The 141919-nt window shown below is 50.6% G+C and overlaps 4 protein-coding genes across 5 annotated transcripts; 2 read left to right on the top strand and 2 right to left on the bottom strand.

Annotated features, from left to right (window-relative positions):
- The first annotated feature begins 35027 nt into the window (after positions 1-35027).
- CCR9 (C-C motif chemokine receptor 9) lies at positions 35028-38377 on the top strand. Its single transcript, XM_059387807.1, has 2 exons — positions 35028-35213; positions 36416-38377. Exons 1-2 carry the CDS (start codon positions 35193-35195, stop codon positions 37490-37492), a joined length of 1098 nt encoding a protein of 365 aa, XP_059243790.1. The 5' UTR covers positions 35028-35192; the 3' UTR covers positions 37493-38377.
- Positions 38378-49037: 10660 nt separating this feature from the next.
- FYCO1 (FYVE and coiled-coil domain autophagy adaptor 1) lies at positions 49038-120073 on the bottom strand. 2 transcript variants are annotated; one of them, XR_009402348.1, is made up of 19 exons: positions 119786-120073; positions 109777-109913; positions 106376-106482; positions 104779-104904; positions 100651-100757; positions 99177-99320; positions 95520-95610; positions 91790-94159; positions 90610-90702; positions 89837-89955; positions 87236-87403; positions 84572-84721; positions 83701-83912; positions 81131-81269; positions 63972-64067; positions 60569-60779; positions 54609-54718; positions 51444-52738; positions 49038-49416 (listed from the first exon to the last, which is right to left on the bottom strand). XR_009402348.1 is itself a non-coding variant. In XM_059389556.1 (18 exons), exons 2-18 carry the CDS (start codon positions 109829-109831, stop codon positions 52663-52665), a joined length of 4374 nt encoding a protein of 1457 aa, XP_059245539.1. In that variant the 5' UTR covers positions 109832-109913; positions 119786-120073; the 3' UTR covers positions 49038-52662. The 2 variants fall into 2 exon arrangements, 1 of the variants encoding a protein (XP_059245539.1); XM_059389556.1 differs by having other exon boundaries at positions 49038-52738.
- CXCR6 (C-X-C motif chemokine receptor 6) lies at positions 70708-81120 on the top strand. Its single transcript, XM_059389557.1, has 2 exons — positions 70708-70875; positions 74136-81120. Exon 2 carries the CDS (start codon positions 74157-74159, stop codon positions 75177-75179), a length of 1023 nt encoding a protein of 340 aa, XP_059245540.1. The 5' UTR covers positions 70708-70875; positions 74136-74156; the 3' UTR covers positions 75180-81120.
- Positions 120074-127332: 7259 nt separating the features above from the next.
- Positions 127333-128531, bottom strand: XCR1 (X-C motif chemokine receptor 1). The gene has a single exon (XM_059387808.1). The coding sequence runs from the start codon at positions 128522-128524 to the stop codon at positions 127529-127531; it is 996 nt and encodes a 331-aa protein (XP_059243791.1). The 5' UTR covers positions 128525-128531; the 3' UTR covers positions 127333-127528.
- Positions 128532-141919: the final 13388 nt, after the last annotated feature.

Below are 141919 nucleotides of genomic sequence, written 5' to 3' on the forward strand. Positions count from 1 at the left end.
AAACAAACCCAGGGACGCCTGGGTGGCTCAGAGGGTTAAGCCTCTGCCTTCGGCTCAGGTCATGATCTCAGGGTCCTGGGATCGAGCCCCACATCGGGCTCTCTGCTCAGCAGGGAGCCTGCTTCCCCCTCTCTCTCTACCTGCCTCTCTGCCTACTTGTGATCTCTGTCTGTTAAATAAATTAAAAAACAAAACAAAAACAAACAAACAAACAAACAAACAAACCCAAACAATGACAAACAACTGAAAACCCACCCTTTCCTTTATCAAACTTTACCTAGGGTCGGCTGCCCTAACTTGTTCCTTCAGGTTATTGCCGCGCTACAGGGGGGCCTCCCTGCGGACTGTGCGCGCCTCACCTGTCAATCACCCCTTGGTCTGGCTTTCCCCCTCTCCTCCCTCCTGACACAGACTTCCCACCAAACCCTCAAATGATCCTCTCCTTCCTGAGACGGATGCCTCATCTGGCGGCTTTGAGACCTTCGCCGTGAAACCATGTCCTCCTTGTTGACATGGCCGTTGGCTTGCTTGGCTCGCATGGTTGGTTCCTCTTCTGCTCACCTCTGACTAGCGGTGTCCCTTGGATCTCTGTCCTTTGGATCTCTGTCCTCATCAGCTTTGTCTGCCCACTGTACCCTCCCTGTGTATGTCATTCCACTCCTTCCCCGGGTTTCATCTGTCCTATCTGAGGATGACCATGAACCCTTCCCCGTCAGCCCCTGCTTGTCACTTGTGTCCTCAACTCATCGTTCCAGGAGCTGACAGCCTTCAAAGCGACGGGTGAATGACAGGATATACCTGCTTACATTTTTACCTCGTGCCATGGAGATAACTTTCTAATATCCCTACTATCTTTCCTATCCTTTGTTAAAGTCACCATCACACGCTGTATTTTGTAAACTCTACCTGTATGCTATATATATACACCATAGAAGTAAAAAGATATATATTTTTAAGTCACCTCAATGAAAAAGAAATCCAAATCTGGAGAGAACGAGGATACCGACACTACTTCTTCGAAAGAGCCTTTGTTTAGATCCAAAGGAAAAGCCAAGGGAACTTCGTTAAATCACTATTTTATCTCACCATCAGAAGGGTGAGTCAGTCTTTATTCAAAAGGCAAAGAGAGTTCTTGTAATGATATCATTAAAAAAAAAATTCTAAGAATTGTTGATTTGAGCCTTGAGGTCGAATATGGTTTTCTATGGGATGTTTACTACAGACACCGATGTTTGTTCACTCCGAGTTGTAAACTGTGGTTTTCAGATGAGGTTGATTGACTTCGTCATCCATGAGATGAACCCACCAACTACGAACTATGAGCTGCCAGAGCGCTCTCTGAGAAATAGGGACACAGGTGGGAATCTTGCTCCTCGTAGAGATTATTTGCAGGGACAAATAAACTGTGCTCTAACAGAAAGCCAAACTGAAAGACAACACGCAGAATCTTGCCTCTTGGGACTGATTCAACATGCAGGGCAGAAATGAGAACTGATCTCTTCCTGTGCTATTTTTCTAAATTTTTATTTAGATGCTGGTTAGTTAACATACAGTGTAATATTAGTTTCAGATGTCTTCCTGTATTTTAGAAGAATATGTTGTGCAGGAAGAATTTTTAATTTTTTGATTAACCTGCAAGTCGGGTCTATTTTTTTTTTTTTTTTTACTCCAGTCACACCCATCAAAGGACATGTGACTCAGGCCCCCGGTTTAGGCGAATACTTTCATCTCGCACTGACAAAAGACACCGAGAGGCTGAGTTCTCCTTCCCAAATGGCAACACTGGTAATGAATGGATGAATGTGGTTCTTTCAAAGAACATTACGTGGGATACTGATTAAGTAGTGTGCAGGACTGAAATAAAATTCACTTCCTTTTTGAGAAATAAGAATGTGTGAAAGAATGAAATCTTGCCATTTGCAATGACAAGGGTGGGGGTAGAGAGAATAATGCTAAGGGAAGAAGAGCAAACAGCATATGATTTCACTCCTATGTGGAATTTAAGAAGCGAAGCAGATGAACATGGCTGGGGGTTGGCAAATCATAACGCAGATTCTTTCCCATGGGGAACAAACTCAGGGTTGCTAGTGGGGGATGGGCTATAGGGGTGACAGGCATTCAAGAGGACGCTGGTTGTGCTGAGCCCCGGGGTGTTGTAAGAAAGTGATGAGTCACAAAATTCCGCACCTGAGACTAATATTAGCCTGTATGTTACCTAAGTGGAATTGAAATAAACACTTGGAAAAAAGAAAAGAATTTGGGAAACCTGACACGGAATGACATACGAATTGTATGTTAATCACAGAATATGGTGCCAAGAGTCTCCAAGGATCAGGGCACAATGAACAGACACTCTTATTTTAGAACGAGAAAATAAAGATTCAGTGTAGATTTAAAAATTTGCACCTACGAGTAAGAATTTGTTTGAGAAATTACACCAAGAATGAAAGATAAGTGTGTGTCTGTGTGTGTCTGTGTGTGTATGCATGTGTGTGTGTGTGCATATATATGTGTGTGTATGTGTGTGTCTCTATAGGTGTGTACGTGTTGTGTATGAATGTGTGTGTGACTGTGTGGGTGTGAGTGTATGGGTGTGTATGCTTCTGCACTGTGTGTACGTGTCATATATGAATGTGTAGGGGGTGTGTCTAAATGTGTATGAGTGTGTGTGTTGTGTATGGATCTGTGTGTGTGTTGCATATAGGTGTTTGTATGCATGCATATGTGAACATGTGTGTATACTGTGCATGAATGTATTGGAGTGTGTGTGTGTGTGTTAGTGGGGAAGAACAGACGGGAAAAGGAAAGGACTTTGGAACCCTAAAATAAATCAGATGGTGGATGAGACTTTATCAGAATCTTATCTTAATACCTGCCTTTTTGTAGGTGAGGAACATAGTTGCGTTAGTGATCGTAAATAATCTACTTTTCTGGTTGGAGAGCTGTGGAGTTCTCTTTGGTAGGCAAAGGTTTTCTGTGCCTCGGATTAATCTTTTATTATTTTAGATTTTGGCAACATCCCCAGGCCAGGCTCCAGTTCTGTAAAAAAACCACTCTGCAACATTCAAAGCAAGTGGAACACATGAGCAATTTTGGAAAAGGACCGCAAAGGCCAGACACAACTCCCGGGGTGCAAGGGGGGGAGTCTTTGGGGTGCAGGGAAGCCTGAGCTTTCATCTGTTCTCATAAATGCCATTTCTCTGTTCGTCTCTCCTTCGGGTGGATTTCTTCCGGATCTTTTACTGGGGATAATTTTTAGAGAGAAAAGTAACTCTCTTTAGCACGGGGTCCAAGCACACTGGCCTCGCAGGAGGGTACCAAGGCTGGAGAGGCCGACACCCCTTCTGGGAAACCAGAGAGAGAGTCCAAGGGGAGCATTTATTCCAGACCACTTAATCTCAGTACAGATACCACTTGTGGGTAATACAGTTATTTTGAAAGAATGCAAAGAAGCAAAAAGGAAAAAAAAAAAAACCCTTTATAGAGCAAACCTTCAGAGGGCAAAAGTTCAAGGGAGGATTTATTTTTAATGTTAAAAGGGAAGACAGATCATGAGTGAATTCGAGAGCACTGGTAAAAATGCGAAAGCTCAGAAAGCCCAGAAGAGCCATTTGGTTTGCTAAGTGTTTGTTTCTTCCGGGGCAATAAGCTAGTCAAACAGATTTGCTTGATTCCTAAAAGGTTTTTCTAACTGGCTGCCAGTCTCAGATAAAAACCATATACTACAGCTTCAGGAGTGTGTGTGTGTGTGTGTGTGTGTGTGTGTGTGTGTGTGTGTGTGAGATGCCCGTTTCTTTGTAGATACAAGGAACAGAATCACAGATGAGTAAGACCCTGGATGGGACCATAATGGGACATGATCAGCATTGTATGACAAGCTAAAGCAAATCACCGATTTGAGGTCTTCTGCTTTCTTAGGTTTCCCTGATTATCCCTCTCCGTGTAATTACTGGAGGGATTTACTCACCCCCTACCTAAGGAAGACAGAAGTGGAAAGCTGTGAGGGGCATTCATATCATTTATTATGAACCTGTCTTGGGGACAGCAGAGGTTTAGCCCAAGGAACCAAGCCACTGACAAAGCATTTTATTCCCCACTGGTTATTATGATCATCGTTGTTTTGTGAAGCTCATTTTTCACGGGAATATAAAATTACATATGACCAGCTATGGACTTTTGGATGCCAAGTTCATTCGTCTGTTCATCAAATGTATATTGAAACCCTGTATGTATGTCAGGCACACCTTAAGGCTCTGGGGTCACAATAGTAGGGAAAACAGATATAGTTTCCACTCTGGGAGGTAAAGTGGGTCTTACCGTTGTGTGAATTGGTTCTAAGGCTTTACTCTTCCATTGGGGAAGCCTGCAGCTTAATTGAAGGCTCTGTTGTCTCCGTTCAGAATGGCTAGGTATGTGAGCAACAGCCTGGGAGATGGTCTCAGCCTCTGCCGAAGGGGACCAAAGCATGGCCGTGCACAAGGTGAGGGTCTGAGATGCTTGATTTCTTTTCAGGTGAGTCTGCTCCCCAGAGAAGGGACCAGGAGTGTGACCCAGGACGAAAAGGCAGATTTGGGAGACCATGCTGGCCGTTGAGAAGAGAGGGTTCCACAATACACCCTCCTTAACAGTTATTTTAACAAAAACAATAACAACAGCGCTTGGTTCCCCCCCTCCTCATTGTTTCTTTTTCAAACCGTGGTGGGGAAACCATGACTTGGTGAGGGTGGGCTCTGATTCTCTTGTTTCTACCATCTGCTAGATCAGAAAGAAAGACCCTAGACCGGGTGCAAGTAAGAAAAAATTTTAGTGGTTATTGTGGCTTGGAAGCATCTGTAAGTACGGGTCAGTCAACTAGCTCTTGAATTTGAGTGTCTCTAAGTGAATTTAACAGGTATAAGCTTGCAACCCTCCTTCAAGCACACATTTGGAACTCTCCCATATCTTAAAAAGGAGGAGAAAACATATATGTGAATAAAAATGATAACAGTAATTTATTAGGTTATCTTACCACTATTCTCTTAGAAAGTAGCGCTTCCTCTTTCCAGAATATGTGAAGGTTATATTTGGAATATGTGAAGATTATATTTGGAACTACCCTTGTTTTGAAACTTAGTCAGGGCTGGGTTGGGTTCTGATGAGAATAGTCTTATCGCAGGAGCCAAGAATAGTTCAATAAAAACACACTCAGTGAATATATGAAAATTCATGAGTCTGTAATGATTCTCAGAAGAAAGCCAGCAGAAACTCATTTGAGGGAAATAGCACCGACTCCTTATTTGGACACTATGTGATTAAAGGGGAAATACATTTAATGTCTTTCCAGTAGGAACTTTATGTCAGGGTAACCTAATAGCTCTCATTGACAAGACACTACTATTTTACAGAGGGATGCCAACTAGATGTAGAAGGATAGACTTAGAAAATCATAGTCCTGCCATTCCCATGAGAGTGTAGATCCAAGAAAAGACTATCAGCTTGTGTGAAGGACATGAGGAAGATAGTTGATGGGACCTGGGCATTTCTATGGATCCAAAGTAATATCACAATGATGAGGTTCGGGTCATTGTGAGAAAAAGATAATTGTACAATGGATGGCTCAGACTCCCATCACCCTAACCAGTGGTTGATCTAGGATCAGAAATGGTGGGACAACCAGAGAGTCCCTGTTCTCATGGTATCATGCATTTTGAGGTCACAGAATCCCCTGGGATGCAGTAAAGCCAAAAATATGTACCTGGGTCTAATCAACCTGTAAATGTAACATCTGTGAAATACAGAGGAGAGAGGAAGAAGCTGAATGACACCACAGGTTAAGCAAGTGGGGGTGGGGGTGGGGCTCTCTAGGCCGGCCCACTGACAGCAGTAAGAAGATTCCATGAAGAAAGAGGCTAATGTCTAGATCAAAGGACACTGAGGGCATAGAGCAACCATGTGGAATGTGTGGTTGGGACTGGGTCTTGGTATGAACAAAAAAGGCTGTGAAAGACATTTAGGGGGACATTTGGGGAATTTGAATATATATCTGCTATTAGAATATGATTATTAATTTTAGGTGTGATCATGCTATTTTTTTGTTACTTAGGCCAGCATTACTAATTGATTAGAAATACATTTTGAAATATTTAGGAGGTCATGTCATGACGTCTCTAATTCATTCTTTACACACATACTGTTTTATCCTACAAATACACAGACTTGGAACCAACCACTGAGACTGGCAAGTAATGTGTAATGATAAGTTGCTATCAAATAATGAGCAAAAAATGTTACAACATTTTCTAAAGATTGAAGTCTTTGAAGTGTAACATGAAAAAGACTAACATGAAAATTTATTCAAAATAATAAGGAACGCATAATCATGAGAAGACAAGTAAAAAAAAAATTCAAGACCTCATAACTAACTCAGCTTTTAGTACTGCCACAGGAACCTAATTCCCACAGGGTACAATTAAGACTTTTTTTATAACTTGTATTCACTTAGTGCTCCTCAAATTCTTCATCTGCTAGTAAAAATTGATCAGTGGTAAGGGAATAGTTAGATAAATTACAGCATATGCCTTTGTCGGAAATATTGTGAAGTCATTAACAATTTAAATTAATTTAATTTTTATTAATTAAAGTAATTAATTAATTATTTAACGCTTGGAATTCTATTTAATAACATGAACATATTCTTACCATACAATGAGAAGTGGAAGAGATACAACTCTCTTACCAAACAGTCACGATTTTATGTAAGTGTACATGATTTAGCCCCACATTATTGCTGAAAGAGGATAAAGAGGGAGCATCTCATGTTGCCCTTACACCATTGTGGCTGTTGCAGGAAAATAAGAGGAAAAAAACCCCACAGAGGAGACGGTAAAAAAAAGCCTATCGCGCTTACCAGGCATGGATTACCCTGTTGTCTATTTCAAGCAAGAGCGAGGTGTCTCACCACATGGGGCAGATGTGGTAAATTTGCTGTCATGAGAAAAAGAACACCCTCCCTTTACTCATCTCCAAAACTGAAAGTTGAAGAGTTGAAGCCCTTTTGCCCTTCAGAACAACTAAACTCAAGAGAGCCTCCTTGCTGCCAGGCACAGGACCAGATGGCTGACTGGAGAAGACGATTCTGCCCCGACAAACCTGGGAGAAGCAGGCCCATCACATGTGGCAGAGCTGTTGAAACATACGGTCCACCATTGCATTGTTCTGGAACATTCTCTCACTGTCCAGGGGGATGACCGATCCTGTGGTGCTGCCAGGAGATGGGGATCAACCGTGAGAAATGGACTCCATCCTCATGGGTGGTCTTCCCTCTGTTCGGAGAAGAAACAGTGTCAAGTTCATTGACAATGTTGAGGAGACCCACCTTGTTCATGGGATGGGGAAATAAAAGTCTAACTATGTCAAACAGCCCCTACCAATCCCGATTATGGAGGTAGGATTCTCCGCAAGAATTCGCAAGGTTGAGGTAAAGCTTCATGCACTGGCGAGGAGAGATCCCTGGGCTTCCCTGTGTGTCGCTCGGGTGAAGCCAGAGCCAGAAGGGCAGACCTCACTGAATCTCGCTTACACACCCACACCTATAAAGAAAAGCCTCTGGATGAATGCACACCAAAATTTTAATAATAAATATGTATGAGGAACTAGGAAAGGAATGGAAGAAAAGAGAACTTGACCTTTTCTTACTCTCTAGATTTCTGAATTAAAATATTTTTTTCTTTCTGTAACTGCTGCTATTTACTGAATTCTTGTGTACTTTTTAAAAAATAAGCAAAGATGAACTCACATGCCCCTGGTAAAAATATAAAAATGGTACAGTCCCTTGAAAACGGTTTGGCAGTTCCCCAAAAATGAACCATAGAGTTACCATGTGACCCAGCCATGCTGCTCTGAGGTGTTAACCCGAGAGAAAAAGAAATCTATGTCGTCAGAAAGACACGCATGTGTATAGAAGCCCATTCGTCATGGAAAATGGAAGCCACCAAAATGTCCCCCAGCTGCTGAATGGATTAGCAGATGCGTATGACGTGTGACTGAACGTTGTCCAACGACTGACATACACAGCAGTTTCGATGGATCTCACGATCATGACCCTCAGTTAAAGAAGCCAGATGAAAAAGAGTCCATGCCATGGATTTCAACGGATAGAAGATTCTAGAAATGCAAACCAGACTCTGGTGACAGAAAGCAGATGGGTGGTTGAATGGGGAGGACGAAGGGGGTGAGGGGTGGAAGTCATTCCAAAGGAGCCCCAGGAAAGTGCTGGATACGCTCGCACCCTGCACTGGGCTGATGCGCTCACTGGTGTAGCTACGCCAGCATTTACCCAACTACACACTTTAAACAGGTATGGTCAATTATGTGCCAATGCTATCAATGAATCTTTAAAAAAAAAAAAAAGTCATGCATGTTTAACATAGAAAATTTGGAAATAACCTAAGAATGAAGAAGAAAAAGAAATAGCACCTTTACTCCCTTGAGAAGACTACAGCTGACAGGTGGGGCTTTTCCATACCTACTGGACTGTGAGCCCCAGGAGGACAAGTCCACGTGAATGAGCAGCTGTATTCCCAGCACTATGCTGGAGGAGCGAGTGTTCCAAAACTGTTTTGAATAAATAAGTGAATGAGAAAATAATCTACTCTATTGCATATGATTTCCTTAGAACTTTTTTTTATTTAAAGAGTTTATTTATTTATTTCACAGAAAGAGAGAGAGAGAGACAGTGAGAGAGGGAATACAAGCAGGGGGAGTGGGAGAGGGAGAAGGAGAAGCAGGCTTCCTGCTGAGCAGGGAGCCCGATGCGGGGCTCGATCTCAGGACCCTGGGATCATGACCTGAGCTGAAGGCAGATGCTTAAATGACTCCTTAGAGCTTTTTCATGTCACTGTACATGCTTTGAATATATATTTGTGACTCTACACCCTTCCCCTGTCTGAATATATATTGTTTGATTTTGGACTTGGGTCGTTGACCAGGTTTCAATGTCACCAGTTGCATGCTGTGATATTCTACTCTGTGGGCACCTGCTTGGGTGTGTCATGGAAGGTTCATCTCTATGGCAGCCAATTCCCAAACCATGAATGGACCCGAGGAAGCTGTCTAAAGGCTTAATTTTACACGGCCCAGATAAAAATTAAGACAGTTACAGTTCCCGTCTTTTAAATTCATTTGTTGAGAATCATCTCTTTCCCTCAGTTTCCTCTTCTGTAAAATGGAAGTATAATAGTCTCTACCTCTTGTGCATTAAAGGCGAGGGTGCAAAGCCAGTAAGTGCCAGAACTTACGGGTCATTCTTGTTTCAGAATTGTCCGTGGTCCCCTCTTGGCTCTTTCAGTTCAAATTCTTTATCTTTATCTTAGATGGGATCTGCCCATCTAAGAGCATCTGTCAGCCTGGCTTGAATAATCTTTGGGGTAAGTTTTTTTGTTTCCCTTTAGACCACCTTAGAATACTCATTTTAGCCAAAGATAAACACTGGCCCCAGTGGGATTCCAAATTCTAGAAAGTTCTGGTGATCAGCAGCGAAGCAATTTTCTTTCTCCAGTGGAATCCCCCAGCTTTCTGCTGAATTTCATGGGTAGGTGATTCTTAGTTGAAACCAGTAGCTTCGCAGAGTCATGGTAGCAAACCGTAAATCATTCTGGGTTTCTCAAGCTCTGTAAAACTTAGAAAACCAGGTGACCCTTGACAGAGCTGTTTTTATTTGTTTGTTTGTTTGTTTGTTTATTTGATAGAGAGAGGGAGATCCCAAGTAGGCAGAGAGGCAGGTAGAGAGAGAGGAGGAAGCAGGCTCCCTGCTGAGCAGAGAGCCCAATGTGGGGCTCCATCCCAGGACCCTGAGATCATGACCCGAGCCAAAGGCAGAGGCTTAACCCACTGAGCCACTCAGGTGCCCCCTGACAGAGCTATTGGATTGAAGAGCTTTGGAGTGGATTTTTGTCTACGGCCATACCACCCTGAACGCGCCCGATCTCGTCTGATCTCGGAAGCTAAGCAGGGTCGGGCCTGGTTAGTACTTGGATGGAGTGGATTTTTGTGTCAGCCTCTGGTTCCAGATCCCCAGCGTTGAGCAGAAATCTTTAGTGAGCTAAACGCACACATGCAGATAAGATTCTTATTCCTTTAGATAAACTCGAGAAGAGGAATATGTAAATACATGTTGACTTAGAATATCTGCAAACATATTTTCATTTAAACAATCACCTCCCCTTTTATAGCTCAGGACACTGAAGCTTAAGGAAACCGAGTGACGTGTTCAAACTGCCCTTATTAAGTGTCGACAGGGAGGAAATCCAGCCCTCTCTGAATCCAAAGTAAGTATGTGGTTTACATCATATAAAGTAGCAATAGTCAACATTTTCCTCACACACCACAGTTTGCAAAACCCTTTAGGGACCTTGTCTGTTTGGGTCCTGACAGCTATGCCCTGCCAGGCAGCTGCTGTGATGCTGGGCTTCTCTCTACGTGTCCCGAAATTAGAAACAAGACCATTCTCTGACTTCGTGCTACCTAAAGTGTGGTCCTCGCCCAGCATCACAGACGTCACCCGGAAGCTGGTTAGAAATGCAGACGCTCAGGCTCCATCCAGAATCTGTATTTTAACAAGCTCCCCAGGGGACTTGTGGGTACATTACAGTTTGAAAAGCCCTCTCCGGTGAGCCAGCGAAGGTCTGCATCCTGAATCTGTCTGGCCAGAGCAGAGACACACAGAGTCATTGAGACAGAGGGTCCCCCCAGGCCGGCAGGTCTGGTGGGACACCGGTTGAAACGCTCCAGAAAACGTGTGTGTTGAATCGGGTCGGTCAGGTAGGGAGGACTAGAAAGGGGTGTCACAGAGGTGACTGCTGGCAGGCCAAACCAGCAGTGCTCCTGGATGGAGGCTTCTAGCTGATGGTCAGGGGCAAGGCCAGTCCTGCCGTTCGAAGCACGCACCAGGCATCCAAGCCTGTTGATACTGCACTTCTGCCATGCAGACCTTGGGACCATAGGATAGGGGGGACTCGAATTCATTTTCATGGCTCAAGCTTCATGAAGACCTTCCTGGAAGAAGGGTAAAGAAGATGCGATGTGTGCCTGATACCAGCCGAAAAAGCGCCTCTTTGCTTACAAATCGCATTGCCTTTTGTGTCTCTCTTGGAGGAATTCGTCCACGTCTCAAGTGACGCAGGAGGGGTTGGATGTCACCCCGTGCCCACGAGTTCTCGCCTCCCCTGCCTGGGATGGAACACAGCTGCGAGATGAAGCCTCCTCCCTGTGCTTCACTTCTCATTTTTAAAAAAGATTTTATTTATTTATTTGACAGACAAAGAGCACAAGTAGGCAGAGAGGCAGGCAGAGAGAGAGAGAGGAGGAAGCAGGCTTCCTGCTGAGCAGAGAGCCCGATGCAGGGCTCGATCCCAGGACCCTGAGATCATGACCTGAGCAGAAGGCAGAGGCTTTAACCCGCTGAGCCACACAGCGCCCCTTCAGCTCTCATTTTTAAGGGAACGTGGCCAACTCTGAGCTTGGGATTGTTTATTTCATTCATGAGACCCTCCTCTGTGGAAGGGGGTGGGAAGCCTTGTGGGTCGTGTCTGGGGATGTCTTGGCCACAGTCCTGGTAGGAAATGAAGGTCCCAAGAAGGCTTTGATGGGTCTCTCTTTGGTGCCCTAACATCCCCATCTCATTGAAATCAAAGGAATTCAGATATGACAGAGAGGAGAGGTCATCCCAAAGTCCGATAGAACGCAAGCTGACATTTAGATCACCTTCTTACCTCTTGTCTAAAACCATTTCCTCCAGACTTCTCATTTGGCTTCCCCAGTAGGGCCGCCAGCGGAGAGCACTTACGCCAACCGACATACTCAAGACGATTGGTTTTACATCTTCCTCCAAATTTTCACGTCTTTCCATGAGCCTCACTGAATGGGACATACATTAGAAAGTTATAATGAAGATCTTCCAGAGGCTACTTCTGCCAGACCAGCCTCCACCTAGGACTCCCGCTATCGCCCTGGTGCCCGTTCCGCTGCTCAGGCTGGTGCGAGGAATGGGCATGTAACAGAGATGCTCAGGAGGCCACATGGGGAGCCATGTGGTTTGGGGTCAGGAAACCAGGTGCCTGCTGTCAGGCTACACCCACAAACTTAGGCACCACTACCAAGTCAGGTGCTTCTTGATTCTGGCTGCTCAGAAATTATGAGCCGACAGTCAGGTGGCACGGAAATCTGTCAACAAAGTTATCAGCTAATCAGAAAAATGTGCTTGGATGTGGTTTTAGACATCCTGAAAGTTAGCCCAATGTGGCATAGGGTGGGAAATTGCTATGCCCAGGATGAGTGATGGGGGAATGTGTGTGTGCATGTGTGTGCATTTGTGGTTGAACACAGAGAACCTACCTTTGTTCTTAACGATCAGATGAATGATGAGAGATTTCGACAAATGGGATGATTTTGTAATAACTTTCTACAGGGAACTAATCATATATTTGCACAAATTCAAAGCGTACATTTTTTAAAATAAAAGATTTTATGTATTTATTTGACAGACAGAGATCACAAGTAGGCAGAGAGGCAGGCAGAGAGAGGAAGGGAAGCAGGCTCCCTGCTGAGCAGAGAGCCCGATGCGGGGCTCGATCCCAGGACCCTGGGATCATGACCTGAGCCGAAGGCAGAGGCTTAACCCACTGAGCCACCCAGGTGCCCCCAAAGCGTACATTTAAGACAACTTTTTGTGCTCTTCAACAAATAGAAACACTTATCAGAATCTAAAATGTTTAGTATTAATTATTTAACTATGTGATTTAGTCCTAAATATACTCTCCTAGTAAAATATTCAGTGGCTATAGACAAAGCGAATTTCTCCCTTGACCGTCTCCCACCACCCCCTAATTTCTTTTCGGAGGTAAGCAGTGTAGTCATTTGGGAATGAAGATTCTTTCTCTGCAATGATAAACACATGCATGCTCTTAGACAAATTGTCATTTCCGTGTTTTGTTTTGTTTCCAACAGAAACACCATTATATTGAACATGTTGTCTAGAATTTTTTCTGTTCATTCAGAAACACACCCTGGAGATCTCTCCCTGTGAATACATAGAGATACACCTTGTTCTTTTTTTTTTTTTTTTTTTAAGATTTTGTTTATTTGACACACACACACACACACACAGAGCGAGCGCTAGAGCACGGGGAGCCGCAGGCAGAGGGAGAAGCAGGCTCTCCGATGAGCAGGGGGAGCCTGATGTGGGACTCGATCCTAGGACCCTAGGATCATGACCTGAGCCAAAGGCAGATGCTTAACGGACTGAGCCACCCAGGTGCCCTGACCTCATTCTTTTTAACTGTTGCATCGTATTCCATAGAATGACTATACCAGCCTTTGCAAAATCATTATCTTATTAATGGACACGAAGAATGTTTTCTGTTTGCACCAACACAAGTGCCTCTGTTGCAATACCCTCTCGAGAGCGCGCATGAGTATTCTCTAAAGCAGACAGTGGTGTGGGATGGCTGAGACACAGGGATTCGAGCTTCGTACGTTAACACACCCTCCCCTGATCCACTGCCATGGCTGAACCAGGTCCCACACCCTCGGGAGCACAAGAGCCGAGCTCCCCTCCCCAGTGCTCAATATTAAACTTACGGAGATTTGCCTTTTGAAGACTGAAAATACTACTGTTTCACGTGCCTTTCCCTGATGATGAGTTAGAGAGAGCGTCCTTGCAAGATGTTTTGCTTCTCTCTTTGGGAAAGGACTCTGCACGCTTTGGCAAGTTTTAAAAATTGGGGTTGTTTGTCTTTTTCTTTGGGGTTTGTAGGAGCAATGCTCTTCTTTGGAGAGATATTGCAAAAAGCAAGTAGTGACAGACAGTTTTTCTCTCTTTCAGAAAGTCATAAAAGCATCTGCTTGCAGAGAAACAGAGGGAAAAAAAAAAAGCCTGTGGTGTGTGTCTTTGTCTGTGTGTGTTTTTTTTTCCATAGCGTGACTTCAACACCCACACACATTTTAGTTAAAACGGAGTGAAGCCCCCAAAGATTGCAACGGCAAAGATGAAAGACCAAGAAAAATAAGGCTGTTCTACTAGACGCTTAATAACAACAAGGGCAATTTTCAGCCAACAGGTGAAATGTGGCTTTTTCGTGTTCCGCCCAAGGCTCGCTTTGCTATCCCAGGGCTGGCTCCTGGGGCTCCTTCCCGTAGAAAACTTTTTGCTACCGGTAGCTTAGGATCTGGGTTCATGCCCAGCAGTTGCCCACCTAAGGAAGTGATGTAAGTCTGTGGCCCCCAGCTGGGGTTATCTGAGAGGCTCATCACCCCTGGCAGTGACAGACACAGAGGAGCACCAGATGACAACGGGGAGTGGCAGCCCGGGCTTCTTGACTTACCCTTAACCACAAGGGAACTTATCTCCACAAGGCATCTTCCTGGGTGAAAGCTGAAGTCTGGGGGCTTGAGAAAGCAGGGCACTTAGGGGGTGCAGAGGGGCTGAGGAGGAAGGGGGCAGGAGAGCCGTCGTCTCTGCAGTCGGTTCTGATGGGTGTGTGTGGTTGAGGCCCAGGAGCGGATTTAAAGATCATCTCCAAAGATGGGGGTGGTGTGGAGTAGGGTGCTGGGGATGAGGGGCAGAATCCCTTCAGCGCTCTGTTTTATGTATCGTTCCAAAAGACTCTCCTGGGGGGAGGCTCCAGCCATTTTTCAAAACAGGGTTGGGAGAGGTCATGCTTCCAGCCTTTGTGAAAGTGGTTAGCGAGATAAAAGGAAGCCCAGCCGAGGTGCGCAGCCAACAGACCCAAGATGGAGCGCTGACAGCTTGGCAAGAGGCAGGACCCTGCTGGACAGCTCCCGGGAGCACAGATGAGGGGACCCATCCCTAGTTTCTGGTTCGGCAGGTGTGATGTTCCTCCGCAGCATTAACAAATGTTTGGGTGCTGCTGCTCCCACTCTGGGGAACATACTTTGAAAACCACCGGGTTAGAGAGAAGTTGCCTGAGAAACCTTTGATCAGGGAGAAAACAGACGCTGAGAGGCATTTTACACGGTTGTGTCTGTGATCTCTCCTTCGGCTGATGCAGGGAGGGAAGTCAGAGGAGAAGGGTCGGACACAAATGCAACATGACAAAGTCTGCAGATGGCAGATGACGGGCCACATCTGCCTGATGAGCTTTTAAAGGGAAGGGAGGCTTGAGTCCCCAGAGGTTACCTGCTGTGGGGCTGTGATGTCTTAGAAGGATCACCCTAGTCGAAACCGAGGGCCAGGGCCAGGATTAGACTAAGCTGGGATGGAGAATAAAACCTAAGTGAGAAAGAGACCACATCCCACCCAGGTTTTTATTATTTTAACCATTAAAATCCTGTAAAGTTAAAGTAATAAATACTATGTATGTGGCCACATGAAGGTCAAGTCATTCTTTGAAGCCTGAAGACAAGAGACTCCTATTCCTGGTTCCTTTTTTCCTGGCTTCCATTCCTATTCCCCCAAACCAACATTTCTGTGCTTCCCAAACTTTACGGAGTGCACAGAGCCCGGAGTGGGGATCTTTAAAATGCCAATTTGACTCAGTGGCTCTGGGGCAGGGCCCGAGATCCTACATTTCTAACCAATCCTCAGGTTATGCTGATGTTGGCCTGTGGGCCAGGCTTTGTACTGGAAGGTTTTATTTATTTTTATTTTTATTTTTTAAAGATTTTATTTATTTATTTGACAGAGAGATCACAAGTAGGCAGAGAGGCTGGCAGAGAGAGAGGGGGAGGAAGCAGATTCCCTGTGGAGCAGAGAGCCCGATACGGGGCTCAATCCCAGGACCCTGGGACCATGACCTGAGCCGAAGGCAGAGGCTTTAACCCACTGAGCCACCCAGGCACCCCTGTACTGGAAGGTTTTAAATCATTCTTTTAATTCTGTGTTCTGGTATAATCAATTTTAGACACTATTCATATGCTTCTTACTCTAATAGATGAGGATTTAAAGCCCTATTTATTTTTCCAACTTTATGTTATAATCTTATTCAGTATTTTTACCAATATTAATAGACCATGTTTATTTATAGTGATGATCTAAAGTTGTGAGGCACCTGGGTGGCTCAGTGGGTTAAGCCTCTGCCTTCAGCTTGGGTCAAGATCTTAGCCCCACATCAGGCTCTCTGCTCAGTGGGGAGCCTGCTTCCCACTCTCTCTGCCTGCCTCTCTGCCTACTTGTGATCACTGTCCGTCAAATAAATAAATAAAATCTTTAAAAAAAAATAAACTTGCTCAGTGAAGAGCCAAGTAGTGAACGGTTACTGCAGTCCATTTCTTACAAAGCCCTCTGTTTTACCCAGAGTTTTGAATTGTCTTTCTTTTCTTCTTACAATGTCTTGCTCATAATAATCTTCTGTTTCTCCCCCAAAAGCTCACCAGAGCAGATATTCTATGAAGTCCCCTTTTCTCTGGAAGACTTCCCTACCTCTACTCACTTTAATTTTTCCCTAAATCTAAAAACAATCCCTTTCTGCTCCGGAGCAGCCCTCAAGCCATTCCCTCTTAGGAAATCATCCCTTCGCCTAAAATCTTCTATGTGCAACTCATTGCTCAATTGTAACACAACTTTCCATAGCTATTTAGCTTCTTTACCCCCATCAGTAGAGATGTCTCTCTCTGCTTTTCTTGAACTCCCTTAGTCCTCCATTGTTCATCTGCATGTGCACCAGTTCAGGCACACACACTAGTATACTACTATACATACATGTGTATATACATACGTGTGTATACCTCATGGTGCTTTCTTATTCCGTCTTATGTTAATTACTTGGTATTTGCTTTGTCTCATGTGATAGACAGTGACCACTATAAGAATTTACCAATGGTTTACTGCGCATCAAGGATTTACCAATGGTTTACCACCTTTTGCTTCCTCCTCTCTTTCATGTCCCTCTTTTAGAGACATTGTTCTCTATGGAACCAAAACTAATTCATGAAAATAACAGCCACCGGAAAAACTTTCTGGCTTTCAGCCTCCATGTGGCAGTGGGGGGAGGTGAAGGAGTGAGCGTGTTGCTGCTGTGTTTGTGCTGTGCTGCTCATCTGTGTGCTGGCTGTTAAGTCCTTCGTTTGATATATGTCTATCTAATAGGTTCGTGTATGGGATATAGATATTTGGTGATAGCGTTTGTATCTTTTATAATAACTTTTTCCTAGAGGGAGCGTCTCCCTTTGTCTTGGAATGGCTCTTTTTTTCATACTTCGACATAAATGTCACTACCTGGAGTCCCCAGTTAATAGTCTCCCTTTATTCATACCCTTTGAAGTGGACTTGGCAGCTCTCCACATGGAGAGGTAGAGTTGATTTCCCCATTGCCTGAATCTGGGCTAAACTTATGACTTGCTTTGACCATTAGGATGTGGACAGAAGTGGCCATGGCCAGCTCTGAACCCAGATCTCAAGAGGTCTTGTACATGTCTACACTCTCTCTTAGGACCTCATCCTCACCATGTGTCTAGACCCAGGCTGGCCGACCAGAGGATGGGGGACCACGTGGGTGAGCACGAAGGCCATCGTGCACAGCCAACTCCGGTCAACTTGTTTGACTTGTTTGCAGACACAGATATATGAGCAGCCCCCGCTGAGGTTGGTTGTGGTTGGTTGAGACCAGAACTGCTCAGCTGAGCCCAGTTGAAACTGCAACTTCTAGAATCAGGAGATAAATAAGAATCATCATGGAGTTGTTCATTAGGCAGCAATAGCCAACTGATACATCTTGTTTATTTCCTTCAGAGCACCTCTTGGGGAGTTCTGCTAGCTGCTCAAAGACTCCACTTCCCCATCTTTAGAAAGGACACACTCTATCTTGTAGAATTATTGTGATACTTAATGGGATGATGTTTGTAAAGTTCCTGCACAAACTAGGCACCCAGGACATTTATTTATTTTCTCTTTCCCTGGAGCAGAGTAGGGATCACAGTCAGGAGGAAGCCTGAGCTGTTCTCCCTCAGGAAGAGGAGAGAAGGTCCTGAGAAAGCCCTGAGAGACTTTGGAACCATAAGAAGAAAGGTTGCTGGAAAAGGGGAGCCAGACAAACAAACAAACAGAAAGCAGAAATAGACCCATAAGTACAGAGAACAAATTGATAGTTGCCATGGGGGAAGGGGGGGGTTGGGCACAAAGGGTGAAGGGAAGTGGGGGAGGACAGGGAAACTCAGGGTGGGAGAGCAAAGCAAGCAAGCCTGCTAATTCCCCTGAAGTAGAGTCATGTTCTTGCATTGTCATTGATTGGATTTCTCTGTAACGTTGAGAAATGAAGTCTTTTAACAGAAGAATAAGCACTGTTGCTTCGGTACCTGCAGAATGCCAGGCAACCATAGGGCATAGATATTAACGTCCTCTTTTACAAAAGAGTAAACTGAGGCTCTGGGACACAGACCGTGCAGTACATGTAACATTGGACATTCCCAGATACAACCGTAACTCTGTGAGGACACCCTCCAACAGCAAACCCTGCTCATGAGCTCCGACCAGGTGCCAGGTTCTTGCCCGTGTTAGCTCTTTTGGCCCTGACAGCAACCCTCTGAGGGACTGCGATTGCTACATTTTACAGATAAGGGAAGAACTTGCCTGAGACACACAGTAAGCAGCTGTCACCCCAGCACTCTTCTGCCGAGTGTGGACCTTTCACTCTCTTTCTTGGCCACCCCCAGAGGTAGGGGTGGGGGTTCTAGAAATTATGTAGGTCGTAGGAGCCTTGAAAAGGAAAGAGAAATGAGTGAAATCTTTGAGGGCAACAGGAAGGAAGAAGGGGTCATCTTAGTAGTGGTAGGTAGTGTTGGGACTTAGGAGTAGAAGGAGACCTGTCTCCCAGCCTCTCCTCATAGCTCCCTGGATGTAGGACAGCAGATGCGGCCTTCTTCTATCACTTGGAATATAGGGAGAAAAGTCTTTATCAATACGTGTCAGAGAAGGGGACAAGAAGAGGGGTCCCAAACTCTTGCAGTTTGAGATACATTGAATAAAATGTTTAACACCATGGAAAAACAAATTCCAGGTTTAGAAAATATCAAGCAAATTTCTCCCCTGCAGGACTCCTTAGAACCTTCTCTTCCTTTAGGGCCCCTCAGAATCTTCTCTCCCGCAGGACCCCACCCCTCCCAACCTTCAATATGCTGCTTTGTCTGTTTTGTCAACAGTCTCGCCTTTTGCTGAATACCTATGCGCACACCTTGGGTCATGGGACTCGACCATGTTGTTTTGGGGCACATTTTTCTAACCATGGTTAATATCGAAAACTGGATGATTATTTCTTAGATGGGACCCTGTGAGCAATCTGAGGCCCAGGATGGCATCTTAATTCGTGATTCCCTGCATCCGGCTGGTAGAAGCTGAGTCGGCCCCTGTGTGCTGGGCCCGGTGTGCGGCTGAGAAGGAAACAGGAGCCCGGAGGTCTCGGGGGTCAACTGCCCCTCCCCCAACCCCCCAAGAAGCTCTACTTTGGGCCCCATTATAGGGACGTGAGCCTCTGATGTGGTTGTTTTGATGTGGCCATTTTGAAACTGAGGACATTTTGACACAGCTATTTTAATGCCGTGGAAATTTTCTGACTTTTTAAAAACAACAGCCATTTTGAACTTTCAGCTTGTGAAAAAAAAAATTATCAAGTATCAGTGCGGCATGGGGTCAGGCCCAGGGCGAGGGTCCGCATCGTGGGGAGGACAAGGGATAGGATGAAGTTGTGGGGTGGGGGTCCATTTTTGTTTACATTTCTTACAGGAAAAGAAGACTGAAAAGTTTAATAGTCTCATTTTTAGGGTCACCAAAAAGGCCCCCTGTATATAAAGCCTGCCGGTCATCAAGACGGTGTGATATTGGTGAAAAGAATATGCAAAGAGATCAATGGAACAGAATAGAGAGCCTGGTTGGTGATTGACCCCCATCAATACAGTCATCTTTGGCAAAGGAGATCCAAAGGAGCAGAGACAATCTTTCCTAGAACAACCTCTGGGCATCCATGTGCAAAACAAGATGAATGAACAAGTCTAGACCCAGACCTTGCACCTTTAACAAAAATGAACTCAAAATGGATCACAGATCAAAATGTAAAATGCAGAACTCTGGAACTCCTAGAAGGCAACACAAGAGTAAACCCAGGTGACCTTGAGCATGGTGATGACTTTTTAGACACAACACCAAAGACCCAAACTGTGAAAGAAAGCATCCGAGAGCTGGAAACTGACTCAAGTTACCAACTCCTACTCTGCAAAACACGATGCCGAGAGAAAGAAAATAAGCCACAACCTGGGAGGAAGTGTTTGCCAAAGATCCAGCTAGTAAAGGACTATGACCCCAAAATATACACAGGACACTTAACCTGAAAAAGAGAGACAGATGGCAAATAAGCCTATGAGAAGATGCTCTGTGTCATATGTCATCAGGAAAATGCAAATTTAAGCAACAAGGTATCACTATGCACCTACGAGAGCGGACAAGATCTGGGACATGGGTGGCACCGGGTGCTGGTTAGTCTGTTGGGGGGATGAGACCACCTATTCAGCGCTGCTGGGAATGCGAAGTGGTACAGCTGTTCCAGAAGACAGTTTGGTGACTTTTTGAAAAAACTCAACTAAACATATTCTTACCTCCCGACGGAGCAATGGAGCTCCTTGGTATTGACCCAAAGGAGCTGAACACTTTCGCCCACATAAAAACCTGCACATGGATGTTTATAACAGCCTTTCTCATAATTGCCCAAACTTGGAAGCAACCAAGATGTCGTTTAATAGGTGAGTGGATAAATGAGCGATGGTCCATCCAGACAGTGGAATAGTTTTCAGTGCTAAAAAAGAAAAAGAAAAAAAAAAGAGCCATCCAGCCCTGAAAAGGCAGGAAGGAAACTTTAATGTATTTTACTAAGTGAGAGAAGCCAATCTGAAAAGTCTACACCTGGTAGGGTTCCAACCATAGGACTAGACAGCAGGGGAGTGGGGGTGGGGGTGGGGGGGATGGAGGGTGGGGGTTGGGGGGAGGGGGAGACAAACAATGGAAACAATAAAAGGGATTGCCGGGGGTTGGGGGTGGGGGAGGAAGGGATGAACTGGGGGGCGGGGTGGGGGGGTGCAGAGAGGATTTTTTTTTTAAGATTTTTATTATTTATTTATTTGACAGAGAGAGATCACAAGTAGGCAGAGAGGCAGGCAGAGAGAGAGAGAGGAGGAAGCAGGCTCCCTGCCAAGCAGAGAGCCCGATGTGGGACTCGATCCCAGGACTCTGAGATCATGACCCGAGCCGAAGGCAGAAGCTTTAACCCACTGAGCCACCCAGGCGCCCCAGCAGAGAGGATTTTTAGGACAGTGAACGATTCTGTAGGATGAGACAATGGTGCCTACACGTCATTACAGTCTGCATTTGTCCAAATGCATCATGAGTGCTACACCAGGAGTGAGCCCTAAGGTGAACCGTGGACTTTGGGGGATAAGAATGTGTCCGTGTAGGTTCACTGATTGTAGCAAATGTATCGCGGGGTGCAGGCTTCTCATCGTGGTGGGGGTTGCTTCTGCGCGGACACCGGAATGTGTGGGAACTCTGTGTAAATCCTGTTAGTGCGTTGGACTGTATGACGGTCATGGTTCACTTCCAAGATTCCCCAGCAGTTAGCAGGGGCCCTCCCTCCGTCTGGGGTGTGGGGAGGGAGGGAGGGAGGAGGTGAGCACTTCGAATTCACCCCATGTCTCCCAGAGGCGGAAGTGGGAGGGGGAGAGCGTTGACAGAGCCCAGCTCTGGCTCCTGCCTGTGGTGGCCCAGGGAAGGGGGAAGCTCGAAGGCTTCTGGCCAGTGGGAACTCATGCTGCAAGCCTGCCCAGAAACCTGGTTTTATTGTTTCTCCTGAAGTTTCCCATGTGGCAGCCCATGATTTATTAGAAGTAGAACCTCGGTCATGTCATGTTGCTTACATGAATCCCTCTGGGGACTTTCCATCACGCCTGGCATCAGATCAAAACGACAGCCTCTGGCCTCAAGTCCCCACACGGTCGGGCACTTCCCGTTTCTCTGGCTGCCCCTCACACCTCTCCGTCCCCCAGCGGGCTGGTCCTCTCACCCTTCGACCCCTCAGGTTCTTCCTGCCACCTGTTCCCCCTGCTGGGAATGGTCATCACAATCTTCACTTTCGTGGGAAGGTCTTGGGATTCGGATCTTAAATGACACCTCCTGGGCACCTGGATGGCTCAGTCGGTTAAGCGTCTGCCTTCGGCTTAGGTCATGATCTCAGGGTCCTGGGATCAAGCCCCACATTGGGCTCTCTGCAGGAAGCCCGTTTCTCCCTCTCCCTCTGCCCCTCCCTCCTGCTTGTGCTCTCTCTCTCCCTCTTTCTCTCTCTCAAATAAATAAATAAAATCTTTTTTTTTAACCTGTCTTAGAGGAGTTTTATTTATTTATTTTTATTTTATTTTATTATGTTATGTTAGTCACCAGACGGTCTACCATTCATTTTTGATGCAGTGTTCCAAGATTCACTGTTTGCATATAATATCCAGAGCTCCATGCAATCCGTGCCCTCCTCAATACCCATCACCAGGCTGACCCATCCCTCCACCCCCTTCCCCTCTGAAACCTTCACTCTAATTCCTGGAGTCGAGTCCATGTCTCTCGAGGTTTGTCTCCCTGATTCCACACCCTCTTCATTTTTCCCTTCCGTCTCTTAATGTCCTCCATACTATTCCTGATGTTCTACATGTGAGTGAAACCATATGATGATTCTCTTTCTCTGGCTTATTTCATTTTTCATAATCCCCTCCAGTTCCATCCATGTCGGTGTAAATTATAGGTATTCATCCTTTCTGATGGCTGAATTATATTCCATTGTATATATGAACCACATCTTCTTTATCCATTCGTCTGTTGAAGGGCATCTTGGCTCTTTCCACAGTTTGGCAATTTTGGACATTGCTGCTATGAACATTGGGGTGCTTCAGCCCCTTCTTTTCACGACATGTGTATATTTGGGGTAAATACCCAGTAGTGCAATTCCTGGGTCATAGGGTAGCTCTATTTTTAACTTTTCGAGGAGCCTCTGCATTGTTTTCCAGAGTGGCTGCACCAGCTGGCGTTCCTACCAACAGTGTGAGAGGGTTTCCCCTTTCTCCGCACCCTCACCAACACACGTTGTTTCCTGCCTTGTTCATTTTTGCCATTCTAACTGGCTTAAGGTGGTATCTCAGTGTGGTTTTGATTTGAATCTCCCTGATGGCTCATGATGGTGAAAAGGAAACAGTCAACAAAACAAAGAAAAGAGGCAACTCACGGAATGGGAGAAGATGTTTGCAAATAACACTTCAGATAAAGGACTGGTATCCAAGATCTATAAAGAACTTGTCAAACTCAACACCCAAAAAGAAATAATCCAGTCAAAAAGTGGGCAGAAGGGGCACCTGGGTGGCTCAGTGGGTTAAGCCTCCGTCTTCATCTCAGGTCGTGATCTCAGGGTCCTGGGATCGAGCCCCACATTGGGCTCTCTGCTCAGCGGGGACCCTGCTCCCCCCCCCCCCGCTCTCTGCCTACTTGTGATCTCTCTTTCTGTCAAATAAATAAATAAATAAATAAAATCTTAAAAAAAAAAAAAGTGGGCAGAAGACATGAACAGACACTTCTCCAAAGAACACATATGAACGGCCAACACACACATGTAAAAATGTGCAACGTCACTCGCCATCAGGGAAATTCAAATAAAATCTTAAAAAAAAAAAAAAAGTCACCTCCTTAGTGAGCTCTTCCTAACCACCCAGTGTCAAGAGGTCTCTCCGTCGCTACGGTCTGTCTTCTTTCCTGCTCCATCCCTACCTCTGCGATCAGAGCCGGCAGGTCGTCGGAACCGGACCAGTCCGTGTTGGATGAAGGATTGCCGTGAGATCTTCGAGGAGACAGAGAGGGGCAGGGTTGGGAGGGGAGAATCTATCTTTCATAGATGGAGCAAATAAAATCGCCAAGCCCGCAGCTGCTCTCACGATCCATGTGCTATGCACACTGAATCTCAGGGGGGTGTGGATGACCTTTATTTCTCTTCTACGTAGCTGGTGTCCTGCAAGAGCTTGGCAGCTGCACCGAGAACTCATGACCTGCCCTTGAGCATCTATACTTCTGCTGCGGACATGGACGCCCCATGCATCCCCTATCTGCTGAAACCGACACGTCCTCTCACTCGCCCTCTCTAAGAAAGCTGCCCCCGGGCCTCCAGAGCCTCCGAATGATCTTGCTGCCCCCGCTCCTGCAACAGCCCATCATGTGCCGGCTCCCGTGGGTCCCGTGTCCCTCCCATTCCTCTCCTTGCTTCTGCTGCTGGGTCCCCTACTCCTGCCTGCCATCTCTCTCTCTTCCTCTCTCTGTCTCCAAACATCAGCAACATAAAGAATCTACAGGTGTCCTGGAAAACCAGTGGGACACAAGCCTGTGCTGGATTTAAGCCTGCTGTGGTAGGAGGGACCTCCACTTTCTTCAAGCCCCTCTGAGGTCAGGGAGGGGAGAGTGGCTCTGCCCTGGGTCGGCTGCCCCGGCTTGTAGCAGAATCAGCCATTCTAAGGTACAGATACTAGCTAAACATAGACCTGTGTGGGTCACTCTGTGGCCCCTAGCCACCTGTAGTTATTTACATGTGAATTGAAACCAGTTGCAAGACAACAAATACCATATAATAAATCAGTTTCTCAGTCCCACGAACTACGGTTTAGGTCCTCATCCGCCCCCTGTGGCTGGCGGCTGCCCACTGAACCGTACAGATAGAGAACATTTCCACCCCTGTAGAAAAGCTCTGTTGTTGGATGGCACTATCCTGGAGCCCCAGCGCTGACGGGAGGTGTGTCTTTCCCATTAATGTAGTTAAAAGACGATTTGTGACCTCCTAGAATGGGGTGCTGGGAGGCAACCGTGGCCAAGACCCCACGGTCCCTGTCCTCATGGAATGAGTGGACAAAGAGGGGTCATCACCAACTTTGTCCCTTGGAAGTTTGCCCTGAGGCTCCTTATACATGCAATGATCAGACCCTCACCACCATACCCCTTCGAGATGCTTAGGGTTTCCCAAGTTAGTGGGGCTTTCCTTGGTCGATGATAAGGAGAGATCTAGCAAGCTTGCCTCCAAAGACCTCACCGGGCTTTTGGAATACAACTGTCCCACTCTGTATGGAAGGCTCGGGAAGGAGTCAGGATTAAGACTCCAGTTTAAGCACGGAGAATCTGGGAAGCAGAGGATGCAAGCAAAACGCATTTCCTCTCTGCTAGAGACTGTGTCGGACACGTGGAAGTGGGGGGGGGCGATCGACAGGAGGGAACCCAGAAGTGGCTCTCCCACTGGCCCCTGCAATGAGGTATGTGGGTCCTTCCTCTGCTGCAGGCAGCAGAGCTTGTGGGCAGCAGGATCCGTGCCCCAGGGGCTCCCTCAGTCGGCCCTGGCGCCGGGGGACAGGCACACATACTGCCCTGCCCTCTGGAACTCTCCTTCGTCACATGTGAGAACACAAAGAGAGACATGCCCTCTGTCAGAGGACGCCTATAACCTCATAAACATCCAACTCTGACTTCCACCTGCACACGGAGACACATGGCAAGGGACAGAAGTCGGGGGTCCTCCCCGTGAGGAATGAACCCACACTGCACCACAGCGAAAGGAATCACGTTGCTCTTGGCTCCTTGGAGAAAATCATTTTTCCCTTCTTCATGTCTCCCTGCCTCCCCAGACTCGAGCTTCCTCTCCGCATCCCCAGGGAGGGGGTTCGGGTGTTCTAGAACTTGGTGCCGCCTGAGCGTCCCTACTTCACTGGGACCACGAGGGACCACACAGCGGAAGACATCACCCCACGACAGTGCATTTATCCTTCTCTTCTTCCCTGACTCCCCTCCCTAACTCCTGCCAGCCTCATCCCACTCCCGGGGATGCCCTTACCTGGTGAGGTGATGGCTTGAGTCCCGAAGAGGTGGGAGCCGAGCGTCTTCCTGGCTGGGGGCTCCCGCACCCATAGCACGTGTCTCAGCATCCTGAAAGCGTTCCTAGGCCCCAGGCCAGCCCCGGGGTGGGGTGGGGGGGCAGAAGCAGGTCCACGGCTCCCCGCTGGCCCGAGGACGGCCAAAAACCAGTTCAGAGAGCATCTCTCCTCTCTATTGCTCCTTCTTTTTTTTCTGTTCAGAATTGCCAATGTGGAGGGAGAAATGAAAGGCCAGAGCCCCTGGCTAGGGTACTGTTTTAGACACCAATACTCAACGACTCTGGGCCGAGAGCAGGGAATTCACGGCCCCCTCAAGGCTGCTGAATCAACCAGTGCTTTCATTCTTACTGCTCATTCTGTAACTTTTGTACATGCTGCTTGTTGGCCTTTCCCATGGAGATAGTCGGCCGAGCTGCTGATGCCTCACGGTGCTCTGTGTGAACGGACGGTGACCGATGGGTCGAGCATCAGGGGACAGCCACCCTGCCGTTCCGGTGAGCCCACGGGATGAACAACGTACTGGCAAGAGGAAACCTGTCTCCACGAGAGTGCTGCTGTGATTTCCCCCCAGAACAAAGATAAAAGAGAGGTCTTTGTAATGACAGCAAGGAACTGACTTGGGTCTTTCCTCTGTTAGCTGAGGTTACCGGCTGTAGCTTCTTCTCCACGATTATCCCCCCACGCGCCCCTCCATTGCCAGGCACAGCCCCTGACCCTGGGACCTGGGAAGGGGACCACCACGTCGTGATCGAAGGCCTACCAGAGCTGGGGGCCGGAGAACTTCATCTGTAGGCCTCATTAAGAACATACCATTTCGTATGTTTAGGCTTTTACAAAAACATCATCAAAACAGCCATTGTTAATCAGATGAAACATTGTTGTCGGTGTCCGTGTATCTGATGGAGGGTGGTCACATCGAAATGAAAGCTTACAGTATCTGACCCCAACTTTAAGGGGTCTGTGACACGCCCCCCCCCCCCCGCCATGCTCCCTGGCTTCCTAGACAGGCATCACACGCATGACTTTCTAAAGCAGCGTCATTCAGAAGGATTTTCAGAGACCTGTGCTGCCTGCTGCAGAAGCCACTAGCCCGCGGGGCCATTGAGCTTTCCCAGTGGGGCTGCTGCAACCAAGGAACTAGTTACATTTCAATTAGTTTGATTTTGAGAAGGTCCCTGTGGCCAGTAGCCACTGTGTCTGTGTCCAGTGGGAGGGCTCTGTGGGTTTGGGTCAAGCTGTCAAGGCCAGAAAGGGTGATGCGGTGATGTGCCGTGCAGGGGTGCTGGTCCCCGGCAGGTGTGGCCAGACCCCGTCCCCTGCCCCAGCCCAGCAAGCTGGCGAGGCTGAGCACCCTCCCTCAACAGCACCTCTTTCTCCCCTTCCCCTGCAAGTAGTTGTGCTGTCTAGGAAAAGACTGTGTTCTTAGCCTCTGCCGTCCATAGACAAGTCTTCAGAAAAGATGGTTTCCCTTAGCCCAGCAGTTCTTGGTTTTTCACTTCTGGTTGCAAATCATCAGGTCTGCTGATTGCTGGAGCTACAGCTGGTGACTCCCCGTCCCCACCCTCCTGGGTCACCCCACCCGTGACAACACAGGCCGGGGGTAGCTGACTTCCTTTATAGTGTTTTTGCAAAGTTGCCTGCACAGAACCCACAGAAGCCTTGTCCCTCATCCCAGGCAGAGAGCAGACTAGCCTTCTTCCTCTACACGGAGCTGGTGGGGCCAGCTTCTCCTGGAGCCTCGCCCGCTGCCCTCCGCAGTGAGTATCACCTTTCTCCTCTGCACGTTCCCAGGTCTCCCGTGCCCTCCCCTGTGCATTGCCTCGATGGCTTTTGCTTATCTGTCCAGTGTTCATGAGTGCCAGACACTTTGCTAGAAGCTTCCAGGGAGGCAAAGGTGAATCAGGTAGTGGCTTGCCCAGGCTTCAAGGATGAGTAATAAGATACCTTCCCACCCACACATGGGAGGTAAAGATTCAAGGCAGTCTGTTCTGTGATTTGTACCTTACAGGGGGGAGAAGCCAGCACTCGGGACAGGTGACAAAAAGAGGGTCAGGACTAGGAAAGTAAAGCCCCCAGACAGGCCTTGGGTCCAAGAGTCTGCCCCATGGAAAGATGTCCGGGGCGGCATTCTCTGTAGCAGCAAGAAATTAGAAACAAGTAAAGTTTGCACCAGGATGTGACTGGTTAAGTGAACTATGGTGTAGCCGGACGATGGAACACCCCACAGCTGTCAAGTCTGATGACAGCTCTACGTTAATTGGCAAAAGTGGGCTGGGAAAGAGTGTTAACTAGAAAGCCGGGTCAATAATGGTTTGTGCAGCCTGATTCCCTTCCCATTGTGTGTGTCTATGTGTGTGTGTGGGTGTGTGTGCGTGTGTGAGGTTATGTTGCAGAGAAAATGTCTAAAAGGATACATCTCAGGGAGTGACCAAGAGCCAACCCAAGAAAGGGCTGTTGGAGCAGTTTTAATCGTCGTCATTGTCTTGATTTGCTCTAGGGTTGCTGTTGTTACTGCTTGTATGTTATGAAATGTGCAAAATCTCCTTTAGAATCAGAAAAAAGCAAAGCTCCTTTTTTTTTTTTAAGATTTTATTTATTTAGGGCACCTGGGTGGCTCAGTGGGTTAAAGCCTCTGCCTTCGGCTCAGGTCATGATCCCAGGGTCCTGGGATCGAGGCCCGCATCGGGCTCTCTGCTCAGCTGGGAGCCTGCTTCCTCCTCTCTCTCTGCCTGCTTCTCTGCCTACTTGTGATCTCTGTCTGTTAAATAAATAAATAAAAATCTTTAAAAAAAAAAAAAAGATTTTATTTATTTATTTGACAGAGAGACCACAAGTAGGCAGAGAGGCAGGCAGAGAGAGAGGGGGAAGCAGGCTCCCTGCCAAGCAGAGAGCCTGATGTGGGACTCGATTCCAGGACCCTGAGACCATGACCTGAGCTGAAGGCAGAGGCTTTAACCCACTGAGCCACTCAGGCACCCCAAAAGCTCCTTTATTTTTAAGGACTCCTCAGTGACTATGGCTTTGTCCTTTACAACCTATGCACCCTCTCCAGTTTCCCGGAAGCCAAGGCTCTGTAGCTGGCCAGTGTGGCAGGTGAGCTGTCGCCAAGCCCAGAGCTGGACGTTGGGGGCAGCTGCTAGCCTGCTGGAGCCCGTCTCCTCCTCCCCCTGCTGAATAAGCCCCTGGGGCTAGCTGCCTCTTTTCTCCATATCTGTCTGCTCTGAAACCTCCCACCAGGACTCTGGGCTCATAGGTTGCTCAGCGTGGCACCCACAACAGGGCAGGGGTGGGCACCCGACCCAGGCTTGGCCTGCAGTCGGCCCGGTAGACCCTGCTTCCAGGCCTACCAAAAAATGCAAGCAATGATTCAATCTCGGTGTAGCAAAGTGAACAAAAATCAGAGCAACACCCACATTCCTGACTCACATTAGTGTCTGTATCCAGCTCACCGACAATGGTTGACCAGGGAGGCTGGGGCTCCATAGTGATGTTTTTCTCAAGCAAACTCTACACCCAACACGGGGGTTGAACTCATGACCCGAGGATCAAGTGTCCCAGTATTCTACTGAGTTAACCAGCCAGGAGCCCCTCCAGGATGATTTTCACGTCAATTACTTAAGGACAGCTGAGAACAGAAAAATAACGGTTGGATGGTAATGGATGCCAGCCTAACTTTTCTCAGAGTTACTTTTTTTTCCCTTATTATTATTATTATATTTTTTAGTAAATTAACAGCTCTCCGTTCTTTCTACTACCATCAAAGCTCCTGTACACATCTGTTTTCTGACTTTCACGCCTTTGTGCATACCTTTCCCTGCCCTCGAGCAATGTTCTCTCCCCTCATTGCACATCCTGATCCTTTCCAGCCTTCAAGAATCAGCAAAAAAATGTCACCTCCTCGAAGAAGCCCTCCTGGGTTTCTCCCACGCTGGAGTCATGACTTCCTCCTCCTGATTCCCAAACCGACTGGTAGCACTTAGCATTGCTGGTATTTGCTGCGATGACATATCCATTGTACTTGAATGTCAGCTTCTTGAGGACATGGATCAGGTCTCACACGGTGTTTAAGTGGGAGAGGTGCATCCATTGTATCCGGTGTCAAGACACATTGAAGGAGTAGCTGGAGGACGAAGAATGTTCCCTCCTTCTCCCGTAGCCCTCTGCATTCTGCAAAGAGCATTGCACTCGCTCCTTGCCACAAACCCTTGCAAGCCAAGGAAATCTAGGCTCGGTGAGGACATGGCCCTTCTTGCTAAGGTCCCACATGCAGAAAGAGATGGATCCAGGGACATTTGGGGGTCTGTCGTGCTTCCCTTCACCGCACCCATTATGCTGCAGGATGCGGCCAGGCCTTTCAGATTTGAGCAGTTGTAGCTCCATAATGAGGCCATCCTGAGCACGGTGAGGAGAGACTGAGGCAGTGCTGAGCCAGAAGCTGGGGCCCTCCCAGCAGACCCGAGAGGGGCCCGCTTTCAGTATGTTTTGTTATATGTGGGTGTTTGCCTCCTTCTCAGGGGTGACAAGAAAATGAAAGCGAGCCTGGAGATTTTGCGATTGGTGCAGTAAAATCTCCCAAGAGTATTCTGATGGGAGAGGGGAATTCTAGCTCAAGGGCCCTCGGCAGTGTCTTTTGACGGTGGCTCTAGGGAGGACTATGCTTCGATTCTACACTTTTTGGCTCTCCCCAAATTTTCCATGAGCCCGAAACACATTGAGAGGCGGCAAGATAAGCCTTCCCAAAATGCTCCTGTAGGAGCTCAAAGTTGTAAAAAGTAGCCATGGAGAATTTAATTACTTTTTTTAAAAAAAGATTTTATTTATTTGAGAGAGAGAGGAAGAGATCGCAAGTAGGTAGAGAGGCAGGCAGACAGAGAGGAGGAAGCAGGCTCCCCGCGGAGCAGAGAGCCCGAGCCTGAGACCATGACCTGAGCTGAAGGCAGAGGCTTTAGCCCACTGAGCCACCCAGGTGTCCCAGAGAATTTAGTTACTTTTAACTACTAATTGGGGCTACCTTCCAGGCCAAACGGAGAGGGCCGTGAGGGCCTTCTGGGGCCGAGCTTGGCTAACAGGTGTATGGTGTAGGGAACGGAAGCACACTGGGGCTTCTTTAAAAAAAAAAAAAAAAAAGGTGACAGGTTATTTTTACAATAGTTCCTAAAATAAAATTTCATGCACAAAGTAAAATATTTAAATAGTTTACAAAACCTGAAGGGAAAAAAAGAAAGTCTCACTTTCCACTGGTCATGATTGTTCAATCTCCTTCCAGAAAATGTTTCAGTACTGATAAGCACTGAAGTGTGTAACTGTTACATATATTTAAAAAAAAAAAGATCTTGCAACATAGTCTTCTCTTTTGTATTGCTACCTAATACTCTTAGTGACCTCTCTTTATCAGTGTGAGGTCTAGTGCATTCTAGTTATGGACTATTTGAGTGTTATTGAAGGACGGATCAAAACATTACCAACTGCTGGTTGTTAAGGTTGTTTCTCACATCTCCCAAGGTGTATCTTTATGTTCTTTTGTGAGAATAACAATAGGGCATGTTTCCAGGGTCAAGGGCGGAGTCAGAGCTGTTGTGCCTTGTAAATTTTGACAAGAGATAGCTCTATCCTCTGAAAATGTTGTGCAGGGCAAGGGCAAGAGGGCAGGAGGGGTGCAAATATCAACCATTCTGTCTACGTCACCAGAGAAACCTCAGAGGGCTTCACCGAGGAGGTGACATTTTTTTGCTGGCCCTTAAAGGCTGGAGAGCATGGGGACACGTGATTTATACTCCCCACTAACTAGCTATAACTAATTATAACCAATGCCATTCTTTCTTCTTTATGGGACTTTTTTTTCCCCTGGGGAGTTTATTTTCTTCCATATTATTTCTTAACATCCAGTCTTCTTCTTCTTCTTTTTAAATATTTTATTTATTTATTTGAGAGAGAGAGACAGTGAGAGAGAGGATGAAGCAAGGAGAAAGTCAGAGGGAGAAGCAGACTCCCTGTGGAGCTGGGAGCCTGATGCAGGACTTGATCCCGGGACTCCAGGATCATGACTTGAGATGAAAGCAGTCACTTAACCAACTGAGCCACCCAGGCACCCAACATTCAGTCTTCTTATGCAGGTAGAAAGGAACCCTGTACTAGAAATATATAAAGTGTTTTCTGGCTAATGTCTCAAAAACCCCATCTTCCTGTTTCCCAACCTATAATAGAATTACATGAGCTGAGTTGGGAATTTCCACACTTAACTGGGCATTTTAAAAAAAAAGAGAGAGAGAGAGAGAGAGAGAGAGATTTTCCTTCTTAAGGGCATGATTCATAAACAAAAAGAGGGGGCACCTGGGTGACTCAGTGGGTTAAGCCGCTGCCTTTGGCTTGGGTCATGATCTCAGGGTCCTGGGATCAAGTCCCACGTCGGGCTCTCTGCTCAGCAGGGAGCCTGCTTCCCTTCCTCTCTCTCTCTCTGCCTACTTGTGATCTCTCTCTCTCTCTCTCTGTCAAATAAATAAATAAATAAATCTTTAAAAAGAAAAAAAAAAGAAACAAAAAGAGGATGGTAAAATCAACCGGACAATGTGAAATTTGGGGGAGGGGCTATCCTCTGAGATGCGGCCAACACCCCAGCTCCCATCCAAACATCCACCCACTAATTTCAGCAACCATTGGCAGGTTTCCAATCCCAGGATTCCTTCTATATTTAATAGCTAGCACCTTAAAAAGAGCTTTCTCTCCTCTTCATTTATTTTGTCATTCATTTGCAGCAGTATGGACTCCCGGAGCCTCACAGAGTTGAATGAGCTAGAATGATTGCTTTACTTAATTTGGTGCCCAAATCACCTTCCATGTGGCTAGCGGGAGCCCCGAAGTTTGGCACCTACGTCCTTTTGACAAGCCCTCATGGTTCCTCAAACACTTGCTTCCTGATGCAATAAATAAATAAATAAATCAGCTCCAGGTTCATCTTGCAGTTTTCCTGCCCCAGCTCTGGAGTTAGACATTTCTCTAGGGTCTGCTTCCTTTTGGTGGAAGAAGGTATTTAGAAACTAAGATCTGAGCAATGACAGCTTATTCTGTTGTGTCATTGTTCTTGGGTTCTCTCAGGAGACAATACATGTGCGTATACACACAAGTTACTTAAGCTTTAAAAACATGAGTTCAGGGGCGCCTGGGTGGCTCAGTGGGTTAAGCATCTGCCTTCAGTTCAGGTCATGATCGTGGGGTCCTGGGATCGAGCCCCGCATCGGGCTCTCTGCTCAGGAGGGAACCTGCTTCTCCCTCTGCCCCTCCTCTCTGCTCATGCTCTCACTTTCATAAATAAATAAAATCTTTATTTTTTTATTTTTATTTTTCTAAAGATTTTATTTATTTATTTATTTGACAGACAGAGAGAGAACATGGTCAGGGGAAGTGGGAGAGGGAGAAGCAGGCTTCCCATTGAGCAGGGAGCCTGATGCAGGCTCGATCCCAGGACCCCACGATCATGACCTGAACAGATGGCCAACTCTTAACCGACTGAGCCACCCAGATGCCCCTAAAATCTCAAAAAATAAAATAAAATAAAAACACTTGAGCCCTCAATTCCAATAAATAGCACAAGGCATTCCAAGGCATACGCTGCTGGCAAGAATGTTGCAAGGAACCAGTTTGGGCCACCTTCCTCCTCGCTTGCTAAAGGCAGGAGAGGACTCTGGGGAGGGAAGAAAACCAGAAAGTTTTCACTGTTTTTCCTTTCTTCAGTTGAACCACTGTTTTGGGGTCCAACTACAAAGAAACGGCACATATTCCAAGTACAGAATGTAAGTCCTGACTTATGTATATGCCCACGAAACCTTCCCACGATGAGCACAGCGAACATCTCCATCACCCCAAAAGGCTTCCTTGTGTGCCTTTGCACCTCCCACCCCCACGCTCTCTCCTGCCTCTTCTCTCTCTTACCAGAAAATCACTGGTCTGAGTTCTTTCACGATAGATTGCTTTGCATTTTCTAGAATTTCATGTAAGTGAATCACAAAGTATGTGCTGCCTTGGTCTGGCTTCTTTACTCAGCCTCATTATTTTGAGAGCCATCCGTGTTGCTGTGTATATCCGTTATTCATTCTGATTCCATTGTGTGGCCACGCCAATGTTTTTCGCTTATCCCTTCCCGAGACTTGACGGACATTTGGGTTGTTTCCAGTAACGGCTCTTATAAATAAAGCTACTAGTGTGTATATCAGTCTTTTGTGGCCACATGCTTGCATTTTTCTTAGGTAAGTACATGGTTATTTGATGGTTAGATCACACGGTAAGCGTTTGTTTAACTTTTTAAGAACCTGACAAACGATTTTCCAAAGTGGTTGCATCACACGTCAGGTACTGAAAACCACTATACTTTCAGAAAAGGAGGCTGAGTCACGATGTTGTGTTATGGAAAGGAAACCAACAGGATAGGGTTGGATCTATGAAGGGGAATTGTTTCCTTCTAGAAACTTAGGGTGTGACGCTGGACATGGTTCTTTGGAATATATTCGCGTAAGGCGTACAGAGAAATGCCTGGCTCAGGTAGAGAGATCCTTCCTTGAAGAGAGGCAAGCTGCTCTTCCCTGAGTCATATTGGGGTAGGTTTACAGAGCTTCAGAGCACATGTGAACAACAGCCAAGATTTATTTAAGTCAGCTTGGAGGCCCTTTGTGTTAGGGAACTAACTACGTTTTCTTTGCTAAACAAACCCTGGGACCTCCTTTTCCTGCTGGAGTCAGGAGACGGAGAAAATAGGGCCCGTTTCCTTATCCTGGGTTTGTAAACAGAGCATGTAGGCTGGTGCTAGGGCTCTGAACCTCTCTGGGGGAGGGACCCAGCCTTTGTCTCCTGTGTCCTTGCCACCTGGTTATCCCGCAGAGTCTGGGCCCAGATGGTTCTCAAGTTGACCTCCCTCCCGTGATCTTCAGGAGCCCCCTGGTTGATAAAATAAGTGTGGAACATTTAGCAAAACAGAGCATGATTATGAAGTTACATCAAGAGAAAAAGAACTAATGTGAAAAGGACGTGCTGTAAAACGTTAAGGCCCCAAAGGGCTCTCAGGGGAGCGGTCTCTCTTATTCCTATGTTAACGACCAAGGTCATTTTGAAATCGAGAATATTTGGTTTGACATCAATGTCAGGAGGACTCTAACTTCTGCTTGGGATTCTTTCTTAAGAACAAACGAATTTAACATTCAGTCTTCGTCTTTAGGTATTCATTGCCGTTCTTTTGCAAGGCAGACCTCTTTTTGATCTGTGTCCTCTCTTTGGAGAAGCGAGCTTGAATCTTATCCATCATGGTGGCCACAGAATTCACAGTGAGTACATCCACATTCCTCGGGCTCCTTGAAACACACTGTCGTCTTGCCTGTTTGTGGGGGGTGGGAGGAGATTTGTGGGAAGGAAACTGCTGCGGGGAGCGATTTCTCTGCGTGGTTTCCCTGGGCGAGATCTCTGCTGAGCTGTGCCCTGGAGGGACTGTTGACGCCAGCACAGAGGGCTCTGCAAACACGCAAAACCAGAAGAGCTTGGGGGTATGTGGCGAAGTGAGAGGAAAATGCTATTTGTGATTTTATTAACATGTAAGGGTGTTTATGATCTTTAACTAGATGTGCCTGCTTCTGTGTGTCTGTTCTGAAATTGAGACAAACAAGGGTGAGGGACGATCCATAATTTGGTTTAAAAAAAACACAAAACAATAAAACCCTTGGTGAGGGTGAGCTTAGGCTTCTTGCCTAACAGGACAGAGCCTTTAGAGAGACCAAAGAATGATATGTGAGTGCTGAACCTGCACAACTGTACAGGGCCTATACTTAGAAGGGCCATTTGCTTGACTTCATGCTCTGCTGCCTTGAAATTCTTACCAAATTTTGAGCAAAGGATCCTGAAAATGACATTGCTTGTACCAGCGCTTATGTATGTGTGTGCATGGGAGAGGGTATGGATGTGAGTTTGCATGTGAGAGAGAGAGAGTGTGTGTGTGTGTGTGTGTGTGTTGGTGCTTCATGAGCAGAGGCTACATAGCTTTCAGAAGACTCAGAGGAATCTGGTCTTGGAAAAGTTTAGGAGCCTCTGAGGACCCCTTGGGTGTAGGGAATGGAGAGGAGAAATCAGAATCATTCAGGGTTTGATAAAAGTTTTGTGCCCATCATGGGTCCTAAAGGGCTCTGAGCACTTGCCACATGTCCTGTCACTGTTGGTTTGCTTGTGTGTGCCCTCACTAGGATGTGGGTTCCACAAGCGGGAGCCATGTCTGACTCAGCGGCGGCTGCGGTGTTAGCGTGAACACATGCACACAGTTCCTGACATAGCCTCAGCGCACGATAACATTCATTGGATATATAAATCTGTCGGGTGATCCAGACAGATGCTCTCAGAAATGCCAGCTTTCCACTCACATGTGTCTCTGTCTCATCATAGACTTTTGGGATGGGGACGACCACGTGGCCCATGCCTCTGTCATCCCGCCATCTTCCAAAGGCTTGTCCTTAACCAAACGGTATCCGATATCTCCTTGCAGACCTTCTTCTCTAACATATCTGACGACTACAGCTACCCCTCCACGTCTACCATGGATGATGACTTTGAAAACACTTTCTGTGAGAAAAGCCACGTCAGGCAGTTTGCGAGCTACTTCCTCCCCCCCTTGTACTGGCTTGTGTTCATCGTGGGCGCCGTGGGCAACAGTCTGGTCATCCTTGTCTACTGCTACTGCACACGGGTCAAGACCATGACCGACATGTTCCTCTTGAATCTGGCAATCGCCGACCTTCTCTTTCTCATCACCCTTCCCTTCTGGGCCATCGCTGCTGCCGACCAGTGGCGGTTCCAGCCCTTCCTGTGCAATGTGGTCAACAGCTTGTACAAGATGAACTTCTACAGCTGCGTGCTGTTGATCATGTGCATCAGCGTGGACCGGTACATCGCCATCGCTCAGGCCATGAGAGCCCAGAACTGGAGGCAGAAAAGGCTCCTGTACAGCAAAATGATTTGCCTCACCGTCTGGATAGTGGCAGCCCTGCTCTGCATCCCAGAAATCCTGTACAGTCAACTCAGGAAGCAATCGGACATCACCATCTGCACCATGGTTTACCCCAGCGACCAGAGCACCAGAGTGAAGTCCACAGTCTTGACCCTGAAGGTCCTCCTGGGCTTCTTCCTCCCTTTCGTGGTCATGGCGTGCTGTTACACCATCATCATTCACACTCTGTTACAAGCCAGGAAGTCCTCCAAGCACAAGGCCCTGAAGGTGACCATCACGGTCCTTACGGTCTTTGTCCTGTCTCAGTTCCCCTACAACTGCATTCTGTTGGTGCAGACCATCGACGCCTACACCATGTTCATTTCCGACTGTGCCATTTCCATCAACATTGACATCTGCTTCCAGGTCACTCAAACCATCGCCTTCTTCCACAGTTGCCTGAACCCCGTCCTCTACGTCTTTGTGGGCGAGAGATTCCGCCGGGATCTCATAAAGACCCTGAAGAACTTGGGTTGCATCAGCCAGGCACAGTGGGTCTCATTCACGAGGAGAGAGGGAAGCGTGAAGCTATCATCCATGCTGCTGGAGACGACCTCTGGTGCTCTCTCCTACTGAGGGGTCTCCGCTCTGACATGGATGGCCCTTTTCGGAAATTACAAGAAATACGGGGGTACACCTGCACTACGTGCAACTGGAGGGAAACCAATGAAGAAGAAGAAGAATGAAGTGAGGATAAAGACAAACCCGGAAAGGGATAAATTTGGACGATTACTTTAGTTAGAATTTCCAAGCCAGAGTTTTCCAAACTGACTGGCTGTCCAATGAGACTGTTGCTTGGCTCTTGGCTACAATGGCTGCAGTTTTCAGCAGACTGGTCCCGCAGACCACCCCCCCCCCCCGGCTTTTTGCCACCTAACGGAGCATTGATGCGGCTGACCTTGGAAGGGTTTCTGTAACTCCACACCTGCCTGCCGGGTTGACCTGCCCGAGGACTCTGCTTGTCCACTCGTGTCACAGGGGTGGGTCAGCCTGCAGGGAGACCCCGAGAGCCCAAGTTGGCAGAACCGGCTCTGGCTCTGTCTTGGGCACACTCTGCCGAGTGGCTTCTGGGATGGTCTGCTTCGTCTCCTCCCTATAAAACCAGTTAGTTTTATTGAGCCTCTTTTTTTCTGAGCTTGCTGGAAGGATATCTGCCTCCCCGCTGCTTCTCTTTTTCTTATTGTACAGTGCTGACCTGTGCAAAGGCTTCCAATTCTGAGATGAGGCTGGGGAAAAAAAAAAAAGTAATGCAGCTCACTTTTGCTTTGTGTCTTCTATCTCACCTGTGAAATGTTTTATATACCAGAAAAAGTGCTTTTTGACGATTGTGTAAAATACTCATTACTGGTCACTTTCTTTGTCATTTCTGTATTTTAGAAGTGCCCCGTGAGAGGTCCCGTAGCCACATTAGAGTGTGAAGAACAGATCAGGATAAGGAAATAAAATCTCTGAAACACTTTAAAGCCATCTGGATTGCAGGTTGTGTTTTGTTTTTTGTTTTTGTTTTTTCTTTTCACTTTTTATGAATTCAAGCTAACGCAGGGCGTCTGGGTGACTCAGTCAGTTAAGTATCTGACTCTCGATTTCGGCTCAGGTCATGATCTCAGGGTGGTGAGATCAAAGCCCGCAGGGGGCTGGCTCCCTGCTTGGTGGGGCCGTCCACTTGGGATTCTCTCTCTCCCTCTCCCTCTGCTCCCCCCTCTCAAGTAAATAAATTCTTTAAAAAAATAAAAAATAATTAAAATTAATTAAAATATTAAAAATACTTAAAAAATAAAAAAATAATTCAAGTTAGTTAACATGTAGTGTATTATTAGTTTCAGGGCCAGAGTCCACTCATCACTTGCCTACAATGCTCAGAGCTCACCACAAGTGTCTCCTTAATGCCCGTCCCCCAGTTACCCTATCCCACCCCCACTTCTCTTTGGGTGCTTTTTTTTTTTTTTTTTAAGGTTTAATTAATTTATTTATTTGACAGAGAAAGAGAGGGAGAGTGTGTGAGCACAAGCAGGGTGAGCAGCAGACAAAGGGAGAAGCAGACTTCCAGAAGAGCAAGGAGCCCAACTCAGGGCTCCATCCCAGGACCCCAGGATCATGACCTGAGCCAAAGGCAGATGCTTAACTGACTGAGCCACCCAGGGGTCCCAGGGTGCCTGGTTTTTAATCTCTTCTCTGGCCAAGCTTATTTCCCAGGTTTGTCCCAATCAGTCCAGTGGAATTTCCAAGGGGGACTATTCGAGGGGGACACAGAGAACTGGGTTTTGACACTTGGTCTCAAGGAGGCATCGCTGGGGTTTCAGTCCCAAGAGTGGCTTCCAAAGGGGGCACAGATGCCCTGGACTCTGCCACATCCTCCTTCTCCTCCCTGTCCAAGCAGTAGAGGGAGCACAAACCGGGCAGCAACGCGCAGGCTTTGCTAACCCGTCCTATGTATGGGCAGTGTCTGTCTGGGACCAGCATAGCGACATGGGTCCTCCTGCAAAAAACACCACTTACAGTGAAGGGGAGGGTGACATCCCCAAGGCCATTGTATGGACAGAGCCATTGCTCGGCTACCATTTCCAGGAGACCCCGGGGTGGCTTTTAAGGAAATCAGGAGAATAAGCAACAAGCACGGGACACACCTGAATAAATGGTGCCACGAGGTGGAAAGAACACGACTGGGGTTGGCATTTCCATTCAGTGCCCTTCTGATACTGCGCTTCTCTGACCACATGTCACGGGGGCCGCGGGGGAGCTGAGGACGTGGGGAGGGGTGGAGGGGGAAGGGGCTGAGCCCTGATCGTGCCTCCTAGGTCTACACTCAGCCTGGAGTTATTTAAGACACATCAGAATGGGTATTTTTTATGAGTTGAGAGGTCGTGTGTTTTTGACCAATGCACGTTAGTTGGGAAAAACAAAACAGAACAGAACAAAAAAAACCCCCAAATGCTAGAGAACAAATACCCTGAGAACGACAAACCCTGGGTAGCCCCCAATTCACAATGGTCATGCCTGCTTCCAAGGGCTTCCTTTAGGACATGACTGTCCCTACTGGCCCAGACCTAACAGAGCTCCAATCTGGGATTAGACGGGCTGCCATTGAACCCCACAGTGAAGATTTTAAGTACTTTTTACGGCAAATTATCTTGGTTTTTGAATGATTACATAAACAGAACCATGTTACATTCAGACGAATCTAGGTTTTGGTAGCAGATTTATCCTAAGATAAAAACACTGGAAGAGCCAACACGGGGAAACCCATTAAGAACCATGACTCACCGGACATTTCCAGAAAATACGCCATGTGAGTACTTCTTGAAATAAAGATAAAAGAGGATTATCGTATCAAATTATGGTTGACGAGAACTTCATAAACGGAAAAAAAATTAAGAAACTGAATGAAAGATGGTGTGTTTTCATGATCAAAAAAGAAATCATCTTCTTTTTTTCCTACCAAAAAATTTCTAAAAACTAATTCTAAGTCCACCCGTCACCACAGGTGCATTCCAGCGGGGTGGTTGTTTTGACACAGTCCCCTCGGATGACTGGAGATTCGTTCTGTTGGGGCTGTCTTTCAGGCCTGTGGAACATTCGTTTGTTCGGCAAACACTGGTGTGTATACTGTGAGCCGGACCCTCTCTCCTCACCGAGGCAATAAGAGATTCGCGATAGCCCGTTCCCTCAAAACGCTAACCTTCTGGAAATATGGAAGAGCCGGGCACTGTGTGGGCTCAGACACAGAGGACAGCATGCAAAGCTCTGCCAGGTGCTGTCCCTTGGCTGAGACGCGTGAAGAGGCCTCATACAGCTGACGGACTGGTTTGTAGATCATTCTGGAGACAAGCTGTGCATGGTAGCCCCTCTGGGTGGCCTCTGAACGAGCATCTTTGTGTGTGTTGTAGACCCACTGCAGGGTCCAAACCGCCTCCCGCCACACATGATGCCTGGTGTAAGTTAGATACACTATGCTGAACAGGTAACCTTGTTAAAATTAAAAGTGGTCATCTCTCAAATGTGTAGTTTGTATGTCAGACCTTGGCTGCCAGAGAACTTTGAAGAAAAGAGAGCTTGACAACCTTGAGCAACATGCCCTTTAGGTCCTTAGGATAGTAATGGCGTCTTATTCTCTACGGGCAGCCTGACAGGAACAGGTGGTCAAGGAAGGGCTGGCTAGAGCGGGACTAGATACAGTGCCTTCCTGTGGCCTGGCGAGAGGCTCGGGTGGCCGCCTGTTGGCTCCCGTGGGACAGGCGTGTGCTTATAATGTCTTCCTTTTGGCCACAGCCATTGTTATAAATGGTTCTGCGCAAGGAAGCCACCAGCCCCGGAGAGCCGCTTGCGTTGCCCTGGTGGTCCTTCTCTGGAGGCCATAACCACTCTAGTATAGTGTGGTGGTGATGGGCAGTGGGTCTACCATGGGCTTCAAGGCCCTGGGAAGGCTGTCAGGAAGCATGAAACCTTTGGACACCGACTTCCTGCTCCAGTAAATGAAAAGCTGCTCTGTGTGTCCAGATGGCTCTTTGGCATTTGTAGTCTTTGAACGGTGGCTTGGCGTCCCAATCCTGACTTGGTCTCATACACTGAAGCTTCCCATGGGGCCAGGTCATGGGATGAGCAAAGCATCCCCCTCCTCCCCCTACACCCCAGCTCTGGTGCACGAGGACCTTTATCACGTGCTGGGCTTGTCCTCTTCCTTCTACACTCTGGTCGAGGGGCTCTACACGATTTTGAAAAAAGGGAGACAAGATGGCCCCGGTCTTACACATTTTAGATGCTCGGAAGGAATCTCCTTCCTTGGCAACTCGTGTAGGGCGCATGATCCATGGATACCAGGCTGTAGAGTGTGGGTGTGGTCACATCCAAGCTCCCAGGGTGCTCCCGCCTGGCGGTCTCATTCTCTCCCACCCACCCTCCACACCCGGTTGCAGGTCAGGTCAGTGCCTGCGCCCTCCTGGGACTGGGAGTGTTTCTCTCATCCTTTCCATTTTCTTGTGCAGATGCCCCCTTCAATGTCTTCCTTTGGCTTTTTCTATTCTAAAAACCTACAAAAGACATGGAACTGTGTCTCTCCACTGGACTCTTCATGAGTTCCCTCCACGCTTGACATTCTTACTTGTCTCGATCCTGGGACCGCAGGCTAAGCGAGAAATCTCTGTGGGCAGATGGAGGCACACCGGCTAGATTTCCCCTTGAGAACGAGCTCCGAGATCGAGCGTCACCTGCTCCACCGGCAGAGCCAGCCAGGCGCCCCCGCAAGGCCCTTTTCTGATCTTATGTGGTCTCCACAGCATCCTTAGGAAGTAGCTACTCTTACATCTCCCACTTAACAGGCGGAGAAACTGAGGAGGGAGCGACTCCCTCCCTTGCCTGAAGCCATAGTTAGGAGGTCGTGGAGGCCGGAATGCATTCATGGTTTCCTGGTACTGGAATCTGACCTCTAGGTGCTCTGTTATGCTGTCTCCCCCACTGGAGGCCAGGCACTTCCGACCCAGGGGTTAGGTCACACGTTGGAATCCAGGCGTGGCTTTCTTTTTCTTTTCTTTTTTATTTATTTATTTATTTATTTATTTATTTGATAGACAGAGAGAGATCACAAGTAGGCAGAGAGGCAGGCAGAGAGAGAGGGGGAAGCAGGCTCCCCGCCGAGCAGAGAGCCCGATGTGGGGCTCGATCCCAGGACCCTGAGATCATGACCTGAGCCGAAGGCAGAGGCTTAAACCACTAAGCCACCCAGGCGCCCCTCCAGGCGTGGCTTTCTTGCCGCAGAGACCCTGAGTCAGGAGTGCGGGATGACTGTGGCCCCGGGCAGGGGAGCAAGAGCCCTGCCCAGGCTTCCATTTTATCCTGGGCCCTCCACTCCTGGCTTCATGCGGTCACTCTTACTGTTGAGTTGTTGCCCCTCTGGGTGACTGTAGAGAAACATTAATTTAACAACGTTGTGATGACTCGAGCTCATAGGAACTGGGCATTTGGTTGGTCATTGCGGAAACTGAGACAGCCATGAGCTGATGTGAATTTGTTTTCAAATTTTAAAGATTCTATTTATTTATTTGTCCGAGAGCACAAGTGGCGGGAGAGGCAGGCAGAGGGAGAGGGAGAAGCAGGCTCCCTGCGGAGCAAGGAGCCCAATGCAGGAATCGATCCCAGGACGCTGGGATCATGACTGGAGCCGAAGGCAGATGCCTTCATGTAATAAAATAAATAAAACAGGGGTACCTGGGTGACTCATTTGGTTAAGCTACTGCCTTTGGCTCCGGTCAGGATCCTGGAGTCCTGGGATCGAGTCCCGCATCGGGCTCCCTGCTTGACAGGGAGTCTGCTTCTCCCGCTGACCTTTCTCCATATATGCTCCCTCTCATTCTCTCTCTCTCAAATAAATAAATAAAATATTAAAAAAATAAAATAATAATAAAAATAACTCTATGGTATAGAAGATCTACCTTGGCACCACTCCCCCCCACCAAAGCCTGGACAGATCCCCCATCCTCATTTCCAGGGGGAGCCACTGTGAAGTTTCCAGTGTCTCCTTCCAGAAACATGGACAACACCATCCCCTGTGTCGTCTTCCGGGGTGCGGGCATGCGCTCCTTCCAGCCACCGCCTGCGTGACATCATCTTCCTTGCTGTTGCTGTCATAGACGATGCATCTATGGGAAGTCCCATGCGTGGCATGGTGTACATAGTTTGGGGTGCCTGGAGGAGAAAGCAAGTGTTTTCCTGAGGTTGGTGGGACCGGGACGAAGGGAAGGTACAAGAAGGACAGATCTCCAGGCTCCGAGGTGGTCTCTGTCCCCTGTGGTCCCCGCACCACCTTGCCATGCTCCCGCTGAGAGCAGTCTCTCTACCCATGCCTCAAATCTGGGCTGGCCTCACTGCTTGCTCTGGTCTCCAGCGTACGGTCGAAGGGACAGTTCTAAGAGACCGTGAGGCTGTGCATGTGCCTTGACTGTTCTGGAAACCTGCCCAGTCCTCACCTGAACCAGCCTGGCCATCCTGCTGGGGGTGGGGGAGACCATGAGGAGCAGGCCACGGTCCCCTGGCCAAGGCCACCGTAGACCAGCCGGCATCCCCCTCGCCCCTCCTGCACCCACCCCCTCACAGATGCGAGAGGGAGCCCAGTCGCCACCCGACGATAGCCAGCCGACTGCCAGACAGGGAGAGCTCGGATGATGGGCTGCTGACCTCAGCTATCGGCACGCGTCAGTCCCCAAGAACGCCTGCGTCCACCTGCAGGTCTGGGAAGCTAAATAAGGGCTTCGGGTCTAGGCCACTGGTTTTGAGGTTGCTTGCTATGCGGAATCATCGTGAGAGTAAATAACCCATCCAGCCCTTTGTGTGGAGGGTGGCGCCCAGTGACGGTGTGAAGGTCAAGGACTGCCACAGCAAACCCTGCTTTAGGGAAGAGGTATTTTTTCTTTTTTTTTTTAAATCACTGGAAAATCTGCATTCTGGTAAAATGAAATGGTTTTAGAGAAAACTGCTCCCACCGTCATCTCAGCACAGTGCAGCGGCTGTGACAAGCTCTATAAACGGTTCAGCCTTCCCAGCCACCGCCCCCCTCCAGGTCTCGGGGTGACGTAGGGCCAGAGCCTGTGAGATTGACTGTATTTCCTACCGACGGTTACTAACAACCCAGGGCTATGATGAGCTGATTTGCTTCTTTTTTTTTTTTTTTCTCCACAAAGACCTGCCAGTTCCTTAACCCTCCCCTTTTTTCTTTCTTTTTAAGATTTTATTTATTTATCAGAGAGAGAGAAGGGGAGAGAGCAAGCACAGGCAGACAGAGAGGCAGGCAGAGACAGAGGGAGAAGCAGGCTCCCTGCCGAGCAAGGAGCCCAATGTGGGACTCGATCCCAGGACGCTGGGATCATGACCTGAGCCGAAGGCAGCTGCTTAACCCACTGAGCCACCCAGGCGTCCCTCCTTAATCTTTTTTATCCCCCTCTCATGTACTCCTTGGGCATCTGATAAAGCCGTCTGCCCCCTTCTCAGAATGTTGTAAAATGAATAAAATAAAACATATAGGATTACAAAGAAAATGTCAGTTGAGGTACAATTCTCTAAAAATTAGAACAGGTGTATGAGTAACATACATGCCTTTTTTAAAAATTAAAAAAAATTATTTTATTTTTAATTAAAATTTTTTTTTAATTTAAATTTATTTGACAGACAGAGATCACAGGTAGACAGAGATCACAGGTAGGCAGAGAGGCAGGCAGAGAGAGAGGAAGAAGTAGGCTCCTGCCGAGCAGAGAGCCTGATGTGGGGCTCGATCCCAGGACCCTGGGATCATGACTCAAGCCCAAGGCAGAGGCTCTAACCCACTGAGCCACCCAGGCACCGCGTACATGCCTTTGATTATTAATGCATCACTTAGGCTCTATGAGCAGGTCTAATGACACCACCCTGTCAGAGTGGCGATGACATTTTGAGAGTCATCGCTCTCGTTAGGTAGGAAAATATCTGTCCATTTCACTGGTGACAAAATCACAGGTCTTGCTGACATATACTAGGGCGACATGGTCTTTGTATTCACGATGGAGGGAAGAGCTATATTTTAGTTCTAAGTTGGGGGACAGTGGGCATTCCCCCACCCCATCCACGTTCACGGGCCTTCTGAATTCTGGGGATGGGCCCGGTGAGGAGCCCAGGTTTGGCCTGATCTCCTCCAAAGTGCATCCATCAGTACCGAACTCCTATTTCTTCCTGTAATCCTTGCATTTTGGGCAGGAGGGGGACCACTTTGGATTTGGGGGAGGGAATGTTTTTCCGTTTAGAAATGATCTGCCGGTTAGCACTATGTCCTTGGAGACAGATGCCAGCCATGAGTGAAATCATGGTCACGAGAGCTCAGCACAGTTTTCTTTCACGTATTGGTGGAGAAGCAGCTTCTTCTCCAAGAACGAAATCTCCACCTCTGCCTCCCCCACTCCCCCCCACCCCCGCAGTGCTTGGCCCAGTGGGCGGAGGGAGAAGTCCTGGTTCCGTGATTTAAGGGTCCCTGGTGGAATCAAATCTGGGGATGGATCCAGGAGCTTGGTTTACCCCTTTCCTCAAGGTCTAACCAGAGCGGTGACACGGCAGCGACCCTCAAGGACCTGCTCAGTGACTTGTGAGGGAAGCAGCCTGATGAACCGGACTTGAGATGGGTGTGAACGTGTGATCTTCTCTCTGAGAACACCCCGCAGTTCTGGGGGGTGGGGGGCTTCCCAGCTTGTGGAGAAGGGCCTTCTCTACAAAGACCTCTGGCCCCCTCACATGGACGCGTCTCTTACGCAGAGGCCTCATGGTGGTGGCGGGGGTGGGGGGGCGGGTGGTGGGGATAGCGGCGGCTGCCCTGCCTCAGGACCTCTCTGTGAGAACATGGGAAGTCCTGAGGCCAACCCCGAGCCAGAGGTACAGGCCCGACGACCTTTGCCATGTCTGCAGCCACCGCCTTCTGTGTTTGGTAAACCGTCCAGCTTTTGCTTCCACTAAAATGCTGTTTCACTGGATGTCCTGGTTGGCTTTGGCCACATGGATGCTGCTGTTTTCCACATGGTGCCATTCCTCGGATGAGAAAGGGGACTTCTGCTAACCCAGACTCCTGCCCGGCCCTCCCTGAGGCCTCCGGGAAGGCCCCTCCCACGCATCCTTCTTTTCGCCCCGCCTCTTTGCTCTCTTAGCCTCTGCCCCCCGCACCCCTCCCTCACCCCTTCCTTCCTCCTGGGGGGGAAGACAGTGCCTGCCTCACTGACCTGGCCCATGGCCATTCCCGCCTCCCCGGGAAGGTTCCTTCTCTCCTCCAGGCTCACTCAAAGACCTCCTTGGCAGCAGAAAGCTGGGGACGCCCCCTTCCCCCCCCCCCCCCCCGCGACCTGACATCACCTTCTCTTTGATGATTCTAGGGAGCCCCGGTCCCCAAACCAAACCTGGTCTGGCACTGAGGCCTTCCTTTCAGTGAGGACACTCACACGTGTCAGGTGGGTCGATGCCTGACTCCCTTTGCTTATTTTTGAGCTAAGAGGACAGTCGATTCCAGGTTTCAGGTGGGGCAGCCGTGTCACAGCCAACCGCAGTCAGTCTGTGCCAGGATGTAGGAGAAAGTCACACCAGGCCCCCTTCTCCCCCCCGAAGCGTGTGAGGACAGGGGAGGGGCGGGGGAAGGACCTCAAAGGCCCGAGGTTGGCGATCGCACTCGTGCTCAGCTTCACCATCCTCCAGAAACCACCGGTGTGGGAAACGTAGAAGGCTGACCTTTCTGTCAACCCTAACCCACTTTGAATGGCTTTCATAATAGCTGTGCTCACCCCGTGGTTTCTGATGGCTTTGGCTTCAACTGCTCTCTCAAAAGAAAAGTCCATTTGCTCATCTTGGGTGACAGGTTTCACCCATCTCTTTGCTTTTCAGAGGTGTGTGGGTGGCAAGCTCCTCTCACCAGATTTTTCCCACGCATCTTCAAACCGAAAGGGCTGACCTGCTGAGAGTTTCCTTTTGGGTCCCCTGGGGAACCTCTACAGCCTTCAGCCCCGCTGGGCAGCACGGCCAGGAGGCACAGGCGCGTCCCAGGGCCACGGAGCCTGCAGACACTGGGCTGGATTCTTGGCATTGAGTGTGGGTTCTGGAGAGCCTGGGGCAGACTTTGGTCATTTCTGGTCACTCCGTGGTTTGGCCACTGCAGTGGGGGCTGTGATACGGAGGCCCCCAGGTCCCAGCCCGCAGTGCAGCACACTCAGCCATGTGGGTCTCTGTTGGTTCCTGTTCCGGCCTCCAGCCTGCGTGGCCACCAGTCTCTGGCAGGACTGTTCTGCTACTAAGGAGCTCCCGTTGCTTTGTCCCGGGCCCTGGATAATCCAGTCTTCCATTACCTCAACTGGCTCACTAGACAGGAAGAGGCTCAACTTGAGGGCATCATTAGTACATGAACGGGGTACGGGGTGGGGGGAGGGGCAGGATCGAGAGACCCCTCCCCTGCATCTTCCCCGCACCTCCCCCTGCAGGCTTGCCCTTTGCCCTTCTCTGCCATGTGAGTTTTGGGAACTTCTGTGCCTGGCCGAATTGGCCAATGGGACGACTGCCAGCCTTAGAGCTGACCCAGCCTGGGGACCGACCAGTATCCTCGCTGAGCACTGTTGAGCGCGTCTGTGTCTGGTGTGGCGCTCCATGCGGTGGGGTGAGGGAAGAGAGGAGATGAAGAAGGAAACACGGTCCTTCCCTTCTTCCTGCCTGATTCAAGGAGAGGCCGCACAAGAATCTGGGCACAGGGAGACGGAGGGAGAAGGGAGATGCAGGAAAAGGGGCCTGGGGGGGCTCTGTGGGGCTCGAGGCACTCGAGCGAAGGAGTCCCTGTCATCCCCGGATGCGGGGTGTAGGGCGAGTGTGGATGGACCGTCTAGGCCGAGCTCAGGCTGACTGGTCCAGGAGTGACTGCGTCCTGCGCCTCTGGGTCTGTGTCTGGTCTCTGCTGATCCAGCCCGAGTAACTAAGTTGCAGTGGGAATGTGACTCCTTCCTCGGCTGGCTGCCCGGGCCCGGTGGTCTTGCTGAGCCTTGTACCACAGATCGACTGAGGGTGGTTTGAGGAAGTCCATGACCTTCCCCCTGACCTCACTGTTCTGGGAAGTCAGCAGTGTGCTCTTTGCTCACGGCGCTCTGTGAGCAGCCCAGGAGAGCCAGGCAGCTCAGGTGGCGGAGGGCAGTAGGTTGATGACAATACCTTGGTTCCAGTGGGTCTGAACACTGACCTCGGGGTAGACAGGGAAGGATCCAGATCCCGGGCCACATGGTCACCTCTGAGTATCTGCTGGCTTGAGCCCTTCCAAGTAGCCAGAGTACAAGCCGATACTCTGGCAGGGCAACTCAACTCCGAGTCTGGCCTAGGTAAAAAAAAAATTTTTTAACAAAGAGATTCTATTTATTTGATAGAGGGTGGGGAGCAGGGAGGGAGAGAATGAGCAGGGGGTGAGGCAGGCAGAGGCAGAGGGAGAAGCAGGTTTCCCGCTCAGTGATGTGGGATTCGATCCCAGGACCCCAGGGTCATGACCTGAGCCGAAGGCAGACACTTAACGACTGAGCCCCCCTCCGCCCCCCCGCCAGGCCTGAGTGACTCGATCAATGGGCCTTCTGTCCCGGTGGAATTAAAGACAAGGCTACTCCCAATGTCAGAGTGTTTGCTTTATTTAAATCCTGAGGTTAAAAATAAAACTGTTCCAAACGGTGCAGCAGATGCTTTTAGAAAGGAATATGTCTTGGGATACAAAAGTTTCTCACCCCCACTGCGCAGGTGGGTGTTGGTATTTGATGTGCTTCTGGGTAATTCTTTGGCAGGTAAGAATGCAACAGGTCCCCAGACCCACTATCCCCTAAGGCCTTGAGAACTGAGGATTCTTCAGTGAAAGCGGGATTCTGATTCGGAGGCCGCCCAAGGGAGGCGTGGATGTTGCTCAGCGGCGTCCCCCAGAGGCAGGAGCATCTCTGGAGAAGATTCACCATGAGGTTCTAACGAAGCCTGTTCATTGGCCATGTCTCCTGAAAGCTAAACTATTGTTTTAAAAAAGTGATTAGGAGGGAAAAGGCATGATTAATTCAGTCTTTCCTGTCTCCTAGGAAGAATCACAATGCAATGAAAAAAAAAAAAAAAACCCTCCAGGTTTCCACTAAGAAATGTCTTTTGCTAAGTGTTTTGTAAACATGACTGACTGGCTCACTGGTCTCGGCAAGGCGACCCCTGGTTCTCTGAATCGCGGACGCGTCTCTGCTTTCCTTTCAACCCCGGAGCCAGGGGTAGGGATCTCACTTGTAGTTATGAAGGTGGACTTTAAAAAATGAAACTCCCCCCAAAACTTATAAATCAGCAGACATCTATCTAACCAGTATCCCGTAAAGCACTCTGAGACGTCACCCCGGCCCCCATCGGGATTTCCTTCCATTTGAGTCTAGAATGGCTTACCCACACAGAGAGGGGAGAACTGAAGACTTTCAGCAAAACCTTCCCCTTGATTTTTTTAGTTACGTTATGTGGCTTTTCCTTTTCTACTTTTCAAACCCTGGAGGGTTTTTTGGTTCTAGATTCCTTCTTGGTCTAGTTGACCTGGAGTACAGTGGGCTCCGGTCACGTTCTCAGGCAAGGTTGGTTAGTGGCCCCTGAGGCAGAGGTGAACAAGACAGCGGGATCAGTGTTGTAAAGCGAGCAGCTGTTATTCAGAGAGCTGGGCCAGCGGGGGCTGCCAGAGTTTTGCTTTGTTGTTTTGTTTTGTGTTGTATAGTGATCTGGGGTCCCATTGATGATTTCTATTATAATTCCGTCTACTGGCTGGGGCTAATAGTTAATAGTTGACTAATAGTTAATAGTTAACCAAGAGTTAATAGTTGATCTTCATTGTCATCTGCATTTTTTTACATAAGTATCCCAACCCCAAAAAACCTCAGTGGAGCCGGGAAACTGTTTAAGATAAAAATAAAGCTATTCGTACAAATCACGCTAGTCGCATAATGCATAGTAAACCTGAGCTCGCATGGCAAAGTACCGAGGGGAAAAAAGAGTCGGTCCAGCACGAAAATAGGCTGCGGAGTCAGAACGTGACTGCTGGGGGAGCGGGCAGTCCTCTGAACGACTGTAGTCAACGTTCCAGGGGGTACACACCACGAGGGGCCCCTGCTCTTCGGGAGGAGTGGCTCTGGGCCGGCTTCGCAAGAGCCAAGTGGTTTTTAAGCTGTAGTTGGTCCCCTGCCAGGCTGAGTGACAGAGGTTCACCGGGGGGCTTGGATGGAATGTTCCAGGCCTTTCGCACGAAACTCAGGAGCAGTTAGCTGCACAGGATGGTGAGGACACCATCAGCTGGCTGGTCTCCACGGCATCCTGGGAAAGCATTCAAAACAAGACCCCAGACTGTTCTGGGTTCTCTTCTACTAGTTTCCTTCTTGTGGTAAACCACGCATCCCGATTACCCTTCCTAGAGGAGAGGGTGGGCTCCAAGGCGGGATAACTTGCTCTGGAACAATCCTCAGGCCGTGTGGCACACCTGTGAGGACATGCATGAGGCCAGGGAGTCTCTGGGAGCCTGCCTTGCTGCTGAGCACAGTCAAGGCCTTGGCCACTGGGACATGCAAGGACCCTGGTGGTTTTCTGCCAGAGGTGGCTGGTTGTGCTAAGGAAAGAGCGTGAGAGGTTTGGCTTCTCTCAGCGTTGATCTCTCCGGAAGGTTCTGTTCACAACCCCCTCCTCCGCTCTGCCTAAGCTGACTGCAAGTGGCCAAGCCCCCTATCTGAGGGGAAGCTCTGAGCCCATCATGGAGGTTACTTCCCCCCACCCCTGCCCCACGAGTCGCCTCTGCTGGGTGGTGGCTGCGGCATCTGTGCCTGACCCGGTCTGGGGGCCCTGACCTGTACTGAGCTCTCAACATCAGCCTGACCAGGACTGTGGGGGACAGAATGAAGCTTCCATGTGGTAGGACCTGACTGGTCACCAGAGACCAGCTGGGGGATGGGCTCAGATCCCAAGACACCCTGCCCAGCGCGCTCCCTCATCCCTGGCTGAAGTGGGCCCCGTCATCTGATGGCCTGCTCACCTGTGAAGCGTCCGAGCCTTCAGGCTCTGGCCCCAAGAGGCCATGGAGGGTGAGCTCCCTGCGGCGGGAGGAGAGAAGGGCCACAGACAACAGGAAGTGGGCAGACGGGGTGCTGGGGAAGACGGGTGGGGAGTGGGGACCAAGCAGTGAACTCCAAGCAGATCCATGATTTATGCCTGTTGTACTCGAGTTACTGAAGACTTCTGCTGAGAAGGCCCGGATGTCTGGAAGTGGTTCTTACCCTGATTAGGATCATTAGTAAACATGTCTGCGGACGAGGCAGCAGCTCTTATATGACAAACAGAGACAGCCCAGGAGCTCAGTAGCGAGTCCTAAGGGCCACACTCAGGGCTGCTTTGTGGTCACGGTGTCGCCCGTCTGCGCAGACAGTCGCTGCAGGACGTGTCCTCTGTGTGGTGGCTTCGGTTTCCCCAAGCATCTTTGGTTCTGATTTCTAGGCCGATGTTTTCAACTACTGAGGGGCCTGCCCGAGAGAAGGGCTTTGTGTGAGGACAGGACATCCCAGACAGAAGGGCCGGGAAGAAAGTGCACCTAGAGGCCCCTCCGGAGTTGCTGTGCTTTGGAGTAACCCTAAATTTAGTGTGGCAGGAGGGGACAGAGCCTGACGGAAGAGGCTGGTGGGGGCTTTGGGAGAGCCCCTCCCCCCACCTCAGGCGCCCTGACTCTCCTGACGGCCCTGTGGCCTCCTCTGCGGGGGAAGAGGGCCTTGCAGCCTGAGGACTCCCAGGGTCTGGCCAGGACATCCCGGCTCGTGGTCACCCAGGGTCCCTGAGCCCCCGCTGGGCAGAGTGCGCGGCATTTCTCTCCACGGGCAGAAGCTGGGATCACTGACGCCGGCCTGTGCAATTTTCCATGGGAGGCCGGGAACCAGCATGGCTCCGGGAGAGGCTGAAGGTTCCTGAGTGTTTAAACCTTTGGCAGAGTGTCCCTTTGGGTGTGAGGACAGTTGGGAAACGTTGCTTGAGCCCTTAAAAGCCATGGGGGCTAAGAGTGATGGTGTACAGTGCCGAGTACACGCGCTCCAGACGGCGTAGTGCTGAGGGGCGGCCGGAGGCCTGTCTCCCAGAGTCACACATGGGTCACATACGGAGCCGATGCTTTTTTTTTTTTTTTAGTGCTTTATGTGACAGGTGAGCAAGAGTAGTGTTTCCTGTGGATAAAGTGAAACTATCAGAATCTAGAATCCAGGTGCTTGAGGCTACAGGAAGTCACTTCCATCGTAGATCACAGGCCTGTCAACCGTCAAGTGATAAAACACTTTCTTGGAGACAAACCTGAGGAAACAGAAGTGGAAAAGGAGGGTGTCACTGGGAGTGCCGAAAGCCGGGGGGCGGCGGTGGCTTCTGGGGCCTGGCTGGGCGTGTGTGGGGGCTGCGTGCCTGTGGGCTGGTCGGGGAGCCTTTTGGGGGAGCAGAGGCCTGGGCCCCTCGCCCCATCTCCTGTCTGTCCAGCAGAGCTCTCCCCAGGCCTAGGTCTGGGGAACCTTCCCTGGGGTTTGGTACACAAACACACGAACACCTACTCTGAAGCCGTGGGGGGACCTGGGGACTGCGGGGGAGCGGCGCAGGGAGTGGACTCTGTCACGAGGTTTCTGGAGGAGGCAAGTATGGATCTCAGCCCCGCTGGGCACCAAAATCCATCTTGCCATCCATGGTTTAGAAATCCCCAGCACGGAGTAAGGTCGGGGTGGGTCACAGCACCATGGCTGCCTCTGGTGGGAACCAGGAGCCTGCCTGGGGCATGGGATGGCGTTCTGCCCTGAATGCGCCTCCCCTCGGCCTCTCCGACAGCCTGCCGGGAATCTCGGTGATGTGGTGACAGTGCTCACTGGCTTTGCAGAGACAGGGCTCTGGGGCCTTTGGAGCTCTGAGGGCAGCTCTCTGGATACCCTGGGCCTGTGCCCCATGAGTCCAGCAAATTCAAGGTATGTTTGGGCTCATGGGGATGTGCAGGGGAGGAGCGGGAGAGGGGGAAAGTGGGAAGCGCCTTCTCTCAGCCCCTCCTTTGGCAGATGGCCTTGGCCATAATCCCTAGGTGTTCAAGGCCGGGCTGTGCTGAGGGGGGTGGCACAGCTTTCCCCTCGAGTACCCCGGCCAGTTACTCCGCCTAAAGCCAAGTGCCCCATGTGGGGGGATGTGGGCACTAGCTCAGGGCCCCACACAGGGAGGGATGTGGCTGGGTGCTGGTCAGGCAGGGCTCCTAAAATAGGCGGCCCCGACAAAGGGCTTATGCTGAAGCCAGAAGACTTGGGTGGGTCTTTACCCAAGGGATGGGTCCCTGCAACCTTAACCGCCCCGTCTCATGTCTCCATGGAGTGGGAGCCCAGGCTCACGGCGGATCTCAACCAACGGGCTCCTCTCCCCAGCTTCCTTCCTCGGCGTCCCCTCCAGCCTGTCTGTCTTCATTCCCAACTTCCTGCCCCCCAGGCCTTCACTCCTGGACCTGGATCTGGGGCTTCGATGCAGCACTTCCCCAAGACCGTGCACCATGCTCCCGCTGCCACGACACGAAGGCCTAGGGCCTCCCCCACACGGCTCTAGTCCTGGCCTTCATTTCTTGCTTGTTTGCCCACTCACCCACGCACCCATCCGCTCACCTACCCTTCCTTCCCCTTCCCTACCCTACCCTACCCTACCCCAGCCTTCTCTTCCTTCTTTCCTTCCACGTTTCTACGGAGCCCCTCCTTTGGGCTGGGCAGTCAGAGCCCGGACATCCGAGAGAGGCAGGAGGGCATAGTGGTTAAATCCAGAGGCTGGAGGCAGGCCCTCTGGGTTCCAACCTGGCTCTACCACCACCAGCTGTGTGACCTGGGAGGTGTTAGCCCCTGGTCCTCAGTCCCTTGGCGGCACCATGAAGGGAACAGTAGTTCCTATCACCTGGATGTGCCGTGGGGCTTAAGTGAGTTAGTAAGAGTGGAGGGTCGGGGACTCACGTGACATGTGCTAAGACTCTGTAAGTACTAGCCTGTGTCTCAATAAATCGGTAGCAGACACTAGACCACCACAGTATAGGGCTCTAAAAAAAGAGAAGCTATTAATAATAAATTACTGATAATTAAATAGTTTCTTCTAAACGTCCACCCCAGGTCTCGCAGCCAGGTGGCAGGTGAACTCTTCCGGATGCTTACGAGTGAGATGGCCCTACCTGGAAAAGGTGTTGTCGAAGATGAGCATGTAGATGCCCGGCGTGCGGACCTTGAGCTGGCCCTGGATGTTCTCCTTGTGGGAGCTGCACCGGGTCGTGGGGATAAGGACCTGGGAGGGAGAGCACATCAGAACAAGTGTCACAGAAGCTGAGAAGGCCTGTGGGTCCTCTGGGCAGACCCTTTATTTTGGGGACAGAACTAGGCCCAGGGAGGGTCGAGTTCCTGTCTGACATCGCAGCTGAACAAGGTTGGGGCGGGGATCAGTCCCAGGACTGGGGTTGGGGATATGCCTGGATCAGTCCTAGGAATAGGAGGTACATCTGGGATCAGTCCCAGGAGTGGGGGGGTATGCTGGGATCAGCCCAGGAGTAGGAGTGGTACCTCGGATCAGTCCCAAGACGGGGGGGATCTTCTACATTCCCTGCATTTGCTGATGACCTGGGGTAAGGGAGGAGGCTGTGGGCCTCACTCAGAATCATGAACCCCTCAGCGCCCCAAGAGGAGTGGTCCCCAGCCTCCTCTGACCACAGCCCATGCCAGAATGTTCCACCACCTGGAGGAGCAGGCCTTTTTTGGCTTCAGGAAGCCGGGGTGTATTTGAGGTGAAATCTATCTGTCTGGCTCCTGCTGGGCCTTGTGCTGCCCGGGGTAAGGGGTGTTTCACAGGACAGGCAGAACCCCTGCCCACTCCCGTCTCTTCACAAGCATTTTGTGAAGCCACTGAGCCCTGCCCACTCTGGCCTAAACAGACCCGGCCCCACCTGTGGCTTCTCACTTGGCCCCAGCAGGCTGCCTCTCCTGCCGCCCCCCTGCAGGTCCATGGGCCCCACGGCCCTCTCATCTTTCTAGGCATCAGCCTGAGCCTCCTATTTACCCTCTGCCTTCCCCAAGAATGAGAGATTAGTTCCAGGAAATGGCTGTTTTCTCAGGACATGTTCTAAGGACCTCACTGTTGGGAGGCAAAGCCGAGCGCAGGGTGAGTGCTGGACGGGGCCGGGTGTGTGTGTGTGTGTGTGTGTGTGTGTGTGTCTGTGTGAGTGTGTGGGGGGGTCTGTCCTCTGGATGGCCAGTCTTTCTCACGAGGGTAACGTCTGCTACCTGCTGACCAGCTAAGACACTGTATAAAACTAAAGGTATGGCCGGGTGCCTGGCTGACAGGAAATGAGGAAATGGGAAATAAGACAGAGCCAACTGAAACTCAGAAGCATTTTAGAAGTGATCAATACCCCAGTGGGTCTGGTCTCAGAAAGCCTCCTTCAGCCGCCTACGTAGGCTGACTACACGTGAGAGGTCACACAGACAGAGGCTTTGCAGACCACGGCTAACACCGAGCAACTTGGGAGCTCCTCGCGTGGTGGGCTGCCCCAAAAGTGAGAATTTTAATTCTTTACAAAATTAAGTGCTGCCCCCTCCTCAGAAACACAGCTTTGTGAAATTCCATTACCTATTCCCTTTAAACATTTTTTTACCCTGAACAAAATGACTGAATCCAAAATGCTACTAACGATGTGATGGCTTTTTCAACTTACGCTTGAATACAGAGGCACGTTTCTGGAAACCCTACACGTTGGCCACAGGGTTCCTAACGTGAAGTTAAGTTTCCACAAAAGGTTCTGACCTCAAAGATCTTGTGGTTTAACAGAGAGAGCAGACGAAAAAAACGTTCAGTTCTAACAGTGAGCGTGTTGTGGGGGCAGAACTCGGAGGGGAGCCCACCCCAGCCCTGGGGGAGGAGGGGAGAGAGGCGCAGGAATCCTGGAGGAAGGGATGTTCAGCTTGGATGAGGTGGGTAGTTCGAGAGAGGCCTGGCTGTCCTAGGCAAAGGGAAAAACATCTTCAGAGACATTGGAGAAGACCTAAGATTTACTCTCCCAAGAGATAACCAAAAAGAGACAGAATGTACAAGACACTGGACATCAGGCAACAGAGGACAGTGATCTCTGAGGGAATAGGTGGGCCCCACACCTGCTTCGGCTCACCACTTTCCGATGAGAAGGGAGCAACCACCAGAGGGGACATACAGAAAACAAACAGTAAGATGGCAGACTCAACCCTAACCAATCAATAAGCACATTAAATATAAACAGTCTATAATCCCAAGTAAAAGGCAAAGGCGATCAGGCTGACCCAACCCTCATCATGCCCATAAGCAGAGACAATTTAAATATAAAGACACAATAGGTTAAAAGTAAAAGCATGTTAAAAAGATATACTGTGGTAGCACTAATCCAAAGAAAGCTGGATTGACTACTATCAGACAAAATAGATTTTATATCAAGGGATGTGGCCAGGGGTAACTTCATGACAAAGGTGTGCATGCATCAGGAAGATGGACCAACCCTTCACACTGATGCCCCTAATGAAAGCTTCAAAAACATGAAGCCAAAAGAGGTAGGATTCCAAGGAGAAATAGATAAATTTACAATGACCAGTTGTATATTTCAATGCCCCTCAATAATTGATGGAATGACAGACAGGAACTCAGTAAGAAGATGGAAGCTTTGGAGAACAGTATAGTATCAACTAATTCAGCCCAAGTGGCATTTATGGAACATGCCACCTGACTGTGGCAGGACACACCTGCTTTTCGAGTGTGCTGGGAACACCCAGTAGGCCATCTTCTAGGCCACCAAAAAAAACCCAAAAAACAAAAAAACCCCAACCAAACAAAAAAAAAAAACCACAAACCCACCTCATAGTTAAAAGGATTCAAGTTCTATGGCCTGTTTTTTGAAGACAATGGAGTTAAATTAGAAATAAACACATCTCTGGACCAAAAATATGTGTAAACTAAAGAACACACTCTTAAATAACACATGGGTCAAAGAGAGAGCACACATCAAAAGGGAGATCCCACAGGCACAGGAGAGAGCATAAGCAGTGTGTTCCCGATAACCCAGGACATTTGCACTGGCTGGGAGCTGGTGGTGGTGAGGGAGTTGGAAGGGCCAGAGACAAGCCTGGAGGGGAAAAAGATACCTGAGGATGCACTCTGGGTGGGATCTGGGGCTAGCCCCTTCTATGCTTGGTCTCATTACATTCTACTGATGTTCTGTTGTATTCTAATTCCACCTGGGGCTGAGAATTCTGGGAGGTTGCAAGGTTGGGTCTGCTTCCTGGGTCTGTAACCTAACAATGCTGAGCCTGGGCACTTCGGCAAGCACAGGTGGGGGGAGGAGCTGCTGGCCAGGAAGTCTTGCTGTTTACACAGGGGCGTCTGGGCACCCCAGCCCTCAACCTTGGCATTTACTACCCTGACTGTAAAGCAACAACCGAGAGCTCGTTAGGCAGATCGCCTGAAGAGGGTATGTCTACGACAATGTTTCATTTCTTTAGAACATTCTAGACCATAAACTTTTCATTCATCTCAGTTCTGGTATTCTCACCATGGTCAAAATCTATGAGGTCATCTCTGGTGCCAAAGCTCACGCAGCCTAGGTGGTGGGGAGAAGATGGGGGTGTGTGTGTGTCTGGAATAAACCTGAGGCAGGTCCCCGCTGGTTGAGCTCTGGGAGTACCTCCCACCAGCCTCCGGGGCCTCCACGGCTGAGCCCTCATCCATGCCACGGGTCTGCAAGACAGCCCAAGCTACTTTTATGGATACTTGGATGGGCTCCCGTGGGCCGGGGCTCTGGTGCAAAGTGAAGTTTCTATGCTGGATTGAAGAAGTGAGTCACAAAAGGCTACACAGACTAAGAGGGGGGTGGTTGCTGGGCGTTGGGGGCTGCAGAGTGACTGCTCGTGGGGATAGTTTCTTTGGGGGGGGGGTGATGAAAATGATCTAAAATTAGAGTGGCGACAGTTACACAACGCTGTGAATACACCGTATGGCTTAAATGGGTCGATTATTTGGTATATAAATTATATCTTTAAAAAGCTGTCTAAAAAAACCCACAAAGTTAAGGTTCTTACTCCCGGTCCTGGTTCCTCCTCTGACTCTCTGTGGCCGCAGATGGGCTGTTGAGTTTCTCCAGCCAAACATGGGTCCTCTGCCCAGAGAGAGGGCAGGGCCTGGGTCCAGTTCCCCACTCACTCCCCAGGCTTCAGGACAGGGTTGGCACACGCGTACCCTCAACTCCCGGATGGAACATCTCTTTAGTCAAGGGTCTTCCCAAATTCCCAGCTTCTAATCTCAGTGCCGAGGCACGACCTTGACCGAGGAAGTATTCTGGAGAGGAGGTGGCTCTGGGGGGCTGGGCAGTGTCTGCTGGGCGCTGTTGGGGACGGGCTGACCTCATCCGTGCGGCCCCCTCTACGCTCCTGGTTTGGCCCAAGGCCTCCTCCCCTGATGGCTGTTCCCCGGGTGCCTGGCCACCCTCAGCTCGACACTATCTGGAACCGTGGTCGTCTGTTCACTGGGGGCGAGGGGAGGGCTCTTTCTTCAAGAGCAGAGCCACGTTGTCCCTTCTCTTCCTAGCTCTGACAGGTGCCAACAGAGCCCAGGGTTGAGCAGAACTTGGCAGGTGACTCTGAGCAGAAGGCAAAACCCCTGTGTCTACACCTCCACAATCACACCCTTGAGCGCTGTCACTTTCTCTGCACGTAAGCCTGTAAGACCCAGGCTGGTCAGGGGATCCTGGCGGAGTCCCCCAGACAGAGGCTGAGGACGTGGCTCTGGGAGCAGGTTCCTAGGCTGATGTCTACCCAAGGCTCCTCAGGCACGAGAAACAGCCATCCCATGGCTGGCTGAAGGCAGAGGGCACCTGACCACCAGGCTCGCTTGCCCTGTCTATGGGCGCCTTCTGCCCCCTGGTGGCCACTCTGAGAAACACACTGGCCGTCCAGACTCCCAGAGGCCATCTGAAGGCTGACGAGGAAGGCTCCTCCTCCAGGTCTCTGAGGCCCAAATCCTGGTAGGAACCACACGGATCTCCCAGGGCCATGAGTGACTGAGCAAGGGGAGAGGCCCAGGGCTCAGCCACATGTGGGCAGGTGGCATGACAAAGGCCCCCGCCCGAGCCCCCTGCAGCCGGCGGCCCACACGCCAGAGGGAATCAGGGCTAGCCTCACGCACACTGCACGGGAGTTTCCTTCCACGTGACTTCAAGTTGTTCTCCCCCACTTTGCTTCTTGCCACTGCTGGAACATGGACATTTCTACACGGTACAGCAGCCTGATGTCCACCCTAAGCTCCCGGCTGGCCTCACCGGTCCTTCCACCAACGCTGGTTCAAATGGGACTCGAGTTTCCACCCAAACGAGCTCTGCCTCCCCTTGTACTGAATCAGCCACCTGCCAAGTCCTGCTCGCCCTTCTGTTCTGGGCTCTGGACCCCACCCCATCCTTTCTGCTCTGGCTCCCAATCCCTCGAGCTAAGCCCATGACTTTCAACCTTGGCTGCTCACCAGACTCACCCAGGTCCCTCTAGGTGTGGAGTGGTGTGGCTGTGGCCTTGGGAGTGGGTGTTTCTAACATGTAGCCAAGACTGGGACCTGCAGTGCAGGCCATCGCCAGCATCTCATGTTTAGACTGTCTTAGGACTTTATGGACTGGGATCTGCCACCACGACTTCGAGCCCCACCGCCCCAGTGCACAATGGCCAGGTGTCTCTGAGGTGAGATGCCAAACACCCCAAGTTCACGACACCCTTCACGGTGACCTGTTCTTGCTCTGCATGGCTCTGTGAACAAAATGACCCTGAGACTCGGTTGATCTATATCCTCTGGTGATCTGTCCCCAAGTCAGACAGAAGCTGTCTGACAGAGGAGCAACCTTCAGAGACCTGAGGACAGCACTGTCCATCGTCTAGACCTTTCCCTCCTCAAGCTGGCTAAGGTCAGGTGCTTTGCCTGCCCCGTGGGATACAGCCCAGAGGGCTTGTCCTCCTGCTTTCTCCACGTGTCCTTCTCATGGCTGTAGCCCAAACAGTCCAGGTGAGGCCTGCCCAGCAGAAGGCAGGATTGGCTGCGACCCTACACTCGGAAAGGTCAGCCCAAGCCCCCTGTGGGGAGCCGGCTTACCTTACACTGATCCAGCGGTGTGTCCTCTGCCTCCTGGAAGACCACACTGAAGGAGATGCTCTTGGGGTCGGAGGAGAAGACCCAACTGATGGTGAGGCCTGCCTCGGCCACGGTGATGGGGATGACACTGTAGGTACTGGACCGCACGAACAGCTCCCTGTTGCTCTCCCCAAAGTTGGCGATCTCGTCCACCGTGAGAGGTAGTTTTATCCTAAAATCCAAATGCAGAGAGGGCCCTGATCAAACGGGCAATGTGCCCGAGCCCGCTGGGAAGTTCACCTGTGGCTCAGAGATGGGAGGGGAACATTGTTCGATGTGTTTGATTACGGGAGAAGCCGGGATGTGTAGCTCCCATCCACGGAGAGCGCTGACCAGGTGCTGGGCATGGTATCCGGCACTGGGGACACAGAAGTCAAACATGGGGATGACCATCCTTGCCTGCGTGGGGCTGGCATGTCCCCAGAGGCGGCCGGAGGTGAAGGCCGGCCTGAGGTGCTCTGTGCCCCCACGCATGGGAAGCGGCTAGAGGCCTTAGCTTTCAAGAGCCCTCCCGAAGCTTCCAGCTGCCCAGCTGGCCGTCTCCTCTCTCCAGGTCCAGGCTGCCCTCTATGTTAACTGACACGGGCAGGAAGCACACCCATCACTAGAAACTTCCTGCCCTCTCGGCCGTCCCTCTTTTCGATGGAAATCTGTGCCTGCGGGAAGTTTCCAAGGGTCACCCTGGCTTTTCTTAAATGGGTTCCAGTACCTGCCCTGCTTCCTGTCTGCTGCGGGGCTCACCTCCTCGTAAGCCTGAGGTTCCTCCTCTGCCCATCTGCTGCTGGGTGTGAGGAGGGCCTCACAGGATGCTCTGGGAGTGAGTGAACTGGCTGTCCCCCTGTAGCTGCCTGTTCCTGACTGAGTGGCGCCCCCTCCTGGACAGTGCACGCTAGCGCGGCCTTGGGTGGTGGTGTGGCTTTGGGCTAGTCCCACCTCCTTAGCTCTGAACCGGGAAGGTGGTGGCCGGGGCCTGCCAGGCCCTCTGCCTGCAGGCTTCATGTACCAGCTCCACGGCTGCGTCAAAAAGCTCGATGCTCCCATCTCACACGAGGAAGCCAAGATCCAAACGGATTAAGAAACTTGTTCCGGGCCCACCCAGGTCGGATCTGAAGCCACTACCTGCCCCCTACACCAAACTGCCTTTTGCGGCCAAAATCTACTGTCTCCCTTCGTGTAGCAGTGGAAACTAAAGCTCAGAGAGGTTACGAAACTCGCCCAAGACTGCACAGCAAGTAAGTCATGGGGCTGAGAGTTCCGTCTGCCTTCGAAGCTGTGGAGATGGGTGGAAATATTCCCCGGGACTATGCTAATGGAAGAGAAGCCAAGGATGAAAACACCCAGAACGCTCTACAGAGCAGCCCTGACAAAAATCATTCCACTTTCGTGAAAATTTAGTTCGATGTCACGTTTTCCCATGGGTTCACCGAAGCCTCATTTCTGATTATGGTGCAAAAAGCCCTGCCCAGTGTTCACGATTCTCAAGAATCTCAGAGTAGGCAGAAGGGCCCATTTTGGAAAAGAGGTCTTTCTTGTAAGATGGAAATCTTACTGCAAGGCCACGTGAGCTGTCATCCTGACAGAAGTCTCCAATGATGCTGGGCCATTTTATAATTTCATGTTCCAGAATTTTCCCTTTGCACTCAGTCCCTTGGATTGTGCTTCTAGTCTTTTCTTTTTCTTCCTTCCTTTTTTTTTTTTTTTTTTTTAACCTTTCTAGACCTGATCTGTTCACTGGGAGGACGATACTCAGTCTCCCCAGAGGAGAGGCTAATAAAAATAAATCAAGGGTTTGCCATCTCTGCTCAAATATAATCTTCTTTTTTTTTTGAGAGACAGAGAACACGAGTGCAGCAGGGGATGGGGTGGGGAAGGAAGCGGGAGGAGAGAAAGAGGGAGAGGGAATATTAAGCAGGCTCCTTGCCCAGCTTGAAGCCCAACATGGGGCTCCAGCTCACTACCTTGAGATCATGACCTGAGCTAAAACCAAGAGTCAGATATTGAACCAACTGAGCCACCCAGGCACGCCTCAAATATAATCTTAAATAAAAGGAGCCCACTGTCTACAGAACTCACATCAAAAATGTAAATTCTACTGGTTTCCCTGCTCTGCCCTGTCCCTCCATAGTCATTCTCCACATGGCAACCGGAATGATCTTTTTTCAAATGTAAATTACATTAAGTCATCGTTCTGTTCCAAACCTCATTTTTGGGCTCCCCCTTCTCTCAGATTAAAAGCCGAAGTCCTCACAATGGTCAACAAGGCCTGATGTGACAGGTGCCCCCTTCCCTCTCTGACTCAGTTTCTCTCGTTCTCTCTGCTTCAGCTGCGCTGGCCGTTTCCCTGTTCCTTGAACATGGCAGATACCATTCTGCCCCAAGGCCTTTGTACCAACTGTTCCCTCTGCCTGAATGCTGTTCCATCCCTACGGTCTTACCTCCTTAGTGCCACTTTATTCAAGATCACTCTACTTTGTTTCCTTTCCAGAGCCATAGCACCTTGTAATGCACGATGTAATTCACTTGTTTACTTACATCTATGGTCCACCCTTGCTGGAATATGAACTAAACATGAGGGCAGGGATCTTTGTTACTGATGTACTCCAAGGACCTAGAACAGACCATACCTGCTGCCTCCTAGGTGCTCGGTATCGGTGAATCTACTCAGTGACTATTAAACCATCATGCAGCCTTTAGACACAACCCAGGAGAGAAAGAACAGGATAAGTGAAAATACGCAGTTGTAAGTCTTAAAAGACTGTGAAGTAAGATGCAGAACGTTTTCTTTGTATAGAAAATGATGTACATACTTATTTTTAAAAACTGGAGAGCTCTACACCGAAGCGGTTTGCTTGTCTCTCTTTTCTTTTCTTTCTTTCTTTTTTTTTTTACAATGAAAAAGTACTGCTCTTACAGTAAGAGAACAAACCAAAGTTATTTTCAAAAAAGCAGCACACAAGGCACAGGGGGCGTGAGGACGGGATGGCTATGGGGGCGCGGGGAGCTTCGGAGGGTGAGGGACCTGCTCTCGCTCTTCACTGTGGTCACATGGGGGCGACACTGTTCTGTTCCAGACCTGGGACCTTCCCATCTCTGGCACAACTAGGATGTGCAGCCAGCTGGGCTTGGAGGTTGGCAGGACGATGGGTGATTACACTGTATTATTTGTCAGAATCTAAGCACCATGCATATAAAGAGGGAATTTACCTTATATAAATTGTACTAAACAAAAAAAAAAAAAAGAAAAAGAAAAAAGGACAGACATGAAGTCACCATTGGTGCCAAGTCAGAGCCTCTGGGGTGCTTCCAGCTCCTCCTCCCCTAGAGTGACAGCCTGGGGCGTCCTGCTCGGAGACCTGTCACTTACATCAGCTCTCCAGACTTCAGCAAGCAGATTTCGGCATCCTGTCCTGGCGGCATGTCTTCAGTGTCCTCAGGGGTTAGCGAGGTTGACATGGTGTCCCTGGAATGTCACCCACAAGAACACACAGCCATTTAGCCATTGGCACTCAGAGTCCCACATCCTAGGGGCCCCCAGCCTTGGAGCCGCGTAGCCAAACTCAGAATGCTCAGGGTCCTTCAGTCCCAGAGGCCATGGCAGAGGGGCCGGGGCTGAGCAGGCAGGACTGGGAGAAGCCAACAGGGCTGGCACGAGGTCTCTAGGGTCTTTCCGGTGGCCACGGGGAGGGGCTGCCTGCAACTTATATGGGCCACCCTCCTGTCCCACGCCAGTGGAACGCCATTAGCAGTGTCCCAGGGTCCTGTCTGGCCAGCGCCTGGCCGGGACTAGCCAAGCCTGCTCTGGCCCATCTCTGGGGAGCAAGGACACACACCCAGGAAATGGCATGGACCAAGAGCAAGCAGTGGGACGAAGCCACCTGGCCTCTCTCGCTCACCACCCACGGTCGGCTACACGGACAGCCAGCAGCGCAGACACGCCATGCTTCCGACCGTGATCCAGGTGGGAGTTGGGACACACCAGGGCCAGGGGCGGAGGGCACCATATGCTCCCTCTCAGAGAGCCCCAGCACACGGCAACATGAGTTTGAGGCTCTAGGAGGCCTGGCAGCAAAGACATCTACTGGATTTGAACTCCAGCGCTCGTGTTTATTGCATCATGGAACGTTTCAAATGCTTACTGAACTGCTTACTCTGGGAAGGCAGACTGCAGTCCCCCCTTTTCACTGACGGGACACGGGCGCCCAGGCAGCTCTGGAGACGCAAGCCAGTGCCCCACACCCTGACTCGAGCTCACCATCCATCCAAAGGCCCACGCTGGCTCGGCCAGTGGGCTTATGTGATCTCAGGGGCCTCAAGCCCAACCAGCTCGAGTGCCCCAGGCCTGGTCAGAGGAAACTGAGTCCAGAAAAGAAGAACCATTTGCCTCATGGACAATTGTTAACAAGGAACATCTCCCACCTAGCGTAGCTTTTTCCCAAATGTCACAATAACCCCTTCTCAACTGCCCTAGAGGGGTCTCCCCACATGTCTCTGGGGAAGGTCAATGTGCCTGCCTCCCTCCCTTCCTCCCCTGACAGGCACCCTTTGGGCTCTCACCAGATCAGCCCCGGAGACACTCGCCCGACCTCTGGGGCCCTCAAGGGAACTCGAGTGAACGCAGTCCAGCCCCACCCCTCCCACTGTGGTGCCCAGAGATGTCTGCCCGGGTCTGTGCTAGACACTGATGCCGGCATGCCCTCCCCCTTGGCAAAGGCTCTCAGTCGGCAACACACACACACACACACACACACACAGCAGCCCAGGAAAGGTTGGTGGCCAGCAGCAAGCATCCAGACCTCGTGCTCAGACGGCTCTGCCTCCACCACCTTCACACGCACTTAGGCACCACGTTCATGGCTCCCCTGGGAGTGCAGCCGTGACTTCTGCTGGAATATGACAGTGCTGTCTGGACTGTGTGGCGCACCACCCACAGCCTGGGACGGGCTCTGTAGGATTCCCCGGTGAATTCCTGCGCTCGCATGGGCTCAGGACCTAACCTAACACCATCCCTGGGGACACCAGAGATTCAGGACAGCCCAGCGGCCGCTGCTGCTCACAGAGCTTCTGCCTGGAGCGGCAGCTGTCACCTCTGCTGGGAAGGGGTCCCCAGTACCCGCTGCTCGTATTTCACTGCCCTCAACGGGTTGGAGTGTCCAACCTGCCTGCGGGGAGAGGCTACAGATGATCTACCACAGTCCACGTCCTGCGTCTGAGCCCAAGGCTCCCCAGTCAGGAGAACCCGAACGTCCACCTGAGGCCCCGGGGACCCTCCGTGTGGTGGCAGAAAGCGGGAGAGCAGAGGGGGCAAAACTCAGTGAGGCTCCCCTCAGCCCATCCCAGCTGTCACTCCGCTGTGGGGGCGGGAAGATCTCCCATGTGTCACTGTGTCACAGTGCGCTGGCAGGTACAGTCCCGTGCCACTAGTCTGGGGCCGCGACTGGGGCCGACACGTGGCCACCTGCAGCCCGCTCCCATCTGGCCTGCTCCTCCCTCCCACTCACCCCTGGGGCCCCCGTCTGTCACAGCCCTCCTTACGCTGGGCCGTACTTCGCTCTTTCGGGTGCTGTCTCCCCCAGACTGAGAATCACTTGGAAGTAGGGGTGGGCAGCAGCTGAGCTGTCCCTACCCTGCAGGACTGGCATGGAGTGGCTTGGCCCCTGCCACCTGCACGAATCAAACAGTGTAAGTGCCATGTGCTAAGAAACACGTGGAAATTTGGAAAAGGGTAGAGGAATGCTGACAAAGCCAAAGAGAGGACAGAGGTCCCTGAAGGATAAGGACTCCCCCAAGCCCTGCATGGAGTGGCAGACACGGGGTCAGCAGCGGCACACCCACCACAGACTTACAGGGTCTTTCTGCCCAGAGAGAGGCCTCTGTCCTCTTGGGAAAGCACTGAGCACAAGACAGGGTGTCACTGGACCAGGCCCGATGTCATGCTTGCTCTCCGCCAGGCCCAGCAGTCTCTCTGCCATTCAGCTCCCCTGTCCCTGCCCCATTCCCATCTGCTGTCATGCTGAGGCCACTGGGGGGTGAGACTCTGCTGTCAGGGCGCCGCTGTAAGGGGGTGGTTGTGGGGGCTGGCATGGGGAGGTACCAGGGCTACGGGATCACCAGACACCCACTGGCACCCCTCTGCCTGGCTGGGCCTGTCTGGGCAGTCCCCTTCAGCCCACAGTAAGTGGGGAAGCCCATCTTCACAAACACCCCACCCTTCGGGGGCTGAGCACAGGGAGCCCTGAGCCCTGGGGACTCTGTCTGTCCAGCTGGAGCTCCCTGGGGCTCCCGAGGGCAGGAGAGGCCATGTGGCTCTTGGTGGCGTCCTCTCTCCCAGGCGGTTCCAGTCTTGGGTTTATGACTAATGGTGACTCTAGGTGCCCATCCCTCCTCTGAGCTTCTCCCTTCTCTACGTGGAGGAGATGGAATCAGATGGACTCCGGGCTCTGCTTCAAGTTCAATGCTTGGCCTGAAAAAAGCAGTAGGTTCCAAAGGATTCTTCCCTTGGCCTTCTCCAGGCCTCCCAAGGAGCGCGCACCAAGAACATGCCTGACTTGCCCGCTGCCACTGAGGGCAAGCCCGGCCGTGGTTCCTCTTCCTCCCCAGCCTGGTCCTTGACCTCCTCCCTGCTCACCTCCTCCCACGGCTCTTGAGACCACGGGCTTCCAGATCCCCCCTCCTTCTCCCAGGAGAAACACAATCACAGAACATCAGTGTGAGACGCTGATCAAGGGATCAACCTACCCGCCCCCCACCCACTGACGGCCATGGATATGGGAGCCTGAGGAGCCAAGATGTGCCCAAGGCCACTTAGGCCTGCCTCAGGTCACTTGCCTTCATCCTTGTGCAAAGTGCGAACACCGTATGAGAGGAAGGTAAGTAACATTCGACGGAACAGACTCTGAAGCTGTGGTTGGTTCTCTTGCCTTCTCCGGCACAGAGAGAAAAGATGTCGGAACCCGTCACCCCTTCTCCTCCTCCAGCTCCCCCTCTCTGGCCATGATGACAGACAAGCCCTCATTACCTGTAAGTAGGTGCTTCCCAGGGTAGGTCCCCAGCCTCTCCCGGCCCTGGCTGAGGCCCCCAGCGAGGCGGGCGTGGGTGGGTGATGTGTGCCGAGGGTAAGGATTAGAGGCACAGGGGTTTCTTCTCGATGGCTTTTCGAATCTTGGGTCACGACCCACTGAGTGGGTCACAAACCAATTTAGGAAGCCATGACCCACACTAGAAGAAGTTGAATAGAAAATGCCTAAGCAACAGTATACTGTGTGTTGTCAGGGGCAGTGTTGCATCATGGGGCTCCTGCTTTGCTTTCATGTCCCCATGCACGCCCCTGGGTAGTCAGGTAAAAGCAGACGGAAAACTAGCTTGGGAAGGACGGGGAACAAAAGCACAGCCACTAGGGGGCACCCTCTCTCCTGCCAGCACCATTTCCTTCGGTTGCCACTGGGGGGCTTTCCTGAGACGTTGAGACCCATTCTGTGCGCCCACAGCGCCCTTCCTTCCTCCCCTTGCTCTGGCCATGTGAGCATCCAGCTGCCGATGGTGACCGCTGATGGCATGTCACCCTTTCCTGCTGAGCTCCCGTCCCTGAGCCCGGGGTCAGGAGAGCTGACCTAGTCTTGGGGAGCACACATCTGGGGCTGGTCATCCCGGCACCCCCACAGATCCTGCCCCTCACACTGTCTAGGATCAGTCAACGTCCAGATTACATCCTTGACAGTGAGCTGGCTTTCTGTCCCACAAGTCCCCACACAGAGGACATAAACAAGGCTCCATTTGAGAACCACGTGGGGATAAAGCGGTGTCCGCGGACAAGGCGGATGGTGAGCCAGTCCCTGGCAATGCAGCGCAGGGGTCTGTGCCTGCCTGGATGAGGGGTCACGGGGGACGGGGCGGGGTCCCCTGTCTCCATGGCTGGAATCTACAACAGCTCCCTCTTGCAAACTGAAATGCCTCAGCTACTTCTTCATGTAGTTACGGTACCACGTCAGCCCTGCAGACTGCCGGGGGTGGGGAGGGGCAGATCCTAGGCTGTTGGGTCGGCAGAGGAAGAAAGGATGCCTAGGAAGCAACCCCGGCCCGCGCGTCTTAGTGACCGCCTTCCTCGGAGGACTCCAGCTGCTCCTCGGCCTCGCCAAGCAGCACAGTGAGAAGGGCTGCTTCGCCCGACTACCCAGGATCCAGGGGCCAGCGCAGTCAGCAGATGGCTCTATGTTTACAACACCCTGCCCCGTACAACAGCCACCAGCCTCACGGGGCCACCTGAACTCAGACCCATCACAATTTTCTGAAAAGCCAACCATTTGGCTTCTCAGTGGCACCAGCCACAATGCAGGGACTCAAGGGCCACTGAGTGGGACGGTGCCCACTCTCTGTGGGCTCTGGGGGCGTTTTCCCATTCGACTCTTAAAAGTAAGTTCCTGGTAGTTTTTCTTTCAGTCATTGGCTTCCTTTTTGCCTTTCAAAACCGGAGTGATGAAGAGCACTTCTGGTATTTTGATTTCTGAGTACTTAGAAACCATGGTCTGACCACAATACCCAAGCCCACATGCCCAGCCTCAGAACCAAGAGCCAGGCAGCACGGGGCGCGCCTCCCCAGCTCTGGTCAGAGCTGCCTTCTGGTTGGGCTCTTTTTCTGAGGCTTTTGGTCCAAACTCATCCTCCACGGCCCCCATCAGCCGCCAGCGCTTTGCACCAAGGCTTCTGCCAGCAGCAGGAACTGCCTCCATCCTGGGTCCTGGGACTGACGTCCCGCCTGGGGCTCTGCATCAGGAACATCAGGGGTTCTGGAAAAGTGGGCAGGTCAGCGCACTCTGACTTCAAGATAAACCCACAACGGGCGTGGCTGCTGCTTCCCATCTAGCCTTCCCCCAGTTCTAGTTAGAAAACGTTTAAGTATTCCAGGGGAAATCCAAGATATGTGGCTGGGCTGTTGCCCTTGACAAGTTCAGAGTTTTGTTTCAAAGAAAAGTAATGCCCTTGAAACACCAAGCGCTACGAACTGGCGGATAAGAAGATAACACTGGCACTAGGTGAAGTGGTTGAAATAAGCTTCTGGCCCCCAGAGGGTGAGTGGCTCCCTCCTCCTCCTGCGGTCTGGCTGCAAGCCTTCCAGTGGAGAACTTTCCGCTGGAGAATGGTGATGCCAAATACAGCCATGCTTTCTCAGACACACGAACCTTGGCTTGTCCCTAGAAAAGCTCATCTCTCGAAGTACAAGAGGTTCCAAAAGGAAAGGGTGGCTCACTCTGAAGGGGTGTCTTGCCTTAGAAGGTCTCTTTCAGAGGATGGGTGCTTTGGCCCACTGCCCTGCAGCATTTGGTTCGGCCCGTTCACTTGTTCATTGTCCATCGGCCCCTGCGTCCACCTACCAGCTGTCCAGAGGTGCACACTCTACAGAGTCTCATGGCTCCTGCCTCAGCGTCCCTCTAGCTCCCGCCTTCCGGGGCGTTCTTCCCCAGAAGCATCAGCATTCCTGGGGCAGGGAGACCAACAACTAGAACTGTGTTGTCACCTGGTGGTCAGTACCTGGGGTGTTCCAAGAGTGAGGACAGCCTCAGGGAGCCAGAGGACTCCGGGTCATGTGGGTTTAGGTGTCCACCTGGCTGACCTGTCCCCTAGCAGCACTCTGGTGCTCGGGAGACGAGAGAGACTTCAGTTTGTTTCCTGGAAGTGCCAGTTTTTTAGCTGTGTGCATGCGGGGCTGTCCATTTCGGCTAGGGCCCTCAGTGTTTCCACCTGTAAAATGGGGACAGTACCTACTCTGCAGGGCTGCTGTGAGGTTCCGGGGCTGTCACGCGGGAGCAGCAGGCATACCCCAAACCTGGGGCACAACATGGGTTTTGTGAGCTTGACAGGTCCCAATGGCTCCAAAGAGACATGATTAGTGAAGAAAACGATGTCACGGTACAAATGCCATGAGTCTTCAGTGGGCTGCCTGAGCCAGACCTACTTCTTGCCCCCCTTCATTTACAAATAAAAACCTTCTGAGGTCCTGACAGGTGATTACGTCCATAGTCAGGCAGCAGGGAGCGCAGGATGTGAAAGCCACCGCTTCCTATCTCTGACCCCCAAATTACACAGATGCAGGCTGGTCATGTGGATTCTGATGAACAAGGCAGGGGTGGGTAGGGCTGGGTCTCTTACGATCACCAACCAAGGGCTCTCAGAAGGCAGTCAACGGAAACACGGACCACATCACAGAGAGACAGAGGCAGACCTTGCTGCTTCGAACGAGCTCACTTCTAGGACAAACTGACAGAGTCTCTTCGCCGGTGAGTCATTTATCTTTTTGTTTATAGAGTTAAAAGGCAGGTAGTAACCTCAGGCTGCTGGGGTCCTCTGATCCCTGCCTGCGGTGTAGTGTGGGGGAAAAATGCCCAGGCTTTAGGGCTAGGCTGCTCTTGGTTTGAATTCTACCTCCGCTCCACGACCCGAGAACTGTGAAGTGATTTAGCATGGCTCTGGGCACAGAAAGCTCATAAGCTGATGGCATTGGTACTGCCCTCCTAGGGGGACAGGAGCGTCTAGCCACTCACCACATCTGTTCACTGAATAATCTCTGATTCTTGGTTTTCATTTCTTTTGCATTATAATTTAGAATACAGGCTCTCAGATGATTGTCTCAGTTCTTTTCCCAATGTGAGTCAATAGACCACTGCAAAAACTTCAGAAAGATAGACAAACATAAAGGGAGAAGGGAAATAAATCCTCACGAATTCACAGCTAGAGGCAAACTGCTGATAAACTCTGGGCATTTTTTTTTTTTTTTTTTTCATTTTTACTGGCTGGCTCAGCCGGTAGAGCTCAACTCTTGATCTCAGGGTCGTGATTCAAGTCCCACGTTTGGGCATGGACCCTACTTTAAAATATATAAATATAAATATATACATCATCAAAATCACAAAACATCGTGGATTCTTTTTTTTTTAAATTTTGGGGGGGGAGGGGCAAAGAGAGAAGAGGAGAGAGGGAATGTCAAGCTCCCAAAACCCAGCAGAGAGCCCGACGTGGGGCTTGATCTCAGGACCCGGAGATCATGACTTGAGCTGAAGCCAAAGGTCTGATGCTTTACTGACCGAGACGCCCAGGCGCCCAGCCATCGTGGATTCTTAAACAAGGGTCCACAGAATACGTGGAAGAGGGACTCAAAGGGATGAAAGGCATCCCTCGGAATGAAAGGCAGGTAGGCATGTTACTTCTGAGGAAAATGTGTGCAGTTTCAGGAGTCTCTCAAAGGGTTTGCGATCAAAGTTAAGCACCATGACCACTTTTATACCCATTTGGTCATCTGTGCATTGTGGCAGTAACAGCCAAGGCTAACGGTGCACGTTGACTTTGTGCCTCCGCTGCTCGGAGTCGTGTCCATGTAGTGCTTTCTCCAGAACCATCTAAAGCACTTCCTAAACATCTGAGTCGTGTTCTATTTTATGTCTGAATTGCAATTTGCTAATTTATTTATTATTATTAGACATTTGCACTGCTTCCAAAGTTGAATATATTACTTCTTTTTTAAATTAAAGAACCCTGCATAGATCAACATAGGACTTTGGCTATTAAAGATAAAGAAATGAGTGATTTTAACATGTCTAGAAGGAAACTGATTTTTTTAAAAGAAGATTTACCCATTTAATTTAGAGACCGTGAGAAAGTATGCACGAGCAAGGAGGAAGCGCAGAGGGAGAGAGGATCCCAAGCAGATTCCATGCTGAGTGGGGAGCCGGACGTGTGGCTCCATCTCACAACCCTGAGATCACAACCTGAGCCCAAACCAAGAGTCAGATGTTTAACAGATCCAGGCGCCCCACAGGGAAACTAATTTTTAGTCTATCTGCACAGAACTGTGCGGCCTCAATCTGTCCAGCATAACATAACTTAGTACAAGTTATGGACCTGATGGGCCCTTTGGGGAAGCCAGTTAACATCAGTGTTAATGTGCCAGCAGCAGCTGTAATAGGATTTTCTTATAAACAGGCAAGGGTAAGTCAGGCAGGAATGGATACTTGATATTACTCAGAAGGCGAGCAAAGCCGCTCGTTTTGTTGTCCAAGCGATGAAGCAGTAACACAAACATGCCCTTATCTGACCTACTTAACCCAGCAGCCCACAGAGCTGGTGGGGCCTGAGGACTCCAGATGGCCTGTCGCGCTCCCACATCGCACATCCTGCGGTCTAAGAGCAGGGACCTTTCACTGAGCAGTCGCATCCCAGAAGCGAGGTCCTTCCTTGGAGAGAAGGGCGCTCTGTCCCCGTGAGGACCGAGGGGGCAGTGCCAAGGCTGACAGCATCTCCAGGCAGGACAAAAAGTCTTCGAGTAGATTAGAAAGGAGAACGTGATCTCTCCTTGGACAGGCCCTCGTCTGGCCAGTTGACATTCTGACTTTGCTAGACCAAATGCCTGTTTTTCTGGAGATTTCTTAAGGTTCTAGCAGGATATGGCCCTGGGTGACCAGTGGTGAGCCGCACTGTGGGCTGAGTCTCTACAGACCAGTGGCCCGAAGCCCCGCCACAGCTGCCCCTGCTCCCACGCCACAGCACCTCACCCTCACGTCCTGTCTGTGGTCCTCAGCACAGTCGTGGGGAAGGGATGGCCTTGAAAGGCTGGGAGCCCTGGGCAGGAAGGGTGGCTCTCGGGTTGTTGCTACAAACCTTGCTGTGAGGTTGGACCCAGCCCCCCCTGCAGGAGCCCATCTGGCATCCCATTTCAACCAGATCTTCCATTGGTTAAAGGAGACCCCTTGGGCCTAAGCTGCCAGTCACACCAGCTAAAGTAATGTTCCCTTCTGGGAAAGGGTTCCTTTCAAAAGATTCCCGAAGATGAGGAAGTCTTCCAGAAGCCAGGCTCTGGTGGTGGAACAGGGTGTGCCAGGCGGTAAGGGGCAGGCTGGGCTGGCTGTGGTCGGCTGTGGCTGGCTCCGCCACCATGCCTGGTTTCTTGCACACCTAAATCCAGGCAGTGGAGGGCGAGAAGAGACAGGATGGACTGTCTACCCAGGCAGAGAAGTTCTGGTCATCCTCCAAACCCCTTCTGGTCTCTGGAGGTCACCTCAATGGAGACCCCCCCCCCGCCCTGGAGTGGGGGGATAAGCACCTTAGCTTCCACAGAGAGCAGTTCAGGATTCTAATTTAACAGAAAGCGAGGCATAGCACGGGCAGGTGAAGGCAAGCCTGCCCACCACAAAGCAGTTCTGTACTTCCAGAAGGTCACCATTCCAATCCTACCACATGGGGACCTTTGCTTTTGAGACCAGCTGGCACCAGATTTTCTGGGCTGTGCATGGGGTGGTTATATGTTTTCTCCCAGGTGGGTGCGAGCCTTATGATTAAAGGGCTAATTAAGGGTCCCTCATGCCATTGGAGCAACCACCCCCTCAGCACTAGCTGTCTCTGGTACACAGGACTGTGCTGTCGCTGAGCAGAACATAGGTGGGTTCTGGAAAGGACTATCTGCTCCCAAAAAGTGGGGCAACAGGACTGCAGGAGAGCAGGAGGGTTGTGCCGGGCCCCGCCTGTAACTGCTGTGTTTGCCTCCCAGGCGTTCACGGGAACGCGCGCCATGGAGGATGACTACGTCGACCCTGTGTTCTTCAACACTTCCAATGACAGCAGCCAGGGGCACGAGGGCTTCCTGGAGTTCGGCAAGTTCTTTCTGCCCTCTGTGTACCTGGTGGTATTCATCTGCGGCCTGCTGGGGAACTTGCTGGTGCTGATCGTGTACGTCTCCTACCAGAAGCTGAAGAGCCTGACTGACGTGTTCCTGATAAACCTGCCCTTGGCTGACCTGGTGTTCGTCTGCACTCTGCCCTTCTGGGCCTACGCCAGCATCCACGAGTGGGTCTTTGGCAAGGTCATGTGTAAGACCCTGCTAGGCATCTACACCTTGAACTTCTACACGTCCATGCTCATTCTCACCTGCATCACCATGGACCGCTTCGTTGCGGTGGTTCGGGCCACCAAGGCCTACAACCAGCAGGCAAGGAGGATGGCCTGGGGCAAGGCCATGTGCTTGCTCGTCTGGGTGGTCTCCCTGCTGGTTTCCCTGCCGCAGATCATCTACGGCAACGTCCATGACTTCGACAAGCTTGTCTGTGGCTATCAAAATGAAGAGATTTCCACTGTAGTTCTCGTCGCCCAGATGACGCTGGGGTTCTTCTTGCCCCTGCTCGCCATGATGGTGTGCTACTCGGTCATCATCAAGACCCTGCTTCACGCCCGAGGCTTCCGGAAGCACAAGTCCCTGAAGATCATCTTCCTGGTGGTGGCCGTGTTCCTACTGACCCAGACGCCCTTCAACCTCGTGAGGCTCATCCGCAGCACGAACTGGGAGTACTCCACCATGACCAGCTTCCATTACGCCATCATCATCACAGAGGCTGTCGCCTACCTGCGGGCCTGCCTTAACCCCGTGCTCTATGCCTTTGTTGGCCTGAAGTTTCGGAGGAACTTCTGGAAACTCATGAGGGACATTGGCTGCCTCCCTTACCTGGGGGTCTCAGGTCCATGGAAGTCTTCCGAGGAGGCTTCCAAGACCTGTTCTGCCTCTCACAACGTGGAGGCCACCAGCATGTTCCAGCTGTAGGCCTTGCCCAGGCCCGGGGAGCTCTCGGGAGCACGGCTGTGCGCTCTGGGTGCAATGGGGGAAGGCTTTGTTTATGGCTCGTGTTCTCGTGCATTCTCATGGAGTTTATGGCTCGTGCATTCTCATGGAGAAGTCACCGAACCCTGCAGCTGGTGTGGGACGCTGCTTCTCGGGCATGGACACATTCCGCTTTCCTTTAGACCCTCAGGCCTGAAGCTCAGTGTGTGTTGGGGGGAAGCTCTAAAAACCGGAAGGGCTTTCCCTCCGCTATGCCCAAGAACGCTGGCTCCAAGGGAATGATGTGCGAGCCTTAAGACCTCAGGTTCTCCTTCATGGCGACTGGGGCTGAAGGCTGAAGCGGGGACCATTGCCACACAGCTGCTGAGGGCAGGTGATGGCTCGGGCTCCCCAGTCTGGAGCACTCCTCTGGCCACTAAGAAGCAGGGATATTAGGGAGGCCATGAAAACAAGTGCGGGGCCACACGGCTGGGACCTAAGTCAGTAGGCACCGGACACAAATGAGATGGGCTCTGCCTCCCCTTAGGCTTGGACTTGATAGAGATGCCTATGTTCTCTTTGATTAATCCCAGAGGGAAGGACCTCAGGGAACATGAATGGGCCCTTAACAAATGAGTCAGCTGAGGAATCCAGGGGTCCAGAGAAGGTTAGGAAAATGTGCAAAGCGGAGTTTAAGACGATCTTGAGTCTAAGCGGCATTTCTGAAATGGATTCTTTGATGGGTTTGCTCATTTAAAAAAACTCAAATAGTTCAATGCCTGATACACTCTCGCATATATAAATCACGTTATTGGTGTATATAGAACACAAACATGCCTGTGTCAAAGAGTATATGATTTTCATGACAAAGAAATAAAACCTTTTTAAAAGAGTCTAAACGATGCTTATCCTCAGGCACATTCTACTTTAATGTGGTATGCGTGGAACATACAGGAAAGTGATTATTCCGGAGGCTCGAAGCATAGGAAATGAGTTAAAACTGTACACTTTAACTGTTCTATCAAGGAAATGGAATATACCAGTGTTCCCTCTTCCTCTCTGGCTTGTAACCTCCTGACCAAATTGTGAAGTGCGTTCGTGTAACCTCCGTGATATGGTTAAGGATAAGGATAAGGCCATTTGGAATGTCACATACTTGATTAAGTATATTAGATCCTAGCAATCTGTTCAGTAGGCAAAGTTGCTTTTTTTGGCTCATGCTTCCCAAAATCACTCACCAAAATGGAGAGAACCAATCGCCAATGGTGAAAGCGGGTGCACAGGGCCGGGGAGGGGGCACGGGCCTGGCTCAGCGGTGTGGCTCTGGGGTCTCGACTGACCAGAGTGGAATCCCAGCTCCGGCTCTCACCCGTTGGCTAGACCGGTCGGCAGTCCCTTTAACTTCTTCTGTTTTGGTGAAATGTGGGCTGTCCTGGTGCCCGCCTCTGGGGGCTGGCGTGCGGGGGACTTGGGTTTAAGAGCACGAAGCGTGCTCAGCACAGTGTGTGCTCGGCGGGGGGAGGGGCTGCAAGAATGGCAATGGCGGCCCGAGAGCCAGCGACACACCGAGTCCGCAGGTCATCCTCCATGAACCAGCGACACACCGAGGCCGCAGGTCATCCTCCATGAGCTGGCAAGGTGCGGGAGTGTGTGCTTCGTGCGTCCGGCGCCGTGGGGGACGTGCCCCATAGCCTGGTCCAGCAGTGCAAGGGGCCGGGCCTAGCCAGGCCCACGCGACCCTCCCTACTGTCTCCAGCTCACGCCTAAATGCTCCCGCGGGAGCAGCTGCCTCCAGTGTCCATGGGCCGTGTGGACCGAGAGCCTTCTCGTTCAACAAAGTCTGCCCTTTCGATGGTGACAAGGCTGACCTTTATCGTCTTGAAACTGGCTTCACAAAAAAACCACAAAAACTAAAACAAAACAACAAACAACAAAAAAACCACACAAAAAAACCAACCGGGGACAAAACATAAATGGTCTCCAAGTGGGAGACCTGGTGAGTTCATCCTCGGTTTAGCCCAGTGGAGAGTGGGGCCCCCAGCCCCTGGCTTCCCCAGAACGAGACAGAGGCCCTCCCTGGAAAGGAGGACGTGAAGAGGCAGGAAGCCAGGGGCCCTGCAGCCCTCAAGGGAAGCAGTGTGGTGTGACGGGGACGCCAGGGCTCTGGGGTCACCCGGCCGCTGGCTCGGTGACTGTGCATCCTTGGGCATGGCACTCTGCCTCCCCAAGGCCCGTTCACCATCCACACCACCCCTCCCCCCCTCCCTCCTTCCCTCTAGGAGTGCTCATGAGGCCTGCACAGTCAAGCTGGGGGCTGCCGGTCCAAAGTAACTGAGGGGCAGCTGCGGGGCCTGCTGGCTTCTTCCTAACCAGGGGCCTGCCAGGCTGAGCTAAACAAAACCAGGTGCCCATCAGGCCATGCCCCATCCCGGGCCTGTGTTACATGCCCTCTCCAGGCTCCCTGCAGAAAGGCTGTGCCCCTCCTTCTGCAGCTTAGGAAAACCCAGGACAGCACGGCCATGGAATCTTCCTTTACCTTCTCTGAATCCTCGGTCACTCATCATGCCTGTATCTCTGGGCCCTTATCTGCTACCCCTGAGAGTAGAGATTTTCCCAAGCCCTCCGCTAGGTACCCAGCACCGCTGCCTACAGAGGCAGGCACAGCCCACACAGCTTACAGATAGAACACTTTTTATGTCTTGACTGCTCTGTTCACCTAATAGCCCCATGAAGGACAAGTTCCCAGCCTCAGCCCTGCTGGGCTCCTCCTCTTGACTGTGCTCACACACATACCAGCACACGATGGGGTACAGGTGGGGGACTGCAGAAGGGGGCCGGGCTGCCTTGAGGATGGCCTAAGGGAAGCTCCTCCCCCACCATGTTCCCAGCATTTTGTGGGGCAGTGGGGGTTGGGGGGGGGGGTTAGAGGCCCTGGACAGCCACATACTCTGAGACAAGGGAGCATATGGGGACCCCGATTCCAGGGGCTGCCTGGGAGCCAGAAGCCCAGGTGACTTCGGTAGGCATTCCGGACGGAGGCACAAAAGGGCTGAAGCTGCCCCTGTGGGCGGCAGGGTGGAGGAAGGGCAGGGAGCACGGGGTCCAGGAGTGGAGGCGGTGCTCACTCTGACCTTCTCCATCAACGGCCCCTCAAGGCAGCGCCCATTCTGGGAACCCGGTCCTCTGCAGTCTGGGGTAACTCCCAGTGCTGTTCTGGGTGAGGCCTGGTGCTACCATACCCATTTTTCTGGTGAGGACACTAGTTCAGAGAGAGGCCCACCTGCTGGAGCTCCCCCAGCAGAGCGAGGGCTAGGACTCCAGGGAGCAGCCCCTCTGCGGGCCAGCAGAGGTTTCCTACAGCTTTCTAACTGTAACCATCCTCACCATGTCCTGTTCTTGTGTTGCTTCTGAGATGCAGGCATCACATCTCCTGACAGGAGACAAACCTACCAGAGCCCCCGCAAAGCACGGGGACCGAGAATCGCTGCTCATAGGGCAACTACTGGCAAAGGGGCTTGGAGGCGCAGGGACAGTCTCTATAAGTTTGGCTCAGTATCAATGGGCATCCAAGCGGTCTTCCTTGGGGACAGGGCACACAGCTCAGCCCGACACCACGATGCACGCAGAGCATGACAGACCCAGTGTGTCTCTGTGGAAGGTATCCCAGGCACAAGGCCCTAGACTCCGCGCTTGATGTCACATGGTCTGTTTGTCTGGTAACCAGGAGAGGCCAGGCCAGGATGAAGGCTGAGCAGAAGCCCAGAGACCCAAGGCCCAGCCCTGCTACTGGCCGAGAAGAGCTTTCTTTCTGTCTGTCCTGCCACCTGAGTCTCATGCACAGACGGACCACATGGTCCATGAGAAGGCTCAGGGTGGGCATGGCTGAGCGCGGGAGCAGGTGCGAACAGGCGTGCCTGGAGGGCTCGGAAGAAAGCCAGCTGTTCTCCCCAGGGGCAGGGCAGTGCTTCTCTTTCTTGCCACCATCCTCGCAGGTGGGCGGCTACTCGGGAGTGTGGGGACCTCCCTCTGTCCCCTCCCTTTGCTGGGAGGGCCGAGGCAGAGAACTTCATTAGCCTAAGAATGTGTCCACATGGGGAGGAGTGGACACGGGCAAGGGGGGGTGGGCAGGCTTCCGACGTGCAAATGGGGAAGTGGGACCCCGGGAAGAGAACTGAACTCTTCACAACGAACCTGCAGCCCCTAAACGGAGGGAGGAGCTCTGGGCTCAAAGCCCAGCCCTGACACTTATAGCCACGTGACTGAGAGCAGCATATCTGGCCTCCGGAGGCTTCTGGGGCATTACATCCCTGGCCTAGAAGGTTGGACAGCGACTGAGCGGGACCACATCTAGACGCGGCGGGCTCAGGGAAGGGGCCTGACAGTCATTTTCAACAACACTGCTGCCAAGCAGCCTGCTTTCCTTCGGGAATCTGGACACGCAGGGCACTTAATCCCTTCTGGCTCACTTCTTGCTTTGGACTTGCTCATTTCTTTCCCGAAGTGTCCTGTCAGGGAGGCTTACGCAAACCCGGGGCTCTAGACCACTCGTGCTTTCTCAGGAGTCCCGGTGTTTCTGATTGGTCTTCAACTCACGAAGAAAAGGAACGTACGAGAAACCTGCCAGAGACCCTGGGGTCTTCTCTAACGCACAAAGACGGTGTGTGAGGGTGCAGGCCCTTAACTGACTGGTCCCTGACAGATGGAGTGCAGGCCCTGCGGGCTCTTGTCCGCCAGCCCCAGATCCACCCTGGAGGCCGCAGGCCGGCATGCTGGCAGTTTCCTTTCCCTGGAACACTTCCTGATTTCCCAGCACCAAAACACAGTTATGTGTCAGCGGTCAGAGAGCCTTCTGGGTTTGTTCTTCCTGGGAAAGGGGAAGGTGAGGGATGAAGGAGACAGGGAGCTGCAGGGGGGTCACTGAGGCTCTGGCCCTGCTCCCTTCCCCGCCAGCCACCCAGCAGGGAGTACAGTGACCAGGTGATGGCGGCAGACTGACTCGGGGCCGCTGGCACAGAGCAGGCCCCCAGGAGAACGTTGCAGGCTATGTGGTGGGTGGAGGGTGGGGGCCTTCAGAAGGGGAGGCAGGGCTTCCGGGAGGGAAAAGGCGAGGTCCAAAGTTCCGGAAGCAACAGTGCGCGGGGCTGAAGGGCTGGGTGATCGTGTTGGCGCTCTCCGTGAGGCCACAACACACGGATTCAGTCGCCTCTTGTCAGAGAACAGGGGAGAGTGAAGGGATACCCTTCAGCCTAAACCCCCTTGCCCTGAGAGCTTCATGAGGATTAAATGTCTCTCTTCCCACACAGCAGAAATCCTGATTAATCCTGGCCCTCCTGAACTCTGGGCAGGAAGAGAGGGACAGAGATCTCAATGTGGGTGTTGGCAAGAGCATCACCAAACTCCCCAACGGAGGCAAAGCGGGTAAATTCTTTCTTGGCTTTTGAAGAGCCAGTGCTTTGCTGTAGAAACTGCATTTAAGCCTGAACACCAGGGGCTGAGAGACACTGAGCCAGGCTGCCATGCGGGGAGGGGACTTGGCCTGTCCCTACAGGTCCCCGGGCACAAAATCTCAACGTTTCAATGGGGTGGCACTTTGTGTGGTTATTCCATCCCTCGAAGCCTTGTTGGAAGAGAGATGAGACGGTCGGCGGAAGGTAAGTACTAACAGACGCTCAGGACACGGACAGACGCCAGGGTGCGCACACAACCGGTGACGACGTGAAGAGGAAGTGAGCGGGTGGCCATCTGCCAGCCGAGGAGAGAAGTGCCAGGAGAAGCCCACCCTGCTGATACCCTGACCTTGGCCTTCCAGTCTCCAAAACGGTTCTGAGCACTGTTCGGAGGCACTTTCCCTTAAACACAGATAGCTGATGCTGCTTCCAAACTCTCACTTTCCTGGTCCTTTAGTCAGAAGGCACTCGGGGAGCACGTAGGAAATAAAGGTGAGGTGTACTCACTGTTCAGGCAAGTTCGGGTCAATGGAGTCAGTTTCGGTGGGTGTTTCGGGCAAGGAGGAGCCGGACTCCTGGATCTGGCACAGCTCCTCGTCTGTGATGATGTCAAACACGGCATCGTCTGGCGGCCTGCAGTCGGCGTCTACGCCCGGGTCACGGAGGCAGATGGGGAGAGAAGAGACACATACCATGAAGCACAGGATGGGGAGGGCGCCCTGGGAGGTGAGGGGCTGTGGCTGCATGGGACGGGCCACCGGGACACACCCTCAGGGCCCACTCAACCTATGGCTATTCTGTCTGGGCGGGAGAGAAATGGCGGCAAGGACATTCCAGAAAGTAGTGCGGACTACAGGTGAAACTGCCAGATGAACTACAAGGCTTCTCTTAAGCTCCTCAGTTGGGCCTTAAAGAGATTTCAAGCTCTTACATATTCTCTGAGGCCTCTTATTTAGAAGAAAAAAAACAACAACCTGTCAAATCCTTATCGGGCAGGAATCTAAAAAAAGAGTAAACACACTTCTGTGCTCCTGAGTCTCACTCCCTAAGACACAGATGTGACTTATCCATCATGCCTGTTTGAACGCAAGATTCTATCCGACCTGCATTTTTACCTCCATCCAAGGGGGGATGGGCAAGAACCCCTCTCTGCTCAAGATGGCAGCAAGCACTGCGATTCTGGTATCTGACTTTGCAGGCCCCTCAGGAGGAAGGAGGCCCTCTGGACACTCTTGTGCCGGTCACCCACTTACAAGTACTTTCCTGCCTGTGTCACGGAAAATGTGATGGCAGGCGTGAGGTAAAAGAAAGGCAGAGAAGGAAGACAGAAAAAAGGAAAGACAAAGAAAGGCAAAAAAACAAGGAGACAGGAAATGTTTCTTTTCATTCACCCAGCCACGCTTCTGAACCTGCCTTCTGAGGCTGGTGGAAGGAAGGAAGGACAAGGAAGGAAGGCACAATGAGAATCAGGAGAGAAATCAAAGAAGACGTAAATGGAGAACTATACCATGTTCATGGATTGGAAGACTCAATTTTGTTAACATGTCAATTCTTCCCAACTTGTTCTAGAGACTCAGCGTGATCGCAATCAAAATTTCACCAGGATTTATTACTGAAATTGACAATTCTAAAATTGATATGGATAAGCAAAAAAAAACAAGAATAGCCAACACTTTGATAAAGAACAAAATTAGAAGACCTGCTCTACTTGATTTAAAACTCATTAGAAAAGCATGGTGATCTCAACAGTCTGGTATCAGTGAGAGAAAACGCACATGGATAAATGGAATAGGACAGCAAGTCTGGATACAAACCCAGTTGATTTTGACAAAGGTGAAAAGGCAATTCTCTGAGGAAAGAACACCATTTTTCAACCAATGGTGTTGGAAAATATGAATCTCTATGCATAGCTTGTAGCATATATAGAAATTTAACTCAAAGTGGATTATAGATCTAAAACTATGAAATTTCTAGAAGAAAACAGAAAATCTTTGTGTCTTTGAGTTAAGCAAAGGTACATATGACACCAAAAGAAAAGAAAAAAGTTGATCCGTAAGAGAAAAAAATGGAATGGACTTCATCAAAATTAAAACCGTCTGCATTTTAAAGACCATTTCTGCTCTTTGAAAGAAAGTAAAAAAGAGGTTTTTACTTAGGAAAAAGGTACTTGTAAAACACATATGTGATAAATAACTTCCATCCAGAACATATAAAGGACCCTCAAAACTTAAATAATTAAAAAAAAAGAATTTAAAATGGGTTTGAAGAAGATACAGAAATACTACGCCCAGTACATTCCACCATCCCTGTTCTTTGTACCAAATATAAATAATGGCATCTGCCAACTTCCTGGATGATCCAGTTAAACAAAAGAGTAACTAACAGGATTTCTGAATGCTGGCTGACCTGCATTCAGGCAGAGGTCAGGAAAAGTCCATAGGGACCACCTGCAGGAAGTGGGGATGTTTGAGCAAAGACAAGACCCTACCGTCTTGGCTCTGCCTCCCTGGTATTCTACATCCACAGTCTGGTCCATGCTGAGGACAGCCTGGCCTGCTCTGCAGGCCTGTGCTGGGAGTAGGAATAACAGAACCAGATCCCACTTGCTCTTACTGAGCAGAGGAAAGGATGAGGAGAATACATCTTCCTTAGTCCCTGAGGGATCGTGTGAGCCACAGGGAGAAGGTGAAGGATGTGGTCACTTCCACACACAACTTTGGCCTCTGGTTACTCTGGCAGGAGGGCTGGGTATTGGGGTGAGACTCGGGAGACAGAATTTCCCAAGGTGTGGGGTACATTCCACTGGCAGCATGTGAGTTAAGAGGTACACAGACCTCAAATTAAATAACACTGACTCATACCAGGAGGAAATGAATTCCCTTTACAATTCTCTTTCAAGCCTAATTACATAAAAAAGAAAGTCTCAAACTGGTATAATACATTTTTAGCTCCTCTTTAATGCCCGTTTGGAAAACCATGAATTCAGCTCATTACAGCTAACTAGGCACACTGGAGTGGTGGTGGGGGGCGGGGTGGGTGGCACCTAAGAACACAGAGGGCAGCAGTGGGAGCCTGACCTTGGCCTCTGGCGGCCTGGGGCCCAGCCTGGGCTGGCGACAGTGCAGGGCTGGGCTCCCCCTGGCTGGTGCCGGAGCTGGTGCTGTCGGGGGAGCCAAGGCCATCGCTGAACTTCCGGAAGCAGGCTCGGCAGCAGCGCTCCTTCTTGCCACTGTGCTTCGTCAGGACGTAGTTGTTGCAGCAGTAGTAACAGAAGACGCGGCCGCAGATCCTGGGGCGAAAGGAGCACAGGCTGTGAGGGTGACGCACTGTGGGTCCCACAATGTGCACTGGGCTCTAGATGCCATATGGCTCTCGTCAGACCTGGCTCTGCCCTCACCGAGGAGTGTGGCCTTCCCGCCAATCTGATAAGATTCCAATAAAGCCATCTTGATAAGGCCCTGGGAGATGTTTTCTTTCCCAAGGTCCTGGGAGGCAGGGGGATAAAGTACGTGGCTGAGCCCACCTTCTCTGCCACTGGAATGCAGGCGTACTGTTCCACACCTCGAGGGCTGAGGCTCCAAGGGACCCCAGACCCACCTGGGCGGTGCAGATGATATTCCATCTCGCTTGGCCCCAAATGAGATTTATTTCTGTCTACCGTTCTTTGGGCCCTAGGAAGGTCTCCACTGTCCGCAGTCCCCCAGCCAAGGGTTGCTGGTCTCCGGGTGGCTCCACGGCCCTGTGGGTCCCCTTGACTCTGCCCACACCCCTTTATCAAATCTTCTTCCCCTTCAGGGATCCCAGCATGTCCTGCCAGGACCCTGCCTAATGCGCCCCATCGTTTGGTTCCCTCAGGACCGAATGGCAAAGTGTGTTTCCCAGAAAGCCAGCAGCAGGGCCCACGCCTGCCGGTGGCACCTGCTTCGGGGCTGAGTCCCACCCACTGACCTGCAGTGGTGCCGCCGCACCATCCAGCTGAACTCTCGCTTGCAGTCGTGACAGTGGCTTGCCTCTGTGTCCCCGAGCCACCTCTCCTCAGCACTGAGCTTCTGTTGGAATTCCAGGGCATCTGACTTCTGCCACAGAGCATCCTTGTCCCTGAGACAGAGCCGCATTAGAAAAAAAGAAGAATCCGTGAGAACAATGGGATGATCTCTGATTCATTTCCAAAGCCTGATTCCAAAGTTCCCAAGACATGGCAGGAAAATTGACTTTCCTTGGAAACACCCCCACTCTAGGCCTCGTCTGGCCCCTGCATCACTCCTAGACTCAGCTGATGGCGCGCAAGTGAGGGCAGAGGATGCCCATGATGTACGTAGGCCCACCAGGGTCACATGCTGCTCAGGCGTCCAAGGGACAGTGTTTCTCGGTCACTTGGAGCAGCAGCTGTAACACGTTGTCACAGTCACATGATGGCCTGAGTGCTGTGAGCCCAAGGACCACAGATGCACTGCCCATGCAAATCTTAAATGTGTTCCGGAAGCTTTATGGGTTTAGGTTTTAAGTAACAAGTGATCGGTGGAGGAGACCAAAAATTGCCCCACCTGAGAGTCTGATGGGATGTTAACTGCCCCTGCTCCTCAGAGAGATGGTACCTACTCTAGGAGGCAAGACTGAAGCAAGGGGGGGGGCTTTTCAGAAAGGTCTGGCAGCGTCAGAACGTGGCCGATGCACCAGCGCCCAGGTGTGGAGGCTTCTGTGTTGCTGCTCATGGTCATTTTTGAGGCTTATGGCTTCCGACTTGGGAAGGCTTTGTTCTTTCCAAGACGGAGCCCCGGCCACCATCCTAAGGTTACTGTAGGCCCAGGAGCACCTCAGTCTCGAAGACCAACACAGGGTAAACTGAAGTCCTGTGAGAAACTGATGCCATCACCAGCCGGAGACTCCCAATCCACAGAGCTCTCCCCTTAAATACTAAAAGCTGGGACGGGGCTGCCCAGGTGGCTCGACTAGTTGAGCATCAGACTCCCGGTTTCAGCTCAGGTCCTGATCTCATGGGTTGTGAGATCGAACCTGTGCTGGTCTCTGCGCTCAGCACGGAGTCTGCTTGGGATTCTTTCTTCCTTCTTCTCCCTCCCCCTCTGCCCTTCCTCCCCATGCTTTTGCTCTCTCTCTCTCAAATAAATCAATCTTCAAAAGCCAGGCCAGAAGCCAGGAACTGACTGGCTCTTCAAGGATGCTGGAAGTTGTCAGCAAGCAGGACAACTCACACCCTGGTCCAGCATCATCCTCCTGGCTGATTCTCAGCCCCTCCACCCTGTCTCCTGGAGGCCGGGCACCCACACCCTGGAATGTGGGACGCTGTCAGGACCAGGGTCCTGCCATCCCACACCTCAGGAAGAGATCTGAGTTCAGAGGTCATAGATGCCCTGAGTTCCAAGTCTGAAAACTGATGACACGTGGGCAGAGGCCTCACACTTGCAAACACCACCATTTGGCAATCCCAAATCAATGAGTGGCTTTAGGCATCGCTTACCCATGGCTGCCAACATTGCAGAGAATGGGCTCATCAGATCTTACGTGGCTCTTGAAAGCAAGGCCCAAACTGTAAACCAATTCTATGAAGCATTCTTGAGAAAATGCTGAACTTGGGTCCAAGTCAGCCTTTAGTAGAGCAGCGGATCTCGACTCTCGACACTGGCTCACTGATGCCCCGGTCTCACTCCGAGAAGTTCCAGCTGGCTTGGTCTGGGTAGGGTCTGGTCATGGGTATCATTTTAATAGCTCCCCTGGGGATTCTAACCAGAGGCTGGGGTGGGGGAACAACTGCTGTGGTTTTAACTAACAATTTACAAATTAACAATTTACAGACATCCTGAGGTTGGAAGAACATGTTAAATGGCACCACAGGGATGCAATCAGCAAAATCCAAGCTGTGGGAGACTCGGCCAGATGCATGACCTAGCTTCCTCGAAAGTAAATTGCAACGAAAAAAGCCCAAAAAAACAAAAAACAAGTTGGTGAGATGGTGGCCAAATCACAGGCTAAGTAAGAGAAACCTAACATACTTCCCCTGCAGCGTATGGATCTGATCTAGAGCCTCATTAGAAAAAATTATACTCTCACGAGAAGTAAGGCCATCTGGGAAGTTGGGCTCTTCACCCGTGTGGTGATAAGGGTCAGGAGCACAGCACGCATGTCCTCCAGTTCCTGAGTGCCCTCCTGGCCCCGCTCACACGCTGCTACCTGCACTGCCTGCTACCCGTGGGCACTGGAGCGTGCGAGGCCTGGTACCAGGGAAAGCGGGAGGGAGGAGAAGGGGAAAGGAGCTCAGGAAAGAGGGACAAGGGACAAGAGAGCTTCCAAAAGATATGAGACATCACTTACTGTCATGCCTGTGGCTAAGAACACAGAGATTTTGAAAATAATGCCCCAGCAAGTACAACAGCATTAACTCAGATGAGCACTGATGGGAGCAGTGAAATCCACCCTTCAAGGCAGCCAAGGGCCAGGGCGTGCCCCATCTGTGTTGGAGGAGGGCCTCAATGACGCAACACAGGCAGACACGGGGCCCATTTCCCTCGAGAGGCCTTTCAAGCGCAGCTGCATGTCTTTCAAGAGAAATCCCAGCTCCGGGGAGGCCCCGAGCCAGCTGCTGGCGCTGACTCTCACCTGAGCAGCTCGATCAGCCGTTCCTCCAGGTACTGCTTGGTTCTATTCAGGTCATCGAGGTCCGCGAGCATCTTCTGGTCATTCTTCTCCCGGTCTGTCACCTCCTGGCAGAGTCTGTTGTAATACTCTTGGATTTTTGTCGTGGCTTTTTCAAGTTCCTTCTGGGTCCTGGTGGAGAAGTGGGAAGCTTACCGATAAGCCACTGTGTCCAGCTTCCCCCGTGCCTCTGGGCTAACTCGGACCCCTGACCAGGGGCCCTGCTGCCCTCCAAGCCTTTTCCCTCTCACAGTGGGGCGCCCCTCGGCACGACCCACTACCAGATTGTGCATCCCCAGGCCCAGCCTTCAAAACTCCTCTCGCAGCCCCACCCTCTTCACATGCCACGCCCCCCCCAACACAGCAGGCATTCTGGGAGAGCAGGTGACCTCAGGCCGCTAGGAGCACCCCAGGTGAGTTGAACTCTGCACCTTGGTTTTGGGGCAGGGGCTGAGGTTATGGGGGAAGGTGAAGGCTGCAGTGGACAGGCCCATGATGGGGGTGGTTTGCAAGAGGAAATGGAGCTGGGCTAGAAAGAACACAGGTGCATCTCCCTGGAGGTGACCACATGGACGATGACCCGTCTCCCACGTGCCTTTGGGGCTCTGGGCACAGGGCGTGGTGCTAGGCTACCCAGCGGACACTCGATGGGCACTGCCAGGTCCTGACCCGACAGTCCAGAGGCCTGAGGGGCTCTGTTCCCTCGGCTCAGTCTACAGCCAAGGGGCTGCCCGAACGCAGCACGGTCCTCCTGCCCTTGCCGGCTCCCCTGTCCCTGAGGGCAGTGGTGCTCCAGGAATGCTCTACGAACCCCAAGATCCAGCAGGGCATTTGTAAAAGCTCCATTAGACACAGGGCTCTGCGGAGACTAAGCCAGATATCTGTGTCTAATCCCGCCTTCCCACCCAGCAGAAAGCTGCCTGAAGGTTGTTTACGAACCACTCTCTGCCAAAGTGATCTCATGGGTGTACACAAAGACACGCACGCACGCACGCACGCACGCACACCCAATCCAGGGCCGGCAGGTTATGCAACATCGAGCAGCTAGGACAACAGCTGGGAGATCTTAGGAATAAGCACAGTTGTAGCATTTTTTAAAAAGATTTTATTTATTTATTTGACAGAGAGAGAGATCATAAGTAGGCAGAAAGGCAGGCAGAGGGGGTGGGGGGAGCAAGGTCCCCGATGAGCAGAGACCCTGATGTAGGGCTCGATCCCAGGACCCTGTGATCATGACATGAGCCGAAGGCAGAGGCTTAACCCACTGAGCCACCCAGGCGCCCAGCTGTAGCATTAAAAAAAAAAAATGCCCAGCTGTAGCATTAAAAAAAAAATGCCACCAACTTTTAGGAGGCTCTTGCTACTTATATTGTCACGTGATTATGACCTGGGCGGCCAGAGCCCTATAGCGTTTGAACTGTGGAAGAAATCAGACGAGGAGAAATGTGCATCTGGGTTAGCAGACACCCTAATCTCCTGCTGAGCCTGCACCCACCCTGGAAGCCAGCTGGTTGGAGGCCGTGAGGCTTGCACGCACAAGGTAAAGGCTTGGGACAATCTGGTGTGATAGTCTTTGCTGGGGGCACACACCAGGTCCCGGGACCCCTGGCCTGACTGCCTGGGCCTCCTCACCGAATGCTGGGCTCATGTTTATAACTCCATGTGGCCCCCTAGCCCGAAGATGAAGGGTCTCAGGGAGGTCTTGGGGCTGCACAAGCAGGGCCATACTCCACGGGGAGGGCAGAGGCGGTGAAGGGTGACAACACAAACATGGTGGCAGAGTCTGCAGGCAGACCGGCTGGCCTGGTGCCGGGCACCCTCGCTCACCCTTGGCACAGACCTCGAAGGCCTCCCCCGACCCCAACCGCCAGCCCTGGGGCCTCTCATTTCACAAAGGAAACCAGGAAGAGTCACAGCTCGTAGCGGGAAAACACACAGGCACACACGCACACACGCGTGCACACACATGGGCACCCTCACTCGAGATCAGACAAAGAAGTATCTGTCTGTGCTTTTTAAGGGTCATTGTTGAGGAAACAGACTCTGGAGACAAGCGGCCTGGGTAGCACTCTTCCCCCCGCGTCACCTGTGAGCTGTCAGGCGCTTAGAAAGTGACTTAACTCCTGGGAGCCTCACGCTCCCCATCTATATGATGGGGACAAGTAATAATTTCCCCGAAGGACAGTTAGGAGGTAAAAAAGGACAAATCGATGCCAGTGTTTAAAACAGTGCCTGGCCCGTTTGGGGCACTACTTCAGTATCTGCTGTTATCATTACCACTATTCTAGTCCAACTTGTATTTCATGTCAGCTCTTCCGAAGCAGGAACGTGCCCCGCCAGAGGCAGGAAAAGGGCATTCAGAAAGGCTTGGCAGCTGCCTGCAGGGGCGTGTGGGGCAGGCTGTGTGGCGTGTATCTGGCAAGGCGCCTCCCGAGTCTGGCTTTTCTTGCAAGAGGACTTCCTTAACTCGCTATGAGCAGCTGAGTTTCTAAATGACTGTGCCAAACGCCCCCTTCCCTGAAGCCTCCACCACCGGGGCCGCGTGGGTGGAACCACAGCACTAACCTGTCCAAGCTCTTGCGCAAGGCGGCCCCCTCCTCGTCCTTCTTCTGCACGGCAGCCTGGCTCTCGGAAAGACGCTGGCTGGCGCCGCTCAGCTGCTCTCCCAGATCCACCTGGGCGGCCTGGCACAGGACGGGGGGAGAGGATGCTCAGCCGACAAGAGCCCACGCCGCGGCCAGAAAGGGACTGGGGGTGGGGGTGGGGGTTCCTCCGCCCCCCCTGGCCAGGTCACTTCTAACTGGAGGTGGTTTTAAGTTCAGGAGCCCGAGAACCTTTGAGTGACCTGCTCCTATTTGTCATCCTGTCAAGCGGGCAGGGGAGGTTGAGGGAGCAAGAATCAGAATCTCAGGGTGGGGGCGGAGGTGGGGTGGCGGAGAGCGGGGTTCCCTGGAGACAGGCAGCACCCCCCACTGCGCCCCCACGGTTCAGGACCACTGGCTCAGGGATACCAGCGGAGGCAGCTAAGAAGGACACTTTATATCCTTTCCGCCTGGCTGGCTGAGAAACACATCTGGCGGCCCCAGCCGGGTGTCCGGGAGGCAGGAGGGCCCAGAGAGGTGCACTCAAGACGTCCACACCAGGGAACGGATGGGTGCTCTGGCTTGGGAACTGGGAGTCTTGCATGCGGCCCTCAAGGGTCCAGCAGAAACCAAACCAGACCCCTCTTCCCGACAGGCCCACACCCTAGGGGTGGGAACGACCAGGCAGAGGTGGGCGCGACAGTCTTCCCTGCCCAGGTGGCCAGGCCGCCGACCAGCACACCCCCGGGGGCCTACCTTCAGCCTCTCCACGGCCTCCTCGGCGGCCTGTAGCTGCCGGCCTCGCTCCTCAAGCTGGTCCCTGAGGCTCCGGCACTCTTCACTGGCAGTCTGGAGACGAGAGAGGGCTTGTGGAAGTGGGTCCTTGCACGAACACCCCCTCAGCTCCATTCCCCCAGATGGGTAAAAACAAGCTCTCTGTTTTCCACCAAACTCAATAAGCTCTGGGCTTGACTGGGGACAACATCCTTTCAGGTTTCTGAAGAGACTTAACTTGGTCCTCACACTTAGGATTCAATTTCCGCCAAGGAAAGAGGGCCCTACGAGCCACACAGAGCCGCGCGGGATGGGACACAGTACTGGAGGCCCATCTGTAGAAATGCCATGGTTGTGTGTCTGGGAGCGAGCGCAGACTGCAGTGCTAACGGCCCAGTGGTAAGTTCTGGAAACCAAGGCCCCACGGCCGTCCTGCTTATGTCCTCACTCTCAGCCAACCTTACCCCTTTCCCTTCGTGCAATAGTAAAGGCCCATGGTTAGCACTGCTCCTGTAAGCCTGTCTACCCCAAGGGCTTTGAGGAAACGCACTGAGCCAGTGTCCACAACAGCACCTCCCACCGGGATGGCACCTGAAGGGAGAGAGAACCCACAGACGAGACTCACAGATGGGGCCTGCTGTAGGTTCTAGAGGCTGGGAGAGGGTCTAGGACAGACTTATAGGCCCACAGGGCTGAGCACATACATAAACGAGCGTAAGGAAAACACATGCCTCCTTTGCAGGGGCCCCCGCCACCCAGCTCCTGGTGACTTCTGCAGGGTGGGAACAAGGGCAGAGCCTTTAAGATCTCCTGAGAGCTCAGAGAGAGCCCCCACACTACTGTGTAAACACCCAGCTCGTTAAGAGCTGGCCACTGATGTAAAACAGCCACTCTGTATGGGCCAAACCAGTCTGCAGTCGCACTGAGTTTAGGCTTCTGGGCTAGGGCCCTGCTCCAGACAGGGGCCCCTGAAGGGTCCCTGGGAAGGGAAGGGCGCTGGGACCTACAGAGCAGGACCGCCGCGTCTGCCCAGCCGCCCAGTACATTCTGGGGTCCTCAAGCGCCACGTGGCTGAAGGCACAGCCTATCCCCTCGTGGACCGGTCAGGCCGCACCGCAGGAGACCACTGCAGCCCGGGGGAGTCCAGGCGAGGGAGGACTACCTTCAGTCGGCTCTGGTGGTCCATGATCTCCGTGCTCAGCTGGAACTTGAGGGCATTGAGCTCCTCGTGTGAGGTCTCCTGGAGGCTCTGGGCCCGCTGCTCGGCCTGGGCCAGCTGGGCCTGCAGGCTGGGCAGGGCGCGGGCTGCCTCCTCGGCCACCTTCAGCCTTTCCTGCAAGCCTTCCCTCTCTCGCTGCAGGCCTGCCACCTGCTCTTCCAGGCCCTCTCGCTGCCTCGAGGCCGCCTCTTTGGCATCACGGAGCTCCTGCAAGGCGCGGGCCAGGGCCTCCTCGGCCGGCTTTTTCTCGGTGAGCTGCATGCAGCTATGGACGCTGGGCTCGTCGTTGGCTGGGCTGGCCCTGGGCAGCTGCTCTGGCGGCTCTGCCTGTTCCAGCCGGGCTTCCTGGGAGCCGGATTCCGTCCTGGACCGCTCCTCCTCCTCCTCCCCCTCAGTCCTCTCCTGCTCCGAGCGCCGCAGCGGCTCCCGACCAGAGGCCTTCTTGAGGGCTTCGTTCTGCTCCTTCAGCTGCTGCACCAGGACCCTGTGCTCACTCAGAGCAGCCTCGGCCACGCTCAGCTGGCCCTGTACCTTCTCGAGGTCACCCAGGGCTGCCTGGAGCTTGGCCTGAAGGTCCAGCACCCCAGCTGGCAGGCGCCCGGCCTCCCCCTGCTGGGTCTCCACCTGGGCCTGACACAGGGCCAGCGGGGTGGCTGGCTCCTGGTGTGCACTGTCGTCAGGTGCGCCGAGCCCCCGTTGGCCTTGCTCTGCCAGGAGGGCCTCGATCCGCTGGGTCTGCTGGTGGCACTGGCTCTCGAGAGCCCTGAGCTCCCTCTCCCGGGCCTCTGCCAGCTGCCGGCAGCGCCCGACCTCCTCCTGCAGCTGCTGGCACTCGGTCTCCTTGTTCTGCAGGGCGGCCTCCTTCTCGGCCACTTGCGCCCTCATGGTCTCCTTGGCCTTCTTCACGGCCAGGAGGCTTGCCTCCATCTGGTCCCCCATGTGCCGGATGCTGGCCTGCTCAGACTCCAGAGAGGCCAGGGAGCCCCGGATGGCTGCCTCCCGCTGCTGCAGGGCCTGGTAATCAGCCTGCAGCGCCTGCAGCTTGCCCTCAAGGAGCTGGTTGCGCTCCAGCACATTCTGCAGCTCCTTCTCCAGCTCCCTGTTGGCCTGCTGGAGCTTTTCCTCCTGGCCGCTCCCTTGCATCTGGGTGTCACCTGTCTGGCCCTCCTGGGGGCTTCTCTGCTCCTTCTCTGGCTTCTCAAAGACCTGTCGCAGGCTGGAGTCTGGGGGACCCTGGGCGGTGGGCTTCTCCCCTGCCGTGGGCGTATCTGGGCCTCGCTGCACGGCGAGCTGCTCCAGCATCCCCACCTTCTGGCTGAGGTGGTCTTTGTCCCGGATGAACTGTTTCTTCTGCTCCTCCAGGTCCCCCACGAGCTGGCTCAGCTGGGCCACCCGGGTCTCCAGGAGCTGCAGCTGCCGCGCCAGAGACCTGGCCTCCTGCTCCAGCAGCTCCTTCTCCTCTCGCCGCTGCCGCTCCTCCTGCCTCACGTCTGCCAGCTCCTGCTCAAGGGAACTCAGGTGGCCTAGGGACTCCCGTAGCTGTCGCCGCAGCTGGGTGGCCTCCTGCCCCTTCCCGGCCAGCTCCTCCTGGACCGGGGCCATCTCCTTCAGCAGGCGCTCCAGGCCAGCCCGGGCCTCCTCCTTCCGCTCCAGCTCCCCGGCCAGCTGCTCGAGCTGGGCACTCTGCTGCCTGTGGAGCTCCTGCGCCTTGCAGCTCTCTCCTTCCAGGACTTGAAGCTTCTTCCGCAGCTCCTGGACCTCCAGGGCCGAGTTCCCGGGGAGGAGCTCTGCGTCCGGTGCCGTATTTGCCTTCTGCTCAGCCGCACCCAGCCGGTCCGGGACATCAGCCGAACACTGGTTCTTCCTGCCCAGCGGGTCCCGCGCGGCCTCAAGCTCCTGCACCAGGGGCTCCAGCACGGACTCCAGCTGCCGCAAGGCTGAGCGGTAATCCCCCTCCTTCTCTGCTGCCCCCAGCTCCAGGGCCTGCAGGCATTTCTGGAACTCCTCCACGGCTCTCTGGGCGGCCTGCGTGACCTCCCGCTGCTTCTGGAGCTCGGCCACCACGTGGGTGAGGCGGGCCTTGTCCTCGGCAGCGGCGCGGCCCCTTTCCCTCTCCGCCTGCAGCTTCTCGGCCTGCAGGCTGACCGCCGCCCTCAGCTCCTGGTTCTCTCGATCCAGCTGCTGCATCTGCTCCTGCAGCCCCTTCTCCCGCACCTCCAGCTGGTCCAGCTCCAGCCGCATCTCGTCAAAGCCCTCGAGCGCCTCGTTGTTTAGGGGGCTGCTTACGTCAAGGCTGGAGGCCATCTCCTGAGTCTGCGGAGGAGAAACAATACACAAGTGGGTCTGGGACAGAAGCTACACGGCCACAGGGAGAAGCTTTAGAGTTTAACGAGAAGTCATTAAATAGCGAGCCTATTGAGCTGTTCGAAGGGCTAGAAGCGCCTTGTTGGAGGCACCTGCCAAAGGAGGTCAGAACACAAGACCACAGATGCAGGCTCCCCGGGTACTCAGAACCCACACGTCCCATCCAGCCTCCTGGAGCGCCGGGAGCATAGCGGACAGTGGCACTTAGATTCATTACGTTACATTTAAACTATTGCTCGCCACTGCACCGTACCTACAGCTCCTGCTGTGATTCAACCACAAAATAGGGTTCCAGCTCAATTTATTCTCCACTCTTAATGCTTCTACTACTTTTAGTTGTTGTATTTTTGTCAATTAACTGCACTGTTCTGACCTTTAAAACTATATGCGCCAATGATACTCTCACATTTATAACACAATTAACGAAATTTGCCTTTCCCATGAACTTTCCTTACTTGCCGGCATCAAGCCCTTAAGGGCTCTTTCACTTGATCTGCACTGTCCCCTTTTGAGCTAGGATGACTTCTAGGACCTCCATTTTGGGATGAGAGCACTGAAGTTTCGAGAAGGTAAGCGGTCTGCCCAGGATTACGTGACAGCATTTGACTCTGCTGCTTCTAACCCAAGAGCTAAATTGCTTCCTTTAAAATAATTGAAAAACTTCTAATAGAATTTAATTCTTAAAAAGCATAAGTTCCGGGGCACCTGGGGGGCTCAGTGGGTTAAAGCCTCTGCCTTCAGCTCAGGTCATGATCCCAGGGTCCTGGAGTCAAGCATCCCATTGGGCTCTGTGCTCAGCAGGAGCCTGCCTCCCCCGCTCTCTGTCTGCCTCTCTGCCTACTTATGATCTCTGTCTGTCAAATAAACAAATAAAATCTTAAAAAAAAAATTTAAAAGCCCAAGTTCTATTGGGTCATAAAAACCTGGACTCTAAGAAGTAACACAGATAACAGAGGGTTTATATTACTTGAGTTGGAATAAAAAGTGTGTGAGAGGGGCGCCTGGATGGCTCAGTCATTAAGCATATGCCTTCAGTTCAGTTCCTAATCTCAGGGTCCTGGGATCGAGTCCCGCATCGAGCTCCCTGCTCAGCGGGAAGCCTGCTTCTCCCTTGTCCACACCCCATGCTTGTGTTCCCTCTCTTGCTGTCTCTCTCTCTCTCTCTGTGTCAAATAAATAAATAAATAAATAAAGCTTAAAAAAAAAAAAAAAAAAAAGGCATCTGAGCACATCGCCCCGAGTTGCAAGAGGCCAGGGCACAGCCCGGTCGGCATTCTGGTGAGGAGACTCCCAGCCTTGCTGGTCTTACCTGCAGGTAGCTGCTCACCAAGCTGCTCATGCTGGAGCTGCGGCTGGGAGGTTTCCACAGGTAAGCTGAAGAGCCAGGGGCCAGCGTCCTCCTGCAGGGCCACAGCACAGACAGACTGCATCAGAGCAGGAAACACGCACGCGTAAGCATGCACAGCGGCCCTGATTATCACAAGGCACCAGGTCGTGGCAGGGGGCACCGCCCTCCTGGAAAGAGTGTAAAAAGGCAAAAACCCATCAGCTTCTACCAGAGATCGCATTTATGCTGGTCTGCAGCTGACAGCTCCACTGCTAAGTCTGAACATAATAGGCCTTTTCACCTGCTGCCCGGGAAGAACTAAGTGGATGTATCATTTCCCCATTGAGGGCAGAAATTTTCCTCACCCCCTCGGGTGCCTGTCACAGTCTCACTGTCTCTAGCAAGAGAAAAGCAGCCATCAGTCTGGTAAGTCAAGGTGACAGCAGGCTTGGGGGCAGCAGACCCAGCCTAATTAACTTTGTACCACCAGGAAACAGATAAGCTGGCATTCAGTTGTACAACAGAACGCTCTGCATTGGGGGTTAACAATCTTCTCTTACAAAGGGCCAGACAGGACATATCTTATGCTTGTGCGCCTTCTGGTCTCAGTCCCAACACATGCTCCAGTGGCGGAATGACAGCAACCGTGGACAACAGGTAAATGAACAGGTGAAGCTGTCTGATCCACTCCCCCAACCCCCCGACACCAGCCTGTGGGCAATGGCTGGTCAACCCGCTCTCTGCGGCTACAGAAATCCATGCAAACACTGATAAAAAACTCCAACATGCAGCGAGACAAGCAAGCTGCAAAAGAAGAGCTACCTATGATTTGATATATGCAAAATTTATAAATGCATACAAAATAAAACCACATGTATATAAAATATGCAGGGATACCCACTCGGTAACACACAAAGATACTCCGGAATGATGTGTGGCAACTACAGGGCTGTCATTACTTCTGGACAGGAATTAAAGGGGAGAGCATGAAAGTGGGGTGGGTCTTTATTTGGATTTGTGATCTTTTATTTCCTAAACACATGGTATCAGACATGACAACATCCAAAAAAAACAACCCAAAAGAACCAGCTCGAAGGGGCTTCTGCTGGCAAAATAAGGAACAATTTAGGCATCAAATTAATGATTACAGTGACAGAATATAACACACGGAATAAAATAAGAATCCATGAGTCAACTCTGCTATAAATGAATAAATACACAGGGGTGCCTGTCTGGCTCAGTCAGCAGAGCATGCAACTCTTGATCTTGGGGTTGTGAGTTCAAGCCCCACGCTGGGCATAGAGCTCACAAAAATACATACAAATGTGGGTATATAAATACTAAGGAAAAAGCGAGGTAACAACCTGATCTTTTTTTCTTTAAGATTTTATTTACGTATTTGAGAGACACAGTGCAAGAGAGAGAGCACGAGCAGGGGGAGGGGGAAGCAGACTCCCCACTGAGCAGGGAGACCGATGTGGGGCTAGATCCCAGGATCCTGGGATCATGACCTGAGCCAAAGGCAGATGCTTAACCGACTAAGCCCTAGTTGGTTAACCTAATCTTAAAGTATCTTCCTATAAGAAACCTAATGATTGCGGAGCCTGAGTGGTTCAGTGGGTTAAAGCCTCCACCTTCAGCTCAGGTCATGATCCCAGGGTCCTGGGATCGAGCCCCGCATCGGGCTTTCTGCTCAGTGGGGAGCCTGCTTCCTCCTCTCTCTCTGCCTGCCTCTTGGCCTACTTGTGCTCTCTGTCTGTCAAATAAATAAATAAAATCTTTAAAAGAAAAAAGAAAAAAAAGAAACCTAATGATTACAAAGGCAGAGACAATAACTTTAGAGAAATCTGGCAAACACCACCTTTACCTAATGGTCACAGGCAACGGCCCCGGTGATGAGACAAATGATTTGTCTCATCAGGTCTCTGGACTGTGCTGAAGACGATACAACATCTGGGTTCTCCTGCCAGAAACGCTCACCCTGAATCTGACAATGAGGGAGCTCTAGACAAACTCCAACAAAGAACATTTTACAAAGTAACTGGCCTGTGCTTTTCAAAAATATCTACACCGTGAAAGACAAAGACTGAGAAACTGTTCCAAATTCAAGAAGACCGGAGAGACTGGCATTAACTCCTGGGTGGGCTCCTGGAGTACAAAAGACATTACTGGGATGATTCTTAGAATCTGTAAACTGGGGGCGCCTGGGTGGCTCAGTGGGTTAAAGCCTCTGCCTTCGGCTCAGGTCATGATCTCAGGGTCCTGGGATCGAGCCCCGCATCGGGCTCTCTGCTCAGCGGGGAGCCTGCTTCCCCCTCTCTCTCTGCCTGCCTCTCTGCCTACTTGGGATCTCGGTCTGTCAGATAAATAAATTAAAAAAAAAAAAAAAAAAGAATCTGTAAACTGGTGGCATTGTATCCACGTTAAATCCCTGATCTTCGTAACCGCACTGAGCTTATACATAAGAGGGTGCCCTTGACTTTGGGAAGTACACAGTGAATCCTGAGGAGTCAAGGGGAATCAAGTCTGTAACTTTCTCTATAATGGCCTAGGGAATAAACCAACATGTATTTTTAAAGAGAGAGTGATTAAACAGTTGTAGCAAAGTACTGAGAACTGGGGAGTCGGGGTGAAGGCTGGATGAATGCTCTGGCATTTTGGGGACAACTGTGCTGTAATTATAAAACGAATTCAAAATGAAGAAGTTTTAAAAAGGACACATGCAGTAAAAACGGCAGAATGTTAGCTTTTCATCTCAGTGGTCGGCTCATGGCATCATCAGATTCAGGACTTTTCGTCACAGGGCAAAATAAAAAAATACAAAACTAGACACTGAAAACAACCTGTATTAACAGAAAGCAAAGCAAAGAATGCCGCACTGGTGGGCGCCTGGGTGGCTCAGTTGGTTAAGTGACCAACTCTTGATCACGATCTCAGGGTCGTGAGATCCATGCTCCGCGCTGGCATGAAGCCAACTTGAATTCTCTCTTGAATTCTCTCTTCCCTTCCTCTCTGCTTCCCCCTTCCCCACGTGTGCACCCATGTGCATGTACACACATGCTTTCACACACGCCCATGCACACCGGCACGTTCTCCGTCTCTCGAAAAAAAAGTGCTGAACTGGAGTTGAACTCGAGTCTGGTGCCCTGCAGTACTGGGCAACTGTGGGCAAGTCGCCCAATGTCTGAGCTTGCCCTTCCCATCCCCCTCCTGGCGTGGCAGGCGAGCGCGCTTACCCTTCCGTGGGGGAGCTGTGACTCCCTCTCCCACTGGCCTCAAGGCCTCTGAGGAACCCTGCAAGAACATGACCAGGAAAAAGCCCACTGGCTCCCCCGCTGCCACCCCCAAGTCCCTCAACACACTTAAGAAACCTCGGGATTTGCATATACATCTCCACTGACTCATAGACCTGGCCGTGGAGGAGGGTTAGGAGAGTTTCGGGTTGGAGCCTTCAGATGTTATCATTAGTCAGACTCAACAAAGCCTAGAAAACTCGCAAGTCGCAGGTGTAAGAACTGCAAAGCCTTCTGTAATCTACTGAGTGACTGAACCGCTTTGCATCGACTGGCGGCAACCTTCAGAACTTCGAACATCTCTTTCCCCCGTGTTTTCAACCAAGCGAGTCTTCAAACAAGATACCTGGCAAACGTTGGCCAGGCAGCGTCCAAGTCATAGCCTCTGGACGCCAGGTCAAACTGGACCTCGGTGAGCTCATAGAGCTGGCCCACGATGTCGGAGCTCAGCTTTGGCTTCAGGAAGGGGCTTCTCGCGTAGTACCAGTCACTGCAGGGAAGCAGGAAAAGGGATTGATGACAACAATAACAAAGGAAAGCAAAGACTGAATTTGATACGGCTCTGCCTTACCAAATTCTCACTCCTTACTAACGAGATTCAGACAGACAGGGACACACCCCAATTTGATGTTCACTGTGGGAGCGTGTAACTTTCAAATACGCTTGCTCTTCTTCAAGGAAATCACTGAAATGAACTAGATGCTTATTCGTGTATTATCGACATCCTATCCAGTCCCCAAAAAGGAGACGAGAAAATTTAAATCTCAGTTATGTGCCAGGAAAGGGGCAGTTACAGGGGAAAGAACTCTTTCTCTGTGAAATGTTAACCTCATCTTCTATTCCTTCGAGAGGATTCAATACACGCCGGTGAGCTTGTGGCTAAGGACCGTCCGGACACCAGTTTTCAAGCCAAGAAACGGAACAGCCGCACTTTGAGCTGCTGGCGCTGCACCACGTGAAGCAGCAAGAAGTGGGAACGGCACCACCGCTGTGTGTGTCAAGAGCTGCCTGGCTGGCGCCCCTGAAAGGTGACACCCTGGACGTCAAGCGGCTGGGGACGGCTCTCACCAAACGTCTGAAGTAACCTTCAGAAGATCAAACGTGCGAAGGTTCTCAGTTCACATGAATTCACAGAGGCTGCCACACGCACGAGACATAGGTCTTTATGCAAATCAATTTCAAGGTGACAAAACGAAACACAGTGTTTTCCCCCACAAGCGGTATTTTTTTTTTTTTTTTCCAATCCACAAGGGATTTCTTTGATTAACTGGAAGAACACTCCCTGGGGAGAGGGGAGGCAGTGCTGGGAAAGGGTGCAGGGAGCCTGAAAGAGGTTCGGCTGGCTGTTAGGGGCCTGAGCTGCAGCTCCTCGTGGGATGCCCCGTTTACATTCTCAAGCCCCCTTTCCTCCCCCACTCAGACTTTAGCACCAGCCACACAAAGGCTGACCCCACCAACCACCTGGGCTCCAACCTGGCCGCCCACTGCAACGTCCGGGGAGGCCCGACACACCCAGCAGACGTTGACATGGAGTCTTGGGTGAGGGCCGTGGTGGCCGGCGGGGTCTATCCTTTCATTAGGGCCAGCACGGAGGGCATGCCACCCGCGAGAGAAATCCACCTGCATCAGGACCTCAGAGCTTTGGATCTAGGCTCCTGCTCTGTGACCCGGCATCAGTGGGGCTAGACAAAGGCACTCGGGCCCCCTGAGCTTCCTGTCTTCCCCGGTGCACAAGACGTGCTACCACCCCACGCACACTGAGGATGGCTGGGGGCCCCCTCGTGCTCATGGGGTAAACCCCAGCTCCGCCACGCCCTTACCTGGTCACCTTGGTGTTCATGAAGCACTGCTGTAAGGTGTCCGCCAATCTCTGGTGCACCAAGGAGTAGCGGATAAAGGCCCTTCCTTTCCCCAGAGAGGTTCGAAGCTGGAAAAGGTGGGCAATGTTGAAAAGAAGAGCTGTTGGCCGAACGCCAAGGGCAGACGTGGCCTTAGGACGGCGAGGCCTGCAGCAGCCGGACTTGCTGCTATCCCCCACCTGAGAAGAACCTGTAGATTCCGGTAAAGGTGGCAAGGGGGACCCGTTCACCAGAGGCCCTGAAACTTCTGCGGCTGCTCCAGGGAATGTCATTCTCCCACCCCAGCTCCGTCAGAAGCTCTGGGCTTAGCGTCGCATGTGAAACTGTCTGATTTAATCTGGAATATTTAGAATAAAACAAGGCAGCTCAATGAATGGCTCCTAGCATCAGAAGTGAGCTAAATTAAGAGATGGCCTCAGTCTGGCTAACGTCTAGGCTTGTTTTTAGGTGATGGGAGAAGAGGGGTCAGGGCGAGAGGCCAAGAGGCTTGGCTAGAGCCCCAGTGTGGGGGCCGGGGGTGTGGGGGAGGAGGGGGGAGGGGGGAGGTCAAGGGCAAGGGTGCATCAGGGGGACTTGTAAGAAGTTCTGATGGATACATGATAGCCTTCTCGGTGTTCTCCTGAAACCCTCAGTAAAATCTGTAGGTGCCAATGCTTTCCGGGTTGGTTTCGTTTAAGGGGTGCCAACTCGCTGCATGAGTCAGAAGGTGTGGCCCAGTCACCCTGGGGTAAAGAACAAATGGGTGTGGCTCTGTTTCAGGTGGACAACACAGGAGGGTCCAGATGCAGGCCTGCCATCGAAAACCTCATCTCATCGTGCCAAAACGTGGCTTCTATAGAGGCTTCTGGAAGCTTCTGGGAGGCAGGTGGGGTGTGCTGGCCAGAGACTGCCAACTATGGGCCCACACAGCCAGTTTGCCAAACAGGGCTCATTCCCATGGTTCGGACCCAGAAGTTCAAGGTAAGCGGGCAGGAATTTGAAAACTCTCAATCTCTCATTTCTGTCAGTCTCGGAGTCTGGGTCGGATAAGTAAAGACCCATATACCCTCCTTGCCTCTTCAGAGGTTAGAAATGTTCAGCTTGGTGGCTGGGGATGGGGGACGGATGGTCCTAACACCCCACGCTATCGAGAAACCAATCATGGCACTGCACCGAGACAGGAAACGTGTGGTACAGACCCGAGCACCGACATATTAATGAAGATGTAACCATCCCGGGCCATAGCACCTTCTAGCTCAGAGCTGTAGGCCTCCTTACTGCTGACTCAAGGAAATGACACCACAGTATGAAGTCGCTTTAAAAAAATAAAAAGGTGTGAAATATCACGAGTTAAGAGAGAGGCTGTAAGCCGGGTCTCCAGGTGTGCTCTGTAAGTCTGGGGCATGGTCATGATACCTAGGAGTGGAAGTGGGTGGGTTGGTGGCAGCCGGACACACAGGCCTTAGAAACACCGTCATAGCCTGTCTGCAGAGACCTGGTCAGGACACACGTCCTTGGGAGAATCGTGAGGACAGCTCCACATCCACATCCAAATTCTTTTTTTCCACTGATAATCAAGGGCGAATGGAGTGTTCAGGGGTGATGTCCAGCAAACTCAGGGCAGCGCAGAACAGCTAGGCAAGGTGCTGTGGGGCCAAGTGTGTTGGTCAGACAGACACATCCACATACAGGCCTGCAGAATTCAGTAAGACCCTCACACGACAGCCCATGTCCATGAGCTCCCAAGGAATGGGCTTGTCCTTAACAGCAAAACAGCCACTGTAACACCATTTAGAACATGAAGACTTTCAGTGCCAAACAATTTGGGCCATGTTTTTAATCAGCCCTATTAGGGAAACCAATCTGACATGTGTACATATAAATGGAGCTGTTTATTAGAAGAGGTGTCTTGAAACATCCTTGGGGGGAGGGGATCAAGAGCTCCTCTGCACTGCAGGTGAAAATACTGCCCAGCTTTTTAGTTTTGCTGTTCTGACATCACGGCTCCAGGTTCATGACCTAATTCAGTAAATCTTTCGCATCTGGCCCAAACTCATCTGCACGATACCCAGAAGCTACCCAACAGCCTCAAAGGGAAGGAAGTCTGCAGGGCGCATGAGAGCGGATTCTGCTCTCAGTCAGATCACTGCGCCGAGAGCGGGACACCAAGCCGCACCGTGGTTCAGACCCTGGTCCATCTGGAGGAAAGTCGCACAGCTCAGGCTGGGCTTTTTCCGAACCTCCAGAAGTGGCTGATTATAGCCTTAGGTTATTTTAGCCCAAAAGGCTGCCTCCCACCCCATGAAGGCCTGAGGGGCCCAGAAAGGCTTCTTATCCATTCACTTCTACCTTTTGGCTTGGCGGCCTGGACAACACTTGGTTATTACAGTTGGCCCGAGTACCCAGAAGCCCTGGCGCCCAAGTGCCCTTCCAAGTCATTCCACCCAAGAGAGCCCCCGAGAGCAGAGCCTTCAGGGGGACGAGACAACTGGGGCCTGTGGGAAGCAGAGCCCACGTGGCCACCAGGAACCAGGGCTGTCTGGGTAAGCAACGAGTGCTTTTTGCTTCGAAAAGTCAGTTTCCCTGGCCTCGGATTGTCTAGAGGTCTGTGCTTTCTGTGAAAAGGAGATTTAAGCATTTTGTAACCCTGGGCCGTGAGGACTAAACTAAACTTATTCCAGACTTCAGTTGTCTGAAGCCATAAAGCCAAAGGCCTTTGTTGCTCTGAAGAGTGGAAGATAGGACAGTGACATTAAGAACTTCTTCCAGGGGTGCTTGGGTGGCTCATTGGGTTGGGCCACTGCCTTTGGCTCAGGTCATGATCTCAGGGCCCTGGGATGGAGTCCTGCATCGGGCTCTCTGCTCGGCGGGGAGCCTGCTTCCTCCTCTCTCTCTCTCTGCCTGCCTCTCTGCCTACTTGTGATCTCTGTCTGTCAAATAAATAAATAAAATCTTAAAAAAAAAAAAAAAGAACTTCTTCCAGACTTCTGGAGAGGAGACGACACCCCTCTCCAGGTGTGTGATGCATGAAAACGCTCTACGTCAGGGACCTGATGGTCCTACTAGGCAAGTTCTCACGAGACTGTGGTGCTGCATGGACATTAAAGGAATCCAAGGAACTAACTCCTCACAGCCAAGGTCCTTCCTCCTCTTCTCAGATGCCAGAGGGTGGGAAATGCTCGGCCCTCACTGTCCGCGTAAAGGCCATCCTGCTCTATAAGAAGAAACCCAACTGACTCCAGCTGGCAGGGAGCGAGAAGGGATCGCAGAGCACCTGACTCGGCGGCCTTTGTGGGAGGCCAGCCAAGGGCTTTAAAGTGACTCCAAACGTACTGACAAGATGCTGAAAAGACAGATGAAATGTAGAAACACTTTAGGCCTCCTGCCCGAAATCTAGGGGTTTTCTCACTCCTGAGGGTGCACAGTTTTTCCCTCCCAGAGGGACGAGGCTGAAGGGGTGGGGGAAGGGAGGGAAACAGGGGGGAGGAGAGAGAGAAAGAGGAGAGAGGGCAAGAGAGGGAAGGAAGGGGGGAGAAAGAGAGGGAGGGAGAAAGGAGAAAGAGAGAGAGAGAGGAAGGAGAGTGCGGAGAATGTGTTCTGGAGTTTTCTGAAACAGCAAAGCACTGGCTGTCTGCTCAAGGGGCTCAGAACTCAATGTGGGGAGCTGCTTAGCGTAACCAGTCCCTTGATGGCGCACATCACTCTCTTCATTATAAACACAAGTTTCCTGCACAAATTATAGGGAAAGCACCCAGTAAACTCTAAGCACTTTATCTAAGGAACGAATTCTCTTGAAAAGGCAGAGGCGTCCTGTGCTCTAGGCCCCCGACGGGTCCCCCGAACGGCCTCAGTGTGAGCAGTCCGCTCTGAGACGGCGCGTGCTCATGGCCTGAACCCGTCAGGACCGAGCCACCCCTTGCTTGGCGAGTGCTCACTTGGGTGGCTTCCCTGAGCGAGCACTGGGCACGGAGTGCGCCCGGATTTCCTTACTCCCTCATCAGCCGTCCGCTCCCTACCCTCCTCCTCAAGGAGCCGGCTGCGGCACGGGTTGGGCAAGAGATGCTTAAGGCAGAGAGAGGAAGATGCGAGGAACCTGGCCACTCTGCTTACCTCCGGAATCGACTTGACGAATCGGATCCCGTCATTGGCTCCTTTCACCTTGGCCAGGCAGGCGCAGAAGTAATCCCAATAGTCCTTCCTGTTGCCCAGAAGGGTGGCCTTCTCCTTCTGATCAAACTGTGGAGACCGGGGGACAGAGAGAGGAGGGCCACGCCTGCAGCTGATCATCCCACCATTTAAATGATCAGGAACAGCAACAGCTTCTTAGTCACCCTGTCCTGGACGAGGTCCTTTTACTGGCGCCATTTTTATTGGCTGGCAGATAAAGGTGGGTGTTTCAAACCCCAATTTATAGATGCGGAGACTGAGGCTGGGAAAGGTTAAGCAGCTGGCCCAGGGTTACACAGCTAGCAGGATTCAGAAGTAAAAGCCCCCCAGGAGAGACTATCTCTTGAAAGGACCTTGGTGCACAGAAATGGGTAGAAGACCACCAGAGGCGTTGTTCACACGGGATGAGGACATTTGAGGGGAAAGTCTTGAAGGACAACATGAAGACTGTCAACCTTATCTCAACTCAGGGAAATGAGTTTGAGACATCTTACCCTGGCTACTTAAAAGTCTCAACACTGTAATATACCCAAATATGTAATAAATCCCAATTAATGTCAGCTGAGCTGTTTCAAATCCAAAATCAAAATGGGCCGACTGAAAACTGAAAAGGTTCATAAATCATGTCCCAGTGTAAGACAGAAGGGAGTCCCTCGACACGTCGGGGCTTCGCCTCCAGCAGGCGCTCATTCTCTAGCCGGCTTTGCTGGGCTGTGACTGGAGCGTGCTGGGATGCACACGTCCAGTGTTCAAAAGGATAAAGGTGTGTCTTTCTACAACGTAACATCTTACAGTGTTTGTTTCTGGTTATGGAAGTTAAGATACATACATGTTAGAAAATCCTGACAAGACTAGAGAAGAAAAAAAATTATAATGCGAACAGCCCCTTCCTAAGATAACTTCTGTTAATGTTTCGTTCCATTTCCTTCCTGCCTCCTGTGATTGCCTGTATTTTTCTGCCTCTACAGAGCTCTCTAGATCCGTGCACCTTCAAGCAAGTACACGTCAGCATTACAGGGGGAGTGTGTTCAGACAAAACTTCCTGGGTTAACCTCAGAGATTCTGATTCAGCGGGTCAGGGTGGGCACTGAGAATAGATTTCTCACCCTCGCCCAGGGGATGCTGATGCTGCTGATCTGTGGACCCCAGCACTCTGAGCAGCAAGGCTCTAAAATGGGAGCTTCTGGATAATCTTCAGAGGGTCCACACACTCCTGGAGAGTGGGTGACGGGGTGACTGCCCCAAAGTTACGATCTCTGCTAGCCTGTTACCTTGTGACCTGCCTTAAGATGGTCTAAATCTGTAAAGAGCATTCTTGAAGCCCAGAGCCATGCTAAGGGGCAACATTCCGATTCTCCAGAGGATCACACTCAGGAGGCTTGAGCTCCAAGCAACCCGGGGCTGCTCCGACTTTCAGTCTAACCGGGAGGGCTTCCTGGCTTCCCGGAGCTGTCTGAACCACATCCTGATGCTCATGAGTCACTTGAGAGGGAACCAAGAGAACAGAGCAGAAATCAACATGGTACAGGAGTCAACTTACTTGCAGGAGATACTCAAGTTTATAAGAAAACTTGTGCAGGCTGGTGCTGTCGTCCGTAATGGGCTCCCCTGCTTCCTTAAACTCTTTGCTTAGCTCCGTCACCGCATCTTTAAGACAACAAACAGGAACACGTAACGGGCTTCAGAGAGAGAAGCAGAATAACCTGGGGACGCAGGGGGAGCAAGCGGTCAGTGACGGCAGAGCACCTGGGAAGCAGAAAGTGGGATGTGACCCTAGAAGGAAGGAAGGCTGAGCCTAGAGGTGCTCAGGTGTGCTGAGAGCTCGCAGCATTCTCCACGGCCCCCGGATCCGGCCCGTCTCGGATCTCCCTGTAGGCCCACCGTGCGGGCCGTGCGATCTGCGTGCGGCCTTTGGTCAAGGAAGGTTCGCCATGGACACGAACCACTCGGCAGGTCCCTCACACTGACGTCCAGAGAGCTTTAGCTTCCTTCTGGCCACGCGGCTTGTTTTTCTTCACTTTAACCCTCCTGCTCAGTACAGGCTACATCCTGGCTTCAAGAAGACCAGAAGGTGCAAATAAGAGGAGCGAGAACAATCCCCAGAATGACAACAGTGACACCTGCTTCCGTGAGCTGAGTGCCCAGCAGGGGCCAGGCTTCTGCAGGTCTTTCTCCTTTAATACAGCCCTGGCGAGGTGGGCATGGTTGTATTTCCACAAATCCAATACACAGCTGGTTTTAAGATAATCCCAGTTTCAGAGCTGTTAAAATGTGGGGGAAGAAAGTACAACTGGAGACTGGTGAAGGCTGATAACATCATCCCGTTTGGCAGATAAGGAATTCCGGGAGAGGTCAGGGCACTTGACCAAAAACCATGGGATGCAAAAGGCAGAGCTGAAATGAGAAGCCTGGTTCCTCCAGGGCTTTCTGATTCCGGAGCCCGCATCTCCACTTCTAAGACAACTGACCTCCCTGTTCAGAATAGAGGGAAAACCACCTTGACTGTTACTCGCAGCTTCTGCTGTGGCACGGAGGGACAGTGAGAAGCTGGGTTTGGTGTAGACACTGAGAAGAGCGCCCCCGGTTGAGATGGCTGGGGCATGCTGCCCCAAACCGTCTTGCTCTCTGATGGCCCGTAAGGAGAGGAGCACCCCGTCCCTGCGCTCTAGAACCACGGCTGGAAAGCAGACCTGCCCAGCACTGACAATGAACCTGAACTGCTAAAATTTAATCGACAATGACCTCTCCGGCAGAGGTCAGCAAATGGTGAAGACAGGCTCTTGGGACAGATTCTTATACCAAGTGACTGCTGTCCAGTGGCACCCTCTAGAAGTGTTTGCTGTAACTGACATCAAGAGCCGGGGACAGGGGGGTGGTCAGGGACCAGGGAGGATGCACAGCCTTCCTCCCCCATCCTCAGCGGTGTTAACCCTCATAACCTGAACTGGGAACTCTTGCAATTTTGAAAGAAGCCTTGCGTATGAAATATGAAGTTTTCAGCTCTAATCTCTGCTGTTCCAAATGCATTACTTATGAATAATCTGAGTTCTCTGTGGATTATACACTTGCGTCTGTCAACAGTCTTGAGAAGCAGGTGTTATCAAGCTGATCTAGCATGTGAATTAAGCAATGGGACCTTGGGGAGGTGATGGGACTTGTCCAACATCTTCCAGGGTTAAAAGGTGGAGCCAGGAGCTGACCCCAAGGTTGTCGTCACTGCTGTCACCAGGAGGATGAGCGGGCTGCCCTGCAGAGACCTGAAGGCTAAGCACTGCCCAAGAACACCTCAGTTAGGGATGCGCCACTCCCTTGCTCCGTGCCAGAGATTTCTGGTGTGCCCACGAAGACAGTTACCAACAGATGCAAGGGAAGGGCCCTGTAGAAGCGGTCTGTCAAAGCGCTCAGTGGGCTGGGTACTGGACATTGAGATGGCTTTGGGATGTTGGGGACGACCAGACCAGCCAGGACGTGGGGTAGAAAAGGGCACCTGAACAATGTCTTCCTTCCTGGATCAGGAGTGCGAGCAAGGGGTCCTCTCTTCCTCTCTCTTCCCTCCCAGTAAAGCTCTCTGGGTCCCAAAGTCATGCTGGAGAACCAGAGACTGACAGGCAGGAGAGAGGGCTTACTCTGTGGAGAGATTTCTCAAGGCCAGAGGTGAACTCAGATTGGCAGACTGTCATTTCACCGTCTCGGTGTGTGTGTGTGTATGCGTGTGCGCGTCCGTGTGTGTAGACTTAAGAAAAAAACCCAGCTAATATTTTAGCTAGAAAGTAGGCTGGTGCGGTCTAAGAGTGCAGACTCTGGCACCTGGTATGTGTGTAAACCCAAGCTCTGCCCGACTGGGTGTGTGACCTTAGGCAAGTCACTTAACCTCTCTGTGCCTGTTTCTGCCTCTGCAGAACTGGGGTAATGGTTCCTACCTCACAGACCAAATGTGAGGACCCCATAAGTCGTTATCCGTAAGGCATGTGCAGGACAGGGCCTGGAGCCTGGGAAATGCCATGTGATTATCTGCAGGTCAGGGCCCCAGAGGCTATATACATGGGGAGCTAAGCCTGGGAGTGATTTTCATCCTGGCGCCTTCTGACCTGCAGAAGGAGAAGTGGCCGGTGGCCCTGGCTGTGACAGACTGCACCTGAGCAGGTAGGAACCTGGACCTTCAGGCTGTCAGGAGAGTACGCTGTCACTGCTGGGACACCCAGGAGGAGGTCACCTTCACACCGTCTGGTAGCCAACGTGTTGGAGCTCCACAGAGGCCTACAGACCCGCCCTGGTGAGCTGTGGCGTGGGCCGGAAACTTGCCAGAATTCTGACCCCTGGGACATCACCTAGAAGGGTGACCTCAAACCCTGGACTCTCCTCCTGAGTCTCCTCTGCATCCCGAGAGCCTGCCCTGCCCCGCCCTCCTCCAGCGAGATGAGAGCTCCGAGTCTCGGCGGGTTTGCTGAGCTCAGGGAAGTCCGGGAGGCAGCAGGCCCAGAATCACAGTGCGTCACAGGACACAGGCTGTCCGCCTGCCAGGACCAGGGAGGACAGCAAAACAAGAAAGACGGGTGCTGGTCATTCTGCTCAGAGGAAGGAGAACACGCCTCCCCAGAGGAGCCAACTCCATTACGGCCCGAGGGCTCAGGATTCAGCTGAAGATTTAACAGGAGGCTTGAAAACACACACATGCACAAACACTGAAAGCAGACCCAGACCTCAAAAAGGGCACTGGATCTTGTTTACAAATTGGCTTCGCAGCGCCCTGAGAGGAGCACCGGCCCAGCTCTCCCAGCCTCACCCGGGATGGACACCCGAGCCCCAAATGCTTCCACGCGCTGTGTCCTGGGGCTCCCATTACTTCCCACGTGACAAGGATGAGAGAGCGACGGGAGGCGCACGGCCCCAGCCTCCCCACACCCGAGCCCCGTGTGCCTCCCGCCCCTCAAACCGCCGCACCTTGCAAATCACGGATGATTCTCTGGAGCTGGCTCTCTGCCATGGGGGAAGCCATGGCGACGGGTGCGGGTCACCCTTCTCCCCTGTGCGCCTCCTGCCTGGGTCCGGTCAGCAGTGGTCAGACTCCATGGTGGCACCTGCACGAGGGGAGAGGGAGACCGTGGAGGAGGCAGTCACAGACACAGATGTGACAACAGCAGGAAGGGGCGCGCCGCTCTGGGCACAAAGTCGCCCCATCTGGGCGTCCTCCCTCAATAGGCAGGGCTTGACCTTTCCGTGGGGGCCTTGCTCAGTGGGCATTCTTCGGCTGGCTTCTGACACGCTTCTATTCAGACACAATGACCCGGGTTGGGGCTTAAAAAGCAGCAAGGTCAACCAAACAGCGTGACTCATTGCTTCGGAGCTTCTCTCCTCTTCCACCCTCTCAGGCAGGACGGCCTCACTCTCCTTCCACCTTTAGAAATGCCGCCCAGGGCACCCCCCCCCCCACGACTACCACACACACACCAAGGCCAGAACCAGCCCAACCCACACGCAAGAGGGCCGCTGAGCCCACCATGCCGGCCACCACCAGATCCCTGTCTCCCCAACGCTCGGCCCCGTGCCCTCCCCCAGCTTGTTTGGGTCAGTAACCTCTGGCCGGGTGGCGGGGGAGGGAGGAGGCTGAGGGCCCTTGGGGCTTCGGGATCAAGGAAAGCCGGCCTTGCCTGGTGGGGGAAGCAGATGCCCGGAGTCCAGCTCAGCCTGGCTGTGTAGACACTGCCTGGCTTGCACTGGGGACTGGCGCAGCCCTCGGTCCAGCAAGGGGCATGGCTCTATTTTAAGCTTGGTTACAATCCTCTTGCAGCTGGTGAGTCCCGAGTTACCGACCCTGCTCGGGCAGCTGCTAAAGTGATCTAAGGACACAGTAGTGGCTGCAGACCAATGGAGGTGACAAGACACGAGTGGCACTGGGGAGAAGTCTGGAGACGCACTCGGACACTCCTGTGTCCCCTCTTTAGAACCTCCAGTTCTTTCCTTGGACGGCTGGTGCAAGGTTGTGCAATGCTGAACAGTGACAACCGCTAGCTAGGCTAAGGGGGCCACCACCACCACATGAGGACCTACTGTGTGCTGGGTGTGGCCCGTTAGGTTCTTGCCACAGGTGATCATTTTACTCTCACAATCGCCCTCGTGCAGTAGATAATGTGCAAAGGAGAACCCGGGGTTCGAGAAGTCCTGTGACTTGTCTAAGGCCATGGCCCAGGAAGTAGAACTGTGGTTTGAACCCCGGACATTCTGATTTAAACCCTGTGATTTCTACCTGAGCCGCCTTCACTACTGCAAATGACCAACCACTTCCACTGGCTTCGGAACCGCCCCCTCCAGCGTCTCCCAAATAATGTGCCGCCACCCTGAGTGCTTCCAACACAAGCAGGCCCTCACTTTCTTGCTGCCATATTATCCTTCCTGCTTTAGGAGTCCAGTAGAGAAGACTCTGGGATAGAAATGGTCCCGGGTTTCAAGTTCCTCCAAATATTTATATAAGCATTCCAGTGTGGGCCTGAAGCAAGAAGGGCCTGTCACTGGGCGGATATGCCAAGGCCTATTTTTAACTAACGAAGCCACTCAGCCGTGATTCAGTGCAAACAAGGCCCAAAGAGAAGGCTTCTCTGGCGGAGGGGGAATGAGACAGGCACACACGGACACCACACTCCCAGGAATTCCTGACTCGGAGCCCTGAGAGATGCAGGGGCTCCACCCAGAGCCCTCCAAAGCCCCCCTTGGAAGGGAAAGCACGCTGCCCAGCACAGACACCAAACTGAGGGTGGGAGTGGTTTTCGAGAAGCAGCCTGCCCATTCCTGGGCGTCTCTCCAGGTCACCGGCTGAGCACAGAGCCTAAGCAGGGACCAGCCAGGGCCTTACAGAGACATCTGCAGGGCTTCTACCTCCCGGAGAGGTAGAGAGAGTCGAGGGTCCTCGCTGTCAATGCACAGTTGCCCCAGTTCCACACTTTGTCAAGCGCTAACTAGGTGCAGGCTGGGGACACAGAGGCACACAAGGCACCGTCCAGCCCTGGAGGAGCTGAGCTGTGGCCAGGGAGAAAAAAAAACATCCAGCTATCTGGACATGGCAGGAGAGGTCCATACCAAGACAGGAATAAAAAGTGATGGGTACTTGGCCTAGAAAAAGGCTGAGGATCCATACAAGAAATGCTTTCTGCAGAGTGAAAACAGCCAGCCTGAAAGGGTACAAACTCGCTGATTCCATTTGCAGGCTACTCTTACAAAGGCAAGATCTGGGGGAGCCTGGGTGGGTGGCTGCCACACCCCCCAAGTCCTCACAAGCATCCCCCTGGTCCATGTGCACACTTCAGAGTTGGGGGAGACCCACACATGTGGAAGAGGACAGGGAGCAACACCAGCAACAGGTCCTGAGCCGCCTTATCCAGGCCAGGGCCCTGCACCGACGGTGGAAACCAGCCCTCTCTGAGGCCGGGGAGGATGAAGACAAGGTCTGCAGACCAAAGCAGCATCCTGGCCTGATGGGCCTCAACAGGCAGAAACGGGATCCTCGAGGCTTGCTGGCCTCTGGGGAGGAGGCCGTGTGTCCCCCACGCTCCCGGGAGGCCTTCTCCCTCCTCCCTCTGACCCTCAGAGTCATAAGCTCCGCTTATGCCAAGTTCCCAGGTCACGGGGTGAGCTGGGCCCAGCTGCTGATGACGCAAGCTGGTTTTCCAAAAAGCCTGAGTCACCACCCAGGTAATGCGCCCTAGGAAGCTGGCTGCTGGGGCTACCGGTCCCAGTGGCCTTCCCCACCGGGACAGGGCTTCGGGAAGTTAATCAAGCTTCCTTGGAAGGTCATGGCTACCGTCAGGATGCTACTTTCCTGGACATGGGAAGGATGGCTCTTGGCATTTTGCTCCCCTCCTCCTGGGTCTGAGGTTATTAGTAACCACTGAAAGGCACAGAACAAGGCACACCATGGTCAACGTCTTTGTGTCTCGAGATAAAACTCATCCTTTGAGGGATGAGAGATTTTTTTGTCTACAATGGTCCTCACACCAACACTGTGGCTTTCTTCCACATAGATAACCAGTTCGGATACCAACTGGGTGTTCTTTAATTCAATTCCAAGCTGGCACTACCTACCTGGAGTTTGGGCAGACCCCACAGGTCAAGGGCTCTGTCCACAAGACTGTTCTAGCTTCAGGCGCTGGTCACAAGACCCAGGCTGCTTCTCCCTGTACTTCTGACCAACTGGCTATAAATTGGGGGTCCCCACAATCCCCTCTTTGGGTTCGATAATTTGCTAGAACAGCTCCCAACACTTGGAAAAACACGACTATGATGAGTTTATTTTAAAGGATCCAATTTGGGACCGGCCAAAGGGAAGAGATGCAGAGTTTGGGGCGGGGGGGGGGGGGGGGGGGGGGGGGGGGGGGGGTTTGGTCTGAGGTGTGTGGGGTTTCCTTGCCTTCAGGGGCCCCCACCCTCCAGCACCTCAGCTGTTCGCTAAACCACAAGTCCTCAGAACCCCATCACTTGGGAGTTTTTGATGGAGGTTTCATTACAGGGGAAGGGCTGGTTAATCACGGGCCGTTGGAGATTAATTCCATCCTCAGCCCCTCTCTGCTCCCAGAGGTCTGGGTGGGGCTAAAAGGGCCAAATCTCTAACCACGTGGTTGGTTCCTCTGGCAACCACCTCATCCCAAAGCTATCTAGGGGCCCACTGAGTGGCCATATTAGCATAAACTCAGGTGCGGTGAAAAGAGGCTTGTTATGAATAACAAAAGACACTCCCATTACTCGGGAAATTCCTAGGGTTCCAGAAGCTCTGTGGCGGGAACCTGAGCCAAATACCAAATATCTATCTCTTATTGTATCACAGAGATCACAGACTTCAGGCCAGAAGCAGCCCCATCCAGATAATCCATTAGCAAACAGCTCTCTTAACTCAGGAGACACTTAGAGCTTCTGTCCACACCGCCTTGGCCACAGCTGCTTCGGCACCAGGGGAATAACTCCAGGACTCCCACACCTCCCAAGACCCCCCAAAGAGCAAATCACCTCCGCGAACCCAGGGTCCTTCCTGCAGGACCTGTCAAAACCTCCCTCGCCTGTCTCTGGCAAGCTCTTTCAAATACCAGAGAGATTCATTTTCTAAAAGCGTGGGGAACAACTCAGAAATTACATTGCAGCTCATCCGGCATGTCTAAAAGCATCCGATATTCTGATAGAGCGCACAAGGGGCTAAATGCATTTTTAAAAACTCTTATTTGTTACCTGGCACTATCGCCTGAGTTCCTAGTCACAGCTTTAGTCTTAGTTTAGAGGCAAAGAACCTTCCCCGAATGCCAAATTCCTCCTACACCTGCCCAGAGGCCCTAACTATAGAAAGAGCAGTTCAGCCCCAAACTAAGATACAAAGACACCAACTGACTCCTGTAAACTTATTTATACTCTGGCGCTAATGACTCCGATTTGTAATGTTGCCCAGAAATCGACTTGGCAGGAGTAGCACAGCATCTGACAAGTCCCATGAAGGGAAGAAGGCTCCGAAGGGGAGGAGGCGGCTTGGGGCGTGGAAGACAACTGTGTTCTGTCTTCGGAATTTTCTGTACCTGCTCCTAACCTAACAGCTGAGAAGTACCCCCATCCCCCCCGCCCCCCTCAACCCCCACACCATACAGTCGAGCTCCTCCCCCAGTCCCAGACAAGGGCAAGCAGACCAGTGACTTCCACCCACTTCCACCCAGACCAAGAAAGAATGTGAACAAAGACAGTTCCGATCAGCCCCGGGCAGAAAGCCTTTCTGGAAGAGTCCCTTGCCTTTGCCTGGTTCAGCACACCCAACAGCATCTATCCAGTTGCCATCTCCGGGGCGCGGGGTGCCCTTGGCTGGTGGTACCTGCAGCTCTAAGGCCCGGCAGTTCTGCTGGCTCAGCCCTGGAGCGGTCACCGGGCAGGCTGCCCTCAGCAGAGCCTCCAGACGATACCCAGGAGAGTGTTCAGGAGTCTGTAAGAGGCCAGCTCAGAGGCAGACATCTCAGCACACGTGAACAGAGGCTCGGGAGGTGACTCAACCCCTCAGATCTAATTAAAGTGTTGACCAACTGCATGCCTGGGTCCTTTTTCCGACACACTCCTTGCTTGCGATCTCCTTTCATAAAGGGAGGGGAGACTTGAGCCTCTGCCATCTTTTCTTGAACCTTCTCTTCTTGGCTCTTGCCCTCTCACCAATGATTCTAGGCTTCTTGGTCACTGCCTCTGGAATACAGAGAACTGGCTCCAGGTCCAGTCCACCGGTCCAAGAAGGCAGGGTCGAGAGACCTGTGGATGGGAGGTGTTGCCTCTGGGGGCCTGGGGGAAGCTGCCTTTTTTTAGGAAGCGGGGACCGCTCCTCTGGAAGGAGCCACACATCCATACCTGGGGTCTTGCCACTGGAAGGTCCAGAGAAACTATCCAGGAGGTGGCGAGGGACTGTGTGGAACTCTGGGTAGTCTCCAGAACAGGTGTGCGAACACCTGGGAAGTCAGCTGGAGCACCTATTTCTTTTTCTTTTTTTTTTGGAGAAAATTACAGGCTCCAAAACCATATGCTTGGGAGACTCTCCTGACCCGAGTATCAAGGGGGGGGGTCAGTCCAGCCAGTGACGGATCACAAACTAAATCCCTGACAGAATATGCTTTGGCCACTAACCATGCCTTAATGGCACATGCTACCCATTACGTGTTAAGAGACTGCCAGCCGGGTAAGAAGGATTTGCGAGGAAGTGGCAGGCCTGAGTCAGGGGCTGGGGCTAGAGCCTTGAGTGAGCAAGGCCGGTGGGCCGTGGCCTTGAAGAAACCCAAGCTCCAGAGGGAAGAACAGACAGCATCTGCCCTACTAAGCTGACAGGCGACTAAGAGATCACTAGATGCCTGAGAAGGGCTTTGAGGAAAAGCGAGCGAGCACAGAAGGCAGCAGATTCTACTCTACTCATGATTCTAAGCCCCACTGCCTTTCTGCCGCGTTTGTGGCCGTTTGCCAGTATGGTAATTTCTTGTTTAACCTGTTCTTCCCACCTGTCTGTAAGCGCCACTGCTATTCACCAGTTCCCCAGCACCCAGCACAGCTCGGACCCATGGAGAACCCGCGATAAATTCTTTGATGAATGAATGAATCAGTCACACAAAACCGAAACAGAGACTCTTGCTCCAACAAACCAAACTAAATTTTAGGCATAGAAATGTACCAACAGGTAAAGAGGGCTAACCATCCTTCTATGGTAGGAAATATGGGTAAATTTTCAAAAAATTCGATTTCTCTGATTTTTCCGTTTTCTTTTCCTGGACATAAATTACTTTTATGTTCACTAAAATAACACATTTTTAAAAAAAAAATCAGGTTGTAATTACATACAGTCTATCGTCATTACTGTGGAAATAGTACGGAATTATTGTCCCAAGAAGGAATGGAATAATGTAAGTTAGGGACTGGGTAGATTAAGTGTGTCTATGGGAGAAAGTGTGCCCCTCAGCTCCGGCCTGAGGCAGCCTTACCCAGAAGCCTCCTTCACGCATATCCGGACAAGGATAACCCCCGGCCACCTCCCTCCACTCACCCAACCCTCGCAAAGCCCTTCCCTCTCTGCATCCCTGGGCCTTTGGATCTGGAACCATCGGCCAGGAACAGCCCCAGGGTGGGAGAGGTATTAGTGGGTCTGAGCTCCGCTGTGCCCTTGGGTACCAGAGCAGCATCCGGGTACAGACAGAGCAGGGGTGGGGCTATGCCGGCAGACAGGAAGCCCGAGCCAGACCCGGGATGGCTCTGACACTGGAGTTTGGCCATGGGCAAGAAAACTGTCCTCTCTTTCACCAGCTGGAGCCGAGGCTTGCCTATTTGCACTCTACTCGGATTTTGGAATCAGACTAGTCCTGTGAAATGTCCATTCCCTCACAAGCGAGCGGTAATGTGATAAAGACCGTGCCGTGACTGGGTGAGCCGGGGCTGTATTCAGTTCACCAAACTCTTACCAGGCAATTTAAGGAAATCGGTCTATCTTGGGGAAGTTATTTGACATTTTCCTATCTTGGGTGGGGGTTTCTTTTTCCCCTGTTTTTTGGTTTTGGTTTTCCCCCGGGTGCAGTGTAGGGAGATTACCCTTTATCTTCCTTAAGGGAGAGACAGGGAAGGAGAGAAGCAGACATTCCCAGTGGCTAACTTAGGCGGAGGCTTCTAAGTGCCCCCTCCCTGCTCTTGACCGAGGCTCCAGGCACCCTGGAAGCAGCCCGCAGGGCTATAGGTTCAGCTTGAGGAAATCCTTCTGGCTCCATGTGAAACCACCACTTCTAGTTCAGCTGTCCAGCCCACCCTGGAGCTCCTATGGGATCCTCCTCTTGGCCTAACCCCCTGCATGCTAATGGCTTGTTTGGATTGCTTTTTCACCTTACGTTTTTCTTCTGGATTCCACAGGCTCCCCTAACTCGGTTTCTTGCCCCGGGCCAAAGACGCAGCACCCCAGGCTCCTGAGGTGGCCAGCCAGACCTGCCCCGGGGCCCCAGAACCAGACCACAGCATCCGCCCCGAACCACGCTGATGTACACGTCCTCATCCCCGCCAACAGGATCGGGCCAAACTAGAAGCAGGCACTTGGTGTCTTTCAAATGCCACAAAGCCCCTTGTGAACAGGGAGGACCACTGCTGGTCACACAAACCATCGGGCTGACTGGCGCCAACATGTGGAAGAGGGGAAAACACCTCCTGGCCCACTGAGCACGGCTCCACCATCCTCCTCCTAAAAGCCATGAGCTCATGTGCTCTGGGGCTGGAGCTCGTGTTATGGGGCAGTCCGGTGACAAACAGTATGTCTAGAAGCAGCCAGAGGCTAAATCCAGGCCCATGGAGACATTTCCATATCCACCCTACTGATTTATTTTCAACCACAGGTTCTTATACCAATCAAAAGCTTTAAAAACAAAAACAAACAAACAAAAACTCCAAAAATCTGGCACCAAGATCACAAAGAGGGAATATTGTTCATCCTTGGAGCAGCACAGTGACGTTCCGCAGGAGATGAGCAGATGCCCACAAGGCCAAACTCCACTCCTCTCTGCTCACGGGTGGCGTCCGGCTCGTTACAAGGCACCAGTCAACGCACCAGTCAACGCACCTGACCTGCCGTGCGTGCTGGGGCTGCTCCGGGGAACGTGGCCCCAAACTCTGAGCTCCCATCAGTGATTTTCACCGCAAGACCACATGCTTCCTCTGCCTCGTGTTTAAAGACCTTCCAGTCTTGAGTCACCAAAGTCGTCCTTGGATTCACCAGAAAGTACAGGTTATCCACAGCCAAACCTCTCCCCTAAAGGAAGAGGGACTGCCATTCCTCAGGCACCTACTATGTGTTCTGGAGGCAGCAGCCCACAGCTTCTGTGACGGATACGGGTCAATGTCACCAGATGCTCTGATCTTATCTGTTCGGGGTGACTCCTCTCATCACAAACATCTGTGGGAGTCATTCTGTCCACCCTCAAAGGGCCCTAAAAGCAGCCACAAGAAGCAAAGACCATCCAAGGAGCAGCTAGAGGACAGACTCCAAAGCAACTACAAAAATAATCAAAGTCAAATACAACTTGTGGCTTCTAACAGGTGGGCATATGTTCATTACACAAATCTTGCAATGTTTATGTTTTCCTAATAAAATACTGAAAACAATTTAAAAGCTAAGTGGAGCACTACACAAAGATGAACACTATTAACAGGAGCAGGAAACGTGTTTCCTAAAGCAAGAACCGTTTCAGATCCTTGTAATCACGGAAGGGACCACGTCCCTTCACTGAGACAATCAACCGTGATTTCCAGAGTGATCACAACGATGGCCCACGAATGGGCAAGGAATTCAGTAACCGATCAACAGTAGTTGTCACAGAAGGGAGGGTCGAGTCGGGGCCACTCAACATGGGCCCACTTGGGAAGGTGTGAGCCACAGATAGCATTACACCTCAGCGAGACGGCATTTTCCGAGCACCAACACACAGGGAAAGCCGCATTAGGCAGATGGCAGGAGAGTAAAGCTTGCTACAGAGACCACAGGGCTTGCAGGGGCAGGAGGGCAGTGAGAAGATTACAGCCTGATCCTCTGCCCTCAAAGAGCCCCTGACCCATTTCTCTATGGGAAAGGAAACTGCTGCGGTGAGACAAGCAGAGAGAAAGAGCCTGCGGCCAACACCAGCAGTTTCTTTAAGTGCTCTATTTTCTCCTAGAGGGGGCAACCAGTGGGAGCCCTGAAGAATGAAGAGGCATCAGCGGACACATGTGCAGTAACAGGGAGCCACGTGGTTAATGTGTCAACCGCACCCGCTTTCCTTACACAAAAATAAAACCCAGCCCTCCCCCCTACAACAACCCCGACCCCAGGCTCTGAATAGGCTCTTATTTAGCCCAAGTCCCCTGCAGCCACACCGCAAGCCCAAATCCACAGGTGTTTTCAGTAAAGATCACTGGAGGCTACCTCGACGGTCCTGCACCTGGACACAAGGTAAAGAGCATGGGCCAAGGGATGAACAAACTGTCCCCTTATGTTTGGAAGGGCGAAATGAGGTGGTCTGGGCTGTCCCGGCCCAGCGAAGCCAGGAACTTCGCTTTTTAAGGTCAGCAGCCTCCCGGACAACGCAAGCAGAAACTCCGGGACCTGTCCTCCTGTAACGAAAGGATCCAAAGCTTGTTCTGAGACTCCCGTATGGTGGGCTCCGGGGCGGCCCCTCGGCCATCGGAGGTCCTGGACCTGGAGTTTGGGGGGGGGTCTGTCTTTCTAACTGACCACCAGAGGCAGCCTGGGTTCCAGGGTTAGTTAAAGCGCCGGCCCGAGGTGCCTCCCAGGCCAGCTGGGCAAGGGCAAGGGCTCGGGCGGGGTCTCGGGGAGACCCGGGATGGGCGGGGACAGTGAGGGCAACAGGTGAGAAGCCGCGTACGGAGGGAAGTTCTCAGCTCCGGGGACGACAGCGGCCCAGGCTCCCCCAAGGTCCGGACGGCCCCCCGCGGCACTTACGCGCTCGTGGGTCCACGGCTGGGCAGAAGCGAAACTTTCTGGGGCCCAGCGGAAGAGTGCGGTAGCGCGCCGTGGCCCGCCATGATACGCAGAGCCGCCGCAGGCGGGCGCGGACTACAACTCCCGTCATGCTCTGCAGGGCCGATGCCTACAAGTCCCGTCGGACCCCACAGAACCGGGCCGACTGCGATTCTGCGTTTGCTCCGCAGGGCTGAGGTTTGCAACTACCCCTGGGAGCACGGTGCCACCGGCTCCCGCTTAAGGCTTGCAGTTCCCGCGGGCTCCTGTGTCCGCAGGTCACCTATGTGGCACCTTGAAAGCAGCGTTGTGCCCGTGCAGCTTTTGAGAACTTAAAACGCGGCTAGTTCGTGTTGAATCGTACATGGGCTGTACGTGCAAAATACACCTGACTTCCAGAGACTTAGTATGAAAAACATAATGCGAACTAGCGTGTTACTACTTTTATGCAGATTACAAGTTGAAACGATAATATTTTTGATACCTTGGGCAGGCTAAATGGAAAGCATTCATGTATTGCTGGGCTTCGCATCTTTTGATCCCCTCACTTCCTAACACCGGCACCTATTGGAATTCAGTGCTCAAAATTAAGTGTTTATGAATAAACTACCACCCCTGATTTCTCCCTCACTCTCAGTCCGATTTCTATTTATACGTTCGATTTTCTATTTGTAAGTTGCGAGTCATCTTGAGGCTGGGCTCCAGGTAACAAAACGCCTTCTTCATTCATGACGTTTGCTGTGGACACAAGACAGAAGAGCGACAGGACTCGGGGTACTTCAGCCCGTGACTGAAGCCCGGTCTCTTGTCCTTCCTTAACTCTAGCTGCCCTTGTTCCTACCATTCAGCTAGAAATATCTTCTATCTCCCAGGACTTAGCTAGTGGTGTCCAGTCAGCTGCTATGGCCCCAGCATTGCCTTGGTGGGAAAATCTAGGAAAGCAAATAGATTTCTTACTTAAGGTTAGGGTATGGCATGTCATTAGTGCTCTTTTATAAATTAACTAGGTATAGATAAGTCAGCGATTAGATGGATGGGCTAGCTGATTTGTGGGGTGGCAGGGAAGTGATTTCCATTCTTCCTGTTATAAAACTATGAAAGGAAGAGGAATGAGGGGGAAGATGGCAACTGGAAAGTCATCGTTCCGACCACAGTCTGAAGGGTTTTGTGACACGTTATGGATGGGAGAGATTATAATGTCGGATTTTAATACGACTTTCTCAGGACTGTAACCTCACATCCTCACAATTGTGACCCCACATGATTTGGACTGTAACCCCACATGTTCAGAGTTGTGGCCCTAGTGAAGAGGTCATGACCCCACATACCAGAAGACTTGACCCCATGTTCCTGGGGTCGTGACCCCATGTGCTTGAGTCCATTGTCCCCACTTGATCAGGGTTGTGAGCTCACATCCTTGGGGCTGTGACAACTCATGCTCAGGTCCATGACTCTTTGTCCTCTGAGTGGTGTAACCCCTGTGCCAGAGGCTGTTACCCCACTGGATTACAGTTGTGACCCTACATCCTTGGGGCTGTGACCTCTTGCCTCAGGCACTGACCCCATGTGACTGGGGCTATGAATGTTGGAGTGTGACCTCTCTGAGTCCCGATACCCTCCTTGGTTTAAGCGGGAACCAAAAACCTTACAAGGTGCTTGTGAGATGTAAGAATGTCTGGGCCTGGCACCAAACAGATCTCAGTAAAAATCTGTTTCCAGTCTCCGATGGGCGTCTTCGGTCAGATGCAATATTCTGTGTGGGAAGGGTAATCACTGAAACCTCACAAGGGGCTCTGAGATGCACGAGAATTCCCTGCACACCCGTGGAGATCAGTGCCCTGTATTAGCCTGCTTATGCTGCCTTCAGAAAGTCCCAGAGACTAGGTGACTTAAACAGGTCTCCAGGCCAGAAGTCTACGATCAGGGTGTCTGTAGGATTGACTCCTTCTAAGGCTGCGAGGGAGCGCCTGTTCCATGCTTCTCCTGTTTTCTAGTGCTTGCTGCTGATCTCTGGTGTTCTTGACTTCTGATAGTATAACTCCAGTCTTCACACAGCGTTCTCCCTTTGTCTGGATCTGTGTCCAAATTTTCATTTTTATAGGGACACCAGTCTTAAGGGGTTATGGGCTCACCCTCACCTATATGGCCTCACTTTATATCATTACATATGTAGTAACTACCCTTACAGAGAAGGTCATGTTCAGAGGAACTGAGAATTAGGACTTAAACTTAAGAATTTGGTGGGGAGTAAGAGAAGGACACAGTTCAACCCATACATGCCGGAAGCTACAGGTTTGTATACCCTAAAGAACCCCATGGAAATGCAACTTATGAAATTATACACCCATACACTTCGTTTTTTTAATCATAGGAAGGGATCTTAGAGATAACTGAGTTTAAACCTCTCCAGTTATGTTGAATAAATAAGGAGGGGAAGTGGTTTGCTAAAGATCCAGCCAGAAAAGTGAGTGTGATTTCCTATAGAGACCAGTATTTGTGGGTTTCCTCTAATTTTTAAGTAAACAGAAGACGCTTTGAGAAATTAGTAATGTTCAGTGTTTTTTTTTTTTTTTAAACTCATTTTATCCTCACTATTGGAAAAAATCAGAGGCAGATTGCCGAACCAATTGTAACCGAAGTGAGGAGAAAGATGCAGGTGGGTACTTCTCCAAACTCTCATAGTTTGTTGTAAAGTGCTTTGAAATAGTTTTAATGACACATGTAAGGTGACGTATTTAAGGTGGACATTCCCAATTGCATGGACAATTGAGCCTTGTAATTTTCTCTGAGTCCAGAAGGTTCATCCAAGTCATCTGGAAAGAGGACCAGCAATTCCCTAGGCCTAGAGTAATACTATGGAAATCTTTCCCCAAACAGGCCAAATGACCAGAGGCTGGCCAACTTGAGAATAGAGCTAATTTGTCTTTGTGGTCTTATACCCTCCCCCTGCCACAAACACGGGCTTGTGCTGCCTTCACACAGAGTGGGCCTCCATATGTGGCAAGGAACATTCTGGAGGTCTGCATACCCTCTCCATTCTCACCTCTGGCCCCATCTCTAATCCTTGCAACTCTCCAGTGCCCATCCACTGCCCATGTCCTTTCTCTAACCATGAGTGATGCTCAAGTCTGATTTTCTGATATGGTGCAAATCAAGGAACCAAATTGCTATTGTCCTTCAGTCCTTCCGGCCACACTCTGTTTTGTGGAGGGGATGGGTGTGTGGGAGAGGGGGTTGTAGGCACCTTGGACCTAAAATCTGGGCTGGCCCCAAGGTAGAGAGTGGAGTTCAGGATAAGCCTTACCCCCTGCCCAAACTTCCCCCAAACCTGCAAAATATCTTCCACCAAGTTTTCAGGATACCCAAAATTCCCAGCAGGAAGTGTATCATTCCTTCTGATTGGAAAGGTGATCTCTGAAAAGTCCTTGTTCTGACACAATGGGTCATAAAATAGGGAAAAAACAAACAAACAAACCTTGGACTTGAAGATAGCGAACTAAGGTGTCAGGCCAGGAGAGAGACGAGCCCTGGAGCACTCAAGATACACTTGGCCTCCTGGACAATTTTGCCTAAGGCCTAAAAGAACCAATTTCCCACCATCCAGAGCCATACAAGATTTGTTCCACACTTTATCTCCAATCCTCCTCCTGTATTCCTCCCTGCACCCTAAATCCTAACCCAGATCCCCAATAAGCAGAGAATTTTTAGGCGTCTTATATAATGACCTTGGGTAGAAATAAGGGGAACACAGCCAGAGGTGCGTCCGTGCAAATCTTTTATTTGTGCATGTGATACAATGATGCTTTCTGTCTTTGTGAGATGATTACAATAGTAATTCCTATTTGGAGCTGAATCATTGGCAAAGCAACTACTTATATGCGTATGACCTCATGTGCACCTCCATCATGTGGGTAGTCTGCCTTTGTGTTGTTGGCATTTATACAGTTTTACAGAGGAGGACACTGAGGGTCTGAGATGCCCAAGGTCCCAGTGAGTCAGTAAAAGTGCTTAGATTTGGGGTTTGGGTCCAGGGCTCAGATCCTGAGAGCCTTTTCAGATAGATAGTCTGCTTTGGGGTCTCTTCTGCTGGGTTTTCCCAGACTCGTGGGCCTCCTTGTCCTGTCCCAGGTAGGTTCCATAAATAAAAGCTATCAGGAGGTCAGCAAAACAGGCAATGTCTGGACTGATGGACTCTAGGGAAGAGTTCGTGGGAAGCCATTGGTGGTACCTGGGGTTGACCAGAAGATGTAATATAAGCAAGTGTGGAAAGGAAAAAAAAAAAAAAAAAACAGAAGTAGGAAAAAGCCAAAAAGATGGTCTCCAATCCACTTATTCAACCAACCACAAACCCTGTGGGGCACCAAGGGAGGTTCTAGAGTTTCAGCAGGAGGCTTGTGCCTTTGAGGAACTTCTACTCTGGCTAGGGTCATCTGAGGTCTGGGGCTGCCCTAGGCTTAAAGTTCCCATTCAAAGACCAGCAAGGTTCCTCCTCCCTTCCTGATTTTGTCTGAGAGAGCAGGGAGGTAGAAATGCCATTAAGACATCTTTTCTAGGAACCACTGTGGATGTTTTATGTGCCAGGCATGGCAGGAGATCTGCAGCCCAGTATCCAGGGCACTTTGATTGACTACAGGGGGAGAGACAGGCCCACAAGAGTCTAGCTGAGGTCGAACCGTGGTTCTGTGGGTGGAGAGAGGGGGAAAGCAGGAGGTTGTGGCCAACGAGGGTGTGGTCAAGGTATGTAGAGAGTGGCCACCCATGTGTAGCTCTCTGATTGTATTTTTCGGCAGTCTTACTCATGGTTCCCTCTCTGATAGGATGTCCCTCTGTCTTCCCATTCACATCTGTGCTTCTCTGGGCCTCTGCTCTTAGATTCCCAAGGAACTACATTAGGAGAAGAGGCTCCACTTTCTACTCTTGGGGATGACAAAAATCACTAGAAATGTAAGGAGTTAGACACGAGTGTATTTAGTGACAGGATCTCAGGGGTGTGGCTGAATGTGTTGAAAGAAATACTTAGCAGAGCAGCTTTTGCTGGGAAGGAATGGGATGGGGTAAGGAGATGAAGAAGTGAACCTCTCAAAAGGCATGCTCTGGTAGTAAGGGAAGACCCTGAAACCTGCCTTCTGGGAAGAGTGGGGTTGAGAACATGCAGCTTTGGTTTTGGAGCTGCAGTCCTCTGCCTTTCCCCTCCCTGGACTCAGCCTGCCTCTGAATAAAAGTTGAACAAAATTTTAATAATATTAGGTTTGAAAGGGGCACCGAATGATTATCCTAACCAGAAGTCCATTCACTTATCTCTGAGCCCACAACTACTCATTGTCTCCTTCCTTTTGCTGTTTCTTCTATCTGTGCTGAGTGATGTCCCCACCTATTAGTTGGCAAGACCATGAGAGCTTTGTCCTTCACTGGTGCACCACCCAGTCCTCTCCACCAGGTGTTACTGGTCTAATTTTTAAAACTAGACCTTCAGTCTTCCCCAGCCAGATAAGATGCCTCTAAGGCTGGCCACCCAATTGCAAATGCATCATTGAAACCGTAGCTGGAGCTGAAGGGGTGAATGCTTTATGTGCTCTCTATGTGCCAGCCAAAGACTGGAACAGTAATTACTTTATTCAAAAGGCATAGACGGAGTGACTGCTGTGTGCAAAGTCCTGCCCAAGGGACTGTGGGAAGAATCCGGAATTCTCATTTTCAAGGACTTACAGCCAACCATACCCAACTGGGGTGCAGGTCAGAATCACCTAGGGAGATTTTCCAAAGGCCCCACTCCAGAGCTAAATCAGGTTGGAACCAGATCTGTGTGGTATGGGAACATTTTGAAGATGGGTTTTATCTATGTCCTGAGATGTGATGCTATGGGACAGTGTGAGAGGCAGGCATGTGTACGTCTAACTAAAAAGCAAGGTCAAGTATAGATGTTGCCAAAGAGAAGGATAAGCATGGTGCTCTGAGAGCATAGATTAGGGAGGAAGGGTTACTGTAACTCCAGCAGCCTGGGGCAAGAAAGCTCGACTGTGTTCCCTAGCCATGGGTCCCCCAAATGCATACATTAGAAAAATAATGACAGTTGTCATTCTTTGCTCCCACTCAATACGTCGTGCTAGAACACCAGGGCCCTTGGCAGGGTGCAGGACCCGGGGTGCAAGACCTCAGGCACTCTGCATTCCAATGGGGTGGGAAGATAAGACATGCACAAGTGTAACTATGACACATGGTGGAGAGTGACAAATACTATTTCAGAGGGGACAAGCGGAGTGCCACAGCACACCAGAGAGTGCTCTTCTGATTTTCAGATAGGGAAAGTCTTCCTGAGGAGTTGGCCTTTCAGCTGGGGCTTATAGGTAGTGGAGTAGGAGGACAGGTGTTCCAGGCCCTGGGGACCACATGACGGGGACCCAGAGGAGACTGGGGGAAGGGTGTCTGGAAGGATGGGAGAAGGGTGTGGTTTTTGTGTGGTTGGATCCTGAGCTGCATGGGGGGGGGGATGGCAGAAGGTGGAATAACAATGGAAACGTTCATTGGCCCCAGATTGCAGGGGCCCTGAAAGACTTGCTGAGGTGTTTGGGCTTTATTTGCATAGTGTGAGGATCCACAAAGGGTTCCGAAGCACCCTGGTGTCCATTCAGAAGACACTTTGTGGGGAAAGAGGTGAGGAGTGGAAGATGCTGAGGAAGTGAGATCATTTGGGGATGGAACCACGGGCATTCAATGAACATGGACAGAAACAGCTCTGGGGGACATGGGGAAGGCAGAGGCAACAGGACTTGGCTGTGGGAGTGGAGGGAAGGGAAATGCAGGACTCAGAGATGATGTGGGTTTGGAGTGTCGGTGGCTGGGGGAAGCTGGTGCCATCAGCCAAGCAGATGGAGAACATCTGAGGTGGAAACTGATGAATCTGAAGTATCAGCTCGATATCCATCCAGAGAGGATGAGATGTAGGAATCTTCACCCTGGTTGCCTTGGCCAAGGAGGATGTTTAGTTTTCTGGACCTTCAGAGCTGGACTATTGGTACCTAGAGGGTCATGATGGTATCTCCTTATCTTTATGTCCTGCAAACAAATGCTTCATGCAGAAGGTGGCACTTACTGCATTCATTCTTTCCACAAAAGATTATTTATGGGCTGAATATCCAGGTGCTAGTTCATGTGACATACACTAGAGCTATGACATGGAATGTATCTCCTGTCTAGTTGGGTCTTCAGGATCCAGATTGCATTCTGACTTGCTTATTTGAGGATATGCTTATCTTGGCCGAGTGAAACAGTCTCACCCAGCAGTCACAGAGGAGTGCAGAGCCAACCCCTCCAAAGTCAGCTGGCACAACCCTCCAGGTGAGCAGGGGACAGACCATCTACCATCAGTCTGCATCTATACAATTAGCACACACATGGAGCCTCAGACCCTCAAAAAGCCTTGGAGGGATTCCTTTCTGGGAATCCTTCCAAGTTTCAGAGCCTTCTGGACTAAGCAATGTCTGAAGGAATGAATTAATGAAGGAATGAATGATGAACTCAGAATCCAAGAAATGTTTTTCTGGATGGAAATATACAGTTTCCAGTTTCTGCCACTATCTGCAGAAGAGGAGACATGAAGGACCTACTTGTGGAAGGTGGCCATGGCATTCCCCAGCATGCCCTCCATGATGCCCTTTCCTGCCCTGCTTCTCCCTGCTCCCACTCCAGCAGCTCTGTCTACCTCCATTGGCACCACTGAACTCCCTTTCAATAGAAGGAGGCACCCTCGTAATTGAAGGAGCCTGCTGTGTGATGAGGAATGCTGGCTGCCTGCTGCCCGCAGATCCGGAAGTGCCGGAGCAGACTTTTGAGATGTCTGCGGAACTTGACCCCGACAAAAACGTAGAGCACTGGGTTGAAGCAGCAGTGGGAGAAGGCAAGGTTGCGGCAGATGAGCATGGCATAATCCATCTGTTGGCTGAACTCGCAGCTCTGGATGACCCCAAGTTTCAGCAGTGTCTCCAGAAACAGGAGCAGGTTGTAGGGAGCCCAGCTAAGGAAGTAGGCTGCCACGATGGTGAATATAAGCCTGACTGTCCGAGGGCGCCGTTTGGACCGAGAGCGGAACAGGGTCTTGAGAATCTCCACGTAGCAGAACAGGATAATCCCGATGGAGAGCAGGAAGAAGACATTATGCTGGTAGACCGAGGTTAGGAACCCCTTCCTTTCTGAGTACTGACACTGTGAAGAAAGCACTGTGTGGAAGATAGCATCAGGGATGGAGGACAGGATGCTGGTTGCCCACACAGCTATGGTCACCAGCACACGGCACTGGAGGGTGTGGACACGCAGGGATGAGAGGGGCCTCACCACCGACAGGTAGCGGTGGATAGTCATGATGGTCAGGAAGAAGATGCTGCTGTAGAGGCTGATGGAGAAGATCATGCTGAGGAGCTTGCAGAGGAAGTCCCCCAGAAGCCAGCCCCAGTGGTACGCCGTGATCCACACTGGCAACAAGCAGGAGAACGCCAGATCTGAGAGGCACAGGTTGAAGATGAAGACATTGGTGAGGGATTCCAGGCTCTCATACTTCACTAGGACCCACAACACCAGGCTGTTGCCCACCAGGCTGAGGAGGAACACCAGGAGGTACAGGATGGTGGTGCTGATGGTGGCAAAGGTAAAGGTCTTGTTCTCACACAGTAAGCTCTGAGGATCATATTCAAAAGGGGTGATGGACTCTGGGGTGCCTGAGGGCTCCATCTAGACAAAGAAAGCATCTGAAATGACAGAGATGCAGAGTTTCAGACCACATGGTTAGGCTAGGATCCATAGGACCCATATTACATAAGAAGTGTGTGGTCCATGGTCCAGCTACCTATGGTCACTTAACTGTAAGGTGACTAGGAACTTTGCCAGAACACGTAAGTCACTAAGAATTCTGTTTAGTTTGGCAGGCTTTTTTTTTCTTAGCAAGGCTCTCCTGATGAAGGAAGTGGTGCATTCATTTGCATTCTGTCATACACCCCATTTCTCCTTGGAGACTGGCATTTGAGTAGCACTAAGCTAGACCCTTCTTCCCGTAGGTGTATGAGGAAGAGCAATGGAATTGGAGTCAAAGAACTGAGGTCAAATTTGAGCCCCATTACTGTATTTCTGGGAAAGCTATCTAACCTTTCTGAACCTCAGGTTGTCATCTATAAAATAGAGCTAATGGCCCCCCCCAATTGTTCCTTCATTTATTTAGCAAATATCTAGTAGCATTTACTCTGCCTCCTTCCCTTTGTCTCTCCCTCTGTCCCTTCCTTCTTTACTTCCTCTGCTGCCTCCTTTCCTTTCTTCCATAAAGTAAAGAAATTCTGATATCAGGATTGTTCAGGAAACTTGCTGTCTCTTGAAACAGGTCTAAAAAGAAAGGAGGAAACATCTCTCATGTAAACTCAGGTGTGAAATAACCTCAAGATTACGACGAACACTGAGATTCTGGGAGACCAAATCGTCACCAACACAGATGTCCCTTGAAAGGGAAGTATATGCAGAGTGACCTCCAAAGGCCAAAGGAGCCATGAGGCCAAAGAAAAAAGGCCAGTAAAGTCCAGCTTGCCAAGAAATGGCTTATTAAAGGGGCTTATGGACAGAGGTGTGTCTTGGGTTGCTGCAAGATGAGTGTATCTCTGCACTCTGAGACCTCCTGTTACACCTGATTTTGCAGCCCTAGAGGCTGGGGAGTGCATAATGGGTGATGACTAGGAGGAAATGTTTGAGGATATTTGTCTGTCATTGTTGTATCTCCAGAATAGATCAAGACCTTTATGTTCCAAGCATATACTTAAGGTTAATTTATTATGCAAGTGGTTAGACGAAAGGAAAGAATGGTGATTGTGGTGGTATGTGGGGGGACTGTGCTCAAGAGGGCTCCAGGTCACAGAGTGGTCATCATGGCAGATTTGTCCAAGATGGCATCAGGCTGGTTCACACACTTGCTAACACAGAAGATTAACTCTCTGAGCAGAAGGCTGCCTCACACGGGAGTTTGGTTTACAGAACATCCTATAGAGACAAACAAATGGCAATAAGCTAAGTGCCCTGTCGGAGGGGAGTAGCTAAGAGAACTGTATTGAGTCACACTGATTCAATCCTCTGAGTTAGTGAGGTTTGGGAAACTGTGAAACTTGAAGGCCAGGAAGAGGAGAGGGAGTGACTTAAGAGCCAGACACTGTACTAGCACAGGCTATTCCCCTGCTCCTTCCATCCTGCGACTGTCTGTAAGGCACAGCCACCCCTACCTTATAGAAGAGGAACCCAAGGCTCAGACTGGTGAAGTGCCCTTTTCAACAGTATAAAGCCAGTAAGCAGGAAGGAGAGCCCAGCCGGGAGCCAAACCTAAGCTCTCCTGTCTTGTACTTGGAGGAGGAGAAAGGGAAAAGCAGCCCAAGTTTCTCACTTACCTAGTTTGGGATGGGAGGAATAAAAGGGGGCGTCTCAGACATGTCCTATTTTAGGTAGTAAGTCAATTCATGTCTCCAAACACCAAAGTGAAGATGGTTGAAAATATTACATATAGTTGGTTTCTTTTGTATTCTTTTGATTCCCAAAGAGGAATACATAAGCTTTTGTATGTTTACTGTCCACTTATGTTTCTTATTTTGAAAGTATTTATGAATTTTGTTCATTTTTTTGCTTGGACTAATAATGTTTTCCTTATGAATTTTTAAAAATTAAAAAAATATATTTAATTAATTTATTTGACAGACAGAGATTACAAGTAGGCAGAGGCAGGCAGAGAGAGAGAGGAGGAAGCAGGCTCCCTGCAGAGCAGAGAGCCTGATATGGGGCTCGATCCCAAGACCTGGGGTCATGACCTGAGCCGAAGGCAGAGACTTTAACCTGCTAAGCCACCCAGGCACCCCTTCCTTATGAATTTTTAAGAGCACTTTTTGGTACTGTCAACCTGTTGTGCTTCTTAGCTTTTAATTCTGTCCATGTCTTTTCTTTTCTTTTTCTTTTTCTTTTTTCTTTTTTTTTTTTTTTTACATTTAGAAAGTGGGAGTCTACATTTTAAAGAGGGGCTCATCTGATTCAATCCAATTGTGTTTGATGACTTCTGACATATGCCAGGCCCTGTGACAGATGCTGGGCTTTTGGGTGGAAACATAACTAATAAATAATCTCTATCTATAAGACGCTTATAGTTTAGAAGGAAAATAGAAATTGTAAAAATGTCTGGGATTTCCTGTAATGTGATGAGTTGGAAATGCAGATATTTTGGGATGGGGCCTTGTAAGCACCCCTGATATCATACAGGTGATCCCCAAAGTCTACTGCTTGGCTTTTATCTTCTCCTGACCTAGGGCCAGTGTAAGCTGACCCATCTTCTTAATATCATCAGCCCAGCTGCGTGGTTAGAAATTTCTCAAAATTAAGTGACTTATCCTGACAAAGAAGATATCTTGTCCCTCTTTTATTGCAATTTACTAAAAACAAGTAGCTTGACAAAATCTCAGTGTTGTAACATATCTCATGAACACAGAACAAAACAACAGAAAGCTGGTTTGGCTTCCTTGGCTGATGATTTGTGTTGCATCGCCAAGATAAGATAATCACAGGTCTCTACGTTGAGTGGAGTTCACATTTTCTCCTCAACTCTCCAGAATAAAGAAAGTCCTCAGGCTGGTCTGGGATGGCAGGGAGCCAATAGCCAATCAACTCAACTTCCATTTCTCCCTCTTTACCTAGTTTTTTCCAGATCTGTGGTCCTGAATAACGCAGATTGAATGGGTTGTTAAGAGGACTTTCTAGTTCCTGCTTTGCCTGGCTATCAAGTACTGAATTATTTACCATGGAAAAGATAACATAAGTGGGTTTCATTTCTCAATAATATTTGAGTAAGCTAAGATTTGACCAACCATTCCACAGATAAGAGCTATAAACCCTGGGAAAGAAACCAAAACCAAAACCCCAAACCTTCCTCTGGGCACTATTGAGCAACCAAAAGATGGTGAATACTGGAAGGGACCAGGCATTTGAAAAAGGAGAGCAACTGAATGGCACAGGTGGGATTCCCATTTTTTGGCTTTGGCCTCAGTGCAAGAGCCGGTTATAAGGGGCAGCTAAAATTCCAGTAGCAAAGTCACAATTTTTTGGTCTTGAAAAACTAGAGGGCTGAGCTTAGGGAAATCACAGCCACTGGAGAGGGGATGAGGTGACATCACAGAGAGGAAAGGGTTAGATAGTGAGAACCTCAGGATCTGTGTGTTTACTCTGCCCAAATGTTTGGTTGACCTCTGAACCATGAATGCCCCTGTGAATGCGGAGGCGGTGAACTGAAATTGAGCTGCTGCCTACTTCATGGGAGGCAGAGTTTAGAGTCTGAGCTGGCCACTTTAATTGGGTGATAGAACAAACAACAAATAAAACAATGATTACTTTTCAAAAGAGTAAAACAGAATCTGGTCTGCACAGCATAGCATCTGTAATGATCAGGCTACAATACATCACTCGGCATGTGGAGAAATAGGAGAACGTGGTCCACCCTCAAAAGGAAAAAACCCCATCAAGAAACTGACCCTGAGATGACCCAGATGTTGGAATTCATGAAATAAGCATGGAAATGCAACTCTCTTCACTGTGCTCAAGGGACTGACTAAAGGACTAAAGGAAAATATATCCCTAATGAATGGAAAGATAGATCTCAGAAAAGAAAGACAAACTAAATGAAAGGCCCCAAAGGAAGTGGAAACAAATAACAATAAGATATCTAGAAAGGCCAAAATAATTTGGAAGTAAAACGACTTATTTCTAAAGACTCAGAGTCAAAGGAAAAAAAATCAAAGGCTAATTATAAAATACTTGGAACCAAATAATAACGAAAATAATGCCTATCAAAATTCATGGCACACAACCAAAGCATACTCAGAAATGTATACCTTTCAATGCTTATATTGGAAAAAAGAAAGGTCTAAAATTAGTGATCTAAAATCAATGACTCAGAAGCTAGGGGAACAAAAGAGCAAGTTAAACCCAAAGGAATTAGAAGGAAGGAAATACAGATAAAAGAAGAAATAAAAAATAGGGAATAAAAAGAGAGGAAAAACCGGTTGTTGGAAAAATTTTTTTTAAATGTTAATAGAACTCTAGTTAGGTTGAGAACATAAAGAGAGAGGACACAAATTCTGGGTAGCAGGTATGGAAGAATGGGCATTGCTACAGATCTTGTAGATTTAAGTGACTAACAAAGAAATATTATGATCAATTTTACATTAGATACAGCAACTTAAATAAAATGGACACATCTCTTTGAAAATTCAACCTACCAAAGCTGACAAAGAGGTGATACAGCAAATCTGTGAAGTCCTACTTTTATTGGAGAAATTTAATTAACTATAAAAAAAAACTTTGATGATTTTTTTCTCGTGCATTCTGTCAAACTTCTAAGGAAGAAATAATACCAATCTTTTACAAACAATCTGAGGTACAGTACAGAACACTTCTCAAATCATTTCAGGAGGCCAGCATCATCCTGATACCAAAACCAGACAAAAACATCACAATAAAGGAAACTACAAAACCAGCATCACTCATCCATATAGACGCAAAAATTCCTTAACCAAGTGTTAGCGTGTCAAATCCAGCAATCTACTTTAAAAGGAGTATATATCAACGACAAAGTGGTGTTTATTCCAGAAATATGAGAATGGTTTAACATTTGAAAACTCAAGTAATTTGGGGCACCTCAGTGGCTCAGTTGGTTAAACGTCTGCTTTTGGGTCAGGTCATGTTCTCAGGGTTCTGAGATTGAACCCAGCTTCGGAGTCCCTGCTCAGCAGAAAGTCTGCTTATCTCTCTGCTCCTCAATTCACTTGCTCTCTCTCTTCTTTCGAAAAAAAAGTAAAATCTTTTTAAAAATCAAGCAATTTGTCACCATATTGACAGAATAAAGACAAAAGCTACGTGACACTTTTTAATCAATGCAGAAAAGTATTTGACAGAACCCCATACCCATTCATGATGTAAATTCTGAGCAAATCAGAAATTAAAGGGATATTGGACATCTACAAAAGCTATTTCACTCTTCTGGTGGTTAATCATTCCTATACACAAAATATCATAGGCGCTTCTGGTCTGGGGTTGGGAGGTCTTGGGGATGCACAAGGCAAAATGGTGCCAACCCCCAAACCACTGTGAGTTATATTCTAGGAGCCCGGTCCCCTTTTGCCTGTCACTGCCCTCCCTCCCTGTCTCTGCTTGCTCAACCCCTCCAGTCCACAATATGCTTCTGGATGGAGAAACACAGATCTAAATTATCCAACCACTGATCATAATGCCTGACCTAAAGGCTAGGCACCAGATAACCCCCTATACTTTCTTTCTTCAGCAGAGGAAAAAGAAAAGCATGTACATGATAGGTCTACTCAAAGTGCTTGGACCAGGTTTTTAGCAATGCAGATTTAGGGAGGCTCTGGAAGTAGGGGTCAGGACTCTGCATATTTACTAGCTCTCCCCCTGGTACATGCTATTAATATCAGAGGAAAACACAAGTTAGAAGTGTTTGTAAAGGAACTCACCTAGATCTACACCTCTTTAGATGCGTCTTGAGGGAGAAATGGCACTTCTCTGCTGCACATTGTGCTCCAAGAAACTGAAACACTGCCCTGCCCAGAAGGTTAAAGGGAAGACGGTTGCGGTTGCCTTTAGTCTCAGAGGGAGGCAGGGAGCCTTGGCTAATCCCTCCTCTCCCTTTCCTGGCTTCCCGGATTGACCCACCCTCAACCTCCCCACTCCCACCCAAGCCTTCCTGTCAGAACCGGCCCCATTGCTGATCGCCTGACCTATCTCCAAAGGCAGGTGTGGTTCACAACTTAAGGGTCATCTGGGCCCCTGGGTCCCCCTGAGAAAAGGGTCAGGTAATTTTGGAGTTGCAAGGAATCCTAAAGGATAAATTTTTTAAAAGTTGCATCTGTATTTTAGTAAAATTTATATTTATTAGCATACCAGTTACATATGATGATGGCGATGACGATTTTATTTTATTATATATTTATTTGACAGAGAGAGCGAGAGAGCGAGCATGCGCTTGAGCACACGAGCAGGGGGAGCAGCAGAGGGAGAGAGAGAAACAGGCTCTCCGATGAGCAGGGAAGTGGATGAGGAGCTTGATCCCAGGACCCTGAGACCATCACTTGAGCCAAAGGTAGATGCTTAACTGACTGAACCACGCAGGACCCCTAATGATGATGATTTTAAATTGAGATAACATTCATGGAACAAAAAATTTACTACTTTAAATTGTAGAATTCTGTACTGTTTAACATATTCACAATATTTACAAGCATCTTTGCTATTCAATTCTGGAACATTTCCAGCCCCCCCAAGAAAAATCCCATACTTGTTAGCAGTCAGTCCCTTTCCTATTTCCCTCCATCCTCCCTAGCAACCACTAATCTACTTGCTGTCCTTATGGTTTTGCCTATTCTGGACTTTTCATCTGGGTGAAATCTTAAAATACGTGACCTTCGGTGACGGGCCTCTTTCACTGAGTATAATGTTTTGAAGGCTCATGCATATTCTGGGATGTATCACTACTTCCTTCCATTTTGCGGTTGAATACTATTCCACTGTATGGATATACCACATTTCATTTATGCATTCATCAGCTGAGGGACATTTGGGTTGTTTCCACTTTGGGGCTATTATGGATAATGCTACCCTGAACATTCATGGACAAGTTTTTGTGTGGACATGTATTTTCAGTTCTCTTGCCTACATACCCAAGAGTGGAATTACAGGGGTGTATGGTGACTCTGTTTAAACTTTCTGGGGGAACTGCCAGACTGCTTTTCACAGAGCTGTACCATTTTGCTTTCCCACCAACAGTGCATGAGGGCCCCAGTTTCCCCCTTTCTTCACCAACCCTTGTTCATTTTCTCTCTTTCTTTCCTTTTTAAATTACAGAGTATGAAATGGTAGCTCACTATGATTTTGATGTACATATCTTTCATGGATAACAAGGCTAAGTATCTTTTCATATGCTTATTGGTCCTTTGGGTACTTCCTTGAGACGTGTCCATGCAGAAACTTCCCCTTTCTCAAGTTTGGGTTATTTGGCTTTTTATTATAAAATTGTAAGCATTATTTATATATTCTGGATACTAGAGTCTTCTCAGATATATGAATTGCAAATAACTTCTCCCATTTTGTGAGAACTTTTTAAATTTGTTGAGAGTGTCCTTTCATAAACAAAAGTCTTTAATTTTGATGAAGACCCATTTATATATACATTTTTAATTCTTGTGATAAATTATATAAGGATAATGCTGGCCTCACAGGATGAGTTTGGAAGTGCTCCTTCTGCTTCTATCTTCTGAAAGAGATTATAGGGAATAGATGTAATTTCTTCTTTAAATGTTTGGTAGAATTCACCCACAGGCCCATCTGGTCTGGTGATTTCTGTGTTGGAGAGTTATTAATTGTTGATTCAATTTCTTAGTAGATAGAGGCCTATTCACATTGTCTGTTTCTTCTTGTGTGAGTTTTGACAGGTTGTATATTTGAAGGAATTGGTCCATAGGTTATCAAATTTGTGGGCATAGTACTGTTCATAATATTCCCCTATTACTTTTTAATGTTGATGTAGTTTGTGGTGATGTCTCCTCTTTTGTTCCTGATATTAATAATCTGAATCCTCTCTTTCTTAGTCTGACTAGGCACTTATTGGTTGTATCAAAATGTTCAAAGAACCACTATTGGTTGTATTGATTTTCTCTACAAAAATGGGATCATATTATGCCCACTGATATATCCTTTTCCTTTAAGCAAAGTGGCACGAACATCTTTCCAAGCCCATTTTATTCTAGCAATTGAAAAGCGTTCCACCACATTGTGGTGCCATATTTTACCTACTTCCCTGTCAACGGACGCCCGGTTTGCTTCCAAGTTTTAAAATTATCCCAATGATACAGGGAACATCCCTGAAGCTATACCTTTAATGCACTGTATTGATATTTCTATGGGATGGATTTTTCAGAAGTGGTGGATTTCTGGGTCATATGTGAATTTTACATTTTGTGTATGTGACAATGTATGTGAATTTTACCTTTTGGTGCATATTGCCAGATTGCCCTCTATGGAGGTGGTATTTATTTACATTTCCACAATAGTGTACAGATGTCCCCATTCCATGCACCTGGTCAAAATTGGATGTTACTGGCTTTAAAAGTTTTAGTCATTTTGAAAGGAGTAGAGAAGTATCATGTTGTTTTGATTCAAACTATATATTATTTTTAGCTAGACATTTTTTTTCCACAGCTTTATTGGCCAATTATGGGTGTGTGTGATTGCTCTTTGCCAAAGTAGGTAATTATCAAGAGGACTCATATAGGAAGTGTTTAACCAATGTTTATTCCCTAAATATGAAGACACAATTTGAAACTAAGGAGTTCACAATTCCTCATGTTTGGTTTTAGTGTGAAAAAGAAGTCATGGTTTTGCCTTAAACAGAAAGTTCTAAAATACTTCTCAGGCTGGACGAAGGTGGAACTGAGTTCCAGCTCGTGCAGACTGGACGGACAGAAGGGGAAGTCCAATCTTAGGTACAGCACAAAGTGGACAGAGGCCTGGTTACCACAGTTCGAGTCTGGACCCATCTGTGGGGAAGTGGGATTCAGGGCAGAGACCAGCATCGGCAGAGGTATTTGGCATCAGCATCAGAGTAGGACTCCTGGCAGGAATTAAATTCTGTAACAGGAACTGCTGACTCTAGATCCCCTGGTTCCTATAATCTAACTGGGCCAAGTATAAGATAGATGATTCTGTTTGAGACCCTACACATAAGATCAGGCATAAGCGTATGTACCTCAAAGGTCTTGAAGCTTTAAGAGCCATTGGAAGTGCATCCTGGCCTCACTGGATGGTACATTCATGGGGAACATCTTCAGTCATGGAGGTGAAGAGGGCCACCTTGAGTAGCCATAGAGGCCAAGGATCTCATGGAAGGGTTAGAAGGGATGAGCACCACAGTTTGTGGATGACAACACAGGAGACCACTTCAGGAACCTCATCATTAACTGAAGTTGTCTTTAGGGGGTGGGGAGGATGGTTCTGAAGTCCTGGGGGGCAGGGGAGTAGAGTGTGTGCCAGAGACATTGTAATCTGGATTTTGAGGTTAGCATGATCTCATTTGAAACTGAGGCTAGAGAGCTTGGGGTCCCTCTAGTTATGCCACAGTCTAAAGCAAAGTTAGATCTTTGGGAGGAAATTAAATAGTCTTAGCTTCAAGAGTTATAGGAAGACATGACTCCATGAATGTCACAGTATGTCATTGCATAATAGTGCCTCAAAGTTATTTTTAAAAATTAAATTTATCTTATTATTATCATTGAATAGGCAATAGAGTCACAGGAGTTAATGTGGATCACAGATCAAAATCAAAGATCCAGGGGTGCCTGGGTGGCTCAGTCATTAAGTGTCTAAGTGGCTTAACCATTAAGTTTGGCTCAGGTCATGATCCCGGGGTTCTGGGATTAAGCCCCACATCGGGCTCCCCGCTCAGCAGGAAGCCTGCTTCTCCCTCTCTCACTCCCCCTGCTTGCATTCCCTTTCTGGCTGTGTCTCTCTCTGTCACATAAATAAAATCTTTAAAAAAAAAAAATCAAAGATCTATATTGAAAAACACAGGAATTCACACCTCTATATTAATAATAAGTAGGTAAGTAAATAGGTGAGTGGGGAGGGCTCTGCTTATGGGAGAGGTCAGTAGGGAACTGTGGAGGTGGAGTTGGGGTTGGAAGATCACTGTACAGCCATCAGAGAGAAGGCTAATTCAGGGAAGAACCTCCAATGGTTGCTAATTCCAGGATTGGGCATTTTTTTTTCCCATTTTTTAAAAAATTTCTTTTCAGTGTAACAATATTCATGGTTTTTGCACCACACCCAGTGCTTCATGCAATACGTGCCCTCCCTAATACCCACCACCTTGTTCCCCCATCCTCCCACCCCCCGCCCCTTCAAGACCCTCAGGTTGTTTTTCAGAGTCTATAGTCTCTCATGGTTCACCTCCCCTTCCAATTTCCCCAATGGATTGGGCATTTTTGATGAGGCACAGGATATCTGCATGGTTCTGAATGGTTTCCACACAGACTACTCATTAGTTACAAAGACAGCAATAGTAGTTGTACAGCAGAGAAATCGGACAACACTTTGACCCAATGATCAGATTTAACATCCCCAGTGAAGGGCAGATGGACGTCAAGTGACGTCATATCACATCCAGATATGATGTCCGGAGGAGGACACAACATGGCTCCTGTAGTATCCAGACAGGGATGCATGACCTGAATCTGAAGATGATGAATCATCAGATAGATCTAAGTGAGGAATGTCCTGTTAAAAAGCAGGGAGCTCTATTGTTCAAAAATGTCAATGTCAAGAAAGGTGAAGAAGGCTGAGGAAGTTCCTGATTAAAGGAGATAAAGGACATGACAGCTGAATGCAGCACGGGGCCCTAGACTGGGAGATCCTGTACTAGAGGAAAAGGTGTTATGAAGAACATGATCGCATCAACCAACTAAGCCGGTACATCCATAAGTAGATTAGATACAAGGGCTAGGTTAACACAGAGCCTACTGATGTTGATCAGTGCAATGTGGTTATGTATGAGGATGTTCCCATTCTTTGGAAGTGCACCCTGAAGTATGTAGGGGTAACAGGTTCTACAGTTTCCTTTCACATAACTCAGACAGGAAGGTCTGGACTGAATGCACATGATACCACCTGTGGGATAAAATGTTAATAATAGGTGAATCTGTGAGAAGAGTTTGGAAGTGCCCCTTTGCATGGTTCTTACGCTTGCCAATTTTTCTGTTTGAAATTATTTTCAAATGAATAGTGAAAAAGCTTAAAAAAACCAAATGTATGCAGTGCAAAAATCTTACTGTCAATCCGTCCCATGCCCCAAACACTTGTATTAATTTCTTGTGTTCCCTTTTAAAGTGTCCTTTTAAAAACACAATCAAGTATGGACATTTACACGCATGTTATATTCGCTTGAAGTCACAATCTAGAGATTTTTAGCCTCTCAAGAAGCCACATCAATAGAATCTTCCTTTTTTAATTTCTCCACAAGTCTTCATTATCAGCATAACATGCAGGGGTGTCCCCCTTTTGTTGAGTCGGCAATAACAAATACCGAGTCATGATGACATCTTGCCTTCTCCTCCCTGTGGAGGTGAGTGACCCACAACTCTCCTGGTTCATCCTAGGAAGCACTGGCCGGTCTAAAGCAGTGGTCTATATACATGACTCTTCAGGTGAATCTTGGGAGCTGATAATCAGCCAAAAGCTGGAATGACTGACCTAAAGAAATGAGGTAACGAAGGCATCTGTAACTTGGAGTGGGAAAAAGAGAGTTTCTCCTAAGTTGTATTCCTTGGTGTCTTCTGGAGCATGGAGCTCAAGCCAGCAAGAAGGAAATAGAGATCCTCAGACACCCTTCTGGAGACTCTGATTCCATAACTGCAAGGTGTCTAAGGTCATTGGGACTCTCACCTATCCAGTGGGAGGGTACACACAGAGAAACATCTGTTTAGGGAGCCACTATCATTCTGGCAAGTATTGACCTTGTCACAAGCAACACTCTGAAGAAGACATTATCAACATTCAGATTTTACCCATGAGCCAGTAGAGGGGCCCAGATGTAAAGTCAATTGCTCACAGTCAAACAACAAGAAAATGGTAGCTAAGTGGGAGGGGGAGGAGAGGATGGAAAAAGAGAATCTTAAGCAGGCTCTACGCCCGGTGCAGAGCCTGATGCAGAGCCTGATGCAGAGCCTGATGCAGGGCTCAGTCTCACCACCCTGAGATCATGCCCTGAGCCAGAATCAAGAATGAGAGGCTTAACCAACTGAGCCACCCAGGTGCCCCACTAATCTATACTCTTTTTATTTTTTTAAAGATTTTATTTATTTATTTGACAGACAGAGATCACAAGTACAGAAAGGCAGGCAGAGAGAGAGAGGAAGGGAACCAGGCTCCGTGCTGAGCAGAGAGCCTGATGTGGGGCTCGATCCCAGGACCCTGGGATCACGTTCTGAGCTGAAGGCAGAGGCTTTAACCCACTGAGCCACCCAGGTGCCCCCTAATGTATACTCTTAATCAGATACATATACAGGAGACGTTTTTAGAGATCATGTATTTGATATCTTAGGACATTATAGTCAAACTAAGGTATATAATGAGAAAGAGAGCAAAGAAAAGGATGAGCTCTGGGTTTACCAGCTCAAGCTCTGCATAAATGACCTGAAAACTTCTGTATCTATCCTTTTTTTTTTTTTTAAAGATTTTATTTATTTATTTGACAGAGAGAGATTACAAGTAGGCAGAGAGGCAGGCAGAGAGAGAGAGAGAGGAGGAAGCAGGCTCCCCGCTGAGCAGAGAGCTCGATGCGGGACTCGATCCCAGGACCCTGAGATCATGACCTGAGCCAAAGGCAGTGGCTTAACCCACTGAGCCACCCAGGCGCCCTTCTGTATCTATCCTTAAAGAAACTCTATTTCCTACAGCCACAAGCCTGAGATTTCTGAACACCGAACAACTCTCAACCTGCAAGTGTTTGAATTACAATGTAAATTAAGTCCACAGTACTACAAGGTGTCTTCTGTTAAAGTGAGGGCATTGGCTGGGATGTCCTGGGATTCTGATAATTGGAATGGGGACATATAGGAAGATCTCAAAGAAGCTGAGGGTATAGAATCCCTAAATCCTCCTGAGTCTTCTTTGCCGATAGAAGCAATCCTTCTACCTATGTTTGACTCACCAAGTCATCTAGTGGATGGGGTACATATGGGATGAGGCCCAGGCAGTCCCTGAAGGCAAAAGTAAGTCATATGAGGAATTAGCTCAAATGCCCATGGCCCCTATTTATTCTGGCTACACTGCCTTCTCTCTCTAGCTACACACCTATGACCTCACGAGCAGTTCCCTAGGACCCATTGAATGAAGAAGAAAAAAACCTCATGTCTGGTTTACAGCTGGTTCTGCATGACATGCAGGTACCACCCATAAATGGTGGCATCTCTCTTTGGGACATCCCCGGATGACAGGGATGAAGGTAAATCCTCTCTGCGAGCAGAATTTTGAGCATCGCACCTGGTGGTTCATTTTGCT

Source organism: Mustela nigripes, chromosome 2, assembly GCF_022355385.1.
Source record: "Mustela nigripes isolate SB6536 chromosome 2, MUSNIG.SB6536, whole genome shotgun sequence".
NCBI classification, from domain to species: domain Eukaryota; kingdom Metazoa; phylum Chordata; class Mammalia; order Carnivora; family Mustelidae; genus Mustela; species Mustela nigripes.

Coding starts and splice junctions, on each gene's coding strand:
- CCR9 (XM_059387807.1), top strand. CDS start 35,193: ATGGTGGCCACAGAATTCACA. Junction 35,214..36,415: donor TGGTGGCCACAGAATTCACA/GTGAGTACATCC, acceptor ATCTCCTTGCAG/ACCTTCTTCTCTAACATATC.
- FYCO1 (XM_059389556.1), bottom strand. CDS start 109,831: ATGGCTTCCCCCATGGCAGAGAGCCAGCTCCAGAGAATCATCCGTGAT. Junction 60,780..63,971: donor CTGAAGTCTGGAGAGCTGAT/GTAAGTGACAGG, acceptor TTTGGATTTTAG/GATAAAACTACCTCTCACGG. Junction 54,719..60,568: donor CACCGCTGGATCAGTGTAAG/GTAAGCCGGCTC, acceptor TCTCCCTCCCAG/GTCCTTATCCCCACGACCCG.
- XCR1 (XM_059387808.1), bottom strand. CDS start 128,524: ATGGAGCCCTCAGGCACCCCAGAGTCCATCACCCCTTTTGAATATGAT.
- CXCR6 (XM_059389557.1), top strand. CDS start 74,157: ATGGAGGATGACTACGTCGACCCTGTGTTCTTCAACACTTCCAATGAC.